The 144,179-nt window shown below is 44.8% G+C and overlaps 1 protein-coding gene and 1 long non-coding RNA gene across 2 annotated transcripts; one reads left to right on the top strand and one right to left on the bottom strand.

Annotated features, from left to right (window-relative positions):
• Window positions 1–43,809: 43,809 nt before the first annotated feature.
• On the top strand, window positions 43,810–119,335 carry MDFI (MyoD family inhibitor). Its single transcript, XM_053242832.1, has 5 exons — window positions 43,810–44,141; window positions 44,464–44,571; window positions 91,778–91,999; window positions 116,348–116,614; window positions 117,515–119,335. The coding sequence occupies exons 2-5, from the start codon at window positions 44,475–44,477 to the stop codon at window positions 117,769–117,771; spliced, it is 843 nt and encodes a 280-aa protein (XP_053098807.1). The 5' UTR covers window positions 43,810–44,141; window positions 44,464–44,474; the 3' UTR covers window positions 117,772–119,335.
• On the bottom strand, window positions 109,774–125,478 carry LOC128322099 (uncharacterized). Its single transcript, XR_008305520.1, has 3 exons — window positions 125,386–125,478; window positions 110,386–110,473; window positions 109,774–110,084 (listed from the first exon to the last, which is right to left on the bottom strand). It is a non-coding gene; the product is annotated as an uncharacterized LOC128322099 (long non-coding RNA).
• Between the last annotated feature and the right edge of the window lie 18,701 nt (window positions 125,479–144,179).

Here is a 144,179-nt window from a genome sequence, read left to right as displayed (position 1 = left end):
GCACACACACACAAAAAGCAAGGCAACATCATAAGGATACTTTTCCATGCAGAAAGTAGGCTAAAAACGAAATCCTCACCACTGGAACCTATTTCAAAGTTCAAAATTTATATTCTTTGTTGTGGTTGTCTGTGTTTTACATTGATGGGCTTGTGCCTGCTCAGAGACCTCAATTTGGAATGTTCTAAGCTGGATATAATTTAGCAGGAGCCCCACCCCCTCTCCTTTATGTGGCTGTGCCCGCCTCTCGTTCCTCAGTCTTTCTTCATGGACAGATCGACATATTTTCAGAACGCTCCGAGCTTCCTACAAAAACTCCCACCCCATCAAAACCTTTCCATTAGGTTCCCATTAATCCTCTTTAGTTTTCTTTCCTATACTAATGTTTTTCGACTATCATTTTTGCATTTTTATTTCTCCCCATGTTCCCCCACCCTCGAAGCACACACACAAAAGGAGGAGGAAGTGAAAGAGGCTTACTCTCGATTCTTTCGGCTGTAAACTATACTTGGTCTCCACTTTGCACCTAAAAGTCCCTAACTCTCAGGCGTATAATGCCAAATGTAACCATTTTCTATGGGTGCAGCTAGGACCCTTCCTCAAAACACCTGCCTGCTGATAAGAAGGATCTGGCCAAGATTCTCCTTAAAGAAGCAGCTCTCCTTGCCAAACAAGAACTTTACTCGGCATGCCACTCAGCTGAATGCACGGCCAAAGTCATGGCTACATCTATCGCTCTTTGCTGTCATGCTTGGCTGAGGTCTTCGGGCCTCACTTACAAAGCCCACACCCAAGATCTTCCCTTTGACATCAATGCACTGTTTGGGGGAAACACAGATGACACTCTATAAAAGGTGCAGAAGCTGCTCAGCACAGCTCGATCAATTAGTCTCCAGTCACAGCCTTCCCACCCACACGTTAGCCTAGAGCACCTCCACCTCGCCAGACTTCAAATTACCAACAGGTAATTTGGTCCTTTTGTTCCCCGAAGTACTCACCTTATACAGGAAGCAGCAGTTCCAGTATAATAAGCCGCCTCTCCACAAACAGTGTCCCTGTCCTCCTTTCTACCTATCTGTCTATTTAATACATTTCTATACCGCCCAAAACACAGGTTCTCTGGGCGGTTTACAAAACAATAAAAACAGCCAATAAAAGATTAAAACATTTCAACAATTAACATTAAAAGTTAAAACTATTAAAACACAAAACACAATTAAACAGTGTCTAATTAAAAGGCTGGGTGAACAAATGCATCTTGACTGCCCTTATAAAAGTTGTAAGAGATGGAGAGGCTCTTATTTCAGCAGGAAGTGTGTTCCAAAGCCTTAGGGCAGCAGTGGAGAAGGCCCGTCCCCGAGTAGCCACCAGACCAGCTGGTGGCAACTGCAGACGAACCTCTCCAGATGATCTCAATGGGCGGTGTGGTTCATAGCAAAGAAGTCATTCTCTTCAATACCCAGGGCCTAGTAGTGTGCACGGATCGGTTCGGAGGCCATTCTACTGGCCTCCGAACCGGTCCGGACAAGGGGTGGTTTTGGTTCGGGAGGGTTAGGGTGGGGGGTTCCATTAAGGGCGGGGGGGGGCTTTACTCACCCCTCCCGCGCTTTGCTGCTTTGGCGCCATAATTAGTTTAAAAAATGCGCCGCAGAATCGCTCGCCGCCCACTCGCCGCTCCGGGGCTCCTTCTTGTCTTCAAAATCGGGTGGCAGGATACTTCCCTGCCGCCCCCGAAGCCCCCTCAAGCCATTTTAGCTCTTTAAATCTCGCCCCGGACCGAGTGCTATAGCGCTCGGGCGGGCGGCGGGGAGATGTCCGTCCGTCCGCCTGCCCCCTTCCCTGCCTTCTGCGAAGTGCAGGGAGCCTTCTGCGCGCGTGTGCGCAGAAGCAGGGAGCCTTCTGCGCGCGTGTGCGCAGAAGCAGGGAGCCTTCTGCGCGCGTGTGCGCAGAAGCAGGGAGCCTTCTGCGCACGCGCGCGCAGAAGGCTCCCTGCACTTCGCAGAAGGCAGGGAAGGGGGCAGGCGGACGGACGGACATCTCCCCGCCGCCCGCCCGAGCGCTATAGCACTCGGTCCGGGGCGAGATTTAAAGAGCTAAAATGGTTTGAGGGGGCTTCGGGGGCGGCAGGGAAGTATCCTGCCGCCCGATTTTGAAGACAAGAAGGAGCCCCGGAGCGGCGAGCGGGCGGCGAGCGATTCTGCGGCGCATTTTTTAAACTAATTATGGCGCCAAAGCAGCAAAGCGCAGGAGGGGTGAGGAAAGCCCCCCCCGCCCTTAATGGAACCCCCCACCCCAGTGCCGAACCGCAGGTCCGCGGTCCGATGCACACCCCTACCAGGGCCCAAGCTGTTTAGGGCTTTATAGGTTATAACCAAAACCTTGTACTCTGCCCAGAAACTTATAGGCAGCCAGTGTAGATGTTTTAAGATAGGAGTGATATGTTCTCTCTGAGATGACCCAGAGACCAATATGGCTGCTGCATTCTGAACTAACTGCAATTTCCTGACTACATACAAAGGCAGCCCCACACAGAGTGCATTGCAGTAGTCAAGTCTGGAGATGAACAGCAGATGTACTCCTGTTCTGAGGTCATTTATCTCAAGAAATGGACACAGCTGGTGTATCAGCCAAAGCTGATAAAAGGCACCTCTGGCCACTGCCTCAACCTGGGACACCAGGGAAAGTTTTGTGTCCAGAAGCACCCCCAGACTGCAGACCTGTTCCTTCCAGGGAAGTGTGGCCCCATCCAGAACAGGCAGATTAAAATCATCTCCCAAGTTCCGACCCCGCACAATAAGTACCTCCGTCTTATCTGGATTCAGTCTCAGTTTGTTACCTCTCATCCAGTCCATCACTGCCTCCAGGCAGGCATTTAGGGAGGTTATGCCTTCTCCTGATGACATTGACATGGAGAAATAGCTTTGGGTGTCATCAGCATACTGATAACACCCTGCACCAAATCTCCTGATGATCTCTCCCAGCGGTTTCATGTAGATGTTAAACAACATCGTAGACAATATGGAGCCCATAGGCACACCATACCGAAGTTCAGTTTTTGAAGAACAACAGTCCCCGAGAGAAACCATCTGGAATCTGCCCGAGAGGTAAGAGTGGAACCACCGCAAAGCAGTGCCTCCCACCCCCCCAAACCCCTCAGATGCTCCAGAAGAATACTATGGTTGATAGTATCGAAAGCTGCCAAGAGGTCCAAAAGGACCAAAAGAGTCACACTTCCTCTGTCAATTCCCAATTGGAGATCATCCATCAGGCCGACCAAGGCAGTCTCCACCCCATAGCCCACCTGAAAGCCGGTCTGAAACGGGTCTAGATAATTAGTTTCATCCAAGACTGCCTGGAGTTAGGAGGCCACCACCCCCTCGATTACCTTGCCCAGCCACGGAAGGTTGGAGACAGGCCTATAGTTGCTCAACTCTGAGGAATCCAGGGCAGGCTTCTTCAGAAGTAGTCTAATAATTGTCTCCTTAAGACAAGGAGGCATCCTGCCCTCCCTCAGAGAAGCATTTATGATCTCTACCAGGCCTTCTACGACAACCTCCCTGCCAGATAGTATTAGCCATGTCGGGCAAGGGTCAAGAGAACAGGTGGTAGGCTGCATCGCTCCAAGCAGCTTGTCCACATCCTCACATTTCACAAACTGAAACTGATCCAGCCTAACCACATAAGAGGAGTCGCTGGACATCTCTGATTCAGACACTGCAGTAGTTGTGGGGTCTAAATCCAAGTCAGCCCAAATAAGAGATATTTTATCCACAAAGAAATCATTAAACACATCACAGCAGGTAATAGATGGTTCCAGATTCTGATTCAAGGGAGGAGGGGCACATACTAGCCCTCTCACAACCCTGAACAACTCCACTGGACATGAACTTGCAGATGCAATACGGGCTGAAAAGAATTGATTCTTTGCCACCCATGTTGCCAGAGCATAGATCTTCAAATGTGCTCTATGTTGTAATCTGTCAGATTTGAGTCGAGTCTTACTCCACTTGCGCTCCAGTCATCTACCTCGCCGCTTCAGCCCCCGTAGTTCTTCCGTATACCAAGGGGCCAATTTTGAAGCGGGTTGGAGAGGATGCTTATGTGTGATCATGTCAACTACCCTAGTGAGCTTGCTGTTCCAGTTCTCCACCAGGGCATCAACAGGATCACTGGCAGAGCCAACACTAAATCCCTCCAAGGCTTCTTGGAACCCTATTGGATCCAATAACTTCCTCGGGCGGACCATCCTAATGGGCCCCTCACCCCTGCGAAGGTGGGGTGTAACTGTGAGTCCAACCTTAACCAGATGGTAGTCCATCCATGGCAATGGGGAAATCACAGGAGCCCCCACCATGGAACACCTCCCTGATCAGAGTGAAAGACCAGATTAAGCATGTGACCTGCACTGTGCATTGGTCCCGAGACCCTTTGGGATAGGCCCATAGTTGTCATGGCCGCTATGAACTCCTGAGCTGCCCCAGACAAATTGGTCCCATAGTGGACATTGAAGTCCCCCAGCACCACAAGCCTGGGAGACTCCAGTGCCAAAACCAAGACTAAGTCTGTCAGCTTGTTAGGGACTCCACTGGGCAGTGGGGCAATCAGTACACCAAGAGAAATCCCAGTCTATCCCTGGTCCCCAAACTTAAGTACACACATTCAATATGGTCAGACATGGTCAGACACGGTCAGATACTGGTCAGGGAAAGGTTATTCTTATAGACCACAGCCATTCCACCTCCCTGCCCACGTCCCCACACCCGCTCCTCAACAGAGTACCTGGAGGAAGAAGCTGGGACCAGAATGGGCCACCAGCCTCCTGCAACCAAGTCTCTGTAATACATACCAGGTCTCCCCTTCATCCAGAATAAAATCCTGGATAGTTTCCGACTTATTCTGGACAGAGCTGGCATTACAGTGGAGCAAGGTGAGAGTCTGTGGGAGGTTGGCACTGCTCCCCAAGGTCAAAGAGCTGGCAGGGCAGCCAGAAGGGGGAACAGCTAATAAATTTCTGACATCCCTTCCCCTGTAAAGACACGCTGACCTGCCAACTTTACTTTCTCTATTCCTCCCCACCACCGGAATAGCCATCCCACAGTCAGTGGACACACCGCCTGACAGTGATTCCACTGCTTCCACGGATACTATTGAAACATCAACAGGAGGCAATGGATTGTATCCTCATCACCCCATAGTGGCCTCACCATCTGTGTTTCCCTATGCTGCTGCGTCTCTCAGCCAGTGCACACACCCCTCTTTGACTCAGCCCTCACCTCATAATGCAGTCGGGGGCAAATCCTTCATCCAGACCCTTACAACCTCCGACTCACTGCATGGAGGATACAAACTTGTTCCCAAATAGACTTCAACAGATACTAGAGGCAGCATGGAAACCTTCTACTAGGTCTTCTTATTCACAGAAGTGGAAATGCTTCCGGACCTCATTATCCTCTGCAGCCCTTCTGGAAGTCCCTTTAACGTCGGAGACTTATCTTCTTCATCTCAAGGAAAAAGGTTTGAAGATCGCATCTCTTCAGGTACACTTGGTGGCTATTGTGGCCCCTATGTGCCCCTCATGGTTCAAGAACCCTATGGTCAAGTGATTCCTTTTGGGTTTACAACACAAGTTACCGGATGGCACTAGCCTGGGTCCTCTACTGTCTCACAAGTCCACTGTTTGAGCCCCTACCATTGACCTTTGCCTGATGTCTCAGAAGGTAGTATTCCTAGTCGCTATTACATCAGCTCGTCGCGTGAACAAACTCAGAGCCCTGAGGGTAGATCTCCCTTACCTTGTCTTTCACAAAGACAAAGTAGTTCTCCATCTGGATGTCACCTTTCTCCCCAAGGTGGTTTCCTCTTTTCACTGCTCTCAACCCCTCGTTCTCCCAACCTTCCTTCTGACTCCCAAGGATTACGCAGAGCACAAACTCCACTCTCTAGATGTCTGGGGAGCCCTAGAATTCTATGTACCCCACATGGCCTCCTGGCGTGCATCACCCTCCTTGTTAGTCTCCTTTGCCAACCCCTGCAAAAGTTGGCAGGTCTCAGCTCCTGCCCTTTCCCGCTGGATTGTGAACACTATCCAACTTGCCTATCAGCTAACATGCTGGCCTCTCCCTTTGCCTGTTAAGGCTCACTCCACACAATCTGCAGCAACTTCAGTGGCATTTGACTGCTCCGTATCTCTGGAGACCATATACCAAGCAGCAACCTGGTCCATGCTGCAGTCTTTAGTCCAACACTATGCCTTGGATGTCCAGGTGCGCAATCATTCTGTTTTTGGATGGGCTGTTCTTCAGTCGCTCTTCGCTTGATCCCACCTCCAGGTAAGCCTAAGCTTGTGATGTGCCCATCCAATGTACCTGTAGGCTTGGTTCTTCTGTCATCTGTGCTCTTACACACCCTTCCTTCCTCTCCAATCATTTAGTTCTTAGCGTAGACTCAGGGAATGAAGAAGGAGAGGCAGGCACAGCCGCATAAAGGAGAGGGGGCAGGGCTCCTGCCAAAGCTTGGAATATTCCAAATTGAGGTCTCTGCGCAGGTGCAAGCCCATCAGTGTAAGAGCACACATGACCACTAGAAGAACCAAAGTTACAGGTAAGCAACCTGTCATTCTCAGATTTAAATTTTTAAATTAAATTGGAAGAGGAACAGATTTTTTTTGTTACACTATATACTTAAGGTTACAATTGCAGACCATGACATTAAGCTTCTTCAGTATTATGATGTATGACATTTGCCAATACATGTCCATCCTCAAAGGTCTATGGCAATGCATATTATGACAAAAATATCTTGCTTTAATGCATCATTTACTGATGCCCTTTCTCATGATCCTATGAGCGGGTGTGAAGTGCATTGTGGGAATCCCCCCAGCGAAGGAGCAGCTGGTGCTGACACATGAGCAGTAAGCCCATGCCCTTTACCCTGGCTAACCGGTGGGCTCCCTAGGCAGGTTTGCCACTGAGGTGCCACCAGGAGCCACACAGCTCCTGGTGATTCTCACAGATAGCCAAGCCCAGGCTTAGCTATCCTAGCCCAGTCTTGGCTGCTCATGAGAACAGCCTCAACTTGTTAGTCATTCCTCAGCCCAGTATACATCTTTAGCTCCCTTTCGCCCACCCCTTCATTGTGGAAAGAAAGTAAAGAAAGTGGGGTGGAGAAGATGGGCCTGTTTAGCTAGGGAGAAACAGCTTTCAAATAAAGAGGGGGCTGCCCAATTCATTTCTTGTATTCCTCCTAGAGGGGACAGAAGGCACAGATGTATGCCCAATTCTTACATAGTGAGGAAGATAAAAATTGAACAGACCCATTATTTGAGTAGAAATGGAATACATATCCTATCTGATTGCAAGACAGAAGCCAATGCTGAAAAAGCAAAAGGAATTGTAGGCCAAGAGGTAGGGAGGAAGCTTAAGGCCATGATGGTGTATCTACTGCTGTCATTCCCAATAGTAGTAGGACAGCAACCATAAGCTCAGGGGTGCCACTATGGAGCAGGGAGCTGTGCATGGTGCTCTCCAAAGCACCCTGGGGAGGCTCAGTTGTAGTCCATGTATTTTGCATGCAGAAGGTCTTGGGTTCAATCCCTGGTATCTCTGGTTAAAAATATCAGGTAGCAGATGATGGGCATCTGTGAGGCGGGTCTCATGATCAATGAGACCCACTTTTGCCGGTTTTGCGGGGAGAGCGGGCTAAGAGAGCCCGCTCTCCCCGCAGACAAGCAGGGCAGGAGCCCTGGGCAGCCAGATCAGCCACCCACATGACTGCCAGCTCCGTGACAGAGCCAGCAGTGGCTGGGGAGTTCAGGGGCTGCGTGGCCCCCGGAAGCTCCAGTATGCCCTGTGCGAGCACGAGGGCATACTGGGGAGACCCCCGAGCTGGGAGGCTGCTGGATAAAATTTGGCAGGAGCCCTGCCCACTCTCCTTCTAATTTTTTTTCATCTCTGTGCGGAATGAGTTTTGTTCTGGGCAGCAGTATCAAGGCAGTGTGTGCACATGTGCATTCAGAGTGGGGCCTTCCTGATTTCAACCTGAGTGGGATCTAAAATTAACTGAGCTGACACCAAATAACTTGTGAGTGCATGCACATGCTCATGCCTTAGAGGGAATACTGCCCCTGTGGCCTCCCTAATTACTGCCGTGGACATTGAAAGGGCCAAAATGGGCCAAGCTGGCCCTTTGGAGAGTGGGGAGAGGCCGGTGGGGGAGCGGAAGCCACCAGAGACTCAGCACAGCTGCAGCTGCACCCCCTGAGGCTGCCAAGGCGGTAAATTTTTAAAAAAATCACTCCCATTCTCCTTGAGCTGGGCCCAAACCAGTTGCACAAACTGGACTGGACCTGGTTCAGCTTGAGTCTGGTTTGATTCAAGCTGAACTGGATTTTCCGGTTTTGTGCACATCCCTAATCTTGAAAATGTTATCATACAGCTGGAAGTTCACAACCAAAAAATGATCAAGGCAGTTGGAGCACCATCCCTTCAAGGAAAGGCTAAAGCATCGAGCCTTCTTAGTTTGTGGGAGAAAAGATTAAGCAGTGACATGATAGAGGTTTAGAAAATTATGCATGCTTTGGAGAAAATGGATAGAGATATATTCTTCCCTCCCTCTCATGATACTAAAAGTTTGAGTCATACAATTGCATTGATTGGTTGTAGATTTGGGACAGAAAAGAGATAATATTTTTGCACACAACACACAATTTATGGAATTATAGTCACATTCACATGTTATGTTTAGCATATGAGTGTACACTTTACATAGGTACAGTCATGCACATGTTATTTTGGGCACAGGTACAGAAGTACACTTTCTATCTGTATCATGCAATTGAAGAGCTTGTATCCAGGTTCACATTTAAAACGAACACAGATACAGTCATTCATACAAACAGGTGTATGAGTGTACAGACTCAGACATCTGTACACTCATACAGTATTTATTTATTTGAAATATTTATACCCTGCCCCTCCAGTACACTACTGCTCAGGGTGGTTCACAACAATAAAATAGATACAATGCAAAATTAAAGTAATACAATTAACCAAATTAAGTAAACAAGTTCAGAGTCAGGCTAAAACCACAATCAGAATTAAGTTTCAAATTAAAAGTTATATTAAAAGCTATAAAATAATTATAAAAACTAAAGAACCTACCATATATAATCAAAGATGGAGCATTAAAAAGCTTCTTTTAAAAAGATGTGTTTTAGTTGTTTAAAAAAAAACACTGAGGGAGGGAGCATGGCAAAGCTCTTCAGGGAGAGTGTTCCAAAGTCGAAGGGCCACAACCGAAAAGGCTCTGTCTTGAGTCTTGGGATCTCTTTTAGTGGCGGGGCCCTGAGTAGGGCCTGAGATGATGAGCAGAGGGCCCTGGCAGGTTCATATGGGCGAATGTGGTCTGTCAGGTACCCTGGCCCCAAGCCATGTAGAGCTTTAACGGTCAAGACCAACACCTTGAATCTAGCCCAGAAGCAGACTGGTAACCAATGAAGCTGCCGCAGGATGGGTGCGACACTCATGAAGCAACTTGTACCCACAAGCATCTTTGCAGCAGCATTCTGGTCCAGCTGAAGCCTCTGAACCATCTTCAAGGGCAACTTCACATAGAGCACAGTGCAGTAGTCCAATCTGGATTTTACCAAAGCATGAGTAACTGAGGTCAGGTCCGACTTCTCCAAGTAGAGTCACAGCTGGCGTACCAGCCGTAGCTGGTAAAAGGCACTTCTGCACACCACCGCCACCTGCGCCTCCAAGGACAAGTGTCGGGTCCAGAAGCACCCCCAAGCTGCAGACTTCATCTTTTAGAGAGAGTGTGACCCCGTCCAAGACCAGATTTTCCTCATTACTCGGACGATCATTTCTACCAACCCAGAGCACTTCTGTCTTATCTGGATTAAGTTTCAATTTATTTGCCCCCATCCAGTCCAGAACAGCCTCCAAACCCTGGTTCAGAACATCCACTGCCTCCCTGGTGTCTGCTGACTTAAAAGATAGGTAGAGCTGGGTGTCATCAGAGAAGAGCCCCTGGTGGCGCAGTGGTAAAACTGCCGCCCTGTAACCAGAAGGTTGCAAGTTCGATCCTGACCAGGGGCTCAAGGTTGACTCAGCCTTCCATCCTTCCGAGGTCGGTAAAATGAGGACCCAGAATGTTGGGGGCAATATGCTACATCATTGTAAACCGCTTAGAGAGCTCCGGCTATAGAGCGGTATATAAATGTAAGTGCTATTGCTATTGCTATTGCTATTGCTATTGCTATATTGTTGGCACCACAGCACACACCCATAGATGACCTTTCCCAGAGGTTTCATGTAGATGCTAAACAGCATGGGGGGCAGAATAGATCCCTGTGGCGCCACATAGGCCAAAGACCAAGAGGTGAGGGAGGCATCCCACAGCACCACCTTCTGAGTACTACCCTCCAGGTAGGAGCGGAGCCACTGTATAACCAAGTCCCCCTGTCCCATTATACTTCATGCCCCCAGAGTTCACTGGCTTTAAAACAGGGGTAGGCATTGGGTAGCTCGGGAATGGGAACATGACTGCACCATTTTTAATCCCTCCCCTCTTTTTCAGTGCTTAGATTTGCTTTAACTTTTCTCTCCCATTAATGTTTTCTCCATTTTCTTTGCCCAAAACCGTTTTTCTTACTCTTCTCCTGTCCTACAGCAAAAGTATTCTGGAATTCAGGAGTTTTTATGTTAAAATCCCATATTTGGCTGGTGTATATTTTTGTACAACCTTCCATTTTGCAACTAGTCCTGCCTCCCCAACCCACCATTTTGGGTTTCCATATTCAGAGGCAGCGTATCTGTTGGTGGATGGCAAGATTAGGGGAGGACTGTTGCCTTCGTGTCTTACCTCTGACCTTATCAGAAGTATCTGGCTGTCTACTCTGGGAAGCAGGATGCAAGGCTAGACGGACCTTTGGTCTGATCAAGCAGACTCCTTCTTCTGTTCTTATTCATCCTTGCCATTAGCCATCTTTACTATTATTGTTTATAATTCCAATGTCGAAATATGTGAAGAAATAAGGAGGAAAACAGTATTACTGGACAAGTGCAGAGTGCATTTCTTTCATTGCTGAGTAGCACAACTTATCCCCACAAACTAATGGCACTCATTCCCTAAATGCCTGCCTACAGTCAGTAATGGGTTGGATGAGGGATAACAAATTGGAGCTGAATCCTGTTGGAGCTAGAACCCTGGCAGCATCAACTCTCATCTGCAATGTCTCATAGTGACTCCGGGAGGTGGGGGTGGAGGGTTAGGGTCATGGATAAAAGTGGTGGACTTCTCCCCTCTTTGTTCTTCCAGTGTTAGTCTCCATTGTGTCTTTCCAGAGATGGCTATTTGTTTTGGTCTCTCTCTTCAGCCATGAGCTAAAGCTGAAATCAAGCTGCAGGCTTTTTCACATTTGTTTGTAAAGCTTTCTTTAAATAAATTGTTGTAGTTCTTTTCAAGAACTGTCTTGAGAAAGAACTGTCTCAAGACCTCTTGCTTTGCTGCTTTCTCACCAAACTGGTTTCTTCCTGTTCTGGATGGGGTTACACTCTCCCAGAAGGAACAGGTATATAGTTTGGGGGTGCTCTTAGACCCAGGCCTCACTCTAGTACCTCAGGTGGAGGCTATGGCTAGGAAGGCCTTTTATCAGCTTCAGCTGATTTGACAGCTGCATCCATTCATGGGAGAGAACGATCTCAAAACAGTGGTGCATTAACCTCCAGGCTTGACTTCTGCAATGCAGTCTACACAGGGCTGCCTTTGTATGTAGTTTGGAAACTTGAGTTAGTTCAAAATGCGGCAGCCAGATTGTTCTCTGGGGCAACCTGGAGATACTATATTATGCCTATTCTTAAACAGCTGCACTGGCTGTCGATACGTTTCCGGGCAAAATACAAAGTGCTGGTTATTACCTTAAAAACCCTGAATGGCTTAGGTCCGGGAAGGGGCATAACTATAACAGGGCAAGGGGAGACTGTTGTCTTGGGGCCACCTGGCTCGGGGGGGGGGGGCATGCAGAGAAATGTCTCCCCCACCCAATGCCCGCCTGAGCTTCCTTGATTTTTTTATTATTATTATTTTTTAGAGGAAGGCAGCGACGGGGGCCCATTTTAAAATTTTGTTTCTGGGCCCACTCCAACCTTGTTACACCCCTGGGTCCGGGATACCTTAGAGAACACCTTCTTCTGTATGATCTCCACCACATGTTGAGGTCATCTGGAGAGGTCCATCTCCAGCTGCCACCAGCATGTCTGGTGGCTACTCAGGATTGGGCTTTCTCTGTAGCCACTTCTAGGTTGTGTAATGCACTCTCCACAGAAATGTGTGGTTTAAATACATTATTGGCCTTCAAGAGAGCCCTTAAGACTTATTTGTTTGGTCTGGCCTTCCAGGGTTTTAAAACTGTTTTAAATAGTTTTAATTGTTTTAACTGTTTTAATTATTCATATTTTATGGTTTTATGTTTGATTTTTGAATTATTATATTTTCTTTTTAGTTTGTAAACTGCCCAGAGCTGTTGGACTGGGCAGTGTAGAAATGAAATGAAATGAAATAAATAAATAAACCATTATCAAGGGTTAATCCAAAGAAACTCCATTTTCAGGAAGTGAAGTATTACCTGAGTGTAAATTAAAAATCAGATGCAAAAAGAAAATCCTTATTTTCATTTGGATTAAGGAAAAAAAAAAGCTTCAATATTAACTGGTGTAAATGGAGGGATACCTTAGTTTGCCAGACCTACCTCAAAAATATACCACAAACAAAATGCAAAGGCAAGGCAATCTACAAAAAATAAACTCTAGCAGCAGCAACCTTATGATGCTCACCACTCAGTGGTGGAGAACAAAGAGTTTCTTGTCCACTGGAAGCTGCATAGACAGCCCAGATGAACTGAACATGGTTCACCTCCAGACTTTGCCAGCAAGTGAATCAAAAGTTTAGACTAATAGCAGCCCTACCAACAAACAGTGCTCTGAATGTATCCAGGGGAGGAGTCCACTGCAGCAGGGCAAGCAGGCAGGATGGTCTGTTGTGGGGAAGTGGGGACAGACTTACCCCTTTGGACCAGCCTTTTCTTGAGCGGTGGTTACTCCAGAGCACAAAGCTCCTCTGCTCTCTTTTTCAGAATGAGGCTAAATCTTAGGAAGCCCCCAATACTCCTCCCAACCTTACATTGCAAAGCAAAGTTATTTCCTGAGTCAAATATTTGTTTGCTTAATTCCTTCCATTTCACTCACAGAAAGGGCTGTGAGCTTCATTTCTCTGCTGAATGCTCTTGACCAAGGACCAAAAAAAGTGGTTGTCAGCTCCAAACAGCCAGCACATCTATACTCAACTCTGGTTTTCCACAGATAGCCCAAACGCTGACAGGAAGGAGGCTATATGAGCTTACATTCTACTATCCATTCATTCTCTGAGACCTCTGATTCTTCAAAACATGTTCTTCTGACTTTCACTGGGAAACAGAAGACTGGAGAGTTTCTTTTACAATTAACTGCCAACCTAATTATCCAAGGGGACACCTCCTGGCAAGATTGAGACATTAAGAGTAATAGTAACCTTCTGCTAAATGTGTTCCAGCTACAACCACCAGGACGAGGCATAAGAAGTGGAGCCAAGAGGAGATGTGGGGAACTCGCATGGGTGTGAAAGTTTCTGTACAATCAAATTTTCCATTGCCTCCTATTGTATCTATTTAATAGGTGCTGCACCTACTTCTTCACTCTTTGTTCCAGATCATAACTGAATTAATATTTGGTAATACTTTCCAACTATAACTGGTCCATACAATACCATCTTTCTTGCTTTGGTGCTAGATTTCATGCTTTTTCACATTTTACTGAAGTCGGAGATTCTAAACAATTTAGTCTTTACTTGGTTTAAAAACGGACTTTAAGCTGTCATATGAAGGATGGGCTGAATTCCCACCACTCCCCAGTCGAGTTTGGATAATCTGTTTTTTCAATTGCTCTTCCTTTCCTATTCCCAAATGACCAACATATGGCTGTTCTATCATATGGGAGTTACCAGCTTAGATTCTTCTGCATATACTTATACCATGTGTGCATATGAAATGATCTAATATGGCAAGACCCATGTTTTCAGCTTTGTCCAGAGTTTTGTTAAACCGAATCTAGATTAGTAAACAATTTTGGAGAAAAGCTGAAACTGCTGGCAGCACTTGGAACTGCTTTGTAAAACAGTAGGGAGGAGGGGAAGAGAGAAAGAAGGAAGGGTGAGGGGCGCCCCCGCCCTGCAGGCAATGAGTGACCATGGCGGCGGCGGTGGCAGCAAGGAATGGCCCGGTCAACTGCTGCTGCTGCTGCTGCTGCTGCTTGGGACTACTGGTGCTGTTGGCAGAGGGAGGCAGGCAGGCAAGAGATGGGCCCGGGTCTGCCAGCGTCTTAAGGGGAACAAGTGGCTATGGCAGCAGTAGCAAGGAAGGGCCTGGTCAACTGCTGCTGCTCCTGTGTTCCCACAGGAGTAGGAGCAGGGCTTGGGTGAGGGTAAAGAGGTCTCTGGGGTTAGGGGGCTGTGGCTTGGCCAGTCAGCATTGGCAATGCTACAGCTGTGACCAATAGGGGTAAGGGGGATGGAGTAATGGGATGGAGGAGTGACCAAGAGGGGTGAGGGGGATGGAAGCAACAGGATAAGAACATATGAACAGCCCTGCTGGATCAGGCCAAGGCCCATCTAGTCCAGCATCCTGTTTCACACAGTGGCCCACCAGATGTCGCTAGAAGCCTACAGGCAGGGGCTGAGGGCATGCCCTCTCTCCTGCTGTTACTCTCCTGCAACTGGTACTCAGAGGCATCCTGTCTTTGAGGCTGGATTTGGCCTATAGCCCTCCGACTAGTAGCCGTTGATAGACCTCTCCTCCATGAAGTTATCCAAACCCCTCTTAAAACCATCCAGGTTGTTGGGTGTCACCACATCTTGTGGCAGAGAATTCCACAAGTAGATTATGCATTGTGTGAAGAAGTACCTCCAATTGTTGGTCCTAGATTTCCTGGCAATCAATTTCATGGGATGACCCCTGGTTCTAGTATTGGAGGAAAAGGATCAGGAGTTCTCAAGTGAGAGAACTCTAGAGCGATCTCTGAGGTGAGAGGAGTAATCAAGTACAAGCACATAAATGCTCTGCTCATGTTTAGCTAGTTCAAATTAATTCAAAAAGAAGAGGCAATTTCAGTGGTGACACTGGTTTTATGAAATTTTCCCTAGATGTGGGAAGTTCCCTTGTGACATTTTAAAAGCTGATGACAACCCTTTTTAGGAAGAATTTCGAAGAATGATTCTAGTGTTTTGTAGGCATATTGCATATTTATGTAATCTGGCTGACAGCCAGAGGTGTTGCGAGGAACTTAAAAGATATGGGGCTCAAGCCTACCTCCCCTTTTGATTATTAAACTCAATCATGCCCCCAAGAATAATCTCATCTGGCGCCTCCCCAAAGGGAAACTGGAGGAGATAAGTGCTGTATTTTGTGTGTCTATTTTGTCCCCAGCACAGGCACTTTGTAAGGAAGAACCTGAGATAAGAAGAGATTGTTGCTGCTGGAGCAGAAGCAGAGGCAACCACCCACCTCCCATTTGAGAAGGAGATGGCTGATAACATTTGAGGCTCTGAGACATTCATTGAGGGCCAAAGCCCCATGGGCCACACCCCTAGTGACATCCCCATGGGCCACACCCCTAGTGTCTAGGGATGTCCACGGAATCACAGCTGGGTGGTCCAGAAGTGGCGGGCTTGACACTTTAAGGGTGGGGGAGGATTCACTTACCCCTCCCACTGCATTTCCCCCGCCAGCGTCGTTTATTTCCAAAAACTTTCAGGGCAAGGGCATACCTCCGTGCTGCTCCATTGCCCTCATCGGTGGAATTGGCCAGAAGTACCGGGCGCCCACGCGCCCGTCTGCCGTACATGTGCACTCCTGCCCTTGTGTCCCATAATCAGGCAATGGAATGTGGGCAAGTCTATGACAACAGTTGTGGATGGTTCCAATTGTAAATGCTTATTATGTATGTGATTTTTAAATGCTGTATTGTTGTGTGCTGCCCTAGGAACTTGTTTTGTCCATACATTGATGGAGGTATAAAATATAATACATGAAAATAATCAGATATCTGCAGAGCAAGATGACATGCTCAAATAGCAGCCACATTTGGTTTGGTTTTTTTGGAGGGGGGGGGGATAAAAATAGAAAATGCATGGCCACCCAGCTCCACAATTCTGCCACCCCTCAGAGCAGGGAAGTGCATGGAATTGGCCAGGCTGGTTCAGTTCAAATCCAGGCCCAGTCTGGTTTGACTGCTGGACCAGTTTGAACCAGTTCAGAGATCGACTTGTAAAGGGGCATCCAATGAAGGGCTCTGAGACTTGGACCAGCACCCCATTTGCGTGGGGTCGGTCTGGTTTGAACCCAGACCACTCAAACCACCCCAGTTTGAGTTGAACCGGAGTTCAAACTGCACCAGTTTGCATATTCCTACGTCACAGTAACAAGCAGCTACCACAGGTTCCAAACATACATCAGCAAGGAATACGCTTCAGCTTTATGGTCTTTGTGTTGGTAATGATGAATGCTCCTGTGTAGACCAAAACCTGATAATCAGCTGTATAGTGCTAGTAGGGGAAGAGATGGAATGTAATTAGGCTTCTTCACTGCCAAGCTCCTGATTGTCCATTTTGCTTCAGAGTGTGTTCTAATATATATTAAATGTAAAAATGAGCTCTGCGTGTTGAGAAATGCCTGATTTACACCTAATGTTTCAGACTATTAGAGAGGAATATACCACCGGGGAGTTATTTGCACATGGCTTCATGCTGCGGGGTAAATGTTGAGCGAAGCCACTTCGAATCACTCTTGCGGCCTTGAGGGAAGCAGCTCCTCCCCTCTGCTCTCTGTGTGTGGAATGGGTCCAAGGATCTCGAAAGGACTTCAGGGTAAGTTTATCTGGTGTGTGAATACACACACTCTCTTCCAAAGAAGATTCCGGGTAACATCCCTGTCTGTAAAGCCTCCAGACTCTATGGGGGGAAAGCACATTCTGGTTGGCCTGTTCGTGGTCATATTATCAGCTTGTACTACACATGAGCTTAATGTAAAAGAAGTATACCTGTGTTTGCCCATCAAATACTGGATAGTATGCATTTTCTTATGCCAGTCTCTGATACGCTAGATCATGGTTCTTGGCAAGGGCTGGGAGTGGAGCAGCTGCAAGCTGCCTCTCTGAAGCCAACACAGTTTCCTTACTTAAAATGGGGAGGGGTGAATGTGTGGAATGCAGCCCAGTCTTGGAGTAAGTGTTCTCACTTTGAATGTGTGGGAAATGTGTAAAAACTGTCTGTTTTGCAGCCAAGTGGCTGCATTTTGTAAAATTCCACAAATATGAGAGTTTATGGGTGGGGGAAGCCCTGTTAAACTCTTCTTGCAGGGTTCTGTTGCCCTTTTCTCAATTATGATTTAGAAAATCAGTCCCACTGAATGTGGGCTGCACCACCACTCCCTCAGTAACCTCCTAGAGGTAGAAAAATGGGAGCAGAGGGGCTTATAACAGGAAATGCTATGTGGCTATTGAGCAGTTTGTTTTATAGCAGCTTCCCTCATAGAAACAGATAAATTTTATATAGGCTTAATTAAAGGTATATGCAGGAACAACTCCATTTTCTCCTTCTCCTTTCCCTCCCTTTTCCTTTCTGACTCCACCCCATACCCCACCCCCACACACACACTCTACAGGATCCTCACTGGGACAAACTTCTCAACAACACAAAATAAAAGATTACTAGGTATAATGCAACACATCCTTCCCCTTTATAACAACCAGAATTGAATTAATATAAAATTCATTGACAAAGTCTTGAAGTATTTTAGGTGGGTATTCCTAATTCTTGGGTTCTCTAGCACAGGAGCGGTTAGTGATGTTTTTTTCTCATAAAGAGGATTGTCCATCTCTTTCGTCAGCCTCCTCTGTGAGGTCAAATTGGAGGCAAGATCAAATTCCTTTCCAGTTCCTCTCTGGAGATCAGAAACCCCCCCCCCATTTTTTTTCTCATAGTATGCATGCTTGAAAGCCTTGAACTGTTCCATTTCTTTCCATCATCCAATCTCTCTCCCTTTCCCTCTCTCCCTCTCTCTCAGGCATGCCCATCACTAATCTCATGCGTGGCAGCTCTTGCGAGAGTTTGCAAGCGAGCTGCTGGCAGGAGGAAAGGAAAGTGCCGGTGGACAGGCTTGCGGGTGAAGGGGAAAGAAAACAGAGGCAGGAGGGAGAAAATGGCGGTGGCGGCTGGTGGGGGAAGAAAGTGGTGGTGGTTGCTGTGGCGGGTGGGCGGGGGGAAGAAAATAGCAGTGGTGGGTGGGCAAAGAAAACAGTGGTGGCAGGCAGGCATGTGGGGGGGAGAAAGTGGCAGCAGGCGGGCGGGGGAAAGAAAGTGGCGGTGGGTGGGCAGGGAATGAATGAAAGTGGCAGTGGGGCGGGAGGGCTGAGAACAGAGGGAAAACTGAGAGTGTGGGGGGAGGCGGGGGGGAAGAACTAGAGGCACAGATGCCCTGTGCCTGGCCCAGCTAGTATGACAGAATCTCCTTGGATATTGATTATTTGTTTTGGTCCAGAATATCATGAACATCCCTTTCTCACTTTTTAAGGCAGCCGTACTCCTTCACCTAAAATATCTGCTGTTTCACATGCTGTTTCTGATCTACATACAGTTTATATTTTTGTTGCTTCTCCCTTACCTGATCACAAATCTCTTCCATCATTGGGGTGAGATGGCACAGAAAGCCCTATCTGTTGTTTTCATTAGGTAAGTTTGGTGGTAGTTTTGCATCCCTTCAGCAGTTCAGGAGGTGATCAGTTCAGCAGTTCAGGAAGTGAAAATCAAGAGGTGATTTTCCTGTAGTAGAATGAGGAGTAGTTTGATAAGCAAATAGAGTGTCACAGATTGCCTCTTTCCAGGGTTGTTATGTAGTAGCCATTCTTTCACTAATCTGTTAATTCTTTCCATTAAGCCATTCCCTCAAGCAACAGCCACTGGAGGGATGCTGTGCTGGGGATGGATTGGGCTGCACTTTAACACGCAATGAAAAACCCAAAGTGTGTGTGAAGTGCTCCCTGAAGGCTCACCGGGACTTTGGGATAAATCTGGCTGATATATGAAATGCACATCTCCATTCCGGAGGAAATATGAACTAAAAACTGGATGTGAAAAACTTTGTGGTTCTAGTGTTATGCAAGAGGGAGAAAAATTTCTATCAACTTTCTCCACACCATGCATGATTTTGGTCCTCTATCATGTCTCCCCTCAGTCATGCAAAGCCCCAGGTGTTGTAGCCTTGCCTTGTAAGGAAGGCACCCTAGGCCCCTGATCATCTTGGTTGCCCTTTTCTGCAACCAAACTGGACCTTGTCCAATTCAGTACACAGTACTCCAAATGTGGCCGCACCATAGTTTTGTATAAGGGCATTATAATATTAGCAGTTTTATTTTCAAACCCCTTCCAAATGATTCCAAGCATGGAATTGGCCTTTTTCTATGATGCTTTCAATGACCTGTCCACCACAATCCCAAGATCCTTCTCCTGGTCGGTTACTGACAGCTCAGACCCTATTAGCATATATGTGAAGTTGGGGTGTTTTGCCCCAATATGCATCACTTTACATTTGATAACATTGAACCGCATTTGCCATTTCCTTGCCCACTCCCCCAGTTTGGAGAGATCCTTTTGTTGCTCCTTGCAATCTCTTTTGGATTTCACTAGCCTAAATATTTTGATGTCATCTGCAAGTTTGGCCACCTTGCAGCTTACTCCAACTTCTGTATCGTTTTAATGTGCTCATAATGATTTGTTCATAATGAGTACTGGTCCAAGTACTGATTCCTTACTTCCTTCCATTTAGAGAACTATTTATTCCTGTTTTCTGTTTCCTGTCCTCCAGGCAGTTACTGTAAGAAATAAATAAGATGGTTCCTTATCTAAAAAGAAACATAAGGTAGACACCAACAACAGCCACTGGAGGGATGCTGTTGCTGGCTTTAGATAGGGACAGTTGCTCTCCTCCTGCTTAATATAAGAGAGCCACCACTTTAAAAAGTGCCTCTTTGCTCAGTTTGCAGGGGTTATATACTGTCCTTCATCCTAAGACCCCAGGATTCTTCACAAGAAAAAACAATTCAATAAAAAAACAAAATCAGAACAAAATACAACTAAAAGGTTTAAAAAGAGCAAAGGACTGGCTCATTAGTCAAAAACCAATGGGACTCACTATTAAATCAATACCTGGGATAGGAGTAATGGGACTTGAGGTAGTAGTCTGTATCAGTGCTTATGCAGCTCAACAAACCTACAGCCACCTTTGCTGAGGCAAGCATAACTGGAAGTAGTTCAGAGTTGAGAACATTGGTTGAACAACTGAGCACTTGTACAGATATTCCCATCTATCCAATGCAACAGCGTTTAACCCTTTCACAAATTTATGGAATAGTATAGTCTAAGACTGAAGGCCTAAGCATACCTATTAGGGAGAAAGTCCCATTGACCTTTCAGCCGAAACAAGTACAAATGTGTGTGAGGTTTGTTAGGAAAAATATTGTAAGCATTTGCCAAAGGTAACTGCTTCTGCTTAACCACATGAACAAGAAGTCCCTAACAACCTAAATATAAATGTGGAATGGTGCTGTTGTGTCCTCTGGTCACAAAGTGTTATGCCCCAGTTTTCCTGTGAGCAAGATCTGACACATTAAATTAAACAAGTCAAGGAGAAGTTCTTAGTGGAATCAGATCTGAACCCAAAGACTGATCATATCTCAGAAATATTAATATATTATTCTTGAAATGAAAAGGCCCCATTTTCTTTGACTGTAACTGAAGGACTAATTCACTCCCCCCCCCCCCCCATAGCTCTTAAAATTCCTCTTCAGTCATCGATATTGCTCACAGAACTGCCACAGACAGTGGGGGCTAAAAAAAAATCCCCCTTTCAAAAAGATGAATGTTAAAGCCTGTAAATATTTCTTCAATATTTACAGAAATAACTTGTGACTCATCAAATATTTAAGCTGAAAATGTAAAACACTGGGGTCATTCACTTGAAAACTTGAAAACCACACCAGGTTATATCCCTCCCCTCCCCTTGAACAGAGTGATTTGAGAAAGTTATGTTTCTTTCTCCTCTCTTTTTTTGGTAACGTGTGTGTGTGTGTGCGCGCACACGCGCAAAGGATGGTAATTATATTAGACAGATTAGGTTGTGGCACCAGCCCTAGCAAAACACTGTTCCATCTATTACAACCATGCCTTGTGCTGAGATGCAGGCTGAAGTGTGCAGTGCCATTCATGTGAGGTTTGGCACTGTGGTGCAAGTACAGTTCTGCCAATTGCATGTGTTTAAACCTACACAAATATTGCCTACAGTTAGAATTAGGAAAACACTTTGCTACTTTATTCAAGATGGCCCACATTTTCAATGGTGCAAAGTCTTTTCTTTTACTTTTCTTATACATTTTATTATGCATTGAAGAGGTCATTCAGAATTTTAAGCCACAATCCTTTGTGTTAAGGTCTGGATGTTTTGCAATCCAACATCCATTCCTGAAGATCTAAAAGGGAAATAGGGTCTTGTGGCTAACACTCAGGCACCTGGGACATCTGGGTTTTGTTTAATCTAGTTTCTCTATGGGATTCTGGGCAAGTCAAATTAAAATCTGCAAACATAAGTCACTCAACGCCAGCATGAAGATATATAGCATAATAAGCCTGACACTGATGCAGAATGTAGCACTAGGCTAGAGAATCAGCTACAACACTTATGCTGTTTGGGGACAAGAAACTTCACATGGGGACATTCACAGGGAGATTCTGATGGAATATGGGCAGCACCTGAAGTAACCATTCCAGGGTGGTCATTCTACTTTGGTCCTGTACGCCAACTCTTTCATCATCACACTGCAGATGAGCAATTGTACTAGACAAGAAGCGATTGAGTGCTTGCTATATGGTCTACATGGCTTTCAAGGATGAATTAATCACCATGCTTAAGAAGCTACAGAGCAGATTCCAGGACCAGTGAGGTGGTCACAGATTGAGTTGGAGGAAAAGCTTGGTGAGCAGGAGGAATCTTGTGCAGGCATAGAACCTCAAATATTTAATAGAATATCAGCATGCCTGGTGATATATTGCTTGTAGGAAACCAAGCTGATCAGGAGCTGGAGTACCTTAAGATGACTATGGGCAGACATGATAGAGTTTTTATAAAATTATGCATGATGTGGAGAAAATTGATAGAGATAGTTTATTATCCCATCTTTTACAATATGAGAACTTGCAATCACCCAAATAAAATTGGCTAATGCCAATCTGATTTAGGACAAATAAAATAAAATACTTCTTCACACACCTCATAATTACACAATTCACACAATAATAGTAATGACTTACATTCCGCACAGCCAGCCACATGCCCAAGAAGGACGTGGTCTCACTGACTCTGCAGCACAGTGCAAACAAAGATGCCTCTACCAATGGCAGGGGAGGCTCTATGCATCCTAAGTACTGCATCAGAGCACCTGCAACCTACTCCCATTGGGAATGATGGGTGAAGGTCATGTTTCCCCTGCCACTGGTAGGAGCATCTATGCACTGGTGACTGTCATGGAGCCAGCAAGCCCCAAATCCTCTTGAATTGTATTTATTTATTTAAAATATTTATACCCCGCCCCTCCAGTACACTACGGCTTGGGGTGGCTCACAACAATAAAATAGATACAATATAAAATAAAGTTTAAAAAACTAATAAAATTAAATAAGTTAAAAGTCCAGGCTAAAACCACAATAAGAATTAAGTTTCAAAAGTTATTTTAAAAGCTAAAAATTGAGAATTATAAAAATTAAAACGCATTGAATGTAAGCCAATGGCTGACATAACGCGCTGCCTACTGTCACCATTATGGTCTTCTGCAGACTTCAGAGCAAATTCCATCAATGTTCAGAAGCAGCTGATGCAAAAGCAGCATTTCTGCAGATTTCCCCATTGTCACAGACAGGGAAAGCTGAAGAAATGCAGCTTCCACATCTGCTGCTTTTGAACAGCCTTGGAGCTTACTTTGAAGTCCACAGCAGCCCTAGGGTGGATCAATACAGCAACAGTAGACTACACATCATGTCTGCTGTCAATAATATAATGGCTGACATGCAGAGGCACACTTACCCCGGACTTCCAGGGTCCAGGGAATGTGGAGGCCCTGGACACAGTGCAGGCTGCTGCACCACACCTCCGGCCTGCACTGTGCCAGACGTAACTGTGACCTGGGCTGGACAGCTGAGCATGACCTCTGCTGTAGAGACAGATGTGGGGGGGGATTGTGTGTTGAAGTGTGTCTGCTAATGCATATTTGCATCAATATACCTGTTTTATATTCATGCATTCTTGTGAGTTCAGTTGTTGTTTGTGCCCTCAAGAACCCACATGTTAAAAATACTGCATGTTTGTGTGTGTGTGTGTGTGTGTGTGTGTAGGGGGATGATCCTTAACTTGCAGTGAGGGGCGGCAGCAGCAGCTCTAAAGGCCTTTTGGTCCAGGCTCCAAAATTACCTAGGAGCATCTCTGCTGACATTTTGTGCAGTGGAACATGGGTGGTTCTGTACTCTCTGCACCACTGCAAGTGTATAAAAAACCACCCATGGTGTTGTTTAAAAGCATACTTATGTTATTACATTTGCACCATTGCACTTTCATGGAACTACTTACACTGGCCCATGTTCTTCACAGGGTAATGCAGGCAGTTCAGCACTGCCCACACCCATATGCATCTAAAACACCTCCCGGTCTGACTTAAAATTGCACTGTTGCAATTTTGCAACGTGATACCCAGTGGACATAATGACGCCAATGGGATTATTCAGACTTCTTGAGATACAAGTAGTTTAAAAGCTGCAGTCCAGGCTTCAATAAAAATTTGTTCTATCAACAAAGCAATATAAATAAGGTCAGGCAAAATGTGTGCTGGAACCTTAAAGATAAGCTATAAAGATATACAGATATTGTGACACAAGTGTTTGTAGGAATTGGTGAACATGTAATATATGAGCTGGACTGAGAAGGTGGTAGATAAACATATGGGCAAGACAAAACCAAAAAAACCTTGATAGTTGATCCTTGAATACAGTTCAAACATTTGCTGGAGCACTGAACACTAGGCAGTTGCTTGGTATAAAATTCTAGTCCTTATCAAACTGTAGCAGATTAAAGCCTTTGTCTCAGAGCAGCTTACATGAAGGGAGGGATGCTGAATCATCCCTGGCAAGCTGCCTGGCTAGGCTTCTCCTAAAACTAATCTATATTTCTGGTAGAATTAAAATGCTGCTACCACCACCCCTCTTATCAACAGAGCTTGAACCTCCCAGGGCTCATGGTGGAATCCCTCAAAAACTCATTTTATTTTGCTATTGGATAAATACAGAAACTTTCCACATGTAGGCTTACACATGATGAGAAAACTGATAGCTGCTGAGTGCTTGGGGATGCTTTTGCACCAGAGAAATCTCCTTTCTGTCCTGCCCTTTTTCTTGACTTAAAAACCAACTCTGAGAGACTTGTAAAAAAGAAAAGAACAAAAGAACAGTTTTATTCAGTTATTACAGACTGCTTCTGTCTGAGGCTTTTAGGTTTTAAATACACTCAAAAATACTTAGTAGATTACAAAAATAGGTTGTCGTAGGCTACAGTAGGTTGCATTTAGGTATGCTTAGATATTTATAGAGTATTTTGCAACACCCTAGTTGGGTGGAGCATAGGCGAGTGTTTCTTATTTTAATTATGTTGCAGGTAAACTATAAGAGAACAATATCAGGAATATGCAAAGCACGCACACAAAGAAATATAAGTTTCTTACGCAAAATCTGACTAACAAGCTATGAAAACTCATCCAACACCTGGTGAGAATCAAGCTTCCCGCAATCCTGTCTCTCAAGGATCTGCAGTTATTCCATGTGAGAAACTGCCATGCTTGCTTTGACCATGAGGGAGCCAAAACTCCATGCCCCTCACTAAGCCTTTTTGCACCTGCTTCTCTCCAACCAAGACCACCCTTCTTGTTCCCAGAATTCCCAGCAACTGCTCTCTAGGTCCCACCCACCTGGTGTACTGATTGGCTGCCCTGGAGGTCACCAGCCTGTCAGTCGAGACAAGGGTTCACTCTCTCTTCACTCTTTAGGGAGAGGAGGCTGATCACTACACAAACATAAGCTAATTCTGCTGTAAATGACTTAGCTGAAACCTTCCTTCAGACCTTGAAAAAAGCAGTCCTGTACCCCCCTATACTTTATACTTAGTAGGAATTCATGCCTGTCTTATGACAAGTCATTAACCTTCAGTATGACTTGCCCTGTCATGTAATTGGATAAGAAAATAAAACAAAGGTCATGCTAGCACAAATAATAATCACTAATGTTTTGTCTAATTGGAAACTTGCAGAAGGCCCAAGTGTTCTGTAGGACATATAATTATAGGAACTTTGGTCCCTCCCTTCCTTCTTTTCATGTCCCACTTTTTCCTTCTAAACTTCAGTCAGATCCTGTCTTTAAAGAATGTCCTAGCTGACATTCACTAATGAAGCATATGCGCTTTGAGGCACTGTGTGGGGGCATTTGCACAACTCCCCATCCCCCCTTTCTGCACATTGTTGCTCAATAGAGTTCCAAGCACTCCAGAGCAGCTCTGCAGGATCAGAAACACATCACTGGCTCTCAGAAACATGTTTCTGATCTTGCAGAGACCTTCAGTGCAGGAACCCTTGGGACTCTAATGGCTCTTGTGTAAGGGTATACGCGAAGGGGGAATAGAGGAGAGGAGTTGTGGGAGGGCTCTCATTGTGCCCCCCGCGGCCAGTCTATGGCTGTGACTTATATATATTTATATACCACTTTTCAACAGAGCATTTCTTGAAGCAGTTCACAGAAAATGAATAAAAAGATAATTCCCTGTCCCCAAAGGGCTCAAAATCTAAAAAGAAAAACACAATTAAAAATAAAAATAAGGCAGAAACCAGCAACAGTCACTGGAGGGATGCTGTGCTGGAGCTGAATAGGGCCAGTTGCTCTCCCCCTGCTAAATATAAAGAGAATCGTCACTTTGAAAGGTGCCTCTTTGCTCAGTTAGCAGGGCACATGCTTTAAGATCCTTTGAAGTACACATGCTTCTTATTCAGGATGTTAGCCACTGTTTCAGTAGTATTCACCAAGGTCCAAGGGCCCCCTCAGAAGATATTGTGGTGGCGAATACAACTGATGGTTTCAAAGACCTCGATTGCTAGCAGATGTATCCCCTCCCCACACCAGGTCTGATGTGTGTATGCAAAGAAGTTATATACCATCTCTTTTTGTCTGCTCCTGCTCCTTGTGCATTCATCAATTCTTCATTCTTTGCTGATGGAGACACTAAACACACCTCTGTGCCTTCAGAGGAAAGAGGCTTTAAAGTGGAAACATTTTTTTAAAATCTCAGAATAAAGTGAAAGATCCTGAACCCATTGCCCCAAAGTTCTTTTTAATGAGCAAAAGATTCATGGCGAACATAATGACAAAGGAGTCACTGATTGGATCATATGTGAAGTGAAAGCAAACCCCAGAGGTGTATGGGATTCTCTCTTACTTTGTTCTCCCTGCTGTGCTATCCATCCCCAAGGGATTCCACTGTTATTCTCTTACTTAGGAGGACCTGCAGCCAACACAGCTCCGCAAGTGCTTTGCATCTATGTATTCACTTCTATCTGAAAAACGTCTTCCCTCCTAATTCCCACCATTTTTCATGGTCCAAGACCTGGCAGCGAGTCCAGTTAAGACTCATTGCATATGCTCCTGTCAAGACTCTAGGGTGCTTGTGTGTTGGTTCTGCCTGGGTAGGATCTAGTAAGCTGTCTGAAGTAGGGTTGTAATATTCTGGCTTTCCAAATCCAGGAGTCTAATTTGTATATTATGTAAATTGGCTGGAAAATAGTTTTTGAGCAGAATAGTGACTGCACGTTTTGCTCCATAACTCCACTTCTACAAGGGCTAGAGCTTAGCTTTAAAAAAAAGAAAGAAAAGAAATCTGAAATCTGGGAGAATCTGGGTGGGCTAAGCAAGCTGGGTGAGATGCTTAAAATCCGGGGGAAACCCAGAATTTTGGGGACATGGCAACTCTAGTCTGAAGTGTCCTATAATAAAGGAACTGTTACTCTGGATTCATGTCTAGTGTTCTGTGTAGCCTGCGGATTTAACAAGATTTGCTGTCCTCTCACCTCACCTATCCAGCTGCCGTTGGCCCTTTTCCTTTTGAACGGGGCTTTGAAATTTGTGTAGGGGCAACATTTTATCCCCACTTCATTACTAAATTTATTTGGTCTGCTCTGCTGTCTAAGCCACTCTGGCCAGAGCACTCTGTGTCCCTGCCTTAGCCCTGCTTTAGCCCTATACATTTTTAAAGTCTGGGCTAAAAACAAACGAGGACTATTGGAAGTCCAAGCTAAACCCCTGCTAACTGAGCAAAGAGGCACCTTTTACCGTGGCGATTCTCTTTATTTAGCAGGGGGAGAGCAACTGGCCCTATCCACCCCCACCACAGTACTTCCAGTGACTGTTGCTGGTGTCTATCTTATGTTTCATTTTAGAATGTGAGCCCTTTGGGGACAGGGAGCCATCTTATTTATTTATTATTTCTCTGTGTAAACCGCCCTGAGCTATTTTTGGAAGGCGGTATAGAAATTGAAATAATAATAATAATAATAATAATAATAATAATAATAATAATAATAATAATATGACAAACCAGATGTTACTATTTTCTCTATTTGGCATCCAGCATTCCTGTAATTTGTGAGTTTCTTAGAGAATCTTCTTTAGGCTACAAACTTGTCTATTGGGCTGTCCTGTTTTCTTATACTTTCCGCACTGTGACAGATTTATCCACTTCCTCCCATTTAGTTCCTTTGCTCTAATGTGGCAAAGTGATATACCGTTGCCTCAACAGGGATGACTTTTATGATGGGAAACCCATTGGAAATGGCAGGGAAGACGAAAGGTGCTTATTTTATGTGCCTGGTTTCCATAATATTGGAAGGAATGCAAACTTAGGTTGGGGCTTTGCTCAAAGATATTATGGTGGAGAATACAACTGATGGTTTCAAAGGTCTTGATTGCTAGCAGATGTATCCCCTCTCCACATCCAGGTCTGATGTGTGTATGCAAAGAATTTATATACCATCTCTTTTTGTCTGCTCCTGCTGAAGCTTGTGTGTTTATAAACTCTTCATTCTTTGCTGATGGAGACACTAAACACCTCAGTGCCTTCAGGGGAAAGAGGCTTTTGTGCTTTCCTATTCAGGACATGAATTTGCACATGAACTTCGTTACCGAGGTGATAGGTGCCTCAGATGAGATCAGTGGTGGGGTGTGCTTGTGTGTTTAGAAAGAGGGGAAAGTAGGGGTTAGAAACACACTCCATAGGCTCAAAGATAAGCCATGCTTAGATATATGCAAGCTTATTAAAAATGAAATCAGATCAATGAGAAATATCCAGATGCAATGGGAAATAATTTAACATCTCTGGGAAATGTTTTGGATTGTGTGTGTATCAGTGGAAGAAAATGGAAAATCATATGGAAACAATGGAAAAAGTATCAATGGAAGAAATGTCTCAGTGAAAGATGTTCTATAGAATATTCTTTGGATCACATGTATGGTAGGGAGGAAATATTTTGTATCAATGGAAGGATTTGGGAAATCAAATAGAATCAGTGGAAGTTTCAGTGGAAGAAATGTCTCAGTGTGTAAGACGTTCTCTGGAAAATGCTTTGGATCATGTGTGTGGGAGCGAATATTTTGTATCAATGGAAGCAAAGATTGGGGAAATCAAATGGAATCAGTGGGGAAAGTATCAATGGAAGAAGTGAGAAATCAAAGGGAAAATCAATAAATCAAATCAATAAATATTTTACGATATCAGTTTAAAATAACTTGGTTAGGGATATAGGGCTGTCCCCCAGTTAAGAAAATCTTAGGCTGCAGTCCTAAACACACTTACCATATTTACCCAAATAGGAGATGACTGGATTTAAGATGAGTCCCTTGAAAAACAGAAATTAAATACAGGTTATACCTGAATTTACACAAAAGGAAGAGGACTCTGAATTTAACACAATCCCCGAATTTCTAACATCAAAGAACTTGGGAGGGGGGGTCTAGTATTGGATTCAGGTGAATATGGTACTTAGGAGTAAGTCCCATTGGACTCAATAAGTAAACATGTTTAGGATTCCACTCAGCGGTGTAGCTATAATTGAGTGTGGATGGGTCCAAAGAACCCAGGCTTGCAAGCTTCTGAGGGCCCCCCAGCTCCACCCTTCCCTATTTTCTTCATTATCTCCCTCACTTGGAGGGGCTGCCAGGGAGAGGGGTGAACACAGGCCCCCAATCCCCTAGCTATACCCCTGATTCCACAGTTAATCAATAACCTCATAAGTTTTAGATTTGCATATGGGTAAAATAATAGTTCTGAAGCAAGAAGCTGACATGTTTGTTTTTAGGTGATGTACTTATGTATTGTACCAAGCATAATCTTAAATGAGTCATTTCTTCATGTGAGGGGAAAGGTGAGATGCATCTTTTAAGATCGTGCTTGCCATCTACAATTTTTTTTAACTACTTGTACTTAAAAATAATATATATATTTTAAAATCCACTTCCTGGTTAATTGGAGGGCATCTTTTTAGTTTATTAAACATTTTTAAAAGGTTAATCTAATTAAACTAGGGAATCTCAAATTTGGATCCCCAGATATTAATGGACTACAACACCCGTCATCCCTGTGTGGCTGGAAATGATGGAAGTCAAGCAATACCTGGGGACCCAAGAACTAATGGTCGATAGACATGTTATAGTTTATGTTTTGCAACCCCTGTACATTATTTTTGGTTCCTTTTTCTCCCTCTGTTGAGCTTGTTAAAAATATGAATGGGCTTGGCTAAATCTGTCACATGAAAGGAGGCATGGCCCACAGCAAAGAGAAGTAGTACTCTCTGAAATTGAGAAAAAGGAGGAAGAGTGTCAGGTGAATCACCCTGATTTAACACGAGAAATCTGCATGCAGAAACAGGCTTACACATGCAGATTTGAATGTGCATTTGCATTCACATCACAGTGTCACACCTTTGCCATTGTTAGAGTTAGAGGCTGTTCGCACATGCAGCCTAACCTGGACTAGTGACACCCAGCCCAACTTGGGCTGTGCGTGAGAACCGCTGGGATCAGGGCCTGATCTTAAGTCTGGCTCTTAGCCAAGGTTCCCTTACCCCCGGCTATCTGCTTGTGTGTGAGCACAGGCTGCTTCCAGTCCACCAGCACACAGAGATGAGTGCCTAGAGCGCCCATCTCTTGGGGGACTCCCCCAATGCAATGCGTGTGATGCGTTGCGTACTGTAACATGGGCTTCATGGAGGCCAAGACAATGAGTCCCAGCCTCAGATCAATCCTCCGTGCTCTGCACTGTATGGAGCAAGGCTGATCATCTGGGAGCACAGAACACACTCCCACCAAGCAGTGAAGGATCATCTGGGGGGAAGGTAAAGTTTGGAAAGTTTTCCTCTAGGGTTGCCATAGACAAGCTTTCCAAATCTGGGTGCCCAATGTGCATATTATGTAAATTGGCTTGAAAATGTTGCAAATGTAAATTAGCAGCTGCACTTCCATTTGACTTGTATTTGCTCTGGGTATCTACCAACAATAGTTGGGGAAAATATCTTTGCATGGCCTTTTTCCTTGACATATTAACAGTAGCAATAGAACAACAACAACCAAATATGCACAGCTTTTTAATTAAGGCTGCAATTCTGTACACACTTATTTGAGAGAAGATCTGATTGAAACCAACGGTGCTTACTTCTAAGAAGGCATGCATTAAATGTAAAACCAAGCAAGTCCTTAAACATTACAATACACAGCCTGATAGGCAGGTAGTGATTCACATCAAAAGCAAGTTATCTTCTCAACTGCCCGATAGGGATCTCCTGCTGATAACAAACAAGGCAACATTCCTCAAGGACTTACTGTACATGTAAAAGTGAAACCCTCCCAGCTAGCATCCTGTGCTCTTCCTCTCTTAATCCAAGTCCAACGGTCGAGCAGAATCATGACTGCATGTTTTGCTCCATAACTCCATTTCTACAAGGTCTAGAGCTTAGATTTTTTTTTAAGAATGCTGAAATCTGGGTGAATCCAGGTGGGCTAGGTAGTCTGGGTGAGATGCTTGAAATCTGGGTGAAACCCAGAATTCGGGGGGGGGGGGACAGCAACTCTACCTTCTCCCACTTGACCACCCGCCCAGTAGGTCATGTGAATGGCTCCTTAGTTAAGCTAGACAATACTGGGCTAGGTGAGCCAATAGTCTGACTTTGAGCTTCATACAGGCATATCTATGTTATTTATTTTAATAATTCTTACCCCCTCTTTCCCTATCAAAGTAAGCACAAGACGGCTAATAAATACAATATTAATAAATATTAGCAATATTAGCAATAAAAACTGAATATAAACAAACAAACTGCCCCCTGAAAAATCAATATAAAAGCAGCAGCTTAAAATAACAAATTTCACTTATCTGATACAATCACCCAAAAGCTCTAGAAAACAAAAGTGTTTTCAAAACAGGAAAAGAGAGAGGCTGATCATAGCTGGCCCTAGGATAAACAGTGTACTGGGCAAGGATGGAGAGCCTTTGTGCCCCACCCCCACCCCCTTCCCTAGGTTAATTTATCAGTTTTGCCAAATTGTGTGGCTTGTGCAGGTTTGGAAACCTAGTAGTGTAACAGGCTCTGCGGTTCTCAAGCTTTCCCAGCAATGCCCATCAAAAGGGCACAGACAGAGCTACTTCTCAGTAATTTGTTGCTTTGCTGCCAATGCTTTCCTGCTTCAGTTCTGGGATACAACTGAAGTCTCACAAGCCTTCTGTAGCTTCTTCTTCAGTCTTTCCCCTCTCTCTAGGTCTTTCCTCCATCCTTTTTCCACCCTAGGTAGCGCTCGCTCTCTCCTCTCTCTCACTGCAAGAGAGAAATTAGGCAGACAAAGCCTTTTCCTGGTTCTGTTCTTTTAGTCTCTAGCTCACAGTAAACAGTGCATTCAACAAACAGTGAGCCACCAATCTCAGCTTGGTGCCCCCTTTAGATTGTTTCCCAGGGCAAATGTCCAACTTGCCCACCACCTCTAAGTCTGGCCTGGAGCCTGATATATCTCCCTGGGGAGAGAATGATGCAGATATGGTGCCGCCCTGTCTCTGGTGCCCCGCAAATGTACCTGAGGGCAGGATATCTGAACTTAATCTAAAGGTTTGGGTGGGTGTATTCATCTCAGCTAGATTCAACTACTTGTATATATATATCTGTTAATGATAATGCACACTCCCATCTAGTGCAATAACGGTTACATGAGACTACTTGCACATGGCTAGAACTGTAGTGGGCCACTGTTGCTCTCATTAATTAATAAAGTTCCTTATTTGGTGCTAGAAGGAAGCAACTTTACCCCATTGTTGCTTTATTTTTATATCTTTTTATAAACATTTATACGGTAAGGTAAAGTGTGCTATCAAATCAATTTTGACTCCTGGCGCCCAAAGAACCCTGTGGTTTTCTTTTGGTAGAATACAGGAGAGGTTTACCATTGCCTCCTCCCACAAAGTATGAGATGATGCCTTTCAGCATCTTCCTATATCGCTGCTGCCCGATATAGTAGCATCAGGGGTTCGAACCGGCAACCCTCTGCTTGTTAGTCAAGCATTTTCCCACTGCGCCATTATGTGTTATATGGTAGTTCATTTTAATATAATCTCAGAATAATTCCCCATCATCTGTTTACATTCAGCACACTAGAAGAACCTTGCAACCCATGCATTGATGCTACAGGTCTTGTAATAACTTGGACAAGTAAAGAACTGCTGCAGCTCATGTCTGAATAAGCAGCTCTTTCCTTCTGGACATTCATCATCAGTAAGAGTGTCTGCAAGCTTATATTCGTTTAATTATGTTGCCTGTAAATTGCCAAACACCAATCATTTTATTTTGGGCTTGCTTCAACAGACAAAACCTTCTGTTAATGTTAATGGTGAGGAATGAGAATGTTTTATTTCTGCTGCAAGAAAGTTGCCATGGTCAGAGTTAGTTAAAGCGAAGTGATGGATTCAAGAACAGGCTGAGTACTTAAATGTTTAGAGGAAATGATTAGTGCAGGACTGAGTGTGTTCTGCAAAACCATTTATGCACAGGGGAAATGCAAATTTGGTATTAAGCACAGAATTTAGCTTCCTGGGAATCCTAGCTTTCATTTATGTATCTAAAAAGCAACTTTATGTTTGTGAAGATTGGCCTGAAAACATGTGGGCAATGTCTGATGAGATCTTGAGAATAGCTAAGAAGGATTTCCTAGCCAGCAGGGTGTGTACTTCAGTGATCTTCCTAGCTCTTTGACTAGCCCTGGCTTGCATAATTAGACCATATTATGCAAAAGAAATAAATATATGCAAATGTTCTCATTTGACATCATGCATACAGGTTGTAGAGTTACTACAACCAGTATGCACAATCCTGGTTATAGGAGATGGAACTTTCCATGTATAACCAGCCACACCCTTTAATTATTTCTCCTGGGAGGCAAGCAGGTAACTAGGTAATATCTTGATGCCCCACCACGACTTTGGGTTTTTACAGTTCAGACAACCTTTCACTGCAGAAAAAAAAACCTCGCCCCTCCCACAGGGGATGAGGGTTGTGAGTTGGCAAGAGATAAGATTGTAGCTTAGTGATAAACTGCATGTTTTATTATTATTAATTTACACAGACAGGTGTTATTGACTGGTTTGTTTTATCCAGACATCAAGTCCTTCCCAAGGACCTGGGATGGCTGAATTTTATTGTCAATGTTGTTGCTTTATTATAGATATCGTCGCAGAATATAGGCTGTTCCTAGTAAAGTTGCTTTTTGTAATTGGCTGATGATAATTTCTGTGGCCCCTGTGGTGTTGAGGTGCTCTTCAAGTTGTTATGGAATTGCACCTAGGGCACCAATTACCACTGGGATTATTTTGGTCTTTTTCTGCCACAGCCTTTCAATTTCAATTTGTAGATCTTTGTATTTGGTGATTTTTTCTATTTCTTTTCTTCTATTCTGCTATCTCCTGGTATCACTATGTCGATTATTTTAATTTGTTTTTCTTTCTTCTCGACTACAGTTATATCTGGTGTATTGTGTGGCAGATTATTATTATTATTATTTTTACATTTATATCCTGCTCTTCCTCCAAGGAGCCCTGAGCAGTGTACTACATACTTAAGTTTCTCCTCACAATAACCCTGTGAAGTAGGTTAGGCTGAGAGAGAAGTGACTGGCCCAGAGTCACCCAGCTAGTTTTATGGCTGAATGGGGATTTGAACTTGGGTCTCCCCAGTCCTAGTCCAGCACTCTAACCACTACACCATGCTGTTTGACTGTTTGTAGTCGGAAGTCCCATAATATTTTTGCATCTTTGTTTTCTACAACTTTTTCAATTTTATGGTCCCACCAATTTTTGGCTACAGGTAGCTTGTATTTTTTGCAGATGTTCCAGTGTATCATCCCTGCTACCTTGTCATGCCTTTGTTTGTAGTCAGTCTGTGCGATCTTTTTACAACAGCTGATTAGGTGGTCCACTGTTTCATCTGCTTCTTTACAAAGGCGGCACTTGCTGTTTGTTGTGGATTTTTCGACTTTGGCTCTTATTGCATTTGTTCTTAGTGCCTGTTCTTATGCAGCCAGTATTAAACCCTCTGTTTCTTTCTTCAAGTTGCCATTCTTAAGCCATTGCCAGATCTTGGTGATGTTTGATTTTCCAGTTATATTGTGCAAATATTGACCATGCAGTGGCTTATTTTTCTATTTTCCTGCTCGGTTCTTGGCTTGTTCTTTCTTGTAGGCCTGCTTTGTTTCATTGGTGTTGAATAGTTTCTCATTATTGACCATTTTAAGTGCATCTTCTTCACTGTCCTTTATATATTCTTCAAGGCCTCTTTTCTCCTCCTCTACTGTTTGATGGACTTGCAGCATTCCTCTTCCACCTGTATAGCCTATGTACATCACTGTGGGGGTGCAGAGCATGATTGATGGTCATGATTTTCCTGGTCTTATGATCTAGTGTCTCATTTATTTATTTATTTATTTATTTATTTATTTATTTATTTGATTTCTATACCGCCCTTCCAAAAATGGCTCAGGGCAGTTTACACAGAGAAATAATACACAAATAAGATGGATCCCTGTCCCCAAAGGGCTCACAATCTAAAAAGAAACACAAGATAGACACTAGCAACAGTCACTGGAGGTACTGTGCTGGGGGTGAATAGGGCCAGTTGATGCTTTGCATCTAGGAGATGTCTCAAGTTCAATTCCTAGTATCAGGAAAGGCTGGGAATAACCCTGTCTAAGACCCTGGAGAGTCGTTCAGTGTAGATAATACCAAAATAGATGGACAAATGGTCTGATTCAGTATAAGGCAGCAGAAGTGCACCTAGGTAATTCTGGAGCCTGGACCTAAAGGTCTTTGGAGTGTGGTGTAGTGGGTAGAGTGCTGGACTAGGACAGGAAGACCCGCGTTCAAAACCCCATTCAGCCATGAAACTAGCTGGGTGACTCTGTGCCAGTCACTCCTCTCTCAGCCTAACCTGCTTCACAGGGTTGTTGTGAGGAGAAACTTAAGTATGTAATACTTGGAGTCTGTATGTAGTACTCTGGGCTCCTTGGAAGAAGAGTGGGATATACAAAAAAGTTAAGCATCATCCCCCTACACACACGCGCACACACACACACACACACACCATGACACATGCAGCATTTTTAACATGTGAGTTCTTGAGGGCACAAACAGCAATTGATCTCACAAGAATGTAAGAATATAAAACAGGAATATTTATGCAAATATGCATCAAGAGAAACCTTTCAACACACAACATATCCCCATCCCACATATTTATTTCCCACTCCTCGCTCTGTCTCTAAAGCAGGCGCCCAACACAGGTCACAGTCACGCTTGGCCACCCAGGTTGGTGGTATACCTGAGACAGACTAAAGAGAATTTGGGGGCCCCCAGGGGGTGGGGAGGCCCAGGGGCGTAACTATAATAGGTGAAGGGGAGAGAGTTGTCTGAGGGCCCACTGCCTTGGGGGGCAACCCAGAGGCAGGTCACATGACTGACTCTCCCAGGACGCACCCGCCCAAGCTTCCTTCAGTTGTATTCATCCTCCGAAATGGATGTGAGTGTTAAGACCTGGAGTTACCAGAACAGCCTGTCTTTCTCTAGTACCATTAAATGACTTGCATAATCCACAATTTACAAAACCCTTTAAAAATAGTTTAGGATGATGTTCTATTGTGGCACATAGGAGATATAGATATAAAAATTTTACTATGCCTTTTGTTACCACTATTCAGCCTCATTTAAGATTTCTTAACTTCATGAGCTGAGCTTCAGTGGGGGGGGGGGGGCATTTTAAAATCTTGTCTATGGGCCCACTCCAACCTTGCTACGCCCCTGGGGAAGCTCTGGACTTTGGCCTGGAAGTCCAGGGGTAAGAGTGCCACTGTAAGGCAGCTCTATTTGTCCAGTTACTTTGAGGGAAGAAAGGCTTTCTGCATGTTAGGAACTTCTCTCTGGAACTCACAAATAGCCCAGCACAATCCTCAAAAACAGTACAAATCTGCCTTCTGGCTAGATTTAATAACTTCTCTGTTTGTGTTGTGATGCCATTTTAAAACACTATGACATATATGGCTTAAGAGCTCTGTATAAACTAATGTGTGTGTGTGTATTCTGGATTAATTCATATGAATCAACTGCCATTCCTGGTTCTGCCCTCTCCATCATTGACACAATTGGGAGCAACCCCTCTACATTTACCTGTGAATTGGTAAGATGAGAGCATCGGTGCCTTTACATTCTGGAGCTACTTCAACTGCATGGTTAAATGGCATTAAGGGGCAACTAATCTCCATGAAGCAATCTCAGAAATGCACCCTTTAGTCATTTCCAACCCTGCTAGATGCATGACCTTGGAGAAACCACTTAGTCCTCCTGTTCTTCATCTTATCCATCTGCAAAACTGGACTGACAGCTATGCGTTTCCTTGCAATGGGGCCAGCAGGCTTAATTAGTGGCTATGGAGCTTCACATGAAAGGTGCTCTCTAACTTCCCATTATTATAAGCAAAAAAAGGGAGACTAAAACACCTACTTTTCTTTCAGCATAAATAAAGAACAATCAGGCAAAAGGCAGGGGGAACCCTATCACATCACCTGCCTGTGAGCATGAATCTTAATGGATGGATGAAAGAGATGAGCAGGCTATTCATCATCAAAGAACCTGCTTTCATTCTTGGGGACTTGAGCCACCTCCCATCTGTAGGGGCATCAAAGAGCAGGCAACAAGGTGGGTGGGGTGAAAAGGCCCAAATTCCCAGATGAATGTCAGTCAGATAAAGGAATTAACTGGGTTCAGATGTGTGATATGAAGCTGGTCCCTTCTGTGAACAGCCCACCCCAAGCAGCTCTGTGTGTGTGTGTGTGTGTGTGTGTGTGTGTGTGTGTGTGTGTGTGTGGCGGGGGGGCGGTTTAGGTAGATTTTTAAAAATGCATCAGCCACACAGGGCCAACAGGTAAACAAACAAGTAGGAGCAGCTGCCAAAGTGGCTGCACTGACATGTTTCAAGGGTGATTCACAGCCACACTGCCTAGTAGTCAGGAAATCCAAGGCACACCCAGTGAGACATGCTTGCAGCCAGGCTCACTGGGTGTCACAAGTCATGCCAGCTTCTCTGTCATAATTGGTCAATGAGTCCTTTGTGAAAAACTGCCAGGATCTTTTTGGTGGCCATGACAGGCTGGAGTAGTGCAGTATTGGATGAACACAGGCCCTGTCTTTCTAGGCAAAGTGACAGCACTTTACTTTGCCAGTTTAACTGCCTGCAAGCCCCTTAGAGGAGGAAAAACCCTAAGCCAGTAAATTCTGAAAGTGGATGCCAGCAAAATGCACACTGACCAAAGTACTGAATGGCTTAATACACACTCTGGTTGTTCACCAATCTACTGTTGCTCCACTGTCGAATCACACCACTGTGAACTGCATTATTGTTACATCAGCAGTCCATGAACCAACGTAATCCTTCATTCTCAAGTTTATTGCCATACTGGAATTTTTTGTTAGGAAACTGTAATCAGTAGAGGTCAGATGAAACAAATGTCTTGAAGACAGCTTAAATCATGTTTCAACAGCTAAGTCCTGTTCTTTTAACACAGAATAATGCATCACATGAATACATGGATATAAACTCCTTGAAAGTTTTATTTTGAATAGAAATCAAGTCGTGGCAAAATAACTTCATAAGCCATTAGTGTCTTAGATGTCCAAACAGCTTCATTATAGATTATTTATTATTTTTATTTTTTAAATCATCATCATCATCATCATTATTATTATTAATTTGATTTCTATACCGCCCTTCCAAAAATGGCTCAGGGTGGTTTACACAGAGAAATAATAAATAAATAAGATGGATCCCTGTCCCTAAAGGGCTCACAATCCAAAAGAAACATAAGACAGACACCAGCAACAATCACTGGAAGTACTGTGCTGGGGGTGAATAGGGCCAGTTACTCTCCCCCTACTAAATAAAGAGAATCACCATGTTAAAAGGTGCCTCTTTGCCAAATTAGCAGGGGCATATACATTTTGGACCAGATCTTTTGCTATTCTAAATAAGCATGGCTGCCTTCTTCAGTTGGGTAAAACCTGTTGGAAACAAAATAATATATGGCCCATTATTTTAAACCTAGTGATAACAATATATTGGAAGGTGCTCCTAACCTAAATGTGTGTCCTTTTGTTATCCATTATTTCATTGCTCTGGGGTTTATCTGAAGAGAGTTTAATGTATTGAGGATTCTGACATATGGCAGAGATAAGACTACTCTTCCAGCTCTATAGGTTTATCATTCTGTCTATCTCAACTTTACCACCCATTTCCAGAGATCACCAAGCAAGGATATAACTTCAGATTCTATATATTTCATGTGGCAGTTCAGGCCACCAATAAATGCTATGAGTGTAGTTTGGTGATATTATTTGATCACTCCTGAATGGTACACATTGAGGTAATTCTCATGATCAGTAAGAAGCACCATGAGGGGGTTTGCAGGGAGAGCAGACTTAGCCCGCTCTCCCCACAGACGATCGGAAGGCAACCCTGGGTGGTCAGATCGGCTGCCCATACGACTGCCGGCTCTGTCACGGAGCTGGCGGAGGCTGCGGGGATCAAGGGCTGCGCATCCCCCGGAAGTTCTAGGATGCCCCGCACGAGTGCACAGGGCATCTTGGAGAGACCCCTGAGCCCGGGAGGCTGCTTGCAGCCTCCCGGTCGGAGGTCTCCTCATGTGTCGCCGCATGCTGTGGCGGCACACGAGCAAAAAGATGAGGCTAATGGAGCACTTACTAAGGGGAAGGATATTTAAGGTGGCTAGCTGCCAGAAGCTGCACAGCTCCCGTTGCAGCACACGATCACCCAGAAGCGGACTAGGCTCCTTTAGCCCGCTTTTGGACGATCCTGATAATTGCCTCACTATGTTTGTTTATACAGTGTTTACTGTCAACTTCAGGGTACATAACAGACACCCAAATAATTATTGGGCAAGCAAGCAAACCACTTAACTCCTCGACATCTATCCCCTCCCCCTCCCCCACCCGAGGGTGAAATGGGCTTTAGAACAATTCCAAAATGTTATACTGATATAGAGTTGAAATGTATACAGGCTGTGTTCTCATGATGACGGTGAGCACAGTTAGAGAGCTAATCACAATAATCAAGCCCCATGCACTCCCACGGAGCATGATGTGAAAATGTGGGGTTTCCAGGCAATCCCAGTAAAACTGCTGCAGTTAACCAGCATTTAACACATATTGATAACCAGAATCAGATCCTGGTTATCAATCCCAATTAAATGCTGTTCAGACTGCAGCAATTTGACTGGGATTGTGCAGAAATCCCACATTCTCACATCCTGCTCCATGGGAGCACACAAGGCTTTGTGATCATGGTTAACTCTATAACCACACTTATCATTGTGAGAATGCAGTCACAGAGGTTCACAGCATAAAGGATAACAACAGATCTGAAGCTCAGATTAAAATATATCTGAATGAAATATATTTCATCCTTTGTCAAGCATGTTGCTATCTTTTATTCAGGGCAAGGTCTGTCTTCCATCTATATGCATAATTCGTATTGTCTTCCTGCCATATTAGGAAGTACACTGACAAACCATAGGGAAGACCAATGCATATTCACAACTTCTTTGGACAATTTATTGAATTGTCCTTTGTTTTATGGCCTTTCCTCAGAGGTCTCTGCTACAATCTATGGCAACTTTTACAAATTTCCCTTCTCTTCTCCACCATCTTTGTTGTTGTTCTCTGGATAATCTCTTTTGTATTATTTGGTTCTAAGGGTGGAAACAGACAGTGGGGCTATTCAGACAATTGGCAAAAATCGGGCTAGGAGAGCCTAGCCCAATTTTTGCCGATCATAAGAACCACCAGGCTTGCAGCCGAGCCCAGTGGTTCTAGAGCGGGTAACCTGCTCGAGAACCCCTGCCTTAAAACCGCTCCGCAAACCTGGTTTTAATTATCGTAAGTAGCTGCGGCGCAACTTTGTGCCATGCCTACTCATGAATAGACCCCCAGAGGGGAGGCAAAAAGCCTCCTCCCAGCTCCGGGGGTCTTGCGCAGGGCATACTGGGGCTTCTGGGGGCCGTGCAGCCCCCGAGCTCCCCAGCCCCCGCCGGCTCCATCTCGGAGCTGGCAATTGTGTGGGCGGCCGATCCGGCTGCCCAGGGCTCCCTTCCCGCTCACTGCCCCAAACCGGGTCTCACGGATCGTGAGACCCGATCCAGTAGCTTTTAGGTTCACACAACCTCTGTTTACCAGAGGTGAAAGTGACAGCAGTGATCCATCTTTCAAATGGTTTTTGGCCTCTGAAAAAAGATTGCCTATCTCCAGTTTTAGAATAATGTAAAATAAATTGGATGCAGCCACATGTGAGTCCTAACCAGTAAACCAAGGCTACATAGAGCTGCACTCTTATTTCCTGTGTCTTACAATAATGGAAGTAACTTCATACAACCTAAAATAGTGCTAGCAGCTAGCAGTTTTTTGCGGGGGGAGTTATCATTCTAAGAAAGATTGCACATATAAATCTTAGGTCTTGCTCAGTAAAGTTAGCACCTTGCTAACTTTGTTTCTTTACTATGTGTATATACGTTGGTTTTCTTTCTTGAATTGCATTCTACTGTTTTAAACCTAATTCTTCATTTTGATTAACTTATATTTAATGTCTCTCCTCTGTAATATCTGCAGGTGATCAGATACAACTATGGTGAACATACTCTCCACTCCTTCACTCATTATTGAAAATGTTAATCAGGAACAAGGGCAGTCCTGTGTGGAACATCATCATCTTGCCATTTGACAGCAGTCCATTCATTGCCACTCTTTGAAAGTTCTTTCCATCAGTTATGCCACATTAGGAACATAGGAAGCTGCCATATATGGAGTCAGTCTATCTAGCTCAGGATTGTCTTCACAGACTGGCAGTGACTTCTCCAAGGTTGCAGGCAGGAATCTCTCTCAGCCCTTTCTTGGAGATGCCAGGGCGGGAACTTGCAACCTTCTGCTCTTCCCAGAGCAGCTCCATTCCCCAAGGGGAATATCTTACAGTGCTCACACATCAAGTTTCCCATTTATATGCAACCAGGGCAGATCTTGCATAGCTAAGGGGACAAGTCATGCTTGCTACCACAAGACCAGTTCTCCACAAGACCATCTCCACATTATGGTAGGACTAATTCTGCTGTTCATTGTTTACATATATCAATCAATCAATCAATCAATCAATCTTTATTACGGTCACAAACCAGCACAAAGTATAAGGGTGATTACATGTTAAAAGTGAGAGTAGATAAAAAGTGATTACATATAAAATGGTACATATGAATACTAGAAGGACTAAAAATACTAACAATAGTAGCTAATACACTAAAGGCATGAGGACCTAGTGTTTACATATAAGAATGTCATAAGGAATTGTATCAAAAGCTTTGTTGAAATAACACACAGTGCCAAAGTTGGAAAGTATACTGCGGTCATTGTTAACAAATCTAATCTATATTGACTGTTAGCTATGGCCACCATTTTCTCAAGCTGCTTTTCAGTTAATTGTTTTAGGATGTAATAGATTCCCGGGGGGGGGGGGGCGGCGGCGGGGTGGGAATTAAGTACCTACAGTTGCCTAGGTATGACTTTCTTCTCCTTTTGACATTTGGGATTGTTAACCCTTTCCTGAATATCTCCTGCTTCACAAATATGACTATTAGCATTTCTGTCCCTAGTTTATTTCCAAAGTTGTAGTTCAGCCGAAGCTGCGGATTTGAACAAATTAAACATCCCAATATTTTTTCATCAATTCTTTCCTTGCCTACTCCTTGTTTGTGTGTTTGTTTGTCTTTATATTGTTTATACAGACTTTGTTAAGAATCTTGTCACTGTTTAGCCTTTTAAGAACATAAAAACAGCCCTGCTGGATCAGGCCCAAGGCCCATCCAGTCCAGCATCCTGTCTCATACAATGGCCCACTAGGTACCTTTGGGAAGCCCACAGGCAAGAGCTGAGGGCATGCCATGCCCTCTCTCCTGCTGTTGCTCTGCTGAATTATTATTTTTAAATATATTGGAGCAAAATAGCTTTACTTTTTTTTCCCCCAATGGAAGGGAAATAAGTATTGTACTTCCACTTTTTTTGTTTTAATCTTAGGACATTTCCAGACATGTTCCTTATAGCACCACCCTACCATTGCTTTTCTACTGTGAGTCACTGATCCAATTGAACTGCATTTCTACTTCCCCACTGAAGAAGACAGTGCATGTTTTTGGGACACAGTAGACTGACCCTCCCCCTTTTACCGACCCCCCCTATTTCTTGGGTTGGTCTGTAATTTTGAGAGACGCATGTCCAAAAACAAGACAGAACAGTATAACAACAGTCCATATGTGGAATCCATATGTGCAACTGTATCAGTCAGAAGTCAGAATTTCTCCATTAATGGATGTGATCATTTTAAGCATGGGGAAAGTAAACACTGGCAATGAATGGATGATAACATTGTATGAAACCTCCATAAAGAGTGAGTGGCAGTCTTAACACCCCGTCTGGAAGATTTCCCACTAGCAACAAATTCGTTTCCTTTTGTCCAGTGCCAGTGAAACTGTCTCTTCTTCATACATGGGACTTATTAAATTCTGCAGCATAAGCATTGCATTCCCTATAACTGTTTATTCTGACAATGGTTGCTTTTTGAAAATGGAAATGTTTGGATGAACAACACTGAGATAAAATTGAACTTTTAAGATCTGCTACCACATGTAAATCTGGAGATTACGTGTCTTCTACTCCACACACTGTAAATCAACTCCAGTCCACTATGACCCTCCCCCAACCCCCTGCTTCCATTTCCTTTACTTTTCTAAAGTGGGTTTGTGGATTTTTATTTTTTTTGCGCATGTGTTTACTTTTGCTGCTTTTTTTAAACCTTAGCGCCAACCAACTTATTATAGGTTGCATGAACTCCAAATATCTTTTTCTTGAAGGAAACTGAGTAATCAAGGCTGAATGCAATTTCCTGTGTAAGAGGCTGGAGGCAGAGCTTATGGGGGGGGGGAGCAGAAACTAGCCTATTTGTAACTAAATATTGCAATAAGGCCAAGCTGCAGAGATAAAGTAGGGAAGTGCGTTCTCTTGAGTTTGCTACCAGTTCTTAATGCGAGAAAGTTTATTGGGTGAGGGCGGGGCGAGGTGAATAAGGGAGTAGAGAGCAAAAACCCAAAGAGGTGTGTGTGAGTGAGAGTGTGTGTTTAAGGTCCAGTTTAAAGGGGGCTGAAGACGGGGGTGGGTCGACAAAGAACAGCGGGAAGCGAGTTTCACATGGAGAAGACAGTAAGATGACCCTCCGCTTGTGGGAGCGCAGTTAAAGATTCACCCAAAAGTAAGTCCTCCCCACAAATATCTTCTTATGGCTATTGAGGGGTGGGGGAGAGACGGGGCGGATTTCTCCCGGCAGCTGAGAAAGTACGGAAAGGTGTCTGGAGCAGAAGTTTGTTTCGTGCTGGGATTTCTTTTGCTAGGGTAGGAAAGGACCTCTGTCTGGGGCGAGAGGATTTGGAAAGGCTTCGCTGGTGCGGTGCATTTTCTCCACCTAAACGGCTGATTCATCCCCATGGGAGAGCGCCTGTGGGCCGGCTGTTGAGGGAGCGTCTTCAATGAGCCTCTCTCTTTCTTTCTTTCTCTGCGTGTGGCGTCTCTTGCAGGGCTCAGTCCGATGTCCCAGGTGAGAAACGCGCTCTCCCGCCGTTCTTCTGACTCGCTCGATGGAGACCCCCAGGTGGACCCGGCGCCTTTCCCATCCCCCCACACAGGTAAGCCCAGAGAGCGTTTCTGTGCGAAACTTAAAAGCACTTCTCAGATTTCTTTTTCTTTTCGGGGGCGGGGCGGGGGAGTTTGAGACACTTAAATATATATATATATATACTGCATACTTTTCCCGATTGTAAAGTAGTGGATCTTTGCCCACCGTGGGCCCCGATCCTCATCTGTTTTACAACCGTAAATTCCAGCGAGGGGAAGGAGTGAATCTTCCCCCTTCCCCCATCGAGACTGTGTATGCATGAAGTTCTAAAAAGCGACTGTAGTCCGCGCCAGCTGGCCCACAGCCTTGTATGTGTATGAACGCACACCGCCTGCTGCGGCAGAGCCACACTCCTCCCCCCCCCCCGCATAATTACCTAGGGAAGGACGCTTTGACTGATCGCCCGGCAGCTAAAGCGCTGGCCCCGCATTGGCGCGTCTGAGACGCTCCGTTCCGCAAAGAAGAAGGTGCAACTTTTTGTTCTGTTTCGAGCAGATCCAGCGCCTTGGCTCTTCCTTTGGGCGGTGCGTGAGGAGATCTCCCTCCCGGAGAGTTGGAGGGGTTTACGAGTCCAGTACGTTTGCTGGAAGCTCGTGTTGTGTGCGAGAGAGAGAGAGAGAGAGAGAGAGGGTCGTCTCATCCACCATTTCCTTTTCCTCTCCTCCAAAGCCACTCTCTCGTGCGCCCTTCTTTGCTTGCTGCTTTGCAGGACGTAAACACTTTGCAAGGGGAAACGGGGGCTTGGGTTGCTTGAGCCCCGTTGCACGCTAGGAGTAGGGGAAGCAGAACAAACCACTCGCAAGAACTTTTGTCTCCCTTCAGACATCCTATGATGTTGGGCCTGGGCCAACTTCTTGTGGGATTTCTCCTCCCTCTCCCCCCCCCCCCACTCCCTGAGTTTTGATCACATTAAATTTAATAACATCCTCTAGACCTCGCTTTAGCCAGGAAAGAGCTTTCTTCTTTGTCCCATCTAATCCTTTCAGCAGATCTAGCTTCAGGCTCTATAACTGGGGTGGGGGAATGGGCTGTACTGTGGCGTGCAGAGCGTGCATTCCAGTATCCATGCAGTTGCTCGGTCAACAGACTGCATTTGGATTTGGAGAGGGATTGGCTGGGATGCCCCTTCTTGGTGCTGGCACCTAAATAGTGACTCTCCCAATACTAGAAGCTGGTTAAAAAGTTGATTGAAGGAATGTGGATTGGGCACATGCTTTAATAAATAGTCCACCTCACTGCATAGTGACCAAGGTCCAATTTTTCAAGGGTGGGCCGCTGTCCTTTTGCAGATCCTATTTGTGGTCAGTTCTGCAACTTCATAATGTTTAGGAATGTTACATAGAACTTCTCCTAAGGGCGTCAAGCATTTCATATATATTATCCCAGTAATCATCTAGGCAAGAACCCCATCAGGAAGGCCAGTATTAATGTCCTCCTGTTGCAGATGGGGGAGGGAGCTTGAGAGAGGGTAGCTTGCCTAAGGCTCATGGGTTCATGCTGGGTGGAGGTTTAAACTGTGAGTTTCTTAGTTCCTTGCTTGTGCTCTTAATCAAATACATCGACTACTTTGCTGACATTTTGTGAGAGGTGTACTAAAGAGTGCACCAAGAACAATTCCTATCCACCCCAGTGGTGGGCCCTTTCATGAGGCAAGATGAGACAATCACCTCAGGTGGTGGATTTTTGGGGCGCCAGCAGGGTGTCAAGGTGCCCCCGCCATCACCTTAGTAGTTCCTCAGGACTGGTCTGATCCTTGCAAGCTTTGCAAAGAGTTCTTCTCCTTACACTCCTTGAGTTTTCCCCCTCCCTCCCCCCTCTACAAGTGTTCATTTTAAAAGGGGACTGGGTCCATCCAGGGGCATGGGGCAAGGCGTTTATTTATCAAATTTGTACACCACTCCAAACTTTCATCTCTGGGTGGTTAACAATAGCATAAAACAAGTTAAAAACATATGCAAGAAACTTAAAACAATTTAAAAATTTAAAAATAAACCAGAGATTAAAACCTAAAAAAATTTAGGAAGCTGAGAAAACTTTGGCAAAAAGATGGGTTTTCAGGTGTTTTTTTGAAAATTGCCAGAAATGGGGAGGATCGTATCTCAGCAGGGAGTGCATTCCATAATCTTGGGGCAGCGAATGAGAAGGCCCATTTCTGTGTAGCCACCAAACGAGTTGGTGGTAACTGGAGATGGACCTCCTCAGATGACCTCAGTGAACAGTGGGGCTCATAGTGAAGAAGACGCTCTCTTAGATACCCAGGACCTAAGCCATTTAGGGCTTTATAAGTTATAACTAGCACTTTGTATTTTGTCTGGAAACCTATTGGCAGCCAGTGTAGCTCCATCCGTAAAGGAGTAATGTGGTCTCTCCGAGATGACTCAGAGACCAACCTGGCTGCTGCATTCTGAACCAACTGAAGTTTCTAGACGACATACAAAGGCAGCCCCTTAGACACACAATATCTTGGGCTGCCTCTGATCCACCCTCATGCGTTTTTAAAAGGGAGGAATGCTGGTCTTGTGGTAGCAAGCATGACTTGTCCCCTTTGCTAAGCAGGGTTTGTGCTGGTTTCTTATGAATGGGAGACTTGATGTGTGAGCACTGTAAGACCTCTTCCATTCTGGGAAGAGCAGAAGGTTTCAAGTTCCCTCCCTGGCATCTCCAAGATAGGGCTGAAAGAGATTTCTGCCTGCAGCCTTGGAGAAGATGCTGCCAGTCAGTTCCCTCTAAACAGGGGTCCCCAGATGTTGTTGACTACAGCTCCCATAAACTCCAGCCAAAGGCTGCTGCCACTGGGGAAGTTGGGAGTTGTAGTGAACATCATCTGGGAATCCCTGTTAGAGGGAACCCTGCTGTCAGTCTGTATAGACAATATTGAGCTAGATGGACCAATGTTCTGACTTGGTATAAGGAAGCTTCCTATGTTCCTCTAGAACCTGTTGAAACAGAGACTGCTGACCCCCCCCCCGAGGGTAACTTTCTCTCATTCTCCCCTCTCCCATCCTGGCAAACCTTCCCTTCCTCCTCCTTTTCCTGGTTGAGGAGCTGCCACCACTCTTCTTCTCTTTCTCCATCCCTCTCCTCTGCTCCCACTCTTGCATTTGAAATATTTGAAAAAGCCAGATGCGGGAGAAGTGAGTGGAAGGAAAGCAAGTTTTTTTTTTTTACCATGGTGGAGATGTTCTAGGCCAGCACTCTTCTCCATCCTTTTCAAAATACCTCTTCTCACTCCCTTCATCAGCCAGCAGGAACAGTGGAGGGGGATGGACGGGCAAGGGCATCAGTGACTTCCATGCAGCAAGCCAAAGCAGGCAAGCCATGGCAGGTCTGCAAAAGTGTCAATCTACTGCCTGAGGTGACCACCTCACTGGGACTTATTAACAAGTCAACCATGGTATAATTGTGCTTTTTTAAAGAGAAAATTCCGTGCCAAGATAACTTGGACTTGGCAACAAGAAAGTTCTGTAACCTTAAACTTTTGCATATTGAGCACATTTGCATGTGTATAACTTAGTATGTAATTTTTACTGTTTTGAATAATTTTGTCTATTTCTGCTAGTCCTAGGGAAGAGCAAGTAGCTACACAGGGAACTGAAGCTGTGTCATCTGACTACTGAAAATTTCATTCTTCAACTCCTATGGCTTCTAAGACTTCATTAGACTTTGCTTACACTTTCAAATGTATTTCCACAATTGTAACAACTAGAAAGTTGCTTTAAAAACAAACAGAAACTTGAGATTCTTAGGAAGCTCAATTCTGCTGCTCTTCTGGACTCCCATGGAACTGTAGCATATGCACAGCTCTGCTTTTGGTGATTACCGATTGTGAATAGCAGGTTTTTTTTGGGGGGGGGGGACTGGTGAAAGCAACAAATTAGCTGCCTCTTCCAGCCCTCACCTACTGGTTAGCAGGTGGATGGTAGCGGCAGTGTCTTACTATTTTGCTGCTCTTCATTCTCCTGAGTTCTGCTCAGGAGGTGGGATACAGAACAGAAGGAAGTATAGGCTCGAAAAAGCACGAATTGAAAGCACAGCACCCCTGGCATATAAAACAGGGTCCTCCACAACTTCCTTCCACTCTTTGTCCATGTCTTTTCTAAAGGCAGGGAGAGCAGGAAGAGTAAGAGAGTAATGATGAGGAAGAAAAGGTAGGTGAGGACACATAGTTTGAGTGGGGAGGGGAAGAGGATCAGAGCAGGGAAGGAATTATTGGTGCAGAGGGGAAGATCAGTGCAAGTAGGGGTACAATTTGGGCAAGGGAGATTATTGGTGCACAGAGCACCCTGCAGGTCTCCTATCCCACCTCATGTGCTGGAGGAGGGCTCGAATCGAGTTTGTATCTGCTGTTTCCTCAGTCCAGATCCTTTCTTCCTCCCAGCAGCTTTCTCTCCTGTAGAGTGCCAGGTGTGTGTTTTTCTCTATTTAGAACTCTCGAAGAGATAAAAGCTACTGGAGAAGGAGTTGGATTGGGAAAATGGCAAGCAAGAAAAGTGTTAAGCACCCCTTCCCCTCTGCTTCTTCTGCCCTGCTGGCTTTTGGTGTTTTAAAAGAGGTTGTTGGGGTTAGGATAAGTGGACCTTGAGGCACCTTCTGGTTTGCTATGCACACTTTCCAGAAAGCCAGTCCCAGTAAACAGAGTTTTGAATAAGTATGCATAGGGTTTGCCTGGGAAGCAACAATCCTATGTACACTTACCTGGAACACAGTGGGACTTTACTGCTAAAGAAACTGGACTTAGTACTGCAGAAGCATACTTAAGATTGCACTATAAAGCTCCTTCAGAAGCTCCTAGATCCATACACAGAAAACAATTCTATAGGTACTGATATCTAGGGGTGTAGGGGGGTGGAAACGCAGGGACGGAGTGCCAATACTTCTTGGCTTCTCTGGCTGTTGGGGTGGGCATGGCCATATGGGCTATTATGGAGAGCACCTGCACTTCTGAATTTGCAGCTTCATCACTGCTGATATCACTGCTAAAACTGTGGAAAGCAGGTGGACCTCGTCACACACTCTCATGACAACCACGGTTTCACATATCTGTGGTCGGGTAATGGAGACCCGACCTCAGTATACAAAGTTCAACAAAGGGTTAAATTTCATGTATGCTCGGTTCCAGGGTGGCTGGGAATGACCTCTGAGGTAATTCCCGGCTGGCATCTTGCTAACTGGAGCCATTTTGTGGCTCTTTCCTAATTTTTTTTTTTTTAATTCCACAATTTTTCATGGAAAATCAGCTGGATTGAGGGGTTTGGGGGGGTATTGCTAGACAGCTGGAGAACATGGCATGGTATATTATTCCACTTGTTTCAGCCTTTTAAAGCATTTTTTGCCCTCCAGAAACCTAAGCCACCAATTTCCATTCTTTCATTGTCTTGTTATCTAAAGTTTCACCAAGAACAGAACCCCCATGGATAATGAGTTCCACCTCTAGTAGGTTTCTTTTTTCATGCAGGTTCATATTCCACTAATCCTGTTTTGCAGATTTGTAGGTTGTATATCCTGCAGTCATCACAGCCTGAGATGTGAATTCATAATAGTGGACTAATAACAACATAAGAATTGTCTTGCTGGATTAGGCAGAAGGCCCATCTTGTTCATCTAGTCCAGCATTTAGTGGCCTGTCACATGCTCCTCAAGTGTTGAAAAGGAGAGGATTGATGTTGAAAGCTGTCTGCAGACTTTGGTAATGAGATGATTTTTATACAGCTTCCCCCTTGCTTAACATATCCTCATCAAGCAAGTGTTTCATCCTGAGCATGCAAGACTTTCTATCACACCGTCCACCACTAGGAATGAAAATGGGGATTAAGAAGGGAGCCAGTATCAGATCACAGAAAGAGCCATCTTTGACTGGACTTTGCTCAGTCTAGCAGGTTTGACTCTGGTAAATCTTGCCATAATTTTCAATAAACTCAGAGAAGAAATACAGATTGTGCAGGGTGTTTTCACTTGAGGTTTTAAGAGGTTTTTACATCAGTCACTTTGGTACTATGAATGTAAATTAATACTCTGGCCAGAATGCTCATCATGCAACAAATTCCTCTCTTCTACAGTAATGATCAAAGTGCACATAAATAGTGTAAAAGAGGTTCATGGGTGATTTAATCCTCATTTAATTTAATCTATGAGAATGCTCATAGATTTTTCAGTGAACATACTATCTGGTGATACCTTTCTTCCAATCTGGTGATACCTTTCCTTGGAGTGCAGTTATGGGCATGGAGAGAACTGATTTGATGGATATAGGTCAGAACTGATTTGACTTGAAAGGATTGTTGCCTGGATGTTAGTTATTGTATATGTAATCATGCTGCTAATTTAATTCCCAACTGCTAGTGTAATTACCAACTGTAGTAAGGTAAAAGTAGAAGGAAGTATCTTGGGCGTAGTTATACTGGTAACCTCTAGGGTAGGGCTACCTGATTTCAGTACATGAAGATAACATCAAGGATGAATTTTTATTCACTCATCTTTGGGGAAATAATATAAGGACTTGTTTTTAAGCACAAGCAAGCTAGAATAAGTCAGCTTCAAAAGTAGAGGGTTTAAATGGGGTGAGTGAGCTCCAGGAGGGACATGAAGGATAGCTACAAATAAAAATAAAGGTAAGCCTTCTTTCCCTTCACTGTCCTTACAACTGGACTAAATTTGGTTCAAATCGGTTAGGTAGTCCACAGGTTAGCACACTTGCACCTCAAATGTGTATGTATCTGCCATCTTGAATTGGGGTGGATGACATCATCGCAAACGACACCATTGGGGCATCCCTATGTGTCCCTACAGCTATAGCAAATTTGGTTCAAATCGGTTAGGCGGTTCACAAGTTAGCCCACTTGCACCTCAAATGTGTACTCATCTGCCATCTTGAATTGGGGTGGATGACATCATCGTAAACAATGCCATTGAGGTGTCCCTGGTTGAGGAACATTGCTAAGATGCACACATGCATGTTGTCAAACAGAAGAGGCCACGCTTTTTCCATGGTGGAAGCCTACCAGTCTATTCAGTGCAAACAGCAGCTCTATGGGGATACTGCATTTACTACTTCCCGTCCAAAGCTATTGCCATAGTCTGTTGCAGCCTCTGTAAAAAATCTCCTATTCTACACTACAAAGGTTGGTTCATTGCTGATAGTCTAGAGATCTGTTGTTATAAAGCCCTTTGCACAATTAAGTGGAGTGTTTAGATGCTTTATTACAGAGGAGTCAATAGTATTTAGTGGTGTGCATGGAACCGCACCTCCGCGGTCCGGCACTGGGGAAGGGGGCTCTTTAAGGGCAGGGGAGGGTGTACTTACCCCTCCCGCCACTTTCCCCCCTCCAGCGCTCTCATTTTTTAAAGCATTTGGGGTGGCAGGATACCTCCCTGCTGCCCCGTTCCTCGGCAAAAGGCTTCAAAAGCCTGACTGCGCATGTGCATCACGTCTGTGTGTTGTGTTCATGTGTACGTCATGCACACACACGTCTGATGTACATACACATGAATGTGATGCACAGACCTCTGGACCGGTCCGGACCTTTAGAATGGCCTCCAGACCTATCCGTGCACATCCCTAGTAGTATTTGTTCAGCCCTGGTTGCTTGAAGACTGCACTTTATATTTCACTAGACGTAGTACAGTGTAGGGAGTAAGAGCATTCAAATCTCACGGCAGGCAGGACTCTCTCAGCCTCATTCCTCCCATTGTAGCATCATAAATGTGAACCTACCTCATTGGGTTGTTGTAAGAATGTATGAGATAATGTATGAGAAAGCACCAAGGATGCTGAAGGAGTGATAAAAATGCCAAGTTGTTGTTGTGTTCCCTCTCACAAGGCAGTTAATGTTAGGGGTACATGTAGTAATTCCTTCACAAATCTTCTATCCAAGAAAGTTGCAATGTTGGCAGTAGCTGCTATATATTATTGCAGCAATGTCTAGCAGTGGACTAGAGTCCTGTTGTGCAAGGCATTGCAGAGACACAGAACAAAAGAGTGACTGATTAGAGAGCTATTATCTGCTGAGATATGTGCAAAGGTTGTTTGGAATTTTCCTTAATACGTGTAGCATTCACAGAAGCCTGTAAAGTTTAGACAACCTTGGTTGAGATGTCTGGATTTTTGTCTTATCTCTAAGATAAGACAGCCATGTTAATGTGTTGACGCCAAGGTGGTGATCATCACTACAACACTTAGGTTGTCCAGTTGAAATTGGAAGCCGATTATGGTTGGTTCTTTACAGAGCACCTCTGCTCTGAAGAAAGGTAAAAAATGATTGCCTTTCAGGTGTAAATAATGCCATGGGGTAATGGTTTTACATTTTCAAAAACCTGAGTAACTTTAACAGCTTATTGGAAACTCCCAGCTCAGCAAATCCCAAATTGTATCTGGTACACCCAGAAGGCTCTCTCTCTTTTCTATTCTTTCCTATGGAATTTCATTGCAGAGTTTAGAGCTCTTTGTGTGCAGCATGCTTTGGTGACAAGTACTCTTTTTAGTCTTTTGATATACATCCAGCTGTCTGATCCCAGCTGGTGTGATGTTGCACTTTTCTGCCTGATCATTACATTACAGTTCGCTGGGGAAATGCAGGCCAACTTCCTGACTAACGAAGCACCAGTGCAGTAGTGTTGTGTTCCAGATAAAGGCTGCTGTGCCACATGCAGAGTGTCATACCTAGGTGGATCAGATGGGGCAGGAAGCACACTGTGGGAGCAGGAAAGGCAAAGTCAAACAAACAGGAGGCCAGTAGGGGTGTGTGAGCTGGGCTCAAGTTGGCTCGAAGGCTCGCACTCAAGCTGGACCGATTCCATAAAAAGTGAAGCTGGTCTGAGCTAGAGTTGAAACAGCTCAAAGATCCAGCTCATGAGCCAGCTTGAGGGGTATGCTTGTAAAGGGGAATCCAACAAGGATTCCCCTATAAGAGTAAAGGGCTTTCACTAATGTAAATGAGGATGGTGGTGGTAGTGGAGAAAAGGTAGTATTTACCTTTTTAAAAATAAGGCAGTGGGGATCACGGAGGTGGCAGGGGCTCCTTCACACACACACACACACCCTGCTGGTCTCCCAAATGACAGGCCGGGCATGCTGCAGCCTGGTTAGGGCCTCTGAGCATGCACAGAGGCCATTAGAGTGACTTCTGTACATGCGCAGAGGCCATTTGCATCACACAAATTTCATCTGTGCATGTGCTTGGGAGCAGGAGCAAGTGCCTTGCTGCTACCCAAGGACACACCAAGCCTGTGACTGACAGCAGGAGCAGTGACGGTTGCAGGTGCTGCAGCATCCCCGTCATCCCAAGACGCTTAGGGTCCTTACCCCTGCCTGACCTGTGTCTTGCAGTGGATAAAGATAGCATGCTATCAGTTCAGGTGCCAGCATGGTGTAGTGGTTAGAGTGCTGGACTAGGACCAGGGAGACCCGAGTTCAAATCCCCATTCAGCCATGAAACTAGCTGGGTGACTCTGGGCCAGTCACTCTCTCTCAGCCTAACCTACTTCAAAGGCTTGCTGTGAAAGAGAAACTCAAGTATATAGTACACTGCTCTGGGCTCCTTGGAGGAAGAGCGGGATATAAATGTAATAATAATAATAATGATGATGATGCTGCTGTGGGTCACCATGGCAGAACTCAAAGTGGTTCCACATCATGCTGCTCTTGGTCCGGAACTCTTTTGGTGGTGGTGGTGGTAGTACTAGTACTACCACCACTGCTGCTGGTCTGTTCTGAGGGCCACCAGCACCAGCACCGCCCTCCTTCCAGGACTGAGAAGGTCTAGGAACAACCAGAATGACTTCCACCTGCTCCTCCTCAGTCTCGTATGGCTGGGTCACACTGCCCACAGGGATTGGGGAGGATGGAGAGAGCAATCTGCCTGGGCTACACCTTCTCCTCTGCTGCCACAGGAAGAAGAGCTTCTTTCCTCACAGGGGAGGACCTCCCCTCTACTCAGCCACCACAGGCAGCTGTGCTGTGGGGCCAGGCTCCTCTGGATAGGATAGCCTGTGCACAACCACATTAGCAGGGATGACTCGGGGAGCAGGTCCCTCTCATCGTCGTCCACCACAACCAGCATCACCTCTCCTTCTACCTGCCACTCTGCTCCTAGCTCTGCTTTGCACCCTCCTAGACAACTTTGGCTTTTTAAAATTTAAGCTTTAACTTCAGTGGGGTGGGGGAGAAGAAACACCTTTGAGGGGTGGTCTATTTATGCTCTGTGTGCCACACATAGCACTCAGTGAGAAAGACAGAACTTGGCAGCTTGAAAAAGTAACCCCGCCCCCAAATAAAGAAGCAGGTTTTAATGGGGGGGAGCTGTTTTTGGAGGGGACCGATCAACAATGGGGCAAATTGAAGAGAAGGCAAAGAAGGGCAGGGGATTACTGTGGCCTCTCTCTAACCCACCCCTTCTGCCCTGCTGTCCTGTCACCTAATCCCCCCCTTCCCCAAACTAGGCCCTATTTAAAGAACTTAAACTGATCAAGGTGGAGGGGTCGTGGGTTTCTCACCTTCCGGTGTCTTTGTCTGGAGTCTGCCACGTGTTGCTCTCAGAAGCACTCTTGGGCCAAACAGACACTGGGACTTAGCAGCTGGGGGGAGGGGAGGTGGGCACCAGTCAGGTACCCACCCACCCAAACAATTTTTTTTTTTTAAGGGAAAGAACCGGAGCAAGCCGGGGCAGGATGAGCACCAGACAGAAGTCACAGCACACCGGCATGCAAACTAACTAACTAACTAATTAATTCTATCCGGTGTGCAGCAGCAAAGAAGTACAGCTTGGGACTACAAGAAGGTGGCGGGGGGACACCCAGCCCAGCACAATATCACAGTGGCTTTAATAATGCACAACATTATTAAAGCAACTGGGGGCTACCCAGCTACAATCAATAAGCTTGGGGGGAGGGATCCAAAAGCAGTAAGTGTATGTGTGTGGTGGTGGTGGGGACCACACATGGAAAAAAAATTCAAGCATTGCCCATTTAAGCCACTGGGGCTGCTGGTACAATTTTAAAATAAGGAGGCAAGAAATCAGCACACACCCCAGTTATTAAAACCCCTGGAGGTGAGACTGTCTATAAGCAAGAATAAGAAAATAAAATTCCAAGCAGCACCCAGTTAAATTCACTGGTGCTGCTGGTACAATTTGGGAGGGGGGATTGAAGGGAAAATATTAAAACAGTTGTGGCACTGCAAATTAAAAGGTTAAAGAGAGGCGGGGGGAGAGAAGCCCAGCAGACAGAGATACTCTGTCTCTGTCCACTCACTTGGGGGCCAGGCTGGCAGGCAGGCCCAGACCACCAAAACTTCCTCCTTTGGTCTCCCTGCTTTCTCCCCCCAGCCAATGGGGGCACAGTTGCCCATGCCAACACTTGATTTGAAGAAACGAGGAAAATCTCAAGCCAATCAGAAGCCAGTGCCAGAAGACCAATCAGCAATTGAAAAACTTGGAAACAAAATGGTGCCCATGACACGAATTGTATGAATTGATTTGCATTGAATTGTGGCTGTTTCAGTTTGAGCTCAAAACAGCCCTTTCATTTAAGAGGTGATTTGATTCACACTCAAATCCGCGAATCACCCCCAATTCGGCACGAATCAGTTCACACACAAATTGAATTGCACATGTCTAGTAAGTAACTAGATGTATACCACAGGGACTAGACTGACCTGCTAAACTGTTTTCATTGGACACAGCCAGGCAGAGAACTTGTTTACATGTACTCTCTATTTCTTTCCCTGATCAGGAGATTTTGCAGTTGCTTTTTTCCTTGCGACAAAATGCCAGAGCTAATTATGGCACCTTGTCTCTTCATCTCCTTGAATGGATGTCGTAGTGTCTTCCAGACCGTGCACACTTTGGCAAAGTGGATATAGACACTTCTAGGTTATAAAGAGCTCATATGACCCTATGGATTAAACTGTGAAATACATACACTGTATGCTTTCCCAGGAAACCATGAAATGACCTTCTCCCATGGTTGTTGTTATTATTATTATTTTTACATTTATATCCCGCTCATCCTCCAAGGAGCCCAGAGCGGTGTACTACATACTTGAGTTTCTCTTTCACAACAAGCCTGTGAAGTAGGTTAGGCTGAGAGAGAAGTGACTGGCCCAGAGTCACCCAGCTAGTTTTATGGCTGAATGGGGATTTGAACTCGGGTCTCCCTGGTCCTAGTCCAGCACTCTAACCACTACACCATGCTGGCTCACTGTCTTCCTGCTCCTGCAACCCTGTCTTGTTACAATCATACACAGCAGCTTTCTGATTATTGCTGGAGAGTTTGCCCTGAGGTATAATGTGGGTTTGAAAGGCATTCTGTGTCCAGATCCTGATTTAGCTGTGTTACACAGCCTGCCCAGCCTCTTGGATGGTTCCAAACAATGCATCCTTCACAAGAATGCTCAACTGAGGCTTTGCCCAGCGTTCAGCCTATCCAGCCTAGCAGAATGTTGATGCAGTCTCCAATTGAAGCATTGTTCTGCCTAAATGTTCAACCCTCTATGAAGACCCTAAAGCATTTCATGTGCCATTTATTTGACTTTGAATCTGTCCAGTGTTTAGGGCTCAATTATCTGATTTTTCTGGTGTGTAAAAATAAGAAAAAGTGAAGCAAGGAAAGCAACATTGTGGTGGAAGAACTGCTTTTGTCATGGAATGTCCTTTCCTTTGCCTTGAAAGATGGAACTTATGCAAGATGGGGCTTTGCTCCTTTTCAGGAAGGGGTTTGTGCTAGAACAGTCATTATAACAGCTGCAGCTCCTATTGCAGAATTCATATTTGGATGGAGGGAGAGGGGGGAAAGGCAACTTCTAAATACTAAAATATACTAAATACTCATGTTTTATACAGGGGGACCTCATTATTCATGGGTGTTCTGTTCCGGCATATTACTATGGATAACGAAACTGTGGATAATGAGTAATTTAGTCTATGGGAATGCAGGGGTTAGGTTCCCAGACTACCCAAAAAAACACTGAAATGGGCCAAATAAAGTGCCCTACCATGCTCCATGGGTCTGCTGACGTCCAGCAATGCCCCCCCAAATGCCCCATATAGTCCCAAAAATTGTGGATTCCTTAAAAAAAATATTATTATTTGGCTGAAATGAGCCACAAAATGATTCCCAAAGACAAAATGGTGGCTGGAAATTACCTCCGTGGTCACTTCCGGTCCTCTAGGAACAGCGGTTACATGGGTTTTAACCCCTTTGTATCTGTGGATAATGAAACCTGGAGTCAATTATACACTCGTGAATATGCGAAACCGCGGATATAGAATCTGTATATAACTAGGTTCTCCTGTATATCTGATCTGACATCCATACAAAAGCAAGCATCCAGTTTGTTGTTACCCTCTTTTTCTTTGTTGTAAAATACCAGTTCAGCCCTTCTTAAAAGGTGCATCTTACTACTAAAAAAATTTCCAGTTCAGAGGGCTAGAGAAAATATCTTCACATCAAAAATGCCAAATAAAGAATATCAATTAAACTTTAAGTAATCAAATGGATGCTTTTTAGACTACCATGAAGAAACATCAGTATTTCAATCAAAATGCTAATATTTCCAAGGGAGCATTTTGATTAGGCTGTCTTCCAGTAGATTACAAACTGGTTCTGGTTATCGTTAGCCTAATTTATATCATTCTTCATCAAATTTTACCAAATGTGTATGTTAATCATAACCATATACAAACTGGTTTGGTGCTCAAGTACTTTCAGAGGTTGTCTGCTTACCAATGAGCTCCATTCTACTGTCAAGTTAGTAACAATTCCTTGATATACCCTTCCCCTTCAACTAGATCTTCTGTATACCCAAGTAAAAATCTTATTGGAGATGTAAGTAATGAGTATGAGATTTCTCTCTGATAATTTCTGCTTGATTCCAATAGTCCTGAATCATCTTACAACTCCACCACATATGAATGTGGTCAACATTTCATCTTGGGTATCTCCAACATATATCTTGTATAGCCATATTGAACTTATCTTAAAAAGGGGCGCGATACCATTTCTGTCAAACTTTATAATTTTCTCTTAAGCTAGTAGAAATGATAACTGATCTCATTAGTAACGATGGTTTTCCATGTTTTATCAGTATTTCATTTCCACTGTCATTACTTCATGTATTTTAAAACTTTTTTACCACCTCTATAAACTTTCAACAAGATGCTTTTAAGCCATTTTGAATTCAACAGAAGTTTTCAAGAGACGTTCCATTCCTATTTGCTCCATATTGTCACTTCACTTGAAAACTAGGAATTTTTTTTAATTATTGTTCCCAATACGCACAGCTTTCAAAAGATTGAAATTATTTTTAAAAAATAATCCATAATCTTGTTATAAGCATAATTGCAAGTTTCCTATTAATGTCCTTATCTTACATTCTTAATTAAGAACACTGGTCTAGTATTGTATCTGAGTTATTGTATTGGTATTGTATCTGAGTTCTATTTATATTTCACTTGTTCCAGTTCAACCATAATATTTTCATCAATGGATTCTTATCAATATGTTGTGGCCAGCTTTTCCTTTCATACCATAACAAGGCACGAAGTCATTGCATATTTCTCATAGGGTTGTCAACAAGCTAGAAAGCTACCTGTCCAGCTGGTTTTGGAGGTTCTCCTCCCAACACAGCCTATTGTCAGTTGAGAGAAGCAAACACTCATTTGCCCATCCCACCTGTTCTTCATTTTGAACATGTATACATTGTTTATGCACAGATACTTGGGAAGGGGAAATGAAGCAGGGTGCATGTACATGTACTATGCTTGCCACTGAGGCATCACAATTCATTTTGCCCCACTACATTTGATCCCACTGTTGCCAGCAGAGGTAAGAAGGAGCTGTCAGTACTGGATAATAGGCAGCTACTGGAGGATAGGTCACAGTCCAAAGGCAGGACTGGGAGGGCCCAGCCGAGGACCAGGAACCAGTTAGGAGGTAAACTGGGAACCAACTTCAAAGCTAGGGGTGAAAGCCAGACAACAGGAAGTGGAAGGCAAAGCAAAGCAAAAGTCAGAGGCAAAGCCAGTGGTCAAATCAAGAAGGCAAACAGAAGCCAGGAGCAGAAGACAAGCCAAAAGTCAGCATCACCACACCCCAAAAAAGACTTTGAAACTAAGACAAGGCCTGAGCCCAGACAGGAAGTCTTTATATCTTTTCTGTCCTGGAAGGTTCCAGTGAACAGCCTGGTTGGGTGGAGTCAGATCAGGGCCTGAGAACTCCGAAGATCTGGCAAGTTCAGCTGGCTGCCACATAGGGCAGCAGTGTGTGGGATCTCAGATTCCCAGCCTTAATGCACATAGCTCCTGACAGCAACTAAGTTGACTCCCTCAAGTTGGCATTGAGTCAGCCCTGCAGCAGCAGCAGCAGCAGTAAAGGTGGTGTGGAGATGCTGCACTTGGGTGGGCCAGCCACCAATCCAGCCTTTGCCAAACTCTCCCAAGTGCCAGCTTCAAGCAGTGATAGTAGAAGCAGAAGCCAGCTTGAGGAGGGGGAGAGTGTGAGTGCGCTGTGTGTGTATACAAGAAAGGGAGACTGTGCGAGTGTGTATGAAAGGCTGTGGAAGAGTTGATGCTGTGGGCACACATTTGTAGATGCTTAAGTCCCTGAATATACAATGCACATTATGTAGTTTGTGGATGTTGGCTCACTTTTAGTTATCTGCTTTGCATAGTTGAGTTATCTGCTTCAGATTGTCCTTCAGACTGACTCTTGGCCTCATTTTTCCCCCTCTGTAAAATTGATAAACAATTAGTTCCTATCAGTTTCTAAACTGTCTCCTTAAATGCTCAGTTCCTTAATTTTTATGTTACTTATATGTGTGTTTGTACGATGAAGTGTGGTTGCCGCTGGGATCACCTGCTAGAACGATGCACTTCTAGCTCTGTGCTTATAATAATGTTGGAGTCCGGTTTGTGTAAGGATGCTTTGAGTTGTCTTGGTATTATATATGGATTATTGCTTTGTGATAAGGATGGGCACAAACTGCGGTTCGAGCACAGGTGCTTTCCTGCTCTACGCCCCACCTTCCTGCTGGGTCGGCACCTATTCCAAAAAGCCCTAAGTGCTGGCACATGGCATCTAAGTGGGGCACATGGCATCTGCACATGTACAGGCTCCATTTGCATGGTCAGTATGTTGTTGCTGACTACGCAAATGGTGGCTGCGCATGCAGAGATGCCATGTGCATGCTGCCGGCACCCAGGGCTTTGGGGATGTGCACTGCCCCAGCAGGAACCTGGAAGAGGTGGCGGAGAGCAGGTAAGCACCTGATCTCCTTTTCCTTAAAAGTTCCCTTCTGAATTTCCTGGGGAGTGCTCGAATGGCTGTTAATCAACATCCCTACTTTGTGGAAAGGGTAAGCACATGGACTAGTTGTACACCTTCGATACAGGGGCTGGGGAAGGGCAGTAGCTCAGTAGTAGAATGCATGTTTTGCATGTAGAAGGTTCCAGCCTCCAGGTTCAATTCCTGGCATCTCCAGGTAGGGTTAGAAAAGACCCTTGTCTGAAACTCTAGAGATCTGCTGCTAGTAAGTGTAGATCGTACTGGATTAGATGGACCAATGGCCTGACGTCCTTATGTTCATATACACAAAGCATTTTCTATCAGCTATGTAGGCTCCACCCCCTGGTTCTACCCTGGTACTAGAACCTTTGTCTTCCAAAAGCTAGCAAACCTCTTCACAAGGTTTCATTGCAACTTGTGAAATATCTGCATATGTTTAAAATAATAATAAAGGGAAAGAAAAAGATCAATGAGCAGCTGCTGCCCTTTTCAAAGGTTCCAGTTGTAAAGCAAAACAAATAGATTTTCCTTCTGGGATCTGCTGCTTCTGCTTTAGCTTTGCATTCTTGCAGTAATTTCTAATTGAATTTCCTTTTAAATTGCTTGGCTAGATTTACTAGTTGCAGAAACTAAGCAGCCTTCTATGTGGATGTTCTTGAGTTTTGTATTCCTATTCATTCCCCAAACCGTAAAACCACATGCATGCCAGGCTCCAGGCTGTGCTCTTTCGATCCATATACTTGCCTGATCCAGGTTGATAAGTCTGAACCAAAGAGTAGCTGTTGAAGTGCTGCTAAATGGAGGACTCCTGTTGCTTGTTTTGCATTTGGATTGCTCTATGATAGTGCCTTGAAGCAGTCTGAAGAAAGCAAGGCCACATTCAGATGTAACGGCTGGCCGCAGTTAATTGTGGCAGAGGTTGTAACTCCAATACACCTGAATGCACAAAACCATGCTTATGGGCCGAAAGCGACCTCTAGTTTGCCTCGCCAAACTCCAATTTGAACCATTGGTTATTTCTAAGGTTTTGCCGCCAAAGCATTACTGGAGCAGCTATAACCGCGGTTTCACACCAATTTTCAAGCCGCAATCATAGAGTAGGAAGTGCGCGCAGGACATGGCGGCTCCCTGCTTTTGGCACTTCTCAGTGGCATCCTATTGGAAAACCAGCCACACCACTCCTGTCAGCTATGCAGCTATGGAGTTGCCAGGCCACAGGGATGCTGCAACACCCGATCCCGGACTTGCCAGCCTGTCAAGCTGCACAGTCCCTCAGAGGCAGCCCTGATTCCCACTCTGTCCCTTGCTCCCCCCCACCTGGTAAGCGGTAGGGTGAGGGCACAGGATGACAGGATGGGCACCAAGTGTTCTGCTCCCTGAGAGGAGAGCAGCAGTCATGTATGCTCACAAGTAAAAATACTCCAAGTAGCAATGTCAGTAGGGTACCCCATCACAGTGCCAGGAGGGGAACAGTGTGTGTGTGTGTGTGTGTGTGTGTGTGTGTGTATGTATGTATGTCCAGGTCGGGTATAAAAGGCAGAGCAGTAAAGTTATTTTCCTCCTCACATATAGGTTGGGGAGGGGCTGTCCAGCCCCTTCCCCAGGCGGGGATATTTGCTCCCTAGTCTTCCTCATGAGAAGAACCGTCTGTTGGCATAAATTTCAAATGTACAAGGTGGTATTCACGTTGTACGAGAATAGTTCTCTCAATGCCGGAGACATAGCCCATTATCCCATGGACTGCTCTCTTATGAGAGTAACAGACTAAGGGGAGCAAGGGAAGATTCTTTCTGCAGGAGAGCTGCAGGGATGGGTGCTTGGAAGAGTGCTGTCTCAGTCTCAGCGACTGCCACCAAGTTACTGCCACCAAGTAAGTGCTATTGCTATTGCTACTCTCAAACTCTGTGCTCTGCCAGCCCGCATGCCCATGTGGGGATGTACACCCCTGTCTGTGGCCCCGAAGGGCAAGCACAGTATCCTGAGGCAGCTGGAAACTGGGGCTCTCCTCTCCCGGGATTCCCCATGCTGGGATATCTGCATACAGGGCCATGCTGAACTGAGCTTGGGAACTTTGAACAGGTTTGAAGGTCTATGCCTGACACTATCTATACTAGCGGGTATGCCCTGGCATAGGGTCCCCTCATGGCAGGGATAACCAGCATGAGCAGGACATCCCCTCTTTGGCCAGGGAGCAAATATTGGGGCGGGGGGCTCCTGTCTGGGTTTGAGGGACTGCCACAAGCAGATATTCTGGAGCTGCCAAGTTCTGTCTTTCTCACTGAAAGTTTGGGGAAGGGGCCCAGCCCCTTCCCATTTGGGGGCTTCTTGCTTCCTGAACCTACTCGTGATCAAGGCCAGTCACCAGGGTCAGTAGTGCCCCAGTACCTGTAGTAAGCGCTACTACTGTGAGGAACAAGCCACCCAACCTAGAGCTCATTGCTCAGTCATGAGAGTGAAAGGCCATGTGGACAGAACTCAGGGGAAAGAACAGCCAACCACAATCACCAAAATTACGTGATGGCAAAGTGCACTCTTCTCCCACGGACAGCCCTCTCATGAGAGTGTCAGGCTACTGAGGCTCTAAATAGAGCAAGGTTGCTTTGTAGATGGCAGCTGTGGGGAGGGATACCCCTGAGACAGCTTTCCATGTCTTGGGTACCACAGCCAAGCTGCTGCAAAAACATGCCACCCGCCAGCCCCTGTGGAGATGTTCACTCCTGCCTGCACTCCCAGGGATGACGATGCCTGCATACAGCGGCAGGCTGGGCCGAACCCGGGAATTTTGAATGGGTTTAAGGGTCTGTGTCACATCTTGGTGTTGTCATCATCCATGCAAATGGTTTGGGCAGTGGTGCTATTGGCAGGGTTTGAAAAGCAGTCCCCCAGAAGGGATTCCCAAGCTGCCAAGTGCTGTTTTTTTCACAGAAAGGTTGGGGAAGGGGGGCACAGCCCCTTCCCCTTTTGGGGGTTCATGCCCATTCCAGGCTTACTCATGATTAAGGCCAGTCACCAGGGTCAGTCTTGGGTCAATTGAAATCCTTCTTCAAGGATACAGCCACCCAACCCAGGGCTCACTGGCCAGGCATGAGAGTGAAAGGCTATGGGGATACCCCCAGACAACTCATGAGATGGACCATCAGAGGGGAGGGGAGAGAATTGCCTGGACAAATCTGAAATGAATACAGATGGCAAAACATCCCCTTCTCCCACTAACACCTCCCTCACGGGAGTGTCAGACCATGGGTGCTCTAAATAGAGCAAGGATGTTTTCTGGATAGCAGCTGTGGGAGTGGTACCCTGTTGACTGTTTTCCTTGACTTGGGGACCACAGGCAAGCTGCTGTGAAACCATACACCCTGCCATCCAGCTCGCTCATGTGTACATATGCACCTTTGACATCGCCCCGGAATGGCCACCCTGCTGTCCTGGGGTGGCTGGAGAATGGGGGCACTCCTCTCCCGTGAATCTCCATTCCGGGAGATCTGCATAGGGTGCAATGATGGACCAGGACCCAGGAATTTTGAATGGGTTTAAAGGTCCATCCTGGTGTCTACCCCTCCCTCCACTCCATGCACAAGCCCAGGCAAGGGCAAATGGAGCGCCTAGATGGCCTTTGGGTGCATGAAAGTTTGCACAGGGGAAGAGGATGAGGAGGTATCAGGGGGGGATCTGTCCTGGGTTTTGTTTTTTTACAAAGAAAGAGTGGGGAAGTGGGGCCCAGACACTCCTAGGAGGGGGAGTTATAACCCAGGCTTTCTCATGATCAGGACCAGCAGGATCAGGATTGATCCTGGTTTTGGAACTATTATTCCTATGCTATAGCCCACGCAGACCACTCCCACTCACGAGAGTGTCGGGCCATGGATGCTCTAAGTAGAGCTGTGCTGCTATGTGTTAAAGCGGTGGGTAAGGGTATCTCAGAGACTGCTTTCCTGATCCCGGGGATGGTGGCCAAGCTGCTCTGGAAACAAGCCCCCTGCCTGGCCATCCACACCTGTGCACAGGTGCACCCTTGCCTATGGTCCTTGCAGTCACTCCTGCTGCCCTGGAGTTGGAGGAGAAGAGGAAAGTGTCTTCTCCTGTGGTTCCCTGTGCCTGCTTATCTGCATATGGTGCACAGATGGAGCGGACCTGGGAGTTTTGAATTTGTGTAAATGTACATCCTGTTGGCCCACTCTGTGGCTGCACACGTGGCCAGCCTATGGCACATGGGGTGTCAGGATCTCCTCTGGGGTGCATGCAAGGCATCAAAGGGATTCAGGGAGAGAGGTAGTAGAGAATCTTTTCTATTTTTTACCATAGAGGGTTGGAGCGCCCAATAAATCGGGGGGCCCTTAAGTTCATTGGTGGTTAAATGGGTGGCTCATCTGCTCATGAGCTCACAGTCTGTGGGTGGGGATCATCCTTTTAAGGGTGGGCACAGCCCAGCCATATCCCCAGTAGACTGGCACTCTCATGAGAGTGTGAGCCCACCGGGCGGCAAGCTGCCAGACAGCAGATTTGTGATGGGTCTGGATGGGCCTCTTTGCCGGGGCCACCCCATATGACATCTTCCCTGGTTATGACAGACCACCGCCCCCAGTATCCTTTGTATGCCCCATCTGCATATACCATTCTAACAAATGTGGACTCCCCCCGCTCCTCCTGTAATGAAAGCAGAATTCCACCCCGCCGGGCCACAAAACCACCGGAGAATTTGTGCTTGTGTGGTGCTTTCAGGGTGTGGAGCTACTTGAGCAAGGGGGGTAGGTGCCATCACTGGCAGGAAAAGTGATGGCATTGCGGGGCATTTGAAGGACTTTCAATGCCCTTTGCCTGCCTAGGGTGGGTGGAGTACTCTGAAAATGCATGATTGTGCTCGGCATGCCCCTCTGGAGATTGCGGCAGAGCCACTGACACAGTGATGTTTCACCCACAGTCGGGCTGTGGAGCTGGTTTGGATCGGCCTCAGAGGCCGAGCAGCAGGGAGGAGCTACCCTCTCGCAACTGAAGTTTGGCTGGCCACAGTTTGGTGAATGTCTGCGGCACGATTTGGAGTTAAGAATTGGAACCTCAGCCAACTTTAACTGTGGTTAGCCGTTACGTCTGAACCAGGCCCAAGTAAGCCTACAAATTATTAAGATGAAGCCTGGACAAATGGTTAGAAACAGTTTCTGAAGGAGCTTGTGAATTTGGTTGCATTGTGTTTTAGGCCAGCCTAATTGAAAACACATTTTAAAGGCCTGATGCTCAGTATCTTGAGGTCAGGACACATTATGGTATGGCATAAGGAGACACCACAGATGGCATGTATCTATTGAAAATCTCAGAGAGCCTCAGTTACACCGTCTGCGAATTGTAGGTAAAATCTGCTCTAGTCCTTCGGCCCTTGACTGTCGAGCCTTTATTGTTCTAATCTAAGTAGATGGGTGGGTGGCGGGGCGAGCCCTGTTCAACACTGTCAGGAGTTGTGCAATGCTCACCGCAGTGGAGGTTTGGTTTTGGTTAGGCCTCCTCTGCAATAATAACACTAGAGACGTGATTTCCCACTCTTCTGATCTTTCAACTATGCTGGGAAAACTCTTTATGAAGTTCTGAAAAGTTCAGATACTTCAGATGTTTTTATAAAATTATTCTCACTTCTTTCTGGGTGGGTCTGAGAAGGGTCCAAAATAAAGATCCTGAACCTAGTTAGAAAACTGAGTGCTCAAGGGTGGTCAAATTAGTAAAGGCTAACAAACAGATTGTTTCTTAGTGGTATTCAGTGACACTTTAGTGGCTTTTTATAAAGCCAAGCAGATTCTTGCCACATGAGAGTCTGAGACAATAGCATCTCGTTTTGTAAATGCAATTAGAAGCTGTTCTGAATTGCAGTTTTTTGCATTCCAGAAAGTGGTCAGAGTGTTTTCAATTACATTTTTCTGTTAATTTTAGCGGAACAAAAGAGAAAAAAAATCTTGGATGTGTTTTGCATTTACTAATATTATTGCAGCAACTGCAATAACGTATTTGAATATTTTCAAAAACAGGTAAATGAATCTGGGATGGGACAGCAAGTCTATTAATTATTTTGTTGGGACGAAACAGTTTTGCAGTGTTGGAAGATGTGTGAGATTACAGAAGTATAAACATCTGGTGAGGTGTTTTTTTAATCCTTACGAGAGGGAGAGAGAGGGAGAGGGAGGGAGAGGAGCCAACCGCTGACCTCTGACCAGTTCTTTTGTATGTTGTCTCATAAATCTGATGAACTTTTCATTAGTTTCCATTCCCTTCAAGGTATATGTAGAGTACCCGGGACATATCTTTCACAACAGTGCAGAGTTTAGGAGGTTTTATTGCTCTCTCACGAAGAAGGTAATCGGTTCACATCATCAGCAAGCTGTGATAGACTGGCCAAGGAGGTTTAAGGAGGAGGACTGGCCAAGGAGGTTTAAAAGTAAAGGGTGTGTGACATCAGCAGGCATTGTGGAATGCAGAACTTGGTGCAAGGTATAAGCCTGTTGCCTTGACCTTTTAGAAAATACACATTGTATGGATTTCCATTTTGTACCTGGGTCTGTAAATGCGTGATAATAAACTGGTCCTTGTCTATCTGGTTTTTGTGCTGACCAGGAGTTTGTTGTCAACATTTTGCTTCCTAATTAAGACAACATGGGAATAAACCATCTAATTAATAAAAGAACATAGAACAGAGATGCTAATACAAACCAGATTTTGGTTGTTGTTGGATTCTTGGGCTGCCTGGCTAGAAAGAAAGAAACATAACTGACTAAATGCAACTGGATGAAAGAATTAGTGATGTTTTTGGAATCTACCATTTGTGGTGACTTCTTCACCCAGTAGTGGAAACATATAAATAATATAATTTGATAGCTGCTCCATAACAAATGGTTCTCTGTGTGACTAACAATAGACTAAAGCATACAATTAAAACCCATAAAACAAAACAGACAATAACAATAAAATACCCCCCATACACAAAAAACACAATACAAAAACATGGGTTTAAAAAAAAAAAAACACCTTAAAACCAAACCAAACCAAAAACCCCTATTTTAAAAGGTCAGGGTGAACACAAAGGTCTCCATATGGCATCTAAATGAACAAAGGGATGATGCCAGGTGAGCCTCATTGGAGAACCTCACTGTCGCCACTGAAAAGGCCCTCTCCCTCATCTCATTTGGTGGGGGCACTCAGAGCAGGGCCCCCGAAGAGAAAGCCAAGGTCCAGGTTGGGACATACAGGGCAAGGCACTCTTTCAGATGACCTGGTTAGGTCTTTAAACATTAAAACCAGCACTTTGAATTGCACCCAGAAACGGACTGGGGGCCAGTGCAGCTGATGAAGCACTAGCATGAAGCACCTGAACAGATTAACCACTGACCAACAGTGCTTTCATCTTGTTTGGACTGAGTCTCAACTTCTTCATCCACATCCAGTCCATTACCACATCCAAGCACTGATTCAGGACAGTCACTGCTTCATTTGCATTTGATGAAAAAGAGCTACAACTGAGTGCCATCTGTATACTGATGGTACCTTAGGCAATGACATCTCCTAGTGGTTTTATGTAGATGTTAAACAGCATAGGGGGACACCAAAGCACAGCCGTCAAGCAGTAATCCCCACTACCATCTTTTGGAAATGGCCATCCAGATAGGAGTGGAACCACCACCAAGTGGTGCCTCCCATACCCAACCTGGGCAGCCTATCCAAAAGGATACCATAGTCAGTGGTATCAAAAGCCACTAAGAGGCCCAAGAGAATTAACAAGGTTGCACTCCTCTGCCTCTCTTTCAGCACAGGACATCCCACAGAGCAATCAAGGCAGTTTCTGTTCCAAAACCAGGCCTGGAGCCCAGCTTAAATAAGAGTGTTTGATCATTGAAGCTGTTACATGGGAGTACTTTGAAATCCAAAGCTTCCCTATCCAGTATTGCTGGTAACAAAGAGCCTTAACCCATTAAATATGTTTATTAAAATGTGGAACTGTTCAAATGATTGGGATGTGCAGTAATATACTTCCAAGGCATTCTGGACCTTGCATTTACGATTAAGGAAGGGTTCTGTGTGATTTGAAAGCATGCTCCCAGATTTTAATGCTAGTTGACAATAGTTGCTCTGTTTCTCAATTTTTACCCTACTTAGACTTGTATAGTATAGTGTTGCACATTTTCCACTATACCTTTTTATGAAAACATGTACTAAGCAATTGTTTGAAGCCTAGTCTTGCTTAGCAGTAATTGGGGGAAAATATGAAATGGCATCTCCATGTGTCTATTTAGCAATGCTTGTTGGGGTAGTTATTCAGGGAAATTGTTAATAATGTTGGAGGCTACACTTTTCATTGAAAGTCCAGGTTTTAAGTATGTTGTTGGCATAGATAAGAGCTGACTTGCACTTTAAAGCAAGCACGTTTGCCAGTGGTGTGTGCCGTGATGAACGCTGTTAACTGTGAAGGGAAAACACCTTTTGTGAACATGCAGTGGATACATGCAGGGAAGTTACAGCCAATCCTGATTCCTCCTTCATATTGTCCAAATATTTTCTTATACATGCTTCTCTGAGACATGTATATACAGCAAACATGCCTGCTACAGAATGTATGAATTGGGATCGTGTCCTTCTGTGAAGATGCAGAAGACTTCAGGCTGCTGTTCTGTCAACTTCGCTTGTTTCACAAGCCACCCTGCTTGCTCACCCAGTTTGGCAACTTTAAATTGCAAAGCCTTCATGGAAAAGGTTGAAAGCAAACAAAGCTTGGCTACCTTTGTAGGCTGTAATTTGCTTTGCCCATGGGCTTTGTGATTGGTCTTCCTTGCAGTCAACAACAGTTTTGCATATTTTTAGCCACAAAACTGTCCAGCCAGGAAATTTATTACCTGGAGCTCAGTCACTTCATGATGACTATGATTGGGAAATGTTGCGATCTGGGTTTATCTGACACATCTACATACAGGGCAAGGTTATGCTTCATTTGTTCCCTGATCTTCTCCTTTGATATGTAGGGAAACATATTGAGTAAAAAGTTGAGGCTGTCAGCAGAGCACTTGGGACATGTATTGGTGGAAAGCTTATTTGTATTGGTACAAAAACTATATGTAGTCCAAAGATGAATCGGCAGCCAGAATGTCAGGATAACCACAATGTTGGCTATGACCATTCTAAACAGCCTTAAAGCACTGAAGAGACTCTGGAAGAAGAATATAGTTGGGAATTGTGGTTAGAACAATATGAGAATCATGATTCCACTCACATCAGGATGTTTAGGTATCCTGGACATCGCCTTGCTTCTCTCTGCTTATGGCAGACTTTAGAATAGGGTGTGAAGGACTAATACCTAAGTAAATGCATGGAGATTATTATATTATGATAGATTGCCTTTGATCTCATGCTTTCATATATGCACTGTACTATTTGTGATCCTCTTCATGTCTCAGTTTTGTGGAGAAAGCACCTTGAATTTAGGGGGATTGGGTATATTTTTGTGATTGCACAGTACAAGAGCAGAAACTGGCATTAGGTGCAGAATTGATCATTCTGAGAGCATTAGCTTTCTTTCTTGCTTTTGAAACTTGTTAAGACTGTGAGGCTGGGCTTGAAAATATATAAGTAATGCCTGGTGAAATCCAAGAAGTCAGGAGGTAGCTGAGCAGGATATCCAAGGATTAGATCATGCATTGCACTTTGATATTCTGCATGACTCGCAAATGCAGAAAAATCAAGCATTTGCACATGTATTTGGCCTGCACTGTTTATACAAATTGCAGACAATTCTTGGTGTAGAATTCTTGATGCAGTTCCTGTGTGTGGGTTCGGACACCACATGGAGCCATACTTTATTTTTTTACTAATTAATTAGCTTGTATGTCTGAACCCACATCAGTCAACAAACCGTGGTTTATTTTGGGCAGTCAAACTACGATCTGAACCCAAGGTTTAAAGTTGCTTTGTTTGTCCTAGCCGTGGTCTTGCATGATGTCTGAACCTACAATAGTGGTTTAATTTTGTTTCAGTAGCTCTGAGCTGACAGGGTTCTAGCATAGAGAGAAGTAAGCCTAGATTGCTGAAGGTATACAGTTTGGTATACAAAGTCAGGATCATATGTGGCTATTCTGGTGTTAAAATAATTGTGTAAAGAACAGGTAATACACACACGCGCGTGTGCACACACACACACACACACACACACACACACACACACACTCCTACCTACTTGTCTGGGATAATGTCTGGGCATTGAATACAAGGAAGCCTCTATGGGTGAACATTCAGGCATACAAATTCTAATCATGAAAAAGAAAACTCTGAATATGGACAATCCTATGTTTTCACTGGGCTAGATGATATCAATTGAATAAAACTAAGCTAAGGCATGACTTGCAGTGAAAGAGTTGGATATGTTCAAATTATAATTCTCATTAATAATGATGTGTCCACTAGCTCCCATATATCTAATCTTCAATTAACTTCTCAAAAGATCTCTTAACGGGTTAGAGAAGCACAATTTCCCCTTGAAGAACCTGTGCTGGTTTGACCTGAGAAGGTTATACAATTACTGTACCAGCATGTCCTTAATTAGACTCTCCATAATTTTCCTTGCCATGACTATCTGTGTGAAAGGCCTGCAGTTTTCAAAACCTCTTGAAGGTGATATATACCATATTCTCTTTTCCCCAGCCTTCAAACTAATCTCTGCATTAACACAAAAACATTGCGGGGGCTGAAGCGGTTGGGTAGGTGATTAGAGCACAAGTGGAGGAGAACTCGGTTCGAATCTGACAAGATACAGCATGTGACCCATTTGAAGACTTATGCGGTGGCGGTGCATGCAGCAAAAAAGAGATTTTGGTCTGCGCACATTGTGACTTCAGGTTCGTGCTCAGCAGAGCTATCCCAGGTTGTGAAGAGTTTGGTCTTTGTTCCTTCTACTTCAGATCAGTTCCTGGGGTTGTTCTGCTGCTGTGATGCTTTTAATGGGTTCTTTGCGAACAAGATCTCCTATATTCGGGCCAACTTGGACTCCACTATTTCTGCAAGGTCTATGAAGGTGGTGTCCAGCAATCCCTCTTGCAGTACTAGATTGGATCAGTTTCAATCTGTGACTCCTAAGGATGTGGACAAGCTGCTTGGGGCAGTGCGGCCTACCACCTGTTCACTGGATCCTTGCCCGACTTGGCTGCTTCTATCTAGCAGGGAGATTGTTGGAGGTGGTCTAGTTAATATCATAAATGCATCACTGAGGGAGGGTAGGGTGCCTTGTCTTAAGGAGGCAGTGGTTATACCTCTCCTAAAGAAGCCTTCCCTTGACCCCTTAGCGATGGATAGTTACAGGTCAATCTCCAACCTCCCTTGGTTGGGCAAAGTGATTGAGAGGGTGGTGGCCAACCAGCTTCAGGCAGTCTTGGAGGAAATTGATTATCTAGGCACATTTCAAACTGGCTTTAGAGGCTATGGGGTTGAGACAGCCTTGGTTGACCTGATGGATGACCTTTACGAGGGAATCGACAGAGGGAGTGTGTGTCTGCTGGTTCTTCTGGATCTCTTCATTCGATACCATCAACCATGGTATCCTTCTGGATTGCCTGGGGGAGCTGGGGATAGGGGGCACTGCTTTGCAGTGGTTACACTCCTATCTCTCAGGTAGATTCCAGATGGTGGAGCTTGGTGACAGTTGCTCCTCAAAACAGGAGCTGTTATATGGAGTCCCCCGGGGCTCCATTCTGTCACCAATGCTTTTTAATATCTACATGAAACTGCTGGGTGAGGTCATCAGGAGATTTGGTACTGGATGTTTTCAGTATGCTGATGACACCCAAATCTACTTCTCCTTTTCATCTTCAGAAATGGCATTCATCCTCTAAATGCCTGCCTACAGGCAGTAATGGGCTGGATGAGGGATAACAAATTGAAGCTGAATCCAAGCAAGACGGAGGTACTCATTGTGGGGGCTCAGAATCTGAGGGGTGAGTTAGATCTTCCTGTGCTGGATGGGGTTACACTCCCCCAGAAGGATCAGGTGCGCAGCTTGGGAGTACTCCCGGACCCCCGCCTCACTCTGGTATCTCAGGTGGAGGCCATGGCCAGGAGTGCTTTCTGTCAGCTTCGGCTGTCCTTGAAGAGGATGACCTCAAAACCGTGGTGCATCAGCTGGTAACCTCCCGGCTTGACTATTGCAATGCGCTCTACGTCTGCCTTTGTAAGTAGTCAGGAAACTTCAGTTAGTTCAGAATGCGGCAGCCAGATTGGTCTCTGGGGCAACCTGGAGAGACCATATTATGTCTGTTTTGAAACAGTTACACTGGCTACCAATATGTTTCCAGGTAAAATACAAAGTGCTGGTTATTACCTTTAAAGCCCTGAACAACTTAGGTCTGAGTTATCTTAGAGAGTAGGGGTGTGCATGGAACCGGCTGGCCCAATTCGGTTCGAGTCCAGACTGGACTTGAACCAGAATGGCCAAATTCAGTCCAGCCCCCATCAAACCTGTCTGGTCCCGGGGGGTGGGTGTTTTTTTTAAATTATTTTTTTTTGGCGATTTTAATAAATAAATAAATAAACAATTAAAAAATACCTGTAGCCCCTTCGGGGGGCTTACTGTAGGCCGCGGGAGGTGGGGGTCCATGAAGTTTCCCCCTCCCCCCACTGGACTCTGAAAACACTGCTGCGGCTGGATAAAGGGACTATTTTTGGCCCGTTTGGGCCTTCGTGACCACGCGGTGGCCATTTGGGCCTGTGCCACCACGCATGCATAAATGGCCTCTGCGGGGCCTGGCATGGCCTGTGGCCTCACAGAGGTCATTTGCGCATGCATGGTGGCCATTTTGTTTTTTCCAAAATGGCCACCGCACATGCGCAAATGACCTCTGCAGTTCCTTCCAAAATGGCTCAGGGCGGTTTACAACAAGATAAAAACAAAATAAGTTAACAGTTAAAATCAAAACTATAAAAACATAATAAAAACAATTAAACAATTCAAACAGCTAAAAAAACCCTGGAAAACCAGGGCAACCGTTTAAAACAATTTAAAACAGTTTTTCAGTCGTTTAAAAACCCTGGAAGGCCAGGCCAAACGGATTGGTCTTAAGGGCTCTCCTGAAGGACAGTAATGATCTCAAATTTTGGATTTCTGCCGGAAGTGCATTCCACAGCCCAGGAGCAGCTCCAGAAAAGGCTCACCTCTGAGTCGCCACCAGATGACCTGGTGGTAACTGGAGACGGACCTCCTCAGATGACCTTAACATGCGGTGGGTATCATGCAGAAGAAGGCACTCTCTAATAGGAATGTGTGGACCGGTTTGGGGATTCGGTCTGGAGGTTTGGGGGTTCGGGATCGAACTGAAACACATACACCCCGGTACTGTCCAGACCGGAAACGGACCTCCAGACAAGTCTGCAATTTTTTTAAAATTTAAAATAAAATAAAAAAACCAGTAGCCCCTTGGAGGGCTTCCTGTAGGCCACACGCGCGTGTGTGTGTGTCCGCGAAGGTTCCCCCTCCCTCCGCCAGCCTCTGAAATCACCACCACGGCTGGGTAAAGGGACTATTTTTGGCCTGTTTGGGCCTCTGTAACTGCGTGGTGGCCATTTTGGCTGCCGCCGTGCATGTGTACATGGCCTCTGCGAGGCCTGGCATGGCCCACAGTATATAAATCAAATCAATCAATCAATCAACCAATCAAAACAAATTGTGGGAAGTGCTGTATTTTTTTGAAAAGCTTTTTTAAAAAAGTAACATTCAAGAGGAACTGTCAAGTTTAACCAAATTATCACCATTAATTGAAGCAATGTTTAGTTGACATGTATGGAACTGTCAATTCCTTACAGCAGTCAATGGAGACTGGCAGATCTCAAGTGGTCATACACTCTCCTTTGATAAGTGTCGCTGGCTGACCTACTGTGCAAAGGCCTAATAGGAACATAGGAAACTGCCATATACTGAGTCAGACCATTGGTCTTTCTAGCTCAGTATTGTCTTCACAGACTGGCAGCGACTTCTCCAAGGTTGCAGGCAGGAATCTCTCTCAGCCCTATCTTGGAGAAGCCAGAGAGGGAACTTGAAACCTTCTGCTCTTCCCAGAGCAACTTCATCCCCTGAGGGGAATATCTTGCAGTGCTCACACATCAAGTCTCCCATTCAGATGCAACCATGGCAGACTCTGCTTAGCTATGGGGACAAGTCATGCTTGCTACCACAAGACCAGCTCTCCTCTCCTTAACATAATAACATTGCATTTGCACAGTTTGCATAACTTGCACAAGAACAAAATTTGTGCACATTGCATTATATAAGAGTGAGCCAATTGGAAGATGTCTTAACTCCTGTGTAATGTAATTTGTGCAAATTGTGCAAACCTATTACTAGACTTATGTACTCTTGTGCAGTAGGTCAGCCACTGCCACTGTGTCTTCCTGGGAGACTGGACTCCTTGGTTACCAGTGCCCTCCCACTAAATAGCTCTGAATAAATGTTCTAATGCTTTAATTTGAGACTAAATGTGAACGAGCCATTTGGAGAACAGTCTCTTGGACTATAATTGTGAGGGTTGCTGCTCCTCTGATACACGTGGTATGTTTTCATGCTGCCCCCTCAGACCCTACAGTGCTTTAGAGAAGTGCCCACATGAGGAAAGTTGTTTAGACTAGAATAAATAGTAATCTTGCCTAAATCCATATCATTGGCTGATCCCATTCCCCATAAATATTTGTCATGTTTATCTACTGCCTGATATGTATATCCATAAGTAGTGTAGGGGTTTTAAAAATACAACAAACATAAAAACAGAATAAAAACAGTTTCACAGAGTATATACAAAACAGTTTGATATTAATTTTAACTAAAAGCCTGAGAAATGCACCTGTCTCACTGACCCATGCGCTCATGACAACATTAATGATTGTACCACATGTCACAAGTGTTGAAATATATGTTGTTCAGACATCACACTGAGCCAAGATTAAATCTGGCTGTTTCCCAGTCCTGGGACTGTGCACTCCCCCTCCCCTGCCCACATGTGAGATTTGGAAGAATTTTACTTCTGACTGTGGTTGCAAATAATCCAGGATCAGTCATGACATCTGAACCAACTGATCCTGTCTCATTCTAATTAAGCTGCTTAAAATAAAACCATGATCTGAATCCAAAATTTTAAGTGAGGCTCAGATTGTGGTTTATTTAATAAATTTTCGTTAAAATAAGCCAGGATCAGTCAGTCTGGATGTCACAACCAATCTTGATTTGTTTCTAACCACAATCGGAAGTAGACATGTTCTGATTCACGCATGAACAGGGGAGGGAGGAGTGTGTACTCCAGAGATTGGCAGGTGAAGCCAAGGTTTAATCTTAGCTTCACGTGATGTCTGAACTGACCCACAGAGATTATTGCTTTGTGGGCAAAGCATCCTGCAATGAAGCCTTTCTCTCATTGAGAATAATAAAATGTTAGCATGTTTAAACTCTGTGCAGGATTTAAAATATAGACCTAAAAACACAGCTTTGTCCTCATTACTATAAGGCTTAAGTGCCTGCCCACCAGCTTAGCTTTGAAGAAAACTCTTAGAGTCAGAACCCAGCTGCCACCAAAACACATCCTCCCAATTGTAGGTTTCTGTCTGTAACCAAAGCTATTTTTGCATGTCTTTTTCTCTGAAAGAATGATGCAGAATCTCAATGAACTGGGGGAAGGTTCATTGCTGACAAATCCCAAGCTTTCAGCTTATAAACACAAATGATTGACTCCTTTCTTTCTTTTTTTGCTTTGCGACTCTTTACTTCCTACACAGTCAAAGGAATGAATGCAGAGATTGTGTGAAGTTTTAGAATTGCTAATAGTCCATGCTTAAATTACAGCATTGCCTAGAGGTATTCACTATGTTGGGGCCCCTTTGTGGTATACATTGTACAGACATGTAATAAATGACAAGTTTTGCAATGCAACTCTACCCAAGCCTGGAACAGGAACTTGGGGGAATGCACACATGAAATAGTAAATTGCTGGGAATAATTCCTTTGAGAAAAGTAGCAAACATTCTTTCATCTTGGCTGAGCTTGTGTACAGGATGGAGTGTATTCTGCATAGTTCAGTGCGTCTTGTAAACCACCCAGAGACGTGAGTTTGGGGTGGTATAGAAATTAGTTAAATGAATAAATAAAATAAATAAATCTTAACTTTTTAAAACAGTGGTATGCACTTATAGCTGTGAAAGATAAGCCTGGAAGTATGTAGACAGTGCCTGACTAAGTCTCAGAAGTCAGAAAGGGATTCGATAGGATTTCAGGTGATACAGGGGCAAGAACATTATGCTCAGAACCATTTATGCAAAATAAGTAAATACAATATATGCATATACACATATATGCTTAACTTGAATGTATACTGGCTTCAGGATCCAGTTGTTCTTGGAGCAGAAATCAGGTTAGTTTGGTAGTGTGTGTCTTAGAGATGTGCACAGAACCGTGGTGGGGAGGCTTGAAGGAAGCGGGGGTGCTGCTTTAAGAGTGGGAGAGGGGGCACTTATCCCTCCTGCCGCTTTCCCCCTGCTGGTGTCCGTTTCTGTAACAGCTAATTGGGGCGGCAGCGTACCTCCCCATCACCCCGTTGCCCTCGGTCAGATATGGATGGAAGCTCCAGATGCGCCTACGTGTGCCGACTCAGGTACACCCATGCACGTGCGTCTGGAACTTTCAGCCATATCCGGCCAACGGGGCGACAGGGAGGTACAATGCCACCCCAGTTAGCTGTTACAGAAACGGATGCTGGGGGGGGGGAGCAGCAGAAGGGGTAAGGGCACCCTCCCCCACTCTTAAAGATAGACCCCTGCTGCCGTCGAAACGGCGGAACTGCCAGTTCTTTGAATCAGTTCTGAGGCCCATAAAGGGCCTCCGATCCGGTTCTGTGCACATTCCTAGTGTGTATGGCACAGTATACACACATCATATATTTAAGTTTTTATGAAGTCCCCGCTCTATATTTTCCTGACTTGTACAGTTACCAATTGAAAAAGCCATTGCTTCTGATCAAGTCTGCTTTAGTCTACAAATGCGAGTGCTTCAATGAGTCTGTCTGAGTTTTAGATGCCACAAGATATTGTTTTGTTAAAGTAACACTAGAAACTGAGACAAAACAAAAAGCAGAATTTTAAGTTTGTATGATCTGCCATTCTAACTTCTTGGAAAACCCATAGTTGAAAATTAACTGGGTACTAGTGTTCCTGAGAGAGATCTAGGAGTTATGAAAGATAACAAATGCAACATTAGATGATAAAGTGGTATGGCACAAATAGCCAATTCTGCTTTATATCAAAAGACCTAATCACATCTCAGGGGCTAAGTTCAGATGCTCCTCCAAACCATGTTTTAGAGCAGGGCTGCACAACTTTGGCCTTCCTGCAGATGTTGGACTACAACTCCCATCATACCTTACTATAGGTCACAGTGGCTGGGGATTATAGGTTGTCCCCATAGTCCAAAAACAGCTGGAGGACTGAAATTTTGCAGCCCTGATTTACTGATTTAGAGGATCACAGGCCCCTGTGCATCCTTTTCTTCTTCTTCTCTTGCATCTAGCTTCTCCCTCAGTTTCCTGTTTAGTGCTAGCCATAGTTTGCCATAGCATCCAAACTGGCAAACTCTGAGTAGTGCTTGCCTGCCAAACCAAAATTGGACACCCACTTTAAATCAGGGTTTCTGATTACATTTTGAGAGGCAAGTTCTGACTATAGCTTGCTGATTAAGATATGTTGGAACCTAGTTGATTTTAAGAGAGTTGGCAGTGGGTGGGTGGGGGGACTGGGACAGGGATGCCAGAAGTGGACATTGGAAATACTGCAACTAATAGGGCTAAGCAGGTTTCACTTCCTGGGTCAGTGACTGATTGGTTGTGAACCGATAGGAATTTCTGACAGAAATGAAGCAAGTTATACGCAGGCATTCCCATAGAATCATCCTGTTTGCGGGTTAAAGATACAGATAATTGCTACAAAGTTGAATCTTTGCATATATGTATTTCAGAAAACCTGCTTTTAGCCTCATACTGACAATCTCACAAAACTTCAGTGAAGGTGTGATTGACATAGCTGCTACTTTGCATTCATGTCCTATATATGTTATATACAGGTCAGCCTTAGTATTCCCAGGGGTTCCATTCCCCATGGATAAGGAAACCAAAAACAAGGAGTCATTAGATCAATAGGATCGTGGAGGTTAGGTTCCCAGAGGCCCCAAAATCGCCAGGGAAATGGCCAAAAAATGTGTAAACAGGCCAAATAAAATGCCCTAATGTGCTCTGTGGGTCTCCCACTGCCCAGCAATGCCCCCCAGAAGTCCAAATTGCTGCATTTTTTTGTGGAGGGAAAGGGTTTTATTTTTATTTTTTACCCAAATGAGCTACAAAATGGCTCCTCTTTACAAAGTAGTGGCTGGAAATGACCTCCAAGGTCATTTCCGTCCATCTCCAAACTGTGTATACACAAAATTAACCCCTTTTGGCTGGGTTTTTCCATGTACTCTGAGGCCGGTTGTCAATTACCCAGCCATGGATAGTGAAACCGTGGATGCTGGATCCGGGTATAGTGAGGTCCACTTGTATGTTGACTATACAATACATAGTTATATTTCTCTTCCAAAATGTCATCAGGTAGTGCATCTTTTGGACTCATTTCACATTAAACTCAAGAAAAATCCCAAATATTTTTAATGACAAAAGCATATGTTCACAAATAGCATCTTTACATATACAAACTGCTGCTACTTGATATATTCATGACAAAAGTCATATAATACCTTTTTACTAAGTATCATTAGATTGTACAAAATTGCTAGCTGTGTTTGTATGCACTCCACACAACTAAATTGGTTGGCACTGGCTAGAGGTGACACATCATTTGATACAGAAAGTTTAGGTTGTGAGGCTTTCAGCAAGGTGGAATCAGTCTTGTCATGATAGAGACTGGACACTATTTTTAGATCATTCAGCACAGTCATTCTTGTTCATCATCACTCTCTGCATTACCTGAATCTCTTTATGGTATGCCAAATCAATCTACATATATTGGGAAGCACTTCAGGCTTACTTTGTAGCAGCCATACACACAGAAATACAGCCACAGCTGTATAATATGTTTATGTAATATACACATATATGTGTATGTAATACAGTGGTCCCTCGACTTACGAACTACTCGACATAAGTATTTTTCGAGTTACAAACGGCAGTTTTAGATCCGGTTTTAGATGCGGTTTTTTCGACTTACAAATTTTTAGATGGGGTTTCCTCAACTTACGAATTTTACATGCGGTTTCCTTGACTTGCCTGCCTGTTTACTGCCTGTTTATTCTTGAAAAGAAATGTTCCTGTGCAGTTTGCAAGCCTTACTGGGGGTCTGGGTCTTTTTTCTAGGCTCCGGAACGCATTAATCCATTCCCAATGCATTCCTATGGGAAACCGCTTTTCGACTTACGAACTTTTCGACTTACAAATGTGCATTTGGAACGGATTAATTTCGTAAGTAGAGGGACCACTGTATACACATATTACATACTATATATGTGTGTGTATATATATATATAACTCTCTCTATATATAACTATAACTATAACTATATATACAGGTGAAACTCGGAAAATTAGAATATCGTGCAAAAGTCCATTAATTTCAGTAATGCAAATTAAAAGGTGAAACTGATATATGAGACAGACGCATTACATGCAAAGCGAGATAAGTCAAGCCTTAATTTGTTATAATTGTGATGATCATGGCGTACAGCTCATGAAAACCCCAAATCCACAATCCCAGAAAATTAGAATATTACATGGAACCAAGAAGACAAGGATTGTAGAATAGAACAGTATCGGACCTCTGAAAAGTATACAGTGTACAGTGCTTGATTGGCCAGCAAACTCACCTGACCTGACCCCATAGAGAATCTATGGGGCATTGCCGAGAGAAGGATGAGAGACATGAGACCAAACAATGCAGAAGAGCTGAAGGCCGCTAATGAAGCATCCTGGTCTTCCATAATACCTCATCAGTGCCACAGGCTGATAGCATCCATGCCACGCCGCACTGAGGCAGTAATTGCTGCAAAAGGGGCCCAAACCAAGTACTGAATACATATGCACGCTTATACTTTTCAGAGGTCCGATATTGTTCTATTCTACAATCCTTGTCTTCTTGGTTCCATGTAATATTCTAATTTTCTGAGATTGTGGATTTGGGGTTTTCATGAGCTGTACGCCATGATCATCACAATTATAACAAATTAAGGCTTGACTTATCTCGCTTTGCATGTAATGCGTCTGTCTCATATATCAGTTTCACCTTTTAATTTGCATTACTGAAATTAATGGACTTTTGCACGATATTCTAATTTTCCGAGTTTCACCTGTGTGTGTGTGTGTGTGTATATATATATATATATATTTATATAGTTATATATAGTTATATATAGTTATAGTTATATATATAGTTATATATATAGTTATATATATGTAATATACGCAGAAATTCAGCCACAGCTCATTAGGTTGATCTACTGCTCAGAAGCAGTTGGTTTGTCGCCCTTCCGGGGCTCTGGTCACACCCCCTTGGTGCAATGGCAGTGTGCCAGCTTTTAAGTGTGCTTGCTTAAGTGCTAAGAGGAGGGCTTTCACAGATTTCCCCCCCCCCCCAAAAGCACTCTGTGCAACCTGTAGTTATGTCCGGGAGGGTCACGAAGCTCTCAGAGACATAATTGCAGGTTGCACAGAGCGCTTCTGTGGGGAAAGGGAGAGGGGAGAAAATCCCCCCTCCATGCTGAAGCACATACACTTCAGAAGTGGGCATGTAGCCACTGCATGAGTGCTTCCTTGCTTTCTGTGAGTGCAGTGTTAGCGTGCATGCCAGGCAGAACTGTAGCAAATTGTAAATATATACATCAAGTAGGTACATGCTTACTTAGGGAAAACTCTTCAGTATAAGATTGACATTTGTAGTGGTATTCAGAATTGGATTTCTAGCCTGCCAAATCTGTTGAATTTAACTTATTCATTCATAATAATTAATTCCCAGTTCTTTTCAATCCATTGATTTTTTTTTTTTTTGGTGAGTTGCTGAGCTGTTTTCTATAGTCTAGCAGTACAAAATGTACCCTAGCAACCTAGCAGCTGTATAACACTGTTGCAGCAGTGACTTATGAAGGTAGCGAGGGGATGTTGAATACAGTTTAGCTATAGTGACCAACATGTTCCTTAGTGTAACACAGATGGTGCAGAATTTCCCACACGGCTGTGGGGCACAAACACACAGTGATGCTGCTGCGCAAGAGGGCTGTTCTGGTACAGCTGACCCTTACATGATTACACACAGGTCACACACATGGAGAGGAGAGCTGGTCTTGTGGTAGAAAGCATGACTTGTCCCCATAGCTAAGCAGGGTCTGCCCTGGTTGCATATGAATGGGAGACTTGATGTGTGAGCACTGCAAGATATTCACCTCAGGGGATGGAGCCGCTCTGAGAAGAGCAGAAGGTTTCAAGTTCCCTCCCTGGCTTCTCCAAGATAGGGCTGAGAGAGATTCCTGTCTGCAACCTTGGAGAAGCCGCTGCCAGTCTGTGAAGACAATACTGAGCTAGATAGACCAATGGTCTGACTCAGTATATGGCAGTTTCCTATGTTCCTATGTACTTGTATTGGGAATAATGCAAGTAGCATGCAACCCAGTGCAGCATCCCTCCAGTGGCTGTTGTTGGTATCTACCTTGTCTCTTTTTAGATAGCGAGCCCTTTGGGGACAGGGAATCATCTTGTGAGTTTCTTTTTCTATTTAAACTGCTTTGGAAACATTTGTTGAAAAGCAGTATATAAGTAGTAGTAGTAGTACTAAGCACCTTAAGTGGCGCAGAGGGGAAATGCTTGGCTAACAAGCAGAAGGTTGCTGGTTCAAATCCCCGCTGGTACTATATCGGGCAGCAGCGATGTAGGAAGATGCTGAAAGGCATCATCTCACACTGCGCGGGAGGAGGCAATGGTAAATCCTCCTATATTCTATCAAAGAACACCGCAGGGCTCTGTGGACGCCAGGAGTCAAAATCGACTGGACGGAACACTTTGCCTTTACTTTAGTAGTAATAGTAGTAGTAGTAGTAGCTGCAACCAGTGGTGTAGCTAGGGGAATCGGGGCCTGTATTTGCTCCCATCTCTGGCGGCCCTGCTGGGTTTTTTTTTGGGGGGGGATGCACCAGTGATGCCCCCCTTGTGTGGAACGTCACACACCAGGTGAGATGGTCAGAGCCCCAGAAGGGCTGTGTGAGCCCTCCAGAGCACATTTCCCAGCAGTGCTGGTTGCTAGGTGCACATTTTGTTTGTGCACCCAGCAAAAAACATGGCTGGGAAACAAAGAACAGCTGGTGCTTGTGGGGAGGGGTGCATCAGGCAGCCCCTAGGAGCTGGGCAGCTTGGGTTCTCTGAATCCGCCTGCCCTATCATAGCTCTGCCCCGGCTGCAACCTCACAAGGGTAAACTGTACCGCTACAGCCCTTTTGTGCAGCTGCATTGTTGTGTATGTCAGAGCCCCACGGCAGCTCTGGCTGTCAGCCAGCATCTCCTCCAATACCAAATGACAGACATACCAGTTCATCATTTAGTTAAAGCTATGAACTGGTCTATAAAGAGCAAACTAGTATGTTAATTTTGCCTTATTGCTCTTGTCACATTTATCACAAGCTTCATATAGGTCAGTATGTTGTTCAGAGCTTTTGGAATGCATTCTGCAAAAGTCTTCTGTTGCCTTGCGGATTCCAACACATTTGAGCACTTCAGCAGCCCACATGGCTAAAATGCTGTGGCAAGGCAGCACATTTGTAGTTAGAATGGTGACCATCAGCATGGAAGCGTGGCAGCCTCTATTGGATATAGCACAGATCGAACTTCCAGTCTCCATACTACTCAGTTCTGATGTGCAATCTTTGATGAAAATATTGTAACCATAGATCTGAAATCCAGCTTTCGGCTTCCTCAGCTGTTATGGTAACCATGTTGGTTAATCAGTCTCTTAGTTAGTGCTGCCACTGAAGTTCAGAATTAACTGGTTTAGAATATGAATTTTCTCAGTTTTTGATGCGCAAATATATTTCTTGCTCTAAAAGTGTTACTGTACTTGGAAAATGAAAAACGCAAAATGAAATTATGAAGAGTTTATGTGCCAGATTTGTGATCATTGGACTAGGGACTCAGTACTGATAGATGCTGGCATTTCAAACTCAGAGGTTAACTATTTAACGCCTTAATACTGTGTTGATAAAACTATATCCTGATTGCTATAACTGACTAGAATTTTTTAAAATGGCATGTAGTTTGGAGAATAGTGCCTTTGCGTCAGAATAATTAATTAGCCTAGGATTTTTATTTTTATTTTTTAAAATCTGGGATGCTGTAAGGGAATGTAACATGTAAATGTCACCTTTAAAGCAATGCACAAGCTCATACCTATGTGAAGGGGTAGGCCCTTTTAAAATTTTATTTTATTTTATTTAACACATTTTAATACTGCCCAAAATGCAAGTTCTCTGGGCGGTTTACAACAAAACAATAAAAGAAACCCAATAAAAAGATTAAAACATTTCAACAATTAAAATTTAAAACATTTCAACAATTAAAACAATATCTAATTAAAAGCCTGGGTGAACAAATGCATCTTGACCCGTCCCCGAATAGCCACCAGACGAGCTGGTGGCAACTGCAGATGAACCTCTCCAGATGATCTCAGTGGGCGGTGTGGTTCATAGCAAATACCCAGGGCTCAAGCTATTAAGGGCTTTATAGGTTATAACCAAAACCTTGTACTTTGCCTGGAAACTTATCAGCAGCCAGTGTAGATCTTTTAAGATAGGAGTGATACGGTCTTTCCGAGATGACCCAGAGACCAACCTGGCTGCCGCATTCTGGACTAACTGCAGTTTACGGAGTTTACAAAGTTTACAGCTTACAGTTTACAAAGGCAGACCCACACAGAGCGCATTGCAGTAATCAAGTCTGGAGGTGAGTGGCAGATGTACTACTGTTCTGAGGTCATTTATCTCAAGTAATGGACACAGCTGGTGTATCAGCTGAAGCTGATAAAAGGCACCTCTGGCTAAGAATGTGCAAACGGTCCAATGGTTCGCGGATTCGGCAGTTACATCCGGAGGTTGAGGGAGTTTGGAATCAAACCGAAACATGCCCCCCCTGTTCCATCCAGACCGGAACTGAACCGCTGAACAAAGTTTGCAAATTGTTTTTTTAAATGCCTTAAAATTGCCTTTAGCCCCTTCGGGGGGCTTCCTGTATGCCGTGGGGGGGGAGGTGTCCATGAAGGTTCCTCCCTGCTGGCCTCTTAAGTCACCACTGCGGCCCGGGTAATCCATTTATTTTGGCCCGTTCAGGCCTCTGTAGTGCATGGCGGTGGCCATTTTGGCCACTGCCACGCATGCGCAAATGACCCCCTGTGAGTCCTGGCATGATCCATGGCTGCCGTGCATGCGCAAATGACCTCTGTAAGGCCCTGGGTCATGCCAGGGCTCGCAGGGGGTCATTTGCGCATGCGCCATGGCCCGGGTAATCCATTTATTTTAGATTGGCACTGCTCCCCAAGGTCAAAGAGCTGGCAGGGCAACTGGAAGGGGAAACAGCTAATAGATTTCTGACTTCCCATCCCCTGTAAAAACGCGCTGACCTGCCAACTTTACTTCTTCTATTCCCCACCACCACCGGAATAGCCACACCACAGTCAGTGGACACATCCCGTCTCTCCATCCCCAGACAAACCAAGACACATCTGAAAAACCCAGGACCCAAAAACAACAGGAGCCAAAAAAATACCACCTGGCCCTCACCGCCCCCCAAAGTGGCTCCCCAAAAGGGGTGACTCCCTTTGGTGTCACCCCACCGGTAGCAACCCTGCCAGTGGTGGGCCCACCGCCACAGGGCAGCAGACCTTTTATAAGCCCAGAAAGATGGCTAAACTAGGCAGCCGATCCTCAAGGACTGCTGACTCACTCCCTCTGGCCCTGATCGCACACAGACTCACCCACAGGGCAGCAGCCACAGCCCCACACATTAGGGGGCACACAGGCTGGCAAGTTGACAACAGCAGACAGCAACCACATGAGCTCTCACCACTGGTCTCTGGGAAGCAGATTTCCCCACCTTTCTTTTTTAGAAAAAAGCACAACACACCCATATCACCACTTCCCAGATGCGGCTGCATTTGTGCTCCGGAAGGACAGAGTTAATTGAAAAACTCACACTGTAGCAACAGGCACTTCCGTACAAGAGAAAACTGCTGCCCATTTGGCAGGTGGCAGTGCTGCCACCAGTGGAGCTGCTTTCCCTTGTCTCAGTCTTCCCAGTCAGTATTTCAAGAGTTCTATGTGTCAAAGAAAGGTTACACACATTCATGAAAAACTGAAATAACTCAGCACTGACTCACTTAGTGGCAAGGCATTCTGCTTTCAGGTGACCAGGCAAGTCATTTTTATATGCATTCCAGGAGCATTTCCAGATGGGGCATTTCACTTGGAATGGAGGGTATGCATTTGCACATTGGCCAGATTCATGCCGAAGTCTGTGTGTGATACTGGGAAGCACTTCACACATGATTGGGGTTTTTCACTATGTGTTTTAGAGCCTAGCCCAATTTATGTCCAGAGTTTTTTAAAAAAATTACTTTTTGTGCCTTTTTGTTTTGTTTTGTTTTTTGCAAATTTGAACTTGTAGCAAAAACCCTCAGTAACGCCTGCTGTCTAGAAATGCTCTTGGTGTGGTACTAGAAGAGCCGTGGAAAAGAGAATATTCAAGATACTTATTTACTAACAGTTAGTAAATCTTTTGGTTGGTAAAATGTTAAATTATCTTGCATTTCCTTGAAAATCTCTAAAAGGCATCTATGCTGAGCTATTGATGAGATGCAAAGATATTTATATGTCATTGAATTATTAGTGATTAAATGAGAAGTCAATTATCATCTAAAAATCTTTCATTCAATTGCCAGCCCCAGTAATAACACCAGAAACTAAAGGGTAGGTTTATTTTGATATTGGCTTAGTGAGAGGAAAGTTAGCATCAGGCAGAATAATTTATTTTAGTGTTAAAGATGATTGTACAACAGATGTAGATTTTTGATTCATGAAAAAGGTGGGAGATCATAAAAATATGAGATATGTTAAAATAATGGGTATCTAAGCAGGAGGAGTGATCATTTTAAATGCAAGTATACTTTTGTTAAGTCCAGGATACTCACCAGCTTTATAACTTGTACTCTGGCAGGATTTTTTAATTATCCCAAAAATCTGCTGCAATGATGCAACTGTGTTCCTCAGGTCAAGCTGAGAGTAACTGATGTCGCTCATGGTATATTATCCCTTCCTCCTAGGAGGGGTTACACAGGTGTAGAAGAAGAGAGAATAGTCTGCCTTTTGCAGGGTAATTCATAAGCATTCCCAAATCATTGTGTCTTGATGAAAATTAATTATATATTAAAATAATAAACCTGTTTTGGGCCTCTTCCAAATTAAAAAAAAAGTAGAAATGTTGCTGATAAACTCCCTCATTCCGGAGACATTTTGCCTTAAAATAATTCCAGTATAGAGGGTGAGGGGGAATGGTAGGCCAAACCAATATTTGTTTTCCTGTTTTTAGACACAGAGTTGTGTGTGTGTCTCAGAGAGCCCGTTCTTCCAACATTGGCCAATCTGGCATGAATGATGTGGAGGGAGCTGTTAATGTACAGCTCCCTAGAGTCCAGTTCAGTGAGCATAGCTGAACCAGGTCAGGAAAAGTGCAATGCACGATTCTTGCTTATATTCTATGGACATTGTGATCTTGTCTTGTCTCTTCCTCACCACAAGGGCTGCAACATCTTGAAAACGTTTGTTTTCCTTAAGCCTTTCTCTGGAAGCTAAGATCTGTTACTTTTGGAAGTCATCTGGGGATGATCTCTTTCACTATCAATTTTCCATGACAAATAGGTAATTTGAATCCTCCCTCATGTGATGAGATATGGGCATTTACCACACCAGCGTTTTAATGGCATAGTCATGCCTCACATCACATGACAGTAGCTTACAGGTCCCACAGTATAATGCTGGCATGCAAAACTACCCGTGCCACTTCAGGGATTTAACACATGGCAACAGTGCTGCGCAAGAGGACAGGATTGCACTGGAAATAATGGCCTATTTCACAATCACAACATTGGGAATAAGGGAAGTCACACACAAGAGGTGATTGCACAAGAGGTCAATAGTTTTGGTACTGTCCTCCTGTGCAGCACCATCACCACATGTATTAGAGCCCCGCGGGTGGTTCTGCAGTGCCTGCATGACCCTGTGAGGCATGCAAGCCAGTGCAGTGAAGCAGCATATTCATTCACTTGAACTAATTTCAGAAATTGTCAGGTAAGCTGTCAGTCTTGCCGCCAAAGAACAACTGGAGAGCATGACTGTCAGAAGACGTTATGACTGTCTCCCATTGAAAGTAGTGGAGACTCCCATATATTTATGAGTGGTACTACTACTTAGTCAGCCACCTAATGGCGCAGCGGGGAAATGAATGGACTAGCAAGCCAGAGATTGCCGGTTCAAATCCCTGCTGGTATGTTTCCCAGACTATGGGAAACTCCTATGTTGGGCAGCAGCAATATAGGTAAACCCCTCCTGTATTCTACCAAAGACAACCACAGGGCTTTGTGGTCGCCTCGAGTCGACACAGATTCGACAGCACACTTTACTACTTAGTCATTACTTTCTTTGCATACAATCTTGTGATTTTAAATGAGTTTCTGATTCTGGTTTAAAGGCAAACTATGGTTAGCAGTAATAATAATTTATCTGACTTGGGCATTATGGTTTCCACAAACCAGGAATTGCAGGAAGGACCTTCTTTGCCACACCACCCATTGAGATCATCTGAACAGGTCCATCTGCAATTGCCACCAGCTCGTCTGGTGGTTACTCAGCGATGGGCCTTCTCTGTTGCTGCCCCGAGGCTTTGGAACACATTTCCTGCTGAAATAAGAACCTCCCCATCTCTTATAACTTTTAAAAAGGCAGTCAAGATGCATTTGCTCACTCAGGCTTTTAATTAGATATTGTTTTAATTGTGTTTTTAATAGTTTTGAAGTTTTAAATTGTAAATTGTTGTAATGTTTTAACCTTTTTATTTGTTGTTTTTATGGTTTTGTTGTAAACTGCCCAGAGACTTGCATTTTGGGTGGTATACAAATGTATTTAAAGAAATAAAATAAAATAGGTCTGAAAAGGTTGGAGATCACTGTATCTTAAAAATAAATAAGCTTGCAGCATGTTTCCTGACGTACAGGAGTATGGAGCAAGGCTGCTAGAATACATGGCACTCTGGAGCTCTTAACACCTCATATACTAAGCACTGGATATGCACGGTAGCTTCCCAACACAATTTCTTAGCTAAAAACAGCACCTCTGTTCCCCTCTCCCCTTACCTGAATAAAACAATATATTCAAGGTATGATCCTCAGTCCCGTTATCTAGCTCTTTCTCAACTGTTTTTCTTTTACCTTTTTTCTCTTGAAATTTTTGTTGATTGGTTTTATTGACCATACTTTTGACAGGTATTGGCTAGAGCATATTTCTGTGCCAATAATCTCAATCCTCTGTGCTTTGGACTGACGGAGAGCCTTCTGGAAGACTACGGAAAGTAGCCTATGAACAGCAAATAGTCTGTGAATCCAGCCCTTTCTCTTCATGCAGGGCTCTATGTTCTAGTCACTATAATTATATGTGTGGGGTCTGTCTCCTTTTCTCCCTGTCTGCCTGCATGTAGGACCTCTTGTTCTACTGAATATAATGATGGGTCGGAGGCCTCTTACTTCCTGCCCCCTGCCCCCTGCCTGGCTGTGACTAGGCCTTGTTGTTACCGTCAGTGTAATTATGGGTGTTTGGTCTCGCTCCCTTCGCTTAAGGTGTAATTTAGTTTATATAAAGTGTGGTTCCACCCTCCACCCCTCTGAAGCTGCTGCACTCCAGCTGCTTGTCTTGTGTAAATGGTTGCTATTCTGAGTGCCAAGCGGGAGCAGGAAGGAGCACTGGGGGAGGGCGGAAGGTGAGCAGGTCTGTGGTGCTCAGGAGGGGGAGAAGAGGGTCTCAGTAGGAGTCTTGCCACTGATTTCATCCCTTTGTGTGCGTGTGATATTCTGTCCTTCCCTAACAGCCCACTTCAGGAAAGCTGTAAAGTGCCTCTGTTGTGGCAAGTTTTTTGTCTAGATCAGGGGTGTCAAACTGAGGCCCTCCAGATGTTGCTGGCCTACAACTCCCATCATCCCTGGCTACTGGCCATGGTGACTGGTGATGATGGGAGTTGTAGGCCAACAACAGCTGGAGGGCCACAGTTTGACACCCCTGGTCTAGATAGTTCCTTCCTTTGCTCATGGTTTACTACTAATATATATTTCTGCATAGTATACAGCAGAAATATAGGATATATCCTTGGAAATGACACTGCCTTTCCCCCAGGACATGCCTGTTTTGGTTCCTGCCAGCGATGTGGGACCAGCATAGATCATCAGCATGGGCTAAAATACCCTGTATATCTCTAGACTTCAGGAAGTGGGAGTGCTGAAACTTCTGCTGCGAACTACAGTATGGGAAAATAAGTATAGAAAGCAAGTATACCAAAAACAAAGACCCCAGCCTTTCCATGTAAACCACTTTGAGAACGTTTGTGTTGAAAAATGACATATAAGTAGTAGTTGCCGTAGTCATAGTCTTTGAGTGATTTGCAATGCATAACAAGTAAGCTGCATGGCTCTGGCACAAGACAATAAGTGTGTAGATGCTGCAAGCTTCAAGTTTTTCCTTCTGGCATTTCATCCATTCACCGTTTGTCACTAGGGAGATAGAGTTGCTCCTCTTTTTTTCCTTGCCGCGTTCCTGTGCCTTTGACAGTTATGTGATGGGCAAAAATTCAGCAGGTGCAGCTTTTACCAGCATAGAAGTTGAGGAAAGCTGGACCTATTGTACAGAAAGGCACTGCATGCCAAAAGAAAAGTAGTGATGATAAATGGATTTTGCAAATAAGATAATTTAATTCTGACTGTCTTTGGCATCCTGGGATTAATATTCCATTTTCTCTCTTCTGAAGCTCTTTCCTGATGTGAAATAGAGTTGGAATGAAATGGCAGATTACTCAGGGATGAACCTAAGAACAGCCCTGTTGGATCAGGCCCAAGGCCCATCTAGTCCAGCATCCTGTTTCACACAGTGGGCCACCAGATGCCACTGGAAGCCTACAGCAGGAGTTGAGGGCATGCCCTCTCTCCTGCTGTTACGCTCTTACAACTGGTACTCAGAGGCATCCTGCCTTTGAGGCTGGAAGTGGCCCTCCGACTAGTAGCCATTGATAAGACCTCTCTCCTCCATGAAGTTATCCAAGCCCCTCTTCTTTAAATTTTTTAATGAACACGTCTAGTTTTAACAGCAAGCGGATGCTGTCGTCAGAACTCTTTCTTTGCTTTCAGGCCAAATTGCAGGAAGACGGAAGGGCTTAATTCAAATTAGTTTAATCACGTGAATAGGCCTGCTGTCTATTTACAGAGAAGAATGGGGCGACATTTGTGAATTAATGCTTTCCACATTACCTAATTAATGCGGGGGAGGTGGATTCCCTGTTTCTTCCTTCACAGTCACTAATATGGCTTACAAATGCATTGGTAGAGCTTGACTACTCTCTCCTTGCACAATGCCTAACATACATAGGAATTATTCCTTTTTCACTCCAACAGGGTAGGGTAGTGAAAAGATGTTAATGGAATATATTTTACTTAATACAGCATAATTCTGTAATTTCAGTCATTATATTCCTGCTGTTTATCAGCTGAGGACTGGCCTGAAAATGCACATTTTCCAAGGCCCTAGGCAGCAAGTAAGCCTGCTCTCTTAAAGTGATGCTCATGTCAAAATTGTCTTGTCTATTTCAGGCCAAGATGCAAACTTGTGCCCTTCCTCAGTGCTGGATTCAGCGGTAGTATCAACAACTCCTAGTTCCCCTACTCCCGCTTTTTCTTCCCAAAGTCAGACCACAGGTGTGAAAGAGGAAAATCCATCACAACATGCCACATCTCGATCCGTGGTGAATGGAACAGCATCTTCCAAGGCAAAATCTGAAGGTGACTTTGCAATAGCAGCAGAAACTGTGACACGTAAGTTTTGTGCTCCCTTTACTCTATTCTTGTTCCTCTTTCCTTTTTTAAATCTTAGTTTTATTAGATGTGTACACACACACACACTCTCTCTCTCTCTCTCTCTCCCTCCCTCCCTCCCTCCCTCCCAAGGCATTCTGCTTTACACAAAATAAGTTGGAGTATAATTAAAAACTGGAATTGGTTAAAAGTATTTAAAGTATTAAAAAACAATTAAATGCATCAATGTAAATATCATGCTTTACTTCCAATTCATGAATAAATGGTTGCCAACTCAGTGAATGTTTAAATCTTGGTTGACTGTTCCTTGGTCTCGCAAGTTTACCCAAATTAAACATTTAAGACAAGTCAAAACAATAAAATGGTAGGAGTTAAAATGGTGTATTTTGCTATCTTGATTATTTTGCTTAACCATCTTCATCCAGAACTGTTTTACAGCAGGGCATAGCCATTTTGTATGCAGGAAATTGGCAGAGGGGAAATTGCATCTCCAACCATTATGATTTGTAATTCATAGATCTTATTCATGTGGAGACAGGCACCAGCAATATAATGTATTATTTTATTTTTATATTTGTACATACGGACTTTGCTGCTCCCAGTAAGAATATCTTATTCCAGTTGCAGTCATAGGTTAGGTCAGACTGCTGGGGCATCTAACTCAGTCCTGACTACACTGACTGGCTGCAACTCTCTGGGGTTTCAAATGGGTGTTTTCCAGTCTTACATGGAGATGTCAGGGACTGAACCTGAACTTTTGAATGCAAATCAGATCCTACCGAGCTGTGGGTCCATAATTGGGCGATGTATCGATTTTTCCCCCTTTTGAATACTATTGAATGCTTCCGAAACTTTCCTTGTAATAATATGTTAATATGTTGATGTTCTTTTAGTAGAAAGAACTACAGTTATGTTTCAGACAGCATTGAATATAGAAATCGGAAGAATAGCCAACACAGGATTATAAACACAAATTTGGAGTAGGCATGTGTGCCATCTGTGTGCCAGCCTGGATGATGTGAATCATCAGGTGGAAGGACATATGACTGGGCAGTGCAGCCTGCAGGCCCATCACTGATTGACAACTGAGGGGGAGGCCGGAGGATTGCTAGGCTAGGCAGTGCAAATACCACCAAGAGGCATCTACACAGGCAATTTCAGTAATCAGTACCAGCGTAAACCAACTGTGTAACTGAAGGCTACCGCAGAGACACACCTTAATAATGTTCAAAAGATTCTGTCTTACCCACCTCCTCTCCACTGCCACCATCCTGTGGCAGGTGATGGTACGTAGGCAAGCCCTCCAACTGAACCAGGCTTAGGCAAACAGAGATGGGATGTAGGAGGTGGCTGGTGAGGTATTGGTTTAGGGTGGGCTAGTGTGCATAAGCAAGAAACAGAATGCATCTTGCAGGTCTATGGTGTATGTAGATTTCAGATATGCAACTCTTTTGGAACATGGCCAGTCCTTAGAAGTAAAATTGATACATGTTAACTGAGGTAGTTGTGTATCTCAGGTTGTTCTCCTAAGACAGCAATTCTGTCTAAGAAATTCCTGGGCATTTTGACTTTACTGCTTCACTAGGTCTGCAATATTTAATGAGGAGGCTAGATTGATTATTTTTTTTTATGTACCCCAAATTACTCAGGCAGTGGTTAAAAAAATATTAATTATTGTAGTATATTGTGGTGACTCCTGACACTCTCCACCTCTCTTTTCAGTCCCACTCTTTATGGCAGAGCCTAAGTTGAAGGGGAATGGGTTGTCCTCTCCTGTTTCTCCTTCTGCCAGACATCCTTGCACCATGGAGTCTGGCTTTTCCCTGGAGGCCCCAGATTTGCCCTCTGCTCTGTCTGCCTCATCATCGGCCATCGCCTGCCTAAATAGTGAGGCACATGAGGCACATCCGCCTGAAGTCCCCGCCCTTCTGCCCTGATTCTGCCCTGATTTTTCCCTTCCCCTTTTCTGTTCCCTTCTTTCATTCCACTGGTTCCCCCCCCCCCCACCGCACTGTTCTGTCCTCCCTATTCCACCCATCTCCCCTGCCCCCACTCAGCTGGCTGCATGGCTCTGTTTTCAGCTGGCTGACATCATCCAGCCACACTGAGAGCCCTGTTACTTCTGCTTGCTCTTGCTGGCCGGAGATCCACAACCCGTCCCTGCGTCCCACACCATGAGTCTCTCCTGCTCCACTGGGGCTCCACCAGCCAGGGAGCTTGGCATTTTGGGCACCTCTTCAACTGGCCAGGTGAGCAGGGCAAGACTGTTGGCCTGACGTAAAGTACTTAAAAACAAACAAACTGGGATGGCCAGTGACCTCTACAGGAGAGCTGTCTGGAGGAGAGCTGGTCTTGTAGTAGCAAGCATGTCTTGTCCCCTTTGCTAAGCAGGGCCTGCCCTGGTTGCATTTAAATGGGAAACTACATGTGGGAGCACTATCAGATATTCCCCGTAGGGGATGGAGCTGCTCTGGGAAGAGCATCTGCATCCTTATATGCAGAAGGTTCCAAGTTCCTTCCCCGGAATCTCCAGATAGGGCTGAGAGAGACTTCTGCCTGCAACCTTGGAGAAACCGCTGCCAACCTGTGTAGAGAGACAATATGAGCTAGGTGGACTAATGGTCTGACTCCGTATAGAGCAGCTTCCTTTGTTCCTAAAATGCCTCTTCTAAGGCTGTGCCTGTTAAGAGATGTGTGGACATTTTCTATCAATGGTGTTGTTAGGCGACACAGTAGTCCTTCAGAACTATTAATATGCAGATTGAATTAATTGATTGATTTAAAACACACATGATTAATTGACTAAGGTTTCTGGGTTATAGCCCTCCTCTTTCCACATCTTTTTAATTGTGTAAGCAAATATTTGAAAACACACAAATCATACCATTAAAATAATCCAAGAGCTGGGATTTCTTATTGAGTGTATGCATGGTGGCAAACCCAGGTGAAACATACAAATTACTGTATTTCTTTAAGGAACTGTTCACTCCACATACCAGAGATGATAAACCTACTATAGTTTGTTTGGAATCTTATTCCAGTGTTTAAAAGGAGGCAATTTTGCTGATTTTGCTTATGGTTCTTGATGTGCTCTCTCTCACCCTCTCATTTACTCCAGCCTCTGATTCACTCTTCAGTATGTAAATTGTGGCTAAAGTGAGTTCAGGAGTGAGAATTCCAGGATCACTGACTATCTAAACTGTCCATGCTTTGATCTAGGTGTCTTAAATATTTGTGCTGGTTAAATGTAGCACCTCGTATGCTATAGAAGGCCTGTAGTTCCAAAGCACCATTTACCTAATATCAGTGTTATGAAAAGTGGGCTCAATATTGAAATTGAGACTAGCCCACATCTAAGCAGCATCATTCTGAAGAAATGCTGATTCAGGTCTTGGGACATACATAGATCAGATTTGATGAAATGTAGCATCAGAAACCACGATAAGGGCCAAAATTCATGTTGCATACATATGCCTATAATGGTAGCCCATTGGCCCCTCCTTTTGCTATTGAAGCAGCTTTGGGAAGGTGCAGTTGAAGGTGTAAAAGCAGGAGGCAGGGAAAGGGCAGAAGCACCTTCCATGAAATGGAAATCTTCAATTTCTCTGTCCCAAATCACACCCACCCTAAGCAGCTTATCCAGCGTTATCCATTACACACAGTTGTGTGTAATTTAGTCCTCAATACTGACTACTTGAATGTAGGGAGTTTTAGGGCTTTCATCCCTAAAATCCTACAAGAATTCAGTCTAGATCAGATTTTCCTGTTGGAGAAGAGGAGCAGGAGACTTGGGCAAGATCTCAAACTTGCCTGTTGTGCAGACAGATATGTAGGACAAAAGATGACTGGAGAAAGGGTACTAGAAATACAGTTGCAATGAAATTGTATGCAACTGTGAGACCACATGCTTGCCTCTGAGCATCTGGTGCTGGGCTGCTTGCCTGTTGACATTCTGCACTTATGAGTCACTCTGCAATCATGTTGCACCCTCTGTGAAGAGCTTTCAACAGCTATGTTCCCAGATGTTGCACTGCCTTCTCCCCCCCGCCCCCCGCAATAGACTTATGTGCACACATATTCCACTCCCTAAGGTGATTAGTCTAAAAGAAAGTAAGCAGAAGATTTTTCTTTGTGGCAAATATAAAAACTACCTAACCCTAACCATGATCATCATGATTAGATAGTGACATTCTTAGCTGGAAGTACACTCCCCACCTCCGACTCCTTTCAGTCAATCTAACCCAATAGCCTTTGGGATTCCACCCTGCCCCTCTTGTGTTTTCTTTTTGCTTATACTTTCTTCAGTTGTAATAGCTGCGCTGAAGCATATATGCAAGGTTACTGTGAGGGTGAATGCGCTGAAGCATAACCCCTGCTAACTGGCAAAGAGGCACCTTTTAATGTGGTGATTCTCTTTATTTAGCAGGGAGAGAGTAACTGGCCCTATCCACCCCCAGCACAGTACCTCCGGTGACTGTTGCTGGTGTCTGTCTTACGTTTCTTTGAGATTGTGAGCCCTTTGGGGACAGGGAGCCATCTTATTTATTTATTATTTCTCTGTGTAAACCGCCTTGAGCCATTTTTGGAAGGGTGGTATAGAAATAGAATTAATAACAACAACAACAACAACAGTGAAGAAGATGCACTTCAAATGGTCAATAACGAGAAACTATTCAACACCAATGAAACAAAGCAGGCCTAGAAGAAAGAACAAGTCAAGAACCAAGCAGAAAAATGGAAAAATAAGCCACTGCATGGTCAATATTTGCACAATATAACTGGAAAATCAAACATCACCAAGACCTGGCAATGGCTTAAGACTGGCAACTTGAAGAAAGAAACGGAGGGTTTAATACTGGCTGCACAAGAACAGGCACTAAGAACAAATGCAATAAGAGCAAAAGTAGAAAAGTCAACCACAAACAGCAAGTGCCGCCTTTGTAAAGAAGCAGATGAAACCGTGGACCGCCTAATCAGCTGTTGTAAAAAGATCACACAGACTGACTACAGACAAAGGCATGACAAGGTAGCAGGGATGATACACTGGAACATCTGCAAATATTATGGGACTTCCGACTACAAACAGACAAACATCTGCCACACAATACACCAGATATAACTGTAGTCGAGAAGAAAGAAAAACAAGTCAAAATAATCAACATAGCAATACCAGGGGATAGCAGAATAGAAGAAAAAGACATTGAAAAAATCACAAAATACAAAGATCTACAAACTGAAATTGAAAGGCTGTGGCAGAAAAAGACCAAAATAATCCCAGTGGTAAATGGTGCCCTAGGTGCAATTCCAAAAGACCTTGAAGAGCACCTCAACACCATAGGGGCCACAGAAATCACCATCAGCCAATTACAAAAAGCAACTTTTCTGGGAACAGCCTATATTCTGTGACGATATCTATAATAGCAAAAACATTGATAATAAAATTCAGCCATCCCAGGTCCTTGGGAAGGACTCGATGTCTGGATAAAACAAACCAGTCAATAACACATTTCTGACTGTGTAAATAAATAAATAATAATAATAGTAATAATAATATCCATAGGGGCCACAGAAATCACCATCAGCCAATTACAAAAAGCAGCTTTACTGGGAACAGCCTATATTCTGCGACGATATCTATAATTATAACAGCAACAACATTGACAATACAGCCATCCGAGGTCCTTGGGAAGGACTCGATGTCTGGATAAAACAAACTAGTCAATAACACCTGTCTGACTGTGTAAACAACAACAACAACAATAATATAATTAATATGAATGGGCTTAGATAAGATTCACAGGAGCAGCTGTTGAAAATTGGTCTTTACTTCTGTCCCTGTTCCTTTGCTTTAACCTAGAGAACAGGAGCAAGATCAGTGAATGTTGATACCTTAATGGTGACTGCAATTAATGAGCAATCAGGTACCCAGCAAAAAGCTTTTCTGCCGAATAAAAAAAATCAAAATTAAAAAGGCCGAAGGATAGTAAGTTACATTGGGTGGAATGTTGGGTTTGGATAGAGAATATCTTGACTGAAATCTCTGCTCTGTCTTAAAGTTCATTGAATCGTCTGACAGCTTATTTTATCAATCAAACCTACCCCACAAAATTACTGGGAGGGTGAATGAGAGAAAAAGCTCTCAGGTTCCTTGTACCTTGAAAATATTTCATAGAATTTTACTTGGTTATCAAGTATGCAGTGCACTGAGCAACTTATTCCTGAGTATACTATATACGTGTGGAACGGAGTATAATTGTATATGTAGCATGTACAAATTGTGCCAATTGGCTGCAAATGCATAATTCTTGCAGCTGGTGACTGCAAAAAAAGAAAAAAATATATATTAAAAGCTAGCAGATCTTTTCCCACTAGCATGATTGATTCCAGTTAATCCTCCCTCCCACTTGCTTGCTTATTTATTTATTATAAATAATTTCATCCTATCTTTCTATGCATAGAATGCCCAAGACATGTAGCAATCTGTTAATACTAATGACAAGGTTAAAAAATCTTGGCATCTATCAAATAAAATACCAGTTGGAGCAAAAGTAAAAAGCAAAAGATAAAAGCAACCACACCACCCGCAAACAGAATAAAGTCATTCGCTCAGACAGTAGTGACTGAATACCTGCTGCAGTAAAAAATGACAACAAACATTTATATACCATGCTTCAACCAAAAGCCTCAAAACTATTTCTATAGAAAAATAAATACATAAATAAGATGGTCCCCTGTCCCCAAAGGGCTCGCAATCTAAAAAGAAGCATATGGCAGATACCAGCGACAGCCACTGGAGGGATGCTGTGCTGGGGTTGGATAGGGCCAGTTGCTCTCCCTCAGTTTAATATAAGAGAATCACAACTTTAAAAGGTGTTTCTTTGCTGAGTTAGCAGGGATACCTGCTAAAAAATGTTTCACCATGGTGTTGAAAGGCCATGAGAGAGGGAGCCAGACAAACAGAAGGTCATTCTACAGCCTGCGTTTGACTACAGAGAAGATACTGTCCTGTCACCGAATGCACATCAGATGTTGGGATGCATGGAGCAGAGCAGATGACCAGATTTTGGGGGAGTCCTTCAGGAGGAAGGAGCTTGTTCAGTAATGTCCTAGGCTGCTTTAATTGATTTGTTTATTATGCTTGTTTATGTCGTTAGCTGCTAGAAGTGAACAATAGCAAGCCACCGTGCCCACTTCGCTGTCCACACCCCCACCAGCCTCTTGCCACCAGCCTCGGCAACTGAAATGTGCTCCATGGGAGTGTCGGGAACTGCTTGGATTGTGGCTGAAAGCCACAGACTCCTTATACAGCTTTCCCATGTGGCAGACTGCTGAGCTACTGCAAAAGTCTTACCTAAAGCTCCTAGATCTTGAACAGGCCTCTCAGCTGGGCTAACTATTGGATTCTTCTTGTACAGAAAGGATATAAAAGCTTCATCTTTGGACTAAGGCCTTACCTCAGTATCAGGGTTTTCTTGATTTGATGTGTAGTGTCTGCAGTCCCCACTTACGTATGCAGCTTCAACCCCTGGCACTAGCTTCAACTCTTGCTTTGCTTCCTGATCCTAGTTTGTCCACTTGCCTTTGACCAACTCTCAGCTTTCTTTCTGATCATAGTTAGTCTGCTCAGCGACTTGTGGTTCTGACCTTAGACTGTGAATTATTCAGTGGTGTTGCCCAATTCTTGACACTTCTTGATGTAGGAATTGCACCTAAATGTGTACATGCTTTGCCCCACCCCGGCACAGAATATATCTTGATCTTAGGGATGTGCATGGAACTGGCCCGGCCAGTTTGACCATTGAATCGGGCTGAAACAGTCTGTGGGCCGGCTTTGGGGGGTATACAAGTAAAGGGGGATTCCCTAGCCTAGAAGGGGGGGATGAGAAAAGGGGGATTTCTGCCTTTTAATTTCCAGGCAGCGGGGACAGCGACAGAGAGATCAGCAGTGGGGGCTTGTTCAATGCCCCCCTGGCCTCCCAAATGACAGCCTGGGCCAGCTGTGGCCTGGTTCAGGCCTCCACACATTCATGGAGGCTCAAACCAGGCTGAAGCCGGCCCAGGCTGTCATTTGGGCGGCTGGTGGCGGGGTTGGAGAAGCCACTGCCGATGTCTCCGTCCCCACCTGGAAATTAAAAGTAGACATTTCCCTTTCACTCACCCCCCTACTCCTTATACTAGGGAATTCCCCTTTACTTGTGAACATAAGAACAGCCCTGCTGGATCAGGCACAAGGCCCATCTAGATGCTCCTTTGTAAGTATACTCACAAACCAGTTCTTGGAACCAGGCCCAGTCCAGTTCAGACTTGGACTGAACCAGGCCAGTTCGCTGTTGAGCCTGGCTCAAATCGAGCCGGCTCACACATCCCTACTTGAACTTGTTTGAGACCCTCTGATCATGCTATATTCCCAAACAAGAAGCTGTCATACTCACCATTATGGCATTTCTTCTACTACTACTACTACAAATATTGATATACCACTTTTCAACAAAATTTCTCAAAACAGTCTACACATAAAAATAAATAATAAATTAATAAGATGGTTGCCTGTCCCAAAAAGGCTCACAGTCTAAAACAAACGTAAGGTAGACACCAGCAACAGTCACTGGAGGGAGACTGCTGGGGTTGGATAGGGACAGTTGCTCTCCCTTTGCTAACCGTAAGAGAATTGCCACTTTAAAAGGTGCCTCTTGGCTCAACACGGGACAGATGTTTCTATGTGTTTGTGTGGCCTATTTTTATTCAGTGTGTCAGGTTGCTTGTGTTTTTTAGAAATGTTCAGGAATATATTCTAGAAACAATGATATGCAAGAGAGAGAGAGAATGAACTCTTCAGGACCCTCTTATGCAACCAGTAGAGGCGCTTCACATGATCAAAGTGAAGCACCTCAAGGTGATGTGTGGGGAGAGTGGGCTTAGCCAGCTCTCCCCACACACAAGCAGAGTGCTCGCCCTGGGTGGCTGGATCGGCTGCCCAAACAATAACCGGCTCCGTCACGCAGCCATTTGGGGTATCGGAGGTCATCTGGCTCCTGGAAGTCCCAGGATGCCCCGTGCAAAGGGTGCTGGGTATTCTGGGGAGACTCCCGTGCCGGGGGGGGGGGCTGCTTGTAGCCTCCCAGTCAGGGGTCTGCTTGTCTGTCGGCGTGGCACACAATCAGTCAAACAGGGTTAGCGGAGTACTCACTCCGCTAACCTCTTTGTGGGGGGGGGGGAGGACTTAAGTAGGCTAACAGCCAGGAGCTGCACAGCTCCTGGTGATTCCCACGACTGCAGGAAAGTGGGCTGGGCTCCCTTAGCCCTCTTTCCTGCACTTGTGAGAATAGCCTTGTAGACAGTTAACTTGCAAGAGTGCCACATACAGTGTCATTGACCTTGTTTTCTATGTAAAAAGAACCATTTGATGCATGGGCTGGATGTGGCGGGGGGAGGGGGAGAATGTGGAGCCACAAAATTATGTGGCAAATGGGAGTGGTGAGCACTGTGGTAATAGTTATGTAAGTGGCTGCTCAGCTATATGAGCAAATTTTCTTTGATTTGGTGATGAAGCTGTTTGTAACTTACTGAAGTAAATGGGGGTTATCCCAGAGCAAGCACTTGCATCTTAGCTATGTTCTAACATTATAGCCAGAGTAAGGTGGTAATCATGGTGGTGTAGCTGATGCTGCTACCATCAGTCTATGAAGGTGAGGAGAGCTGGTCTTGTGGTAGCAAGCATGACTTGTCCCCATAGCTAAGCAGAGTCTGCCATGGTTGCATCTGAATGGGAGACTTGATGTGTGAGCACTGCAAGATATTCCCCTCAGGGGATGAAGCCGCTCTGGGAAGAGCAGAAGGTTTCAAGTTCCCTCCCTGGTTTCTCCAAGATAGGGCTGAGAGAGATTCCTGCCTGCAACCTTGGAGAAGCTGCTGCCAGTCTGTGAAGATAATACTGAGCTAGATAGACCAATGGTCTGCCTCAGTATATGGCAGTTTCCTATGTTCCTATGTTCCTATGGTTCTATGTTCCATGACATTTCCATCAGTTTCATCAACTTAAGTAACATTCCAGATAAGAGAAGAAATAATCGTTTATGATTATCTTTTCAACTTCAAAATGTAGCTTTAAATATAACTTCTTGGCTTAAGCTTTGAATTGTTGTCTCTCAGGAAACAAAACCAAACGACTATGAACAGCATAAAGGGAGTGTGAAATGAATAGAGTATGTGTGCAATTGGCCCTCACTTTGATGGGCTTGCAGAGGAGAAGCTCCCTGTGGATGGTATGTATGAAGTCTTCAGGCTACTTGCCTTTATTCACCTCTGGAACAGAAAAACCCTTAGAAGCACTTCAAGCTAATGGTATATTGGGTGTTGGCCTCGTTTAAGGAAGGAGGCTGTGTTGGAAAGCCAGAAAAAACGGTAATAAAAGACTGAGAACTAAATTCTTATCATCAGTAGAGTTCCCACCTGTAATTATCTGATTAGGGGATTCACCACTATATAATTTCATCCCTGAAATAATGATGATTATAATGGTTCACTCTTGCCACTGCAGTTAAGGTCATGTCAGTGTGAACCCATATTCTCATGGGCTCCATTTGAACTTGGCTGGTAAAATTCATTCTTAGCCTTAAGCTGAAATGGAAAACTAGATAGATGTGCATATAACAAGGGTCTCTCCCTCCCAGAAAAGTTTTAGGTACAGAAAAAGCCCTTACCCCCCATCTTTCTTCCAGATAAGTAGCTGTAGGTGCACTCAGATACTTCAAGCTATTTGCATTAAGTGAAAGCCTTCATGTGGACACTGTGTCCCACTGGTATTAGCATGCTAATGTGTGGTTTCTGAGGTCAAAAGGCATGGAGAAGCCTTGCAACTAGCATTACAGCAGAATGAAAACCTCAGCACAAAGTGTTTTCAAATGCTGATTATTGCATACTTAGGTCAGGGATGGGTTAAAACAAGGTACTCATTTTAACAAGCAGTTAAATTATTTAATTCCAAAAGCCCTTGTTATGGTAAGAACTCAACTGATGGAAAGGGGACTTGTGCTAGTAGAATAGATTCAGGATTATAGCCATGATTCTTAACTGGGGCAAGAAATGGGACATAGAGAGGAAATATACAGCATGCAAGTCAATTTTAGTCATGAAGTAAACACAGCAGCATTGGGCAAATAACTCTCCTTCAGCCTAACATCTCTCAGGCAGGTTGTGGGAATCAGTTACTTAAAAATCCTAAGTACTTCTGCTATATTCAGTATGAACCTCCCATAAATTTAATATTGTTTGCCAGTCTGATGTGCGTTTGACACAAAAGATGGCACATAAATATTTTATAATAAAGTAGAGATCAGTCACTGAAGTTGTTCTAGCTTATTCAGAAGTGACATTTGGTTTCTATCAGAAGCAGGGCCTTCTCAGTGGTTGCCCCAAGGTTTTGAAATGCTTTCCCACAGGCGGTTAATTTCTCTCTCTTAGGCCACTGTGAAGAGTCAACATTTTTGGCAGCTACCATAGGCTCATTACTGATCCCCGAGACCACCTCTGTGCCTATAGCTTTCATGTGGTGGTGGCAGAGTGACCTTCTCAGGTCCCAATCAGGTAGGAGGAGGGAGTCCATAGAGAACACTGAGAGCCCCCTGAAACTTGGAGTTGCCCTACCCTCTCTTGTAATATTCTGCCAGCCGATTACAATGGTTCTGTGATATTGCCCTTTTAGGAATTTTATCATTAGTAAAAAAATTTTGCTGTAAAGTCATTCTAGGCTAATCATGTTTTTCTTAAGTTATGTTGTTTTAACACTGAATTAAAAATAAATAAACTTGCAAATGGATCCCGTAAAATAGTAAATCATATAAACCTTCCAGTGTGGACATAATGGGGGCATCCACAGCGGCACTCATGGAAGGATATTTTGTGGCTGTGATGCTCTGCAAAGCTGTGCTACTGCTAGTGGAATAGGGACCACCCAAATGGGTGTTGCTCAAGGAGTTCCCCATTTGCACATATCAAGAGGTTGTGCTAGCACAGGAACTAGTTTGGAAGAGAGTTGAATTACTTCACACAACACTGGTGTGCTACATAGTTACACTAATGCAACAGCATTTATGCTAGTTCACTGCTGCTCTGGATGCTCCCCATAATAGAGAAATATTTGAAAGAACGACTTCTAATTCCTTTTAATTAGAATTGAGAGTTTAATGTATGTTTAAATGATTGTTTTATGTACTGTTTAGAGAGTGTCAGCGGAAAAGCAGTATAGAAAGTTTTCCAGTAAATTAAAAATAGCAATGGTCATGGTTCATAATGGATGAGCTTGATGGTCAGCTGAACATAAACTCACTTGAAGTGATGTAAAGGTAAAGTCGTGCCGTCGAGTCGATGTCAACTCCTGGTGACCACAGAGCCATGTGGTTTTCTTTGGAAGAATACAGGAGGGGTTTACCATTGCTATTTCCCATGCAATATGAGATTATGCCTTTCAGCATCTTCCTATATCACTGCTGCCTGATATAGATGTTTCCCATAATCTGGGAAAGTTACCAGTGGGGATTCAAACTGGCAACTTCTGCCTTGTTAGTCAAGTCATTTCCCCACTGTGCCATTAGTAGCTGAAACTAATTTTCCCCAGCTTAGAAATATGAATGCCTGTGGCTCATAATGTTTGTCTCAGATGCAAGGCAAACACTACAGCCCTGAAAGTTCTTTTCCAGCTCAGATTTTACATCATTCTAGAAAAGGAATCAGTCCTCCAACCCATCTGTTTACCTTCGTTGCTACTTTAAAAGTGAGATGGAGATTTAGAATGAGGGATCTCTCTCTCTCTCTCTCTCTCTCTCTCTCTCTCTCGGCATTCATGCTAGGCACCAGGAACACTAGGAAATGCCAGAGGCAGCCAGTGGATCCTCTTTGTTATGTACTAAGATTGAGGAAATGTACATTTCTCAGTACTGACATGTTTATCTCTTTTTCCTCTGAGTCGCAGTAGAACCCTTTATGAACTTAACAGGCTAGGCTACCCATTTTATAGAAGCCAGGATCATGCTCTCTTGCCACCTACTGTGCATTGTCTGGTTCCCCAATATGATGAGAGACAAGCAGCATGTTGTGTTCTGTCATGATGCTTTCAATGTGACTCAGTCCTGGCCCTTTTCATCCCAGAAGCCCAGAATCCCTGCCCAGCTGACACCCCAAAGAGAATACAGCTTCTGTTCCCTGGATTGGCTCAAGGTACTTTCTGCCCTCAAGCCTTTCTGCTGAATCATTGCTTGTTTATAGATCAGAGAGAGAGAAATGTAAAGTCTAGCAGAGAACAAACACAAGTCCTTGCTGGAAGGGTATGGAGGTTGTTTGTTTGTTTTGCAGCCAGTCCGGTCCTTTTGCTTAACTCTGTCCTGCTCTAGACTGTTGATTTATAAACTGAACACTAGAAGAATGCAAGTGGCTGTGGCACAGGTACTGCGCTTGAGTCCCTTAAAATATCTTGCCCGGTCAGGGCAATTTGCACGTTGTCTTCATGAACCTAGCCATTAGCAAACTGCATTTTAACATCTCTTACACTTAAGGCTACTTTGTACATAACATTTTATCTACATGAATTTCACTTCTGTGTAGGGAAAAAGCATGTGCAACATTTAAACAGCACTCTTGGGACTATCTCAGACTAGGAGGTCCTGAACTCAGAGTGGAAGAGTCAAAATCATGATGGGAACCCCCGAGGCCCCTGCCCCAGACTCTGGACCAGATTAGGGGAGATCCTCTGGGGACCAGCACCTTCAGGAGCCCCCTGATAACCACCACAAGCAGGAAATGCATTAAGAAGGCCAGATGGGTCCAGAGACCCCTGAACTGGGGGAGTCTCCAGAACAAAGTTCCAATCGAGAAGCATTCCTTGAGGACCCTCACCCATCAAGGAATGAGGAAGCCTCCCTTGACCTCACGCCGAGGGAGTCATCCCCTTCGCCCCCAGCAGAACTTGAAAGACAACAATGTCGAGCCAGGTTTGAACTTCAGCAATGACATAGGAGCACAAGAATGACAGCTTGTGGGCTCAGCCATGAAAGGACTACTGAAGAGGAGGAGCCAACTCGGGAGGAGAGCATACCTTGCAAGCCAGCTGCTGAGAGGCTCAATGCAGGGTGGAGACTCTATTTAAGTTCCAGACTCCCTTAGGGATGAGCTAGTTCAGCAGCTCACTTACTGACTGCCTTAGCTCTGTACTCAGCCTACTCCCTGAAAACTACAGTGAGTCTATCTTCAGCCCTGCTCCCTCATCACTGTAACCTAGACTCTCCAGAATCTCTTGCCCAGCTCCCTCATGGCCCATGCCAGCAGTGTGGGTAGAAAAAACATGACAACCAGGTGTGAAGAACATATACATATTTGTAGCTCACCACATGGACATATTTTGGCAAGCAGTGTCTGGTTGTGGCTTTCTCCTGTATGTGCACGCAGTGAACATGTGCTTGCTGTGTACAATGTGTCGTATGGTTTTCCCCCCTACATGGAAGTGGTGTTCATCTTTTTTTTTTTAAATTAAGGCATAAAATTATTAGTATTTTAATCAAAGTTTTGGTGGCTTTCTTAATGTACCAGAACTGCAGGCTGCTTCACACAGTCATGATGATCCTGGTTAAGAGTTAAGCAGGTTTGCTGAACCCTTCAGAGCTGATTGCGAAAACTCAGAATTTCCCGGCAATCCTGGTTAACCAGAATTTCCCTGGGTTCTGGGTTCACACAATCAGCTCCTCAAGGCTCACTAATCCTGTAACCAGGATTACTTTGTAACCAGGATACTACAATAATAATAATATTATAAACTTTGTTAGCCACCCCTTAAATTGTTCTCTGTTGTGTTACACATAAAAACACACACTAAATTATAACAGACCAAAAGGGGGGGCAGGATACAAAGTACAATTCAAAAACAAACAAAAAATTCAGAATCAGATTACAATTCTTAAAAAAAAAAATGTTAAAAGTTTTAAAGGCCTGAGTGAACAAAAAGGTCTTTACCTGGCATCTAAAATAACAAAGCAATGAAGTCAGGCGAACCATAAATGGGGAGGCTATTCCATAAATGGGGTGCAACCACCAAAAAGGCCCTCTCTATTTAGCAGGGACAGCCAGAGAAGGGCCTCCGAAGATCTAAAGTCGGGACATATGGGGCAAGGTGCTCCCTCAGGTAACCCAGTCCCAAGCCATGTAGGGCTTTATAGGTTAAAACCAGCACCTTGAATTGGGCCCAGAAACGGACTAGGGGCCAGTGCAGCTGATGAAGCACTGCCGTAATATGCTCAAAACATCCAGTCCCATTTAATAATCTTGCAGCCGTATTTTGTACGACAGCCCCACATACAACGCATTTTGCAATTTTGTATGACAGCCCCACATACAACACGTTGCAGTAATCTAAGCAAGAGCTTACCAGAGCATAAGTAACTGTGGCCAAGCTATCTCTGTCCAGGTACGGTCACAGTTGGTATATCATCCAAAGCTGATAAAAGGCACTCCAAGCCATAGAGGTCACTTGAGCTTCAAGTGACAGTGCTGGATCAGTGAGTACCCCCAAGCTGCAAACCTGGTCCTTCAGGGGGAGTTCAACCCCATCTAGGACAGGCTGAACATCATCCGGGCAAAGGAACCACTGACCAGCAGTACTTCTGTCTTGTCTGGATTGAGTCTCAGTTTATACCCCCTCATCCAGTCCATTACTACATACAAACATCGATTTAGGACAGTCACTGCCTCATCTGTGTTTGATGAAAAAGCAAGATTCAGCTGAGTGTCATCTGCATATTGATGACACCTCAGGCCAAATCTACGGATGACCTCTCCAAGCAGTTTCATGTAGATATTAAGCAGCATAGGGGAAAGAATGGAACCCAGCGGTACCCCACAGCATAAATGCCAAGGGGTTGAGCAGTAACCCCCTAGCCCCACCTTTTGGGAACGGGCCTCAAGGTAGGAGTGTAGCCACCTCTAAACAGTGCCTCCCACACCCAACTTGGACAGCCTATCCAAAAGGATACCATGGTCAATGGTATTGAAAGCCACTGAGAGATCCAAGAGAATTAACAGGGTTCAACTCCCCCTGTCAATCTCTCTCATTCTGCATAGGTCATTCCACAGGGCGATCAAAGCAGTTTCTGTTCCAAAACCTGTTCCTTTGTAACCAGGACCCTTGTGATTGTGTGAACCCAGCCTCCATTGATTAAAGTTTGGGCAGTTTAATCTACAGGGGCTAATTTTAATGGGTATGGGCAAGTTTCAGTTTATCAGGCTGCAAGTTGAGAATGGCAGCTTTTGTTTATTATATATGGTAGTTATCTCATGCTTCAATATTTCAAAAAGGGGCATTTTATTAAAGGTTTGGTAATATGCAAATACCTTTAAATATTAATTGAACTCTTGCAAGGTAAACAATCAGCTTTAAAAGTATTTAATTAGTTGACAGCCCTGAGTGGTGGGGTGGGGATAAAAAACGCTATTGAGAATATGAACTTGGAACTCATGAAAGTTGACATGTTTCCAAAATGCAAAGCTGAGATTTTCAGGATTGTGATGATAATTTATACACAACCATGGTTTCAGTCTGCTGGTTCAAGATTATCTACCTGGATTCTAACAAATTAGAAATAGGTTAGGAGAAAACATAGAGGTAATGTATATACCCTTTCCTGTTTTGGCATGTTATAAATGAAATAAGGGAATCGTTTAGTCGTGGGAGTTTGGCAGTTGAGTCAGGTAGTGGCTTGTTTTTCCTCTCCTGCATCCATACCCATCGATACATACATACATACTGTACAAACACTCACTCACTGACACACTCCCTCATTATAGCCCCCTATAGTTAAGATATTCAGGAGTTTTTCTTAGGATTGGTTCTTACAAGAGTGTTTTGTACTTGTGTGTGAATACTTGAGTGTTTATGCAGATTGTAGAGGATACATATACTGGTGATGCATGAAAATCTGAAAATCAGTCCTTACCTGGACATGCCATAACTAAAACTGTAAACCAAAAGCTGGGCTTGGATCCACATTACATGGCCCCAGACCTGTCACCCACTTAATGGGTGGTTTGGGGCAAGTTGCACTCATCTTTGCTTCAGTTCTACCCCTTTTGAAATTTGATTTTCAATTGGTGTACATTTCACGCAAGCATGTTGCATCATCCTGAGTTTTCAACAAACCATAATCAGTAGTGCACTGTCTCCAAGTATTAATAGGGTACTGTCATTTATATCTCAATGAGCTTGCATACATTCTTGCTTCTCTAAAGACTGGCATACATTTCTGCAATCTGGCAATGCTGTATACGTGGCAGAGCAGTGGGGGCCTTTACACTGCACATGCCTCCCCCCACCACACATACCAAGTAATTTCTACTGAAGCAAACAGAGCTGTGTTGACATAACCAGCTGATGGTCTGCGATCACAATTGTTCTTCTATTCTTGCAGGATTTGTGGTTGAGAATTGGAGGAGGATGGGGATAAACTCGCTAGCGCCTGCATGCCTTTCTTAGCAGAGGTTTGCCTGGCTGTGCCCAGAGGAAAGAATACAGCCTCATAAAACAAATATGGCTGCTTCCCAAAAGCTCCTAACAGCCTGTAGACCCCAAAGAAGAACTGGTCTCCCACTCCCAGGAAGAATAAAACACTATTTCAGGAGACTCCAGTGTCTGCATTGTTTAAGCAAATTTTTCCCAGATGGTTCAATTGGCCCATGTGGTTTAGTTTTCTCTTTAGCTGTGATCCTGTGTACAGTTAGTTAGATGCTAGTGCTATTGAAATAAAAAGGAATTGCTTCCAAATAAAGAGGATTTTACAATTCTCATTGCTGTTCAGAGACTTGAACAAGTCATTTGGATCATGCTTCTATGCAAACAAGTTTATATTGTGGGGAACAGACACAAAACAGTTGTCTTCTTGTCAACACACAGTTCAGATCCCGCACGTGTTAGGTTCTGTTACAATATCCTGTCTTTCAGAAGGTCCAGCATACTGTGCTGCTTGGTGGCTGCAGATGCATGAATGTTCAAGAATTCGTGTGTGTGTGGTGTTACCATGCATTCCTTTCTTTATCATTAGTATGTTTTCGTCTTTCAGATAGTAACAGGATAAAAAAGGTATGTGGGAGAAAACAATAGTCATTTAGAATATTATTCCCCAAGGAATATATTGGCCAATATGATCCATAGCCCTCTAGCAACAGAGAAAATAATTCAGAGGGCAGTGGATCCACAAGTAGCCTTCAGCATCCCTGTGCTGAAGGCTGCTTTGCGTAGTGGACTGGGTGTGGAGGGGATTTTCTTGTCTGTTCCTTCCCTGTCCCAGATTTATACCAGTGGTAAGGGCTTTTGGAAGTAGGGGAGAAAGACAAAAATTGTTCCCCATCCTCACCTGAGCCGCTGCTTGCACTTCTGGAGCCTGCCTTCTGTTGCTGGAGGGCTGTGGATCGTGTCAGCCACCATGTTTAGTTAACCTTTACCTTAAAAAAAAAAAAAAAGGTTTGTGCAATAAATGGACTCAAAGCTCCTGTATAGGGAAATTGTTGTCACTGAGTGGTAGAGCACATGCTTTGCATCCAGAAGGTTCCCGGTTCAGTCCCTGGCATCTGTAGGTAGGGTTGGGAAAGACCCCTGTCTGAAACCCTGGAGAAGTCACTGCCTGTCAATGTAGACAACACTGAGCCAGATAGACCAATGGTTTGACTCCGTGTCAGGCAGCTTTCTGTGCTCCTGTTCTTCCATCTCCTTGCTTTATCCCCCGTTAATTGGGCAAAGAGGCACCTTTTAAAATGGAGGCTCTCATATTTAGCAGGGAGAGAGCAACTGTGCCTATTCAATCCACTATGGCACCCTTCCAGTGCCTGTTGCTGGTTTCTCCCTTGTGTTTCATTTTAGATTTTGAGCCCCCTTGGGGCAGGGAACCATCTTTTATTTCCTTTTCCAATGTAAACTGCTTTGAGAACTGTTTTTGTTCTCAAATAAACAAACGTTGATAATAATTTCCAAAAACAGGGTTCAAAGCCAAGCCCATGGCACTTGGAAAGAGCCTTAGTACTGTCTTAGACATGTCCAAATTTCTACATGGAAACCACTGCTGTGTATTTATTTATTGAATCACTCATACCCCACCTTTCTCTCCTGAAGGATATCCAAGGTGGCTAACAATAACAAAAATAAAACCAAAAAAATTCAAAGTACATCTAAAAATACAATAAGCAAAATTTTTTGAAACCCAGCAACAGCACAAACCCCACAACAGTGTAAGCCTCCAAATAATCAGTGGCTGACATCCAGAGCAGTGGTCCAAAGATACAGCAGAAAGAGGCTGCTTTTTACACAGCCAGAGGTTTCCTTAGCAGCAGAGTGTGTATGTGTGGCAGGGGAGCGATTTTTGCTAATCTCCCCTGCTTCCAGAAGTGCTATTTGGCTTCCAAAAATATGTCCCCGGGGGCTGCGCAACTCTTAGGGACATATTTCTGGAAGGCAAATAAGATTTTGGGAGATAGTGGGGATAAGCACATGTTCTGCTGCTCAGAAAGACTCTGGCTGTGAGGACACAGCTTCTCTCTGCAGTAAGCAGCTCATGTTGTGTCCTCAGGCTGTGGCTATGGATGTCAGCCAATATTCATGAGCCCTCAAAAGTCTTCTGTTTTTACCATGTAAGAATGCAGCCCACAATCTGCATTTAGATAATCTGTTGTGATGATTGCACATAAAGTAAAGTGTGCCGTCAAGTCGGTGTCAACTCCTAGAGACCAGAGCCCTGTCGTTGTCTGGTGAAATACAGAAGGGGTTTATTATTATTATTATTTATTATTACATTTATATCCCGCTTTTCCTCCAAGGAGCCCAGAGCGGTGTACTACATACTTGACTTTCTCTTCACAAGAACCCTGTGAAGTAGGTTAGGCTGTGAGAGACGTGACTGGCCCAGAGTCACCCAGCTAGTATAATGGCTGAATGGAGATTTGAACTCAGGTCTCCCCGGTCCTAGTCTAGCACCCTAACCACTACACAACGCTGGCTCCACGCTACTACACCACGCTACACCATGCTGGTTTACCATTGCCTCCTCCAGCACAGTATGAGATGATGCCTTTCAGCATCTTCCTATATCGCTGCTGCCTGACATAGGTGTTTCCCATAGTCTGAGAAACATACCAGTGGGGATTCGAACTGGCAACCTCTGACTTGCTAGTCAAGTCATTTTCCGCTGTGCCATTATTAAAACCAAATATGCATGCGAGATAATCACACATGACAATCTACATTTAGGTGGCACATGGTTTCCTATATGGAGTGTTTTCCATGTAGGAACTTTGCCATGTCTGAAATGGCCCTCACTCTCTGTGCTGCCTATCATGCAGTGGAGACTGCAACCACTACCTCCTAGATCCGCTGATTCAGATGAGGTTGTTTCTAGTGACCTGATCAGTTTTCCTGGATATAAAATCTCTGATCCTGCAATGGTAAGCAGTTGATTCTGATATGACCAGCTGCTATTCTACTCTGCCCACTTCATTGTTGACCTTTCTTGCTACAGGATTGTTGCATATTTCTTGAAACAAACTTGCCCCATATTATTTTATTATTATTATTTTTACATTTATATCCCGCTCCTCCTCCAAGGAGCCCAGAGCGGGGTACTACATACTTAAGTTTCTCTTTCACAACAACCCTGTGAAGTAGGTTCGGCTGAGAGAGACGCTCTTTATATCTTTACAAGCTTGTTACTGACCACTCTTTCTATCAGTTAATCCTTCACGATATCCCTTGAACTGATCTACAGGTGTTTTATGTTCCTGACAACTATCTTACAAAATAAGGAGGCAGTCCTTTCTCAGTAGCCCTGCTACACCCATCTGAAAGCCGAATTCTGATCTGGACTGCAGATCGATCTCTCCCTCAGTTTAAGAGCTTCTTAATAAAATTCACAAGTTTACAGATAATAAGATTATATATTGTATTGAATCACTCTGGCTTGGATGGGATCATACTTCTGCAGTTAATATTTTAGGGGCCATTATATAACTCGGAATAAATTCTGCCTTTAGCTAAGTGAGAGAATATTTTTAACACATCCATATGAAATAAATACTAAAGTGTTGGACTTTGGAAATTTCGGAAATTTCAAAAGAGAACTTGGAACATAGGGAGCTGCCTATTGGTCCATGTAGTTTGGTATTCTGTAGACTGACTGGTAGTGGTTCTCCAAGGTTTCAGGCAGGAATCTTTTCCTAGCCCCACCTGGAAACCCAGGGATTGAACCTAGGACCTTCTGTATGCTCTACCACTGAGCTACAACCCCATCCTAAGGGGATGATCTTACAGGAAACTGCTCACAGGTAGTTACCCACTCAAATGCAAACCAATGAAAACCCTTCTTAACAAAGGGGGCAGTTCATGCTTGCTACCACAAGACTGGCTCTCTATCCAACTCTTTTCCAGCTCTCCACTTATTGTCAAATAATTTTGTTCATAACACAGTTCACCATGTATTTATAAAGGTATTGTTCTCACCACATCCTTTCTAACACATCTTGACATCTGTGGCTTTCACATAACATTTTCATATACAGGATATTGGTTTTCTGCATTTTGTAGAAATTAATCAAGGTGTGGGCCTGCAAGATCAAGAGTGGAGTGAATTCATACAGATGCCAACATGCATTCTGCAGCTGCAGTGCTAATTCAGGGCTTCAGAATCTCACTTATGACAATATGAAGTTATTCTCATGTGCACCATAATTCAGGCTAGGAAAGCACAGCCTGGGTTCAGCTGTGCATGAGAACCACTAGGATTAGGCCAAATCCTGGCGGGGCAGTGCCGTCTTAGCCCCACTTTGTAAGCCCCCCTTAACCTGGGCTCCAGGACTGTATGTTAACTGGTGCTATGTTTAGCCCCAGCCGACACAGAGAAGGACACCTAGCATAGGCCCATCTCCTGGGGGTTATCCCCCAATCATCACGTGTGTCGCACAGTGCTTTGTGGGATCTCAGGAGTTCCACACTGCAGGCGCGATCCAGGCTCCCAGCAACTTTGCAGCCATTGTCTGAGGGGAGGGGGGGAGGTGAGTTTGACCAGCCTTCCTCACCTGCCTGTGTGAACAACCTCTATGAGTTCTACTTAGCTGGAAGTGTATTAGGATTGGGAAGCAGTCCTGCAGGCTATATGTCTTGTCTCTTTGTAATGAGTTGAAGCAGATGAGACAATCGCCTCCGAGGATTATTCACACATACAAAACTGTTTCAAGAAGATGCGGGGGGGGGGGAGAGGACTGCATTCTGTACCGAGGAGGCGGGATATACAGTGATCCTGCATAATACAGACCTCACCCAACCAGTAGCATGATCAGTTCTGACCAGATGGGTTATTTACTTGGAAATGTGGTAAAGCTAATTCCAGGCATCCCATTCCTCTTGTGCCCTGTAGGTTAATGTCACTGGCTAACATACAGAGCAAGGATGCACCGGTGCAGCAAGGGAGCAACCTAACAGAACCTCCCAACTAATTATACTGATGCGACACCAATTTTTTTAACTTCCACCTCTACCCCCTAAGAGCCCCTGGTGGCGCAGTGGTAAAACTGCCGCCCTGTAACCAGAAGGTTACAAGTTCGATCCTGACCAGGGGCTCAAGGTTGACTCAGCCTTCCATCCTTCCGAGGTCGGTAAAATGAGTACCCAGAATGTTGGGGGCAATATGCTAAATCATTGTAAACCGCTTAGAGAGCTCTGGCTATAGAGCGGTATATACATGTAAGTGCTATTGCTATTGCTACCCCAGGAAGCTTTCTGGGACATATCTTTGGGTGGCACAGAGGGCTTTCTAGGGAGGGTGTCAAAAATGGCTGCTGCCTGCACCAGAACTGTTAGTTGGGAAGTTCTGCTAGGCTCCTCTCTTGCTGCACCAGTGCATCCTTGCTGTGTATGTCAGGCATTATCAAAACTGATCCTCCGTTGAATGTAGGATAAACTTCACATACAGCAGCATTGTTGTGCAGAGCCCATTGCTCGGTGTGGGAGTTTCTGAATTGGGACCAGAACTTGTTATAGGACCAACTACAATGTTTTTTCTTTCTAGCTATTCTTCTGAGCAGTTTATGTATAATTGCTTAGGCAAATACTGATACAAAGCTCTTAATTAATTATGTGAATTTTGTAAGATTAGGAACATAGGAAGCTGCCATATACTGAGTCAGAACATTGGTCTGTCTAGCTCAGTATTGTCTTCACAGACTGTCAGCAGCTTCTCCAGGGTTGCAGGCAGGAATCTCTCTCAGACCTATCTTGCTCTTCCCATCGGCTCCATCCCCTGAGGGGAATATCTTACAGTGCTCACACATGTAGTCTCCCATTCATATGCAACCAGGGCAGACCCTGCTTAGCTAAGGGGACAAGTCATGCCTGCCACCACAAGACCTGCTCTCCTCTCCTTGGCATCTCCTCTCCATGGATTCTTATAGCCATGCAACCAAAAAATAGATCAAAGTCACAAATCACAAGAGTGCTTGGATTTTGCAGGAGAAGAGGCAGAGACAACTGACCTCACAGTGCAGGACACTTTGAGGCTGTTCTTGCACACACCCAAGACCAGGCTAAAGCAGCCAAGACAGGGCTTGGCTGCATGTGAGAACTTGCAGGAGCCAACCAGCTGCTAGCGGCGCTGCAGCAGCAGACCCACCTGTGGAGCTGCCCTCTTAAGTGGGGTTAAGGGAGCAATCACTCCCTTAGCCCCATTTTCTGATCATGTGCTGCACCAGCTGCTTTTAGCAGGTGCTGTAGCAGTGGCAGGTGCCCATCTATCAGTGTGGGATCCCTTAGTGCACTGTGCACTCATGCAGTCCATTGTGAGATCTCTGGGGACCAGGACAATGTACCCAGGCCCCTGACCCTCCACGCTCTTGGGGGGCAGCCAGTGTCCCTCTGGGTGGGTGATCTGCATGCCCAGCACAGACCCAACAATCGTCTGAGGGGGAGGTAAGCTTCTCTAGCCTTCCTCCCTGCGTGCCCTCAAGCCTTTCTCACTGATGGTGAGAAAGGGATCATTATTTGCCTGGATGAGGGATGTTAATGTTCTGAAATACACTTGGTTTACTTCTATTTTTTTCCAGTTGCTGTTTATTTTTATGTAGATGAGGCAAAATGAAACAAAAAGCAAAATGTAGAGTAAAGAATTTGTTGCAGACCAAGTAAATTTCTCAAAAAGAGTGACTATAAATAAGTCTTATGTTTAGAAGATCTTTCAACCCTTTTGCTTACAGTGGGGCCCTAAATATTTTTCTGCTGTGCTCCAAGTGTGCACAAACTGTTTGGGTACCAGGCTCAAATCCTCTTCTCCCTCTCCCCAACAGGCCAGCCCCAGAGCCGAGTAACTGTCCGGACACCTCCAACTTCAACTTGTATCCCTCTCCTTCAGAATGGTTCTGGGCATATACTGGACCTTTCAAACGGCGAGGCTGGGAATGGTGTCGTTTGTTCTGAACTCAGCTCACTGTCAAGCTCCCAGAAACCTCATCGAAAGCTACAGTCACATCACTCCATCAACAGCCAGATCAGTAAAAAAAGCAAAGGCAGTTCCAAATCTGTCTCCTCTCAGATCCCTACTGAGGCACAGGAAGGTATGTCTCCCTACCTTAATATTTTTTCAGTTACTATGAGAGTTTATTTGGTCTTCTTGTCCTTTTAAGGTCCTTTTAAGATGAACCCATGACCCCAAAGAATTTACAATCTAAAAGACACAGCACAAGTTGAAAAGTGTAGGAAAATGGGGTTCTGCTTCTCAGGTTCTCCCTTGCTTAGGTCTAATGTTATGGGTAGTTGAAGACCTTTTTTCAAAACAAGGAAAGTTGATGCAAGACTCCAAAGTAGCCAATGGATGGGACCTTGTGGTCACACAACTTCCATTTAGCAGTTGCAAGGACTGACCACTGTTCTCTGAAAGAGGAGGAAAGTGGACATTGGTTCCAGAGAACCATTTGAAGGATCCCTGTTCTCTCCTCCTCCCTTGGTGCCATTTGCAGGGCATCTGGGCTATGATGGGATCTGGTCTGAAAGAAAGAAGATTGGTTCCCTTTTCAAGTCAGAGGGAAGGTTATGGCCTTAGTTGCTGAACATAACCTTTAGGTTAACTTTCCCCAACCCTCACAGCTCGATACACACACCTACCTCCTTAACATGTCATCATTTCCCACTGTGACCTGTGGAGGCAAGGGCTGGGGTGTTCCGAAGCCCTAGCAACTGTAGGCTCTTTAAGTACCATCACCAGGCTGGTCCCAGGTGTTTTGAGAGGTTGGAATGTAGTTCATTTCAAACATTAACACTCCTCTTGGTGCCAGCAGAATTTTTTTCATCCAAAACGTCTTTAATGTCCAAAATGCCTTCGGAGAATCCTGCTGTACTCTAGCTGTGCACAGTGCCGTCTTCCACTTGTTGTCTTCCTGCCTTCTCCTGGCCCTCACACACCCCTATCTTTTGCTTGCTTTTTGAAATTCTCTTTTTTCTTCTTCCCCCGCTTCCAGATTGCTGTGTCCACTGCATCCTCTCCTGCCTCTTCTGCGAGTTCCTGACTCTCTGCAACATCATGCTGGACTGTGCCACTTGTGGCTCCTGCAGCTCTGAGGATTCTTGCATCTGCTGCTGTTGCTGCGGCTCTGGGGAATGTGCCGATTGCGACCTGCCCTGTGACATGGACTGTGGCATCATTGATGCATGCTGTGAGTCAGCCGACTGCTTGGAGATCTGCATGGAGTGCTGTGGTCTGTGCTTCTCTTCCTGAAACCTGGAGGCAGATCTCGTTCCGTCAATAGGATCTCTGAGGGTTACCCCGGGGGAAGACCTTGGTAATGAGGTCCCCATGGTCCTCCCTCATCATTGGATAATCAGAATCTAATGTAGTCAAAGGTTGGAACAGGGGAGGAGCCCAGAGGAGCTGACACCATTCACACCAGTTTGGAACCAGAATTCTGGGCTCAAAGACTGCTTGGGCCAAAGTGGCCCTTTCCCCCTCCCCCAATCTACCGCTAAAGATTTGCAGGATTCTTGAAGAGCAGAGGGGATGTGCATTCTCTCTCTCCCCTCCCTCCAGTCTCCTCCTAATGGAAGCTGGGGAAGAGCAGTGTTCCTGCTGCCTGAGCCAAGAGCAGGAGAAGACAAGCTGCACAGCCAGCGACACTGCTTGGCAGGGACCTGGTGCAGTCACACATGGCCCAAGACGGTAGGCATGCCGAGCTGCCTGCGTCTAGAGTGCCAGCAAGCTATGCCACCTACTGGCCAACAAGTCCTACTGCTATCTGACCAACTGTTGGAAGTTTTCTAGCTCTGGTGCTTATTGGTTGGCAGAAGTGCCTAGAGTGAACTGGTGCCAGCTAGTTGGCAGGCTTGCTGTCTCCTGGCTGGCTATTGAGCGTCTCAGGCGCCCAGGGAAATGGCAGGCAGCCTAGTGTGCCAAGATGGAATGTTTGCATGCAGCTGCTCCGGGCCCATCTCTAAAGCCGTAGCTAAAGCTGGATTCTTCCAATGGCACAATTAAAGGAAGCCAAAGCCCCTGACACAGTGAGCAAAAGATGTGTGAGCATCCCCTCCACATCTGTCAGCAGCTAGGAGCTGGCCTATTTTGTGAACTTTTTAGAGGTGGGAACTATATCTCATTCCTGCCGTCCCCACCCCCATCAACCTTCTGCTGAAGATGCCATCAGTGTTGAGCATGACGAGTACAGACCGCTCTCTCCACTCCCCATATTCTCATTCCAGGGCCTCTTTGCCACCACAGGTATCTGATTCTTTAAAGAGGCTTCTTTACAGACTGAGGATGCAAGTTTATCGGTGTGAAAAGAGGGTAATAGGCATTGCCTCTCCTTGCTTTTCCCCACAGCACACAAGTGACTTTAAAGGTACTGGCTACCTGGTGTCCTGTCAAAAAGCTACACAGCAGCCTCCCAAGTGAGCCATTAACATAATTAGCATGTCTTGGGCCCAGGGACCAAGGTACTTAGTACCACTCCAACTAAGGGCAGCCTTCCATACCAAATCCCTTGATTCCTTTCAGTGTGGAGTGGTTTTATATTTGTCTGTTTTATTTGTCACTGTAAATAAAAACGTTTTTTCACGTCTGACCCAAAGACTTCTTCAGTGTTGCATGCTGACCTGAGGGGTGAAACTACTGCACACTTGTGAAGAAGGACTTCTCCTAGGGCCATTTCAGTGGCAATACTTTTGTACGTGAATTTGATAACCAAGTACAAAATAGTATTTTGGAAATACACATGCCCTGTATCATAATGTGAACTGTGTATGCATGTATTTTTAACTCTTTAAAATACAGGCAAATGTCAGCCGGTTAATTCACGTGTGTATTTCGTATTTGGGCATCATACTCAAAAACCAGGGAGACAAGAGTTCAAATCCACACTCAGCCATGAATTCACTGGGTGATCTCAGCCTAACCTAACTCACAGAGTTGTGGTGAGAATAAAAGGGAGTATTCCATGCCTGCTGCCCTAAGCTCCTTTGAAACAGTTTATATATAGATATTATTGACTCAAATATTGCATTTGAGTAGGAGTCATTTTAGATGAAGATAAGCAAGGAGTGAAGCTTAGATATCTCTGGGGTTTCCCTAGGGTGTCTTGACAGGATTATAGTAGGAATGAGATCTTTGGAATTCCCTCTCTCACACACACTCTCACACACAGCCCTCTAATTATGGTTACCATCAGAAATTTTAGCAGGCAATGGGGGATTTGAGGAGAGCATGACTTGTCCCCTTAGCTAAGCAGGGTCCTCCCTGGTTGCATTTGAGTGGGAGACTTGATGTGTGAGCACTGTAAGATATTCCCCTTAGGGGATGGAGCTGCTCTAGGAAGAGCAGAACATTCCAAGTTCCCTCCCTGGCATCTCCAAGATAGGGCTGAGGGAGACTCCTGCCTGCAACCTTGGAGAAGCTGCTGCCAGTCTGTGTAGACAATACTGAGCTAGATGGACCTATGGTCTGACTCAGTATATGACAGCTTCCTATGTTCCTATGACTCTACCCACCTTAACTTTTTTTTTTTTGGCTGGCCTTGGGCCATAATAAAGAAATTCTGAACTCTATCCACCACAGTCCTAATCCAGATGTATACCCCAGCAAAAAGCTCCTATTGGTACCAATTGATATATAGCCAGATAAGAACTGTGGCAGGGGCAGGGTTAAAATAAGGTTGCCATCTCCCCCGGATTTCTGGGTAGTACCCAGATTTTAAGGAAGTTGACCAGATTCCCAGCTTTCTCTTTTCTTTCTTTTTAAAGTTAAGCTCTAGCCCTTGTAGAAATGGAGTTATGGAGCTCAACCACTGGTCTTCGAGTAAGGCAGGTAAAGCACAGGAGGCTGTCTGGGAAAGATTCACAGTAAATAATCCCCTTAGGAATGTCCCCTTTGTTTTTGTCAGCAGGGGATCTCTATAAGGCAGTTGAGAGGATAGCTTGATTTTGATGTAAATCACTACCTCCCTGTTTGTTATGTTTAAGGTTTTTTGCTTTATAGTGCAATCCACTCTATGCATGCCTACTTGAAGTACCATTGGTTTCAATCAGATATTCTTCCATGTATGTATGCATGTATGTATGTATGTATGTATAGGATTGCAGCCTAACTGAAAAGCTTAGTGTATTTTTTGTTCATTTGCTGCTATTGATATCTCAGACTTTGTGTAGTCTTCATTTATTTTCATTGTATTTTCTGGTAGAAAATTACTTTGCTCCAGTCAATATCCAGAACAATAGAAGTCAACTGGAGAGTGCATCAGTTAATTTGCATAACATGCAAATTATTTGCAGGCTAATTTGCATAACATGCAAATTTGGGCACCTGATTTGGAGAGCTTGAATATGGCAACCATAGGTTAAAACCTCCTCCCCACTCCCACCCTGCTGTAATCCTGATCTGTGGGAGGAACAATCTGGCTGCTAGTGACATATGTGTTGTTTGCCCCACAGTTTGAGTGGCAGAATTTCTCAAACATACTGAAACTTGAAACGAAAATCATGATCTTGTTCCTATGATAACTTACACGTTTTGCCCGATTTGTTACAGTGGAGTGGATTTCAGGAAGGCCTTGGAGAAACAAGAACTGGAAACATGAGCGTGGTTGCATTCAAAAGTCTGGGATTAATCCTCTCTGTCGCCCGCTCTTTTTGGTTCAGTGACCCTTGGGATATGATAACCTCCTTGTTTTGGGATGGCATGGGCTCTGTCCTGCTCTTTGTAGCAGCAAACACAACTGATATTCTATTTTAATGAAAAGAAAAAGTGAAATAGTGGCAGGGGAGCTGTAAAATATTTTTAAAACTATCCTTAATTAGCACAATTGTTTATCACAATTAGCACAAATGTTTAGTTAGGACAATGATGTTTGGCAAGAAGGACAACAGTACCAAGAGCCATGAATCTTATTTAAAGTGATAAATCCCATAGATTTGATCAGTAATAGCCTGAAACATGTTTGCCCCCTACTAAACCAGATTCATACCCCACACCCTGGCTTTCCTCTCTGGAGTAGTCTTACCCCATTATAGATTAGTTTCCCTCACTTTGAACACAGATCACATGACACTAAAATAAGTTAGGCCTCAGAGCTGGAGTAGGCCCTTGATTGAGAGCAGGCCCATAAGCTCCAACAGTGCCAATTTACCAGGGACTGTTCCTATTTTCTGGAATATACCCTTGATACATCACTGTTCCTATTTCATCCCATTTTTGGCTCTTGGGGAAATTGTGTTTTGTTTCTTTTCATGCAAGTTTCTAGAGGTATTCTGCAGAATTCTTCTCCCTCCCCAGAGCTTTAAGAAATTAGATCTCTAAATGGGTGGGTGGATGCATTGTGCATTACATATAGTTCACAACACTAATGCACTATGCAGTACCCAGCATATAGCTGGTGGAATCCAGTCTTCAGCAATTATAATGGTGGGGGGAGCTTGGGCAATAACCCTTGGTATGAAACTTGGTTGTTACATGTGTATCCCTATTTTCATCTGCAAAATGTTAGAGGGTATGATCTTGGCCCATCTACTTTGATAGTCTGAAATACAGTAATATGCTCTGCATATACCTTACTACCCGTTTTCCATTTGCGGCGTGTTTGTGGTCATGCCTCCCAGGTTGTATGGCCATGTCCCCTATACCTTCATTTTCATTGGTGAAATTTTGGACACTATGCTTGTTGCATTTTTATATCACACCCAGCAAGAGGGAATCGGGAAGCCAAAAGCACTGCACGCTAAGGTCTCATTCTGTCACTGAGGTGATCAATCTGTGTCGTGAGTTACACCATTCATAGTGCAGGTGAAGGATCACATGATTGAATATCTCTCCGTACAAAATAATAATCCTACACACATTAAGATGTCAACGAGAAGGCTAGTCCTTCTCCCTGCCATATAGTTTTCTACGTTATCTAGAATAGATAACGGGGCCATTTACATGACCTACCAGGTAAGCAGAAAACTTGCTTTCCCACCCAGAGGAGCATCCTGACCTTGGTGGGAGCACACTCTGCACTCCCACACGATCCCTGCTGCTCCATGCAGTGCTGAGCAGGCCAGACCACTCTGAGGCCAGGACTCATTATCCCTGCCTCCAAGTATCTCACAGTGCACCGAGCACAGTGCACTGGGGGATTCCCCCAGGGGGCGGGTGCTCTAGGTGCCCATCTCTGTGTCAGCATGAGCCACAAGTAACCCACACTGACTTGTAATCCCAGGAGCCGGGCTTCAGCACTGGGTTTAGTGCCGGGATCCGCAGCTGCCTAAGCCTGGGCTTGGCTGCTCATGAGAAGAGCCTCAACATCTATCTATATATTTCCCTAAGGTGTACCCATAGCTAATCCCATGCATGGCAGTTCTCACAAGAGTTCATGAGCGAGCTGCCGGCAGGGGGAGAGGAAAGTGGCAGCGCTGGCGGACAGGCAAGGTGGGGGGGAGAAAATGGGGATAGGTGGGGGGGGAGAAAACTGTGGTGGATGGGTGGGGAATGAACACAGGGTAGGGGGCTGAGAACAGAGGGGAAACCAAGAGGGAGGGGGAAGGAGGGGGGAGAACTAGAGGCACAGATGCTCTGCACCTGGCCCAGCTAGTATATTATATTTCTGTTACCTAGATTATCGAGACACATTTCAAACTGGTTTTTGGGCAGGCTGTGGGGTGGAGACTACCTTGGTCAGCTTGATGAATCATCTGCAATGGGGAATTGACAGAACAAAAAGTTCTCAAATCGGTTTACATAGATCTAAATAGATAAAGTTGCTCCCTGTCCCCAAAGGGCTCACAATCTAAAAAAGAAAAATAAGATAGAAACCAGCAACAGCCACTGGAGAGATGCTGTGCTGGGGATGGATAGGGCCAGTTGCTCGCCCCCTGCTGAATAAAGAGTATCTCCGCTTTTAAAAGGTGCCTCTTTGCTCAGTTAGCAGGGGATTTTCCACATACTGTGGAAAAGGCCATGTATACAAACATAGACAGCTAAAAGGACTTTATAGAAATCAATGAGAAATGGGAATAGTTTTACCAAGTTAATCAGATCATGCTCTTAGTCCTCCCAGACAATCTGCATCTTTGGCAGGGAGCTGAATCCCCTCCCCAGCCTCCAAGAACAGGCCTCACTTATGGGGCTAATTAACCACTGCTGGCAGCTCGCAGGCTATTGCTCCATCCATGCCAGCTGTTTATCAAACTCCACTAGTAATAGGGAGCAGATTCCTCCACCTAAGACCTCTGCCTAAGCCAGTAAGAAAGCACAGTGTGCCCTTGAATGGTGTGGGAACTGGGAGCAGTGTAGCAAAATTTACTAAAAAACAAAACAAAAGCTGCTGCCTGCTGATGTCAACATTTCTCTACTGGTGATCAGAAAAAGGGAGTAGAGGTGGCAATGAAGAAATGGCTAACATAAGAACATCCCTTATGGATCAGGCCCAAGGCCCCTCTAGTCTAGCATCCTGTTTCCCACAGTGGCCCACCAGATGCCGCTGGGAAGCCCAAAGTCTTCACAACATTATGAGTTATCTGGACAATTTGCCTTCATGAATACTGTTTATCACAAGAGCACACTAGTGTTCTTCCAGTGAATGTAGAATGCAAGTACAGGAGAACCTCATTATCCGCAGATTCGCGTATCCACAGTCAGGTAAAAGACACCCAACCTCGGCATACACAGGGAAAAGGGGTGGGGGACATTAACTTCGTGTATCCACAGGTTGGGTGACCAGAAATGACTGTGGAGGTCATTTCCAGCCACTCTTTTGTTTCTCAGAGCCACAAAATGGCTCAATTTAAAGGAAAAAATTGTGATTTGGGGGCATTCCAGGGCACAGCATGACTTGGGTGGGGAGCAGCAAAGCATGGTAAGGAGTTCACCCTGTGTTTCCCAATGAAATCTGGCTTTTCCCCAGCCATTTTTTGATCATTTCTGGCTGACCAGGAACCTAATCCCCACAAACCCATTGACCAATGCCTCGATATTTGCAGTTTCCATATCCACGGCTGCAGCCAAGAACAGAACCCCTGCAAATATCTAGGTCCTCCTGTATTGAACAGGTATACATCAGGGTCTTCAAGAGAACAAAGAGAAGTCTATTCTACTGGAATGTCTGGGCAATGTAAAGCAGGAGACTAGATTCGGCCCAGTTTCCAGGCTTGCCTCAGAGATGGGGCGATAGCTCAAGACAGCTTCCTATGTTCTCTCATTTTCCTCCAAGCCTTTCTGACTCTCCAGCATGGTGTAGTGGTTAGAGTGCTGGACTAGGACCGGGAAGACCCGAGTTCAAATCTCCATTCAGCCATGAAACTGGCTGGGTGACTCTGGGCCAGTCACTTCTCTCTCAACCTAACCTACTTCACAGGGTTGTTGTGAAAGAGAAACTCAAGTATGTAGTACACCGCTCTGGGATTCTTGGAGGAAGAGTGGGATATAAATGTAAAAATAATAATTTCTGCTTTGCTAGTAGGGCCTATTTCACTTGATGTCACCTAGCCTTTACCTGGCTTGGGAGAGGAAGGCATTTCCTCCCCTACACAATCAAGTCCCTGTAAGTAATTACTGGTTCTCCTCCCTCCATAACAATGGACATTTCATTAGAATATAATAAGTAATATAAACTCCAAAAAATATGAAATGTTGGCTAATTAATTACACACAAGCTAACATGTTCCCAATTAACTTTCATAGGCACTTCTTAAACTACCACAGCAAATAACTATTCATTGCACAGAAGATGGAAGAGAGAGAAAAAATCATTTACAAATATTATTACCCAGTTGGTTTTCAGCAATCAGTTCTAGAGTGCTGAGAGAACCATCCGAAGTGAGATTTCCCCAGTTTATTGATAAAATGATCCGTGATTACAATCCCAGAACTTACTTCAGTTTTGCAGGCCTCAGAGGTGAACTGGATGTTTCAGAGATGTGAGAGAGAACCAGGGACCATTTGAAAGATAAAGGACTCTCATCTCCTCTTTCTAGGATTGCTAGGTGTTAGGGAGATTATGCCTGTAACTTTAAAGGGTTCCACAGTGAGAACGGATGCAAACACTGCACCTCCCATCCTGTGGCACCACCTGTGTCTTTGCCTCCTTATTGTAACAGCCTGGGTTGTTTTTGCTACACAACAAGCAACAGCAGAGACTGAGCAAAGAGACTGGAGGAAAAACAGCTGCATCCTATTTCACTGCTTAGACATCTAAAATGTATTAGCTTGGCTTTAAAAGATTCATACCGGGAAGCCCAGGTAAGTGATCATGTAAATAGTGGGTGCTGAACATCTATATTTTCATTAACTCAGTAGGGGCACATGTCTATGGAAAAGCTTCTGCTTCAATTTTAACTATGTTTTGAAAAAACAAATTCCTGATAGCCTTTGCCCTGTAGGTCCACATCCCTTAATAGCTAGCTCTCCTCCTGTTTCTTTCACAGTGCTATAAAGTTCCCAACCCACCACACCAGGGGCGTAGCTATAATTGGGCGAACGGGTTCAAAGAACCCGAGCCGTACCTAATCAGGAGCCGCCATTAGCAGCCCTGACACGCCCCCCCATCTGACGTCAGACGCAGGGGCGGGAGTTTGGCTCCCGAGCAGGGGCCGCGCAGCCCCTTCGAGAGCTAAACAAAGGCTGGTGCTGCATTTGCAGCACAGCCCAGGAGCGGCTCTTTCCTGCAGGGAAGAGTTGCTCCTGGCTGGTGTTGCGAACGCAGCGCCAGCCTAACTAGCTCCTGAAGGGACCACTCAGCCACTTCAGGAGCTAAGACTGGTTCTGCGTTCTCAACGCAGCCCAGAATTGGCTCTTCCCTGCAGGGAAGAGCCGCTCCTGGGCTGTGCTGCGAACGCAGAACCAGCCTTTGTTTAACTGCTGAAGGGGCCGCATGGCCCCTTCGGCAGTTAAGCTGCTTCTCCCGAACGGAGCCTCAAGGCTCCGTTCGGGAGCCAGACCACACACCCCGCGTCTGACGTCAGACACGGGGGCATGGCTATCCCCTGCGTCTGACGTCAGATGCAGGGGGCGGGGCTATCGGGGCGCCCTCCACGGCCGCACATGGGCCACCGGCCGGCTAGCTACACCCCTGCACCACACACAATCAGTTCCATCTATCTGGCCTGGGCTTCTGGGGTTACCCAGTAGAGGAGGAAGGCACTATACTGCAGAGGCTCCTATCCTACAAATAAATCAAATTAAGTGTTGTAATCATTTTTTCCCATGAGGAGAGTCCGCAGTACTCTTGCAGTACAACAGGCTGACTGGTTTGATGAGGCAGAAAAATTCCTCTTGTCGCCTGCCTTCCTCTTTATTCAGCTCCTCAGTCCTTTTCTATCCTTTTTGCCTCTTCAGCACTTTCCATTTATTTATTCATTTCTATACCACCTGATATGTACATCTTTAGGCGTCGAGATGTCTCTTCTCTCTTCTTCTCTCTTCTCTCCCAATTCTTTCTTGCGGCACGTTAGCCATTTAAAATGTCTTCTCCCTTGCAAAGCTCTTTCCTAACTTGTAGTACTACAATCACTGTTTTTGTTTCTTTTCTGGACCCGCTGTCTTTTCTCTTAGCCTCTGTCTCTGCACTATTCCTGCTAACTTGGCAAAGAGGCACCTTTTAACGTGGTGATACATACATACCTCCAACCTGCTTCTGCTGCAGATCGGATGGGAGGGGTGCTGGCTGCACAAAATTGCTCCTTAAACTGGAACGTGTGGACGATGCCAGCATTTTTATCTGAAGGTCAGAAAACCTTTTTAGCAACACCATAGTGTAGCAGGGCAGGAAGGAGATGTGCTCCCATCTCTGGAGGACCATGAAGTCGCTTTAACTAGGGCTGCCCAACTTTGGCCCTCCAGCTGTTTTTGGAGTACAATTCCCGTCTTCCCTAGCCACAGTTGCTAAGTCAGGGATGAGGGAAGTTGTAGTCCAACACCTGCATGAGGGCAAAAGCTGTTCTGCTCTAACTCAACGGAGATGGTCATGGACCAGTGGTAAGGTTGCCAATTGACTAGAAAAGCTACTTTGGCCTGCTCTTCTGCCTTTAACAGCAGCTTGATTTGCAGAAATCAGCCTGGCAATAAACCACTACCACTTGCTAAAGTCAGTACATGAAACTGCTGTTAAAAGGGCAGTTTTACAGATTTTAACAGATAACTAGTTAAAAAGCCCTAAACTAGTGGTCCAGATGGATCGGGAAACCAGAAACAGCAGTGGGGGAGGAGATTTTAATCCACTTTCATCAGCAACAGAGTTCCAATATCATGTTTTGTGAAATTTGACAAGATCTGTGTTGTTGGACTACAAATCCCATCATTCCCATCCATTGACCATTGTGGTTGGAGATGATGGGAGTTGTAGTCCAAGAACATCTAGGGACCCAAGTTTGAAAACTTCTACTGTAATCTATTTCAGTTATTGTAATGGACCAACTCTCCCTGAGGGGGATGGGAATCTTTTACTACTTCAAAACATATCCGGTAGAGGGGTGAAGGTATAGTTTATGACAGACTCCATAGTTAATCATCATCATCATCATCATCCAAAAATAAATTAGTTGTAGTTTCTACTCCAAATTGTTCAGCTAGCCCTCTGCTTAGAAGCTTATGTGATGAGAGATCTTCCTGACCGGGGCTGCTTATTAGCACAAGATTTTCAACTTCAGTAGGAGAAAATCTTATTGACTGGGGACTGGAGCTATTACGTGCACCTGAATTTTCACACCCCTTATTTATATCCATGTCTTCCCATGGTGATCAGGTGACCATATGCAAGGGGGATGGGGAATTTATTCCTTCTTGTGTCCAGTGCAGAAATGTCAGTAGGTACAGCTGGCCATATTATGGTGCTGCAGGGGTAAGAGAAGCTTTATCTGCTAGAATTCTCCTCCTAATTATTACTAGTACTCTAGTAATCATTGCTAGGGATGTGCATGAACCTGGTCGAACCTTTTATGGGCCTCTGAACTGGTTTGAATATCCGGTGGTTCGACCAGTTCAAAGGTGGGGGATATCTTTAAGGATGGGGGAGGGTGCTCTTACTCCTCCCGCTGCATGCATGCGTGTGACCACCAAGCACTTCCAACCACTTCTGGTCCAAGGAGGCATTGGGGCGGCAAGGAGGTATGCTGCCACCCTGCCGGACTGTTTTAAAAGGCCGCGCCAGTGGGGGAAATGTGTACCCTCCCCTGTCCTTAAAGATACCCCCCCCACCTTCAAACTGGCAGGTGCCGGTTCTGTGCACACCTCTGCTGCATCTCCTAATGTAGCTGCTGCTCACTGGCGGCAACTAAACCCTGCACAAGAAAGACTAGGGATGTGCACGGAACCGGTTCGGAGGCCCATAAAGGTGCAGGCACATTGGATACTTCCAGTTACTTCTGGTAAAGGGGGCAACGGGGCAGCAGGGAGGTATGCTACTGCCCCATGGACTTTAAGGAAATGGAGTGCCCGGGGGGGATGGAGGGAGAGGTAAGTGCACTCTCCCCCACCCTCAAAGATGCACCCCACTTCGAACCACCCTCGCCTGGTTCCATGCACATCCCTACAACAGACATGGCCATACTGTTGGCAAGACTATGAAGCTGCAAGGTTTGAAACCAGCAGGCAGAGTGAGTGAGGGAAGAGTTAACAGTGCTTCTGGGGGAATTAATTAACAACAGATGTCTTCAGTTTCAATTAATTAATCTCCCGCCACACTTGGTTTTTACTGTTCCCTTGGAAGTCTCTCCAAATCGAGGAGCTGTCCAGATGCCAAAGCAAGCTCCCTGCCTACCAGCCTGGCGGGTCACGTGGTGCCTCAGCAGCCTGAATGGGCAGGGGCAGCCAGTAAATGGGCTTGTTGTTCTATTTGTGTGGTGCCAGCTGGCCAGACAAGCACACTTCCCCTGATGTTGGCAGCAGTGACGCATTGCACGTCATGCTTCTCAGACAATTTCCCAAGGGTTTGTGGGTCACTGCCCAGGAATTACTGCCACCTGGCGCTGTGTGCTCAGGGAGACTTTAAAAACCACTCCAGATTAGGGACCTATGTGAATTTAAATCAGTTAAACTGAATGGAGGGCATTTATGTATGATTTTAGGTGGTGGGTGTTGTTTTTTAAATGGCTTGGTTTGATTTATCTTAGACTGAAGTTTACTTGTGCAAAAGGTTTGCCGCAGTGATATTTCTTGCTTTAAAGCTCTTGGGAAGATTGTCATGGCTGGGCCCCATGGGAGGGCTTCTGTGCCTTTAAGGGTGGTATGAAAGGAGAGTGCTTTCCAGATTACACCCTGCAACAGGGTCATGTCGTATCTTGGAAGTGTTCTTCCACACTTCCTGTGTTGTGACACCACAGTCCCTAATGGACAGCAAGGTGCCGTTCACATTTCCAATGCCTTGTTTTGAATTTAATTGCTGTGATATTGAGCTAGGATGTCGTATATCCAGCGTAAGAAAGTTACTGTTTTGGGGGGTTGCTGGTTATTTCGAGACTGCTCCCCCTGCTGTTTACATTTCGAATGCGACTTGCCTGAACGGAGGCATTTTGCTGCTGTTGAGCAGCTAGTCTGGAAAGGGCCCAGGTGTGGCTTTTCCCACCCCATTGCTGCAAGTATGGTAGAAGCCACAGCTGAAATAATTTCCCCATTTTTAGAATTCTAAAAGGCACAGGAGCCCTCTTCTTGTCTAGACCTAGCAAGTCTCACTCTTGAATTTTCAGGCCAAGGGTGCAAGTCCTACAAGGGGGGTTATGAATGACCTCAAAACAGTGGTACATCTACTGGTAACCTCTTATCTGGATTCAGCCTCAGTTTGTTATCCCTCATCCAGCCCATTGCTGCCTCCAGGCAGCCATTTAGGGAGGTTATGACTTCTCCTGATGATGTTGACATGGAGAAATAGATTTGGGAGCATATTGATAACACCCTGCACCGAATCCCCTGATGATCTCTCCCAATGGTTTCATGTAGATGTTAAACAACATTGGAGACAATACAAAGCCCTGAGGGACACCATACAAAAGTTCAGATTTTGAAGAATAACAGTCTCCCAAAGACACCATCTGGATTCTGCCTGTGAGGTAGGAGCGGAACCACTGCAAAGCTGTGCCTCCCACTCCCAATCCCCTCAGATATTCCAGAAGGATACTATGATCAATAATATCGAAAGTCACCGAGAGATCCAAAAGGACCAACAGAGTCATACTCTCTCTGTCAGTTCCCAATGGGAGATCATCTATCAGATGGGGAAACTCTTATTTCAACAGGGGGCACATTCCAAAGCCTAGGGGCAGCAATGGAGAAGGCTCGTCCCTGAGTAGCCACCAGACGAGCCAGTGGCAACTGTAGATGAACCTCTCCAGAGGATCTGAATGGGCAGTGGGAATCATGGCGAAGAAGACATTCTCTTAAATACCCAGGGCCTAAGCCACTCAGGGCTTTATAGGTTATAACCAGCACCTTGTATTTTCTTATCGGTAGCCAGTGTAGTTCTTTCAATACAAGAGTTATATGGTCTCTCCAAGATGACCCAGAGACCAACCAGGCTGCCACATTCTGTTCCATCTGCAGTTTCCGGACTATATACAAAGGCAGCCCCTATAGAGCACATTGCAGTAAGGTTACCAGCATATGTACCACTGTTTTGAGGTCATTTATCTCAAGAAACGGATGCAGCATCTTCATTTTCTGAAGAGTTGAAGATGATAGAAGGCACCTCTGGCCGCCACCTCAAGCTGAGGCACCAGAGAGAGGTTGGGCTAAATATGCATTAGCAGAAACATTTCAACACACAACTTAACATATTCCCATCCTACATATTTCTTTACACACTCCCGCCTCTGTCTCTGAAGCAGAGGTCACCTCCGGCCACCTGACACAGGTCACAGTCATGCTCGGCCACCTGGCATAGCGCGGGCTGTTGGCATGGTGTGTTGACCACACCACCCAGGACAGACAGAAGAGGATTTGGGGGGAGGGGGTTCCCAGGGGGTGTGGAGGCCCTGGACTTTGACCCAGAAGCCCAGGGGGAAGAGCACCTCTGGTTCCCCACCATGACTACCACCACTCACATGCATTTAAGCATGCAGACATCCCACTTGACAAATAGAGGGAGTCAATATACCGATTTGAACTGGGAGCACCCTAATGCATTGCTGCCAAAAGGTACACCATGAGGTGCCGGAGGGGGTCCTGCGTGGAGAGCACGCTTAGCCCGCTCTCCCCGCAGACTATCAAGGCAGCAGCCCGGGGGGCCAGATCGGCTGTGCACACAACTGCTGGCTCCGTCACGGAGCCGGCAGGGGCTGCAGGGATCGGGAGCCGCGTGGCCCCAGAAGTTCCAGCGGAGAGACCCCCAAGCCCAGGAGGCTGCTTGCAGCCGCCTCCCGGCTGGGGGTCTCCTCCACTAACTTGGGCTAAGGGGAGGGCTACTTTGGCGGGCTAGCCACCAGGGAACCACCGGGCTCGCCTGCAAGCCCGCTGGTTCTCCCGATGACTGGAAAGCGGGCTAAGCTCCATTAGCCCACTTTCCAGTGATTGTGAGAATATCCTCCATATCTAGTTTAACTAGAGAAACTCTTCCTGGAACTATGTCTGTCTTTCTCACTCCAGATAACTTGGTTAGGCAAGGAGTGAGAATCTGCTAGAATTCCTAATTCAGTCACTTCTATTTTCACCTACTTGAATGGGTGGCGTTTCTTGTCATTACAGCATCCTCCTGACCAAGGGAACTTTCCCTGCTCCATCCTGGGGTTTGGACGGGCATTGAAGTGTTCCTGAAGCATATGTGTGCAAAATGTCCAATTGCTGACCCCCAATGGGTCAGCCTACATCATGTGAATCCATTTTCTGGAACTTCAGGCAGATCTATTAGGCAGCAAGAGAGAAAGACTTTGTGAAATGGCTTTTCCAGTGAATTTCATCCAGAGGGCCTCTTTGACAGATTATGGTTAGGAGAGCTTTAATTTTCATCAGCCTCACTAGCAGCAATTTATTATGGAGCATATTAATAATGAAAGTTTATTGTCTAATTGCTAATTGACTGCAAGGGAACTACATTCCCTGTGTTCTGCCTTCACAGCAAAGCTCAGGAAAAAGTATTAAGGCACAGAGTTCACTCAGCCTTCTGCCTCTCCATGGAAATTGCTTTTGGAAATGCGCTTTTCTTTATTAACAGTTGAGGTTTGGCTGAAGTCCTGGCCCAGGGAAGGTGTCCAGCAGCTAGATGAAGATGAAGCTATTGACCTTGAACATAAAGGACAGAGAGAAATATTTGAGTAGAAGTACAGCAGCCGGTATGCTAATTTCTTTCTTTCTTTTTAAAGTACTGAATAGTGGATGAGCAAATATGCCCAGTTATCTCTTTTAAGTTCTCTTTTTGCCCTCAGAGGGTTTCATGCCAACATGGTTCCTATGTTAGCCTTACTTGTTATTGTCCAGGTAAGTTGAACTACTGTGACAGTGCAGTCCAAAATTGGATTCTGCCCTAGAAGACCTGAGTTCAGATCACATCTCTGCCTTGGACATGATGTGTGGCCTTGGGTATATTGTTCTTTCTCTCAACCTTGGTTCCTCATCTGTGAACTTGGCATAAGAGAGATCTATCACATATGCCAACTGTTGTGAGAATGAAATGAAACAAATAGTATATAAAGGATAAGTAGAAAGAGCCAGTGGTTTTGAATAAATGCCAGAATTGTCCGATTGGGCTTATAGAGCCCAGGTGTTTATGAGAGGAGCCAATTTATACTAGTTTCCTTCCACATATATCCCTTCCACATTCTTTCCAAACAGAAATGATTTTACATTAGATTTGTATTGCTAGTACAAATGCAGTTTGAGCATCCAAGATTAGATCTAGATCTAAGTTCAGTTTACAGTTTTGGGTCCAAGCCTAAAGAATAACAGTAGCAACTATCCTGACATTTGCTAGATCTGATCTCTTCGCAGACATTATTTGATTTCCTCCTCTCCTGTCTGCTGTTATGTAACAGCTTCAGCTTGATTTTAAACAAAACTCTGGGGACACATTGAAACCACTGGCTCCCATAACCCTGTTCTGGTGCTTTAGCAAACTCGAAGCACCAGAACAGGCAGGAAGCACCCCAGAGAGACCTTTTCCACAGTGATGCTTCATACTCACTCAATGTAAGAAGACAGCCATATGGACTGGACACCTCATATTGGTGCTGATTTGTGGAAAGATGGACTAGTATGATTGAAAGTACTCGGCATGTCTAAAGTGCAGGTATTCAGAAAACTGAAAAAACCCTCTGCCTGTAATTAAGGGTATTCACATGACCCGAGAGCGGGGGGAGGCAGGATTCAACTCACCTTCCCCACCCCCGCCCCGACGCTGGTGTACCTCCTCTTCGGACACGCTTCCACACGCCCACATGAGCAGCATGGATCTCCGGAGGCCAGAGCGCTGCATCCTGGCCTCTGGGTATCCCACAATGCAGCATGTGATGAGCGTGGTACATTGGGAGATAGCACATGAGATGGGTGCTCTAGGTGTCCGTCTCTGTGTACACGCTTCTGCCCTTAACCTCAGCTAAAGGCCGGGCTTAAAAGTTGTGTTTGGCTGGGTGGGAGTGCCAGGATCTACTCTCCACTGCCCTAGCCTGGGCTAGTCTGCTCATGAGAACAGCCTTATCGTGTACTGTATCTTAAGATGCAAGTCCAGAAGGCCTCAGGATGAGAAAGCTCATGTGAGAAACTGAAGGAAACAGTTTCATTTCTGTAATGTTCTATATAAGTGGCTGTGCCTGTTGCCTGTATGATACCCTCAGGGGCTTGAACAGTCCTAGGTCCAGATGGACCTATAACCAGAGGTGGTCCTTGGTTAAGTTCTACTTGTTGTTTCACCAGCCTTAACCTTTCTTCCTTGGGCCTTTTTAATGAATTGTACGAAAATAAATAGCTGAGTTACTAGATGAAGTCCAGTGTGTGCTACTGTAATGTGTGCGAAACTAACATCATTCTAGCTATGTAAGAAAGAGGGCATTTAATGACAGAGATGCTATTTGGCTCTGCACAGCTTCCCCACATGGCTCCTCTTCTCAGCTCATCTGGACATTTGCATTTAAATGGGATGAAAACCAAAGCTGTGGTTCATGCTGGCTGGCACTGGCTTTTGTGAATGATAGGATCTTGTAGTAAACTAATCTGTCCTCTGGTTCAGTCTGGCATTTTCCTTGCACTTATGGCAATGGTTCTTTTTTACTGCCTGTGCTGTTTCTAGCCACACTTTAAAAATCAATAAAACATGGTTGTGGGGTGTGTGTGTGTGTGTGTGTGTGTGTGTGTGTGTGTGCATGTGTTCATTACAAAGACTTTCTTCATTCTGCTTCCTGTCTGGCTGCATCCCAAACTGGCACATGCTGCAGAGGGCCGTGAAATGGCTTCCACAGCCAGTCACATGACTTGGTTCTCATCTGCAAGGGTCCCCATTGGTTGCCTCCCTTTTGCAGAGATGGTTTCCTCCCCTTTAATAGCTGAAAATTTAAAGCATAAGGAAACACATGGCACCCAAATGAGCCAAGCCAAAAAGAAAAACAAATCCATGGGAGACGAGGAATTTTGTTTAATCACTGGGCCTTGCTATGCTGCCTTTCCGAAGCGGAGCTGGTGAAGGGACGGGTGCAAGCAGAGAAGCCTGCAGTCTATTAAACTTCCTTTGAGAGCCTGCCAGACTGACAACAGCTGGAAGAAATTAACATTTCAGATCCATCAGCCGACGTGCTGCTTTTCCCTCCAGAAAACAAATGGCTTGACGGCTGTACTCCCGGCAGCCTCACCTTATCCTACTTGCTTCAGACAATTGCTGGCTTGATTTTGCGTATGTAGGGCTTCCCTGCCCCCCTTCCTCTTTCCTCTCAACCTGCAAAGAGATTTACGTGCTCCACAAAGAAAAGAACATGCTAGAAAAGTTAACCTGTGCATAGAAAAAGTGGTTATAGCTATGTCTTTACAGGAGGTATTCCTGAAAAACCAGACTGACAGGGCCAAATTGGTACCCCAGGAGAGCTATATAGTGCAGACCTAGCAGGAAAAATTAAAAACTAAAAACAATACTGTTTCAGTATACTAAAATCCCCTGAAATATCCATGTATACTAGACTTCAGCATGTTCAAATGGTTATGAGAATTGGTCCTAAAATGATTAGGGTTGTTAATGCCACTCTAAATTACTGTCTCAGTTACCTGAAACCTATACCAGATGCCACCCCACCGGTTTATAACTATGGGGCCAGCAAGTATTGGCTTCCAGGCCATAGCTGATCATTTGGCCCGTCAACCCAAGTTCCATCTTCCCTTTCCCATAAACTACTGGTCCAGGAAGCAAGAAGGGGAGAGGGGGAAAGAGAAATGTTAGTGAATGAGAGGGCAAAGGTGAGAGAGGTTTACCCAGCATTCCCAACTGTCTTCTTAAAATAGCCCTCTAGAAAAATTACGGGCTCACTCCCAATGTGTTTATTCATTCGAGTTATATCCCACCCTTCTTTCAAGAAGCTGGGAGTATGTTTTAACCTCACAACAACCCCGTGAGGCAGATTCGGCAGAAAGTGAGTGATTTACTCAAAGCCACCCAGTGAACATGACAGCCAAGCATGGACTCTGAAGTCCTGCACTCTAGCTGCTACAACACATTGAGGTTATTCACACGAGTGGGCAAAACCGGGCAAAGGGAGCCCAGCCTGGTATTGCATGCTTGTGTGAGCCACCGGGATTGTGCCCGATCCTGGTGGCTACACGGCGGCAAACCCACCTATTGAGCCACCAAGTTAAACAAAGTTAAGGGAGCGAACCCTAACCCTTAACCTGATTTTTCTAATCGTGTGTCAGCCGCGGCTGCGGCTGGCACACTCGCGGGGGGGGAGGATGCCAGTAATGCACCACACAATCACATGGGGCATTCTTGGGGCTCTGGGAGGCAGGGTGGCACATGGTGGGGTATCCTAGCCCCCCGACCCTGGGAGCTGCAGTGGGAGCCAATCATCTGCAAGATACGTTAAACCTTCCTTCCCTGCAGACCGCCTGCGAGCTCTTCTCACAGATTGTGGGAAGAGCTCTGTTGGCTCTTGGTCCCATTTGCAGTCAAGTAGTGTGGTCCACAGAGCGTGACTAGATAGCTGGACTTGGCTCTAGGTTAAAATCCTATGTCTGCTAAGGATGTACTGTACAACCATGAGCAAATCACCCTCAGCCTTCAATTTCCCATCTTTATTTATTTATTTAAAGCAGTGGGAATAGTCATCTGATATGGTTGGCGTGCAAGTAAATTTAACAAAGATGGTTTTTAAAAAAGCATTAAAAACACATTTAAACGTATGTACAATTGATATTTTCAATGTCACACGTAACATTGCATTTACCTGGCACTGCATTTCCCACCAGTCCACAGACTGTTGCTCTGGCTTGGAGCTGTTTGCCTCTCAGTGAGAAAGCCAGGCCTGATCTGTGTTCCTATCATGTAGTGCCTTATGGGAACAGAAGCACTCTCCTGCAACGCTGGAAACAGGGCCGAATTGGCAAACACCAGGCCCTTTGTATGCCAAACTGCAATCTGTCTGGGAACTCTGGCTTCTCCAGCCCAGCCTTGAGTGAGCACAGGCTGTATTGCTGTACATTTTACATTGCTACCATGTTGGAGGAGAGAAGGTGCAATTTGGTCAGAGCTAATTTTGGTGCAGGGGAAGGAAAATGTTTAAAGATGGAAAGAATGAGAGCCAGGAGAATGAACGCTGTCTATCAATACCAAAGCATATAGGGAAGTTTTCCCAAAGTCCTATATGAGAATGTGTGTTTGCTCCAGAATAGTCAGCACACTGCAAAAACGATTAAGATAAATTAACAATCACAAATGATACTATGTTATATAGATTAAACGTGCAAGATGCAGCCCACATGCTCATTCAGTCAGCACTCAGTACTAAAGGAAAGGGTGTGTTTTCCCTAGAGAAAACCTCCAATTTCTCCAGAATTCTGAGCTCAAATGAAAATTTGGTCCCACTTATACAGGATGAGTTGCTGGGTACTTCGCTATTGAAAAACCTAACCCATTAGAAACCCATGCCCTTGAAAGTTTGGTTCAGAGTTTAATATTCATGTTTGTACAAGAGAATAAATAAATCCTGTTGCAAAGAATGTAGAGAAGGGAGAGACAAGTGACAGATCAAGGTCCAAATCTAGACTTGCTTCTGATTTAGATTGCCAACCAAATCTGGATATAAATAAGGATCACTTTGTTGGGGTTTGTTAGCAAAGCACCAAGGAAGCTACCACTCCAATTATAGAGTTCAGTTGTTGCAGCTATTTAAGTAATACACATGGAGGTCACTGTAGAGTCTAAACTAAATTGATTTATTGGTGAAATACACTAGCTACCTAATGGCACAGCGAGGAAGGAACTTGCCTAGGGAGCAAGAGGTTGCCGGTTCAAATCCCTGCTGGTTTGTTTCCCAGGCTATGGGAAACACCTATATCAGGCAGCAGCGATATAGGAAGATGCTGAAAGGCATCATCTCATACTGCATGGGAGACAGCAATGGTAAACCCCTCCTGGAATTTTCCATTCCAGGAGTCATCACCGACTTGACGGCACAATTTTACATTTGAGATAGGAAAGACCTATCCTATCTATCAGCTACATAATGAATAGGTGGGGTGGGGGGAGAAAGATGTTTCCTTCTTCTCTCTAGGAGGAAAGGAGGAAGACTGACTCATTACAGGAAGGAAGTACCTGAGGAGTTGAGGCAGGGGTCATAGAGTAGAGGCAAGCAGGGAGAGGGAAGGAGATCCTCACTAACTACCTCTACTCCCAATGCCCCTAGTGGTCATTAGGATAGTTGGGGCAAAAGGGCAATGCACTGGAACTCCATTTCCAACAACTTCACACACATTTTTACCTGGTGATCATTTGGGTAAATGAAACCCACCACATTCATGTGGTGATCCTACATGCAAGTAATTAATGGCATGTGTGGAAAGCTACATTTAACGATGGCTTCCCAATATGTGTATGCTACCTGTAGACACAATAACATTACACCTCTCTGGGACTGTTTCAAGTGTCTGTGAATGGGAATCATGGATATATTCATGTACAGAAATTATTTGAAAATTTGCACAGTAACTCTGAAAGTGTCCCCATATACAGCGAGGCAATGAAGTTCTGAGCCCCACTAACACACCCAACATGACTTTTAAGATCTTTATGAAATGTGATTGCCCATGACTGGCTTAGAGAGTCTAAACAAACAAAAGAGGAAATGTTTTCATCTCTATTTCCTGGGCAGTCCAGTGATATTGCAGTCTTGTTTAGAGAATGGCCTTGCTTCAATTTGGTTTAGAGTTACAAAAACTAACGAAGATAATAAATGATACCCACACACCCAGCAGAGACACAACACAAGCTCTTTCTCCCTCCAACCCCGTGACCTGGGTGGCCACTCCAGTTTATGTCAATTCTTACACTACTACTGTCCAGCCTTTACTGTATCTGGGACTACTTTCCTTTTGCACACCAAACCAGCATCGGTTTCCTGCTACAAAAGCTGGCACAGTCACAGTGACTTGCTAGCAGATGGTTCCTACCTTTATAGCTGCTTACGTTCACTTTCAATCCACAGACATGTGTGTGCATGCGAGCATGTGCGCATGTGTACACACACACACACACACACACACACACACACACACACACAGCCTCTTGTATTTCAGTGTTTTATATCTAGGCAAGCTTTGCTCATATTTCCAAGGAAACTGTAAGAATCCCAATGGCTTTGACTTTGTTAAATTCCATCCTTCTTCTCTGATAGTTGAACTCCATTGAATGCCCAGCTGGACCCAGCTACATAGATATGGCTGAACAGGCAGGCTCTGTATTTATGTTGATGTGCCAGCTTAGAATTTGAGACCTGGATGGATGATTTAGCAGTTGGTGGCTCTAATGCTTTCCTCTTGGCTTCTGTATGCACTGCAGGGAATAGTATAATAGGCTGGAAGGAGATTAAGCTGAAAGGAGGTGGAGTGCTACATACTCTCCAATTGTATAATTTGAATTCAGGCTTTTAATTGTAACTTGCCCAGTTGCCTGTGGCAAGTAAGAATGGGGCTGAAATCACACATGCATTCAATGATCATATGGGAATCTTTCTCTGGTTCAGTTCATGCACATGACCACAATTCACAGGTTGCTTTCCCCACTTTAAAATGTCACCACATCAATTTCCTCTTGTGCAGGAGAAGAATGACCTGGCCATGGTAATTCAAGCTTTAGTAATCTCAAGGCGGGATAACTATGAGGCACTCTATGTGGGGCTGCCTTTGAAAAGGGTTTGGAAATTTCAGTTGGTCCAAAATGCTGCTTCAGGCTTTTCTGTGGTTGGCCAGACAGAGCACATTACTCCAGTCCTTTATGGTCTGCATTGGTTGCCTTTGGTTGACCACTGGTTTATCAGCTTAATTCAAAGTGCTGGATCTTGTCTTTAATGCCCTGAACAGCTTGGGAGTTTCCCATATATGCTTCCTTCCTTACACATTTCAGTCAGTATTAGACGTCCTGTTCCAGGTTCTTGGTCATCAGGTGCAGTGGACAAGTTCAAGGAGCACGGCCTTTTCAGTTGTGGCACCGACTGTGCAGAATGTGCTCCCTAGGGAAGCCCACCTGACCTTTTCATTGTTTTATTTTCTATATCTCATCAACACTTGGTTATACCAGCAAGTGGGGGGGGGGGCGGTTCCAGCGGTGGTGTTTTTTTTTAAAGTTGTACTGTTATTTGCTTTATATCATTGCTAGATACTTTGGATGTTATTATTGCTGCCTTCTAATTCTGCTGTTTTCCTGGGTTTTTTTGCAATTCGTCTTGCAAGTCTATTTGGATTACTTCTATTTTTTTAAAGAAAACCTGGCAATTTTTGAAATAATAACCACACATTTATGTATCCCAGATGGATGCCCATACTTCCCTGTGACTAGATTTGAATACAGTCTAATCATGATGTGATCAATGACAGTGTTATTCTCCCTGCCCCTTTCTGCATTACCTACCCTGCCACTGTTTCTTTCACCATTCTTCCTTTCTGCACTCTGGTGATATTGACAAGAGTGCAATAAAACTCTGTCAACTTCACCAGCCTGGGTTGTGCTTTTTTCCTTCAAAAGGAATGCATTGGTGCACTCAGGGAATTTTGGAGCCTAGACCTAAAGGCCTTTGGAGCCCACCTCCCCCAGCTGCAAGTTAAGCATCATCCCACTACACACACACACACACACACCGTGACACACACTGTATTTTTAACACATGGGTTCTTGAGGGCACAAACCGCAACTGAACTCACAAGAATGTAAGAATATAAAACAGGTATATTTATGCAAACATGCATTAGCAGAAACATTTCAACATGCAACTTAACATATTCCCATCCCACATCTTTCTTTCCCCACACCCCGCTCTGCCTCTAAAACAGAGAGGTTATGCTCAGCCGCCCAGCACAGGTCACAGTCATGCTCAGCCGCCTGACACAGCAAGGGCCAGCGGTGAGGCATGGCAACCACACCACCTGGGACAGACTAAAGAGGATTTGGGTGCCCTCAGGGGGTGTGGAGGCCCTGGACTTCAGCCGGAAGTCCAGGGGGAAGAGCGCCTCTGGACACGCCGGCTCTGGTGCACACAGTAATCCTTTAATTGTGGTGGGGGCGGGAGGGGGATCTGAAACACAAACGATTCACTTCGTAAGTCAAACCTGTCAGTTTCACTGGAAACCAGAGAAGGCAAACAGTAGAGGAAGTGGCCATACTGCAGACACTCAGAGTCATGGAAGAGGAGGAGGAACTGGGTAAGGGATGTACTGTAGCTGTGAATAGTGACTGAAGACACACTTTTTTTACATGGAGGAATGCTTTAAAAAGTGAAAAACAAATCAAATGTGTACAACTTCATAGACAAAATGGTGGGTGGAGAACTAAAAATGTGCTTTGGCTAGAATATATCTGTTTGCCGGCGAGCCAAAAAAGTGTAAGAAGACTGAAATATAATTGCAAATCAATTTCCCTGCATAGCTAGTGATTTAATTTAGAAACCTGATATGTGCATTTAAAATGGCCTTTCTGTCTTTCTCACATGCGCACCCAAAAGTGGGGGAAAGGAGGGCTCAAAGGTGCTTTAAGGCAGCAGCACTGGTAAAAGTAGACTTTCGTCTGTCTAGACAAGTAGACAAAGTAGACAAATCACTGATTGCCCCACCACAGCTCAACAGAGTCCCTAACTGAGCTGATGGACTTGGTATTGGAGTCCCCCAGGCTTGTGGTGCTAGGAGACTTCAATGTTCATTTAGGGACCAATTTGTCCAGTGCAGCTAAGGAGTTCATAGCGGCCATGAGAACTATGGGCCTATCTCAAGTGGTCTTGGGACCGATGCACATTGCTGATCACACGCTTGATTTGGTCTTTCACTCTGATCAGGGTGGTGTTCCATGGATGGAGAATCCTGTGATTTCCCCATTGTCATGGACGGACTACCATCTGGTTAAGGTTGGACTCACAATCACTTCCCACCTTCGGAGGGGCAGGGGACCTATTAGGATGGTCCACCCGAGAAGGTTATTGGATCCAATAGGATTTCAAGAAGCCTTGGAGGGATTTAGTGTTGGCTCTGCCAGTGATCCTGTTGATACCCTGGTGGAGAATTAGAACAGAAAGCTCACCAGGGCAGTAGACATGATTGCTCCTAAGCATCCTCTCCAACCCACTTCAGAACTGGCCCCTTGGTATACGGAAGAACTACGGGGGCTGAAGCAGCAAGGTAGACTGGAGCGCAAGTGGAGAAAGACTCGGCTTGAATCCAACAGATTGCAACAAAGAGCACATTCGAAGACCTATGCTCAGCCAATACGTTTGGCAAAGAAGCTATTCTTTTCTGCCTGTATTGTATCCACAAATTCACGTCCGGCGGAGTTGTTCAGGGTTGTGAGAGGGCTAGTATGTGCCCCTCCTCCCTTGAATCAGAATTTGGAACCATCTAAACATGCTGAGACATGTTTAACAAATTCTTTGTGGAAAGAATATCTCATATTCAGGCTGACTTAGACACCATCTCCACAATTACTTCAATGTCTGATGTGGAGGTGTCCAGCAACTCCTCTTATGTGATTAGGTTGGATCAGTTCCAGTTTGTGACTCCTGAGGATGTGTGGACAAGCTGATTGGAACAGTGCAGCCTACTACCTGTTCTCTTGACCCTTGCCTGACATGGCTTATATTATCTGGCAGGGTGATTGTTGTAGAAGACCTGGTAGAGATTATAAATGCATCTCTGAGGAAAGGTAGGATGCCCCCTTGTCTTAAGGAGGCAATTATTAGACCTCTTCTGCAGAAGCTTACCTTGGATCCCTCAGAGTTGAGCAACTACAGGCCTGTCTCCAACATTCCGTGGCTTGGCAAGGTAATTGAAAGTGTGGTGGCCTCTCAGCTCCAGACAGTCTTGGAGGAAACTGATTATCTTGACCCATTTCAAACTGGCTTTTGGGCTGGCTATGGGGTGGAGACTGCCTTGGTCGGCCTGATGGATGATCTCCAATTGGGAATTGACAGAATAAGTGTGAATCTGTTGGTCCTTTTGGACCTCTTGGCATCTTTTGATACTATCAACCATAGTATCCTTCTGGAGCATCTGAGGGGGTTGGGAGTGGGAGGCACTGCTCTGAAGTGGTTCCGCTCCTACCTCACAAGCAGAAGACAGATGGTGTCTGTTGGAGACTGTTGTTCTTCAAAATCTGAACTTTTGTATGGTGTGCCTCGGGGCTCCATATTGCCTGCGATGCTGTTTAACATCTACATGAAACCACTGGGAGAGATCATCAGGGGGTTTGGTGCTGAGTGTTATCTGATGCTGATGACACCCAAATCTATTTCTCCATGTCAGCATCATCAGGAGAAGGCATAACCTCCCTAAATGCCTGCCAGGAGGCAGTGATGGGCTGGAAGAGGGATAACAAACTCAGACTGAATCCAGATAAGACGGAGGTACTCATTGTAGGGGTCAAAACTCGTGAGACAATTTTAATCTGCCTGTTCTGGATGGGGCCACACTTCCCCAGAAGGAACAGGTACGCAGCCTAGGGGTGCTTCTGGATCCAGGCCTCTCCCTGGTGTCCCAGGTTGAGGCAATGGCCAGAGGTGCCTTTTATCAGCTTTGGCTGATACGCCAGCTGTGTCTATTTCTTGAGATGAACCAGGATCCAGCGTGGTGTAGTGGTTAGAATGCTGGACTAGGACCGGGGAGACCCGAGTTCAAATCCCCATTCAGCCATGATACTAGCTGGGTGACTCTGGGCCAGTCACTTCTCTCTCAGCCTAACCTACTTCACAGGGTTGTTGTGAGGAGAAACTTAAGTATGTAGTACAATGCTCTGGGCTCCTTGGAGGAAGAGCGGGATATAAATGTTAATAATAATAATAATAAATAAACAAATAAATAAATAAACTCAAATGAGTGGTACATCTGCTGGTAACCTCCAGACTGGATTACTGCAAGCGCTCTATGTGAGGCTGCCCTTATATGTAGTCCGGAAACTACAGCTGGTCCAGAATGAGCCAGCCAGGATGGTCTCTGGGTCATCGGAGAGATCATATTACTCCTGTAATGAAGGAGCTACACTGGCTGCCGATATGTTTCTGGGCAAAATACAAGGTGTTGGTTATAAC

This window comes from Hemicordylus capensis, chromosome 4, assembly GCF_027244095.1.
Source record: "Hemicordylus capensis ecotype Gifberg chromosome 4, rHemCap1.1.pri, whole genome shotgun sequence".
In the NCBI taxonomy this organism is placed as follows: domain Eukaryota; kingdom Metazoa; phylum Chordata; class Lepidosauria; order Squamata; family Cordylidae; genus Hemicordylus; species Hemicordylus capensis.
Note: the sequence above shows the minus strand (reverse complement) of the source record. Positions and strands in the feature narration are given on the sequence as shown.

Excerpts from the sequence above, each read along its gene's own strand:
- MDFI (XM_053242832.1), top strand. The coding sequence starts at position 44,475 with ATGTCCCAGGTGAGAAACGCGCTCTCCCGCCGTTCTTCTGACTCGCTC. Across the intron at positions 44,572-91,777 it reads TTTCCCATCCCCCCACACAG|GCCAAGATGCAAACTTGTGC; the intron begins GTAAGCCCAGAG and ends TGTCTATTTCAG. Across the intron at positions 92,000-116,347 it reads AGCAGCAGAAACTGTGACAC|GCCAGCCCCAGAGCCGAGTA; the intron begins GTAAGTTTTGTG and ends TCTCCCCAACAG.